Source organism: Ciconia boyciana, chromosome 1, assembly GCF_034638445.1.
Source record: "Ciconia boyciana chromosome 1, ASM3463844v1, whole genome shotgun sequence".
Taxonomy (NCBI): Eukaryota; Metazoa; Chordata; class Aves; order Ciconiiformes; family Ciconiidae; genus Ciconia; species Ciconia boyciana.
The window spans coordinates 211,959,975-212,090,640 of record NC_132934.1 but is presented as its reverse complement, the minus strand read 5'-3'; the positions used below and the strand labels follow the sequence as shown (position 1 = coordinate 212,090,640).

Here is a 130,666-nt window from a genome sequence, read left to right as displayed (position 1 = left end):
CAAATATGGACATACTGAAAAATATGTTTAGTATGTCTAGACAAATGTACTAACCTATATTGGCCTTCAAAGCTTTGCAAGATAGTCTTGACAGCTTGTAATTTCCGTAACATTTTCATTGTGATGAGTTCATCTTTACAAGAAGGCAGACAGACTGCAAACAGCAACGAGCCAGGATCAAAGGCTAACGATAGATAGGGAACAGACTGTTGAATCCACATATTCCTGCCTTTGCCAATCTACACTAAATACCGTGGCATAAAAACCAGGTCTCTGAAATATTTTGGACAATATTATCAAACCCAGTATTTGGTATGTTGATATAGCACCCACAGATGTGAGAGTAAGCTTTTGGAAACCACATTTTTATTTACACTGACTGACTAGCTGGGCTACTGGTAAGAGCCTGACCCCAGCAACCTGTGTTCCTGGTGCTAAAGACTTGCCGTGTTCCCACAAAGGCTTGTGTAATCTTTAGAAATCCTGTGTTGTCACAGCTAGATTGTTACCGGTACCCCAGCTGACATGCCACCAACTCATCTTCTGAAATGACATCTTGGTGGGTCTTGGGAGACTGAAGGACTCAAAACCCAGATATATTTTACTCTGGCACTTCTGTGTCATCTTCAGCTACCCAGGCAGATATTTATTACTGTTCTGTGTTACCTGTGACTGGGCGACATTTTGCTGGGCAAGGTTCTGGGTTGCTACAGAAACTGTCTCTGCAGATCCATTCAATCAAGCAAGGCTCTGGTGACAAGACTCGTGCTTTCAGCAGGAACATAAATAATTCACATTTTTGCTGGGCTGTTCTCTGTGCCTTCCCTACAAGCGGACTGGTCGCTCAACGGAAAGCATCTGTGATTAGCTGAGACTCATACCTAGAGAGTTAAAGGTGCGTTTACTAAAGTATATTATATTTGCAAAACATTTTGCTTCAGAGTCTAATTTTTTTTGGAGGGGGCAACACTAGCAAGCCTCTCTGTCAACCGTTTTTCAGAAAGATAACGGGAGAGACACTTCTTTTAACTAAACCCACTCCTATCACATCGCATCACACTCCACCAGTTGTCCCTTGCTGCAGTACAGCCATCAAGGAGGCAGCTGGTTTTCTGACTGATAAAGCACGCGGTCACATAACACCGTGGAATTAACCTGGAAAAGATCCCTGGGGTGTTTGATTTGCCTGGCCGTCCCTGCCCGGGGGTAGCAGTGGCAGTTGGCATAGATATCACTGAGTAACTACAGCGGTGAAGGACTCACAGCATTTAGGCTCTGTTTATGCATGGTGCTGGAACTGCTCATTAAAACTTGACATTAAGCTGTATAACTACTAAAATACCTCTTCTATACACAATTCCCTCTGTAGGAGTTGTAAACCCTTCTCACTCTGACTTTTCCTGTCTATGCAAACTATGTCTATGCAAACTGTCCTATCAGTCCAGTATTTAATCCATGCCCCTCTCATCTATGCTTCTGCTGTTCAGAAGTTCTGCTGCTGGGAGTTCAACTCTTCCTTTGCAACAGCAACACCCACTTTTACAACTATTTTAAATGAATATGGGATGGATGTCAATGAGTATGGGATGGATGGGATAGTCCACAGCAGTGTTTGGGCAAGCCAAGTTCTCGTCCACCTTTAGCAAGTCAATCACCCGAGAACCTTGTGAGTAAATTCGATGTAGTGAAATAGTATTTAGGTTGTATTTGTGTCTAACGTGACTGCAGCTAGCCTGACCTCTGCTCAAGTCATGGACTGACCTTTTTTTTATGTTACAGTGTGGTCTGATAAGAAGCATGCTGTATGGTCTGTAATCCATGTAAAAATAAAAAAGTCCTTTAGCACTTACATGTCATTTGTCTTCTTTAGTGGTCAGCTACATCTGCTGAGGTTGTGGGTGCCAGATCATTGTGCTGGGAGCTGCCACCCAAATTACAGCCCCTCCTGCTTCCCCTGTCCCCATCACAGCTGCATCTGGCTGCAGGATATTCTGTATTTTTGTGCTTCTGTGCGTTGCACCAGCTTACTGAATGTTTTGAAGTTGGTGTGGGAGAATGTATCTGCTTTTCCTAGATCCCTGTTTAGAAATGTTTCTAGTCTGTCAACTCTGTGGAGTAAACTATGAAGAGACTGATAAACTCTAGAGTTCTGGTTGTGGTTTCCACTCCGAACAGTGGTGGCACATGGATCCATATCAGGGTAAAGACCTATTCCAGACATATCCATGCAACTGCCATTTCTGCCACAGAAAGCAGTGGCAGGGTATGACAGGTGACGGAAGGCGTGTCGTGATCCGTTTTACTTCCCAGATCCTTTTGGGAAAGCCAGCTGCTCACCAGCTCCTCCTCATCCCGTATCTGTGTGCCTGATCATTCATGCCTAAGCGTACAACTTTGCGCTGGTCCCCACTGAGTTTCAGTCTTCAAAACATCACTGCGGTTGTCAAGTTTGTTTCGAATTTGAATCCTATCCTCTATTATATTGCGACCTTTACAGTTTTGCACTAATAGAACATTTCATACATATATTTTCTATTCCATCATTCGTATTGTTAGTGAAAACAATGAACAAACTGGGATAGACCCCCGTAGCTACCTTTCTGCGCTGACAATGTATGAAACCTGATTTCTACTGACCCTGTAGGAGTTTCAGCTAGTTTGTTTATGAGAATGCACCACAGGACAAAAATTTCCCTGAAGTCCAGATACCTGATCTCTACTGCTTTTTGCTTATTTGCTTATTTACTACACAGCACTGGGTTTGCTGGTGTCTGATGGGATTCATCTTTCTCAAAGGGGAAAGAGAATCTTTGCTCAGGAACTTGCAGGGCTCATCGACAGAGCTTTAAACTAGACTCGAAGGGGGAGGGGGATAATATCAGGCTTGCCTGAGGGAAGCTGAGGGACGACGTGCCATGGTTAGAGGGAGCGGGTGCCAGCGAGGGCACTCGGCCTGTGTCTCTGAGATGTGCGGGGTACGCTGGGGCACAGCTGAAGTCGAACAGAGTTGAGCTAGGGGATACTGAGGAGCCAAGTGGGAAATGCCAGTGAAATGCCTCAAAGCACACAAGGGGTGTTCTTCTATGAAGGAGACGTGGACGACAGCCCAGCTGAAGTGCCTCTAAACCAATGCACGCAGCATGGGCAACAAGCAGGAGGAGTTGGAAGCCATTGTACATCAGGAAAACTATGATATGGTTGCCATCACGGAAACGTGGTGGGATGACTCACACAACTGGACTGCGGCGATGGATGGCTATAAACTCTTCAGGAGGGCTAGGTGAGGCAGGAGAGGTGGTGGGGTAGCCCTATACGTTAGGGAGTGTCTGGATAGTTTAGAGCTCGATGATGGTGACGTTACGGTGGAGTGTCTATGGGTAAGAATCAGGGGGAAGGCCAACAAGGCAGATATTGTGGTGGGAGTCTGTTACAGACCACCCAACCAGGATGAGGAGACTGACAAACTATTCTATAAGCAGCTGGGAGAAGCATCACGATCACTAGCCCTTGTTCTTGTGGCGGACTTCAACCTACCGGATGCCTGCTGGAAATACAATACAGCAGAGAGGAAACAGTCTAGGAGGTTCATGGAGTGTGTGGCAGATAACTTCCTGATACAGCTGGTGAGGGAGCCAACTAGGGAAGGTGCCCCGCTGGACCTCTTGTTCACGAACAGAGAAGGACTTGTGAGCCATGTGATGGCTGGAGGCCGCCTTGGGCAGAGTGATCACGAAATGATAGAGTTTTTGATACATGGAGAAGCGGTGAGGGGGGTCAGCAAAACTGCCACCTTAGACTTCCGGAGGGCAGACTTTGGCCTGTTTAGGAGACTGGTCAACAGAGTCCCCTGGGAGGCAGCCCTAAAGGGCAAAGGAGTCCAGGAAGGCTGGACATTCTTTAAGGAGGAAGTCCTAAAGGCACAAGAGCAGGCTGTCCCCAGGTGCCGAAAGACGAGCCGGAGGGGAAGAAGACCAGCCTGGCTGAATAGAGAGCTCTGGCTAGAACTCAGGAAAAAGAGAAGAGTCTACGACCTCTGGAAGAAGGGGCAGGCAAGTCAAGAGGACTACAAAGGTGTAGCGAGGTTGTGCATGGAGAAAATTAGAAGGGCCAAAGCTGAGCTAGAGCTCAATCTGGCTGCTGCTGTAAAAGACAACAAAAAATGCTTCTTCAAATACATTAGCAGCAAAAGGAGAGCTAAGGAGAATCTCCAGCCCCTAGTAGACAGGGGAGGGAACACAGTGACCAAGGATGAGGAAAAGGCTGAGCTACTTAATGCCTTCTTTGCCTCAGTCTTTAATAGCAGGGCCAGTTTTTCTCTGGGTACCCAGCCCCCCGAGTCGGAAGATAAGGACGGGGACCAGAATGGAGCCCCCATAATCCAGGGGGAAATGGTCAGTGACCTGCTACACCACTTAGACACTCACAAGTCTATGGGGCCTGATGAGATCCACCCGAGAGTACTGAAGGAACTGGCAGATGTGCTCACCAAGCCCCTTTCCATCATTTACCAGCAGTCCTGGCTAACTGGGGAGGTCCCAGCTGACTGGAGATTAGCAAATGTGACACCCATCTACAAGAAGGGCCAGAAGGAGGACCCGAGGAACTACAGGCCTGGCAGCCTGACCTCGGTACCAGGGAAGCTGATGGAGCAGATCATCCTGAGTGCCATCACACGGCATGTAGAGGATAACCAAGGGATCAAGCCCAGCCAGCATGGGTTCAGGAAAGGCAGGTCCTGCTTGACCAACCTGATCTCCTTCTACGACAAGGTGACCCGCCTAGTGGATGAGGGAAAGGCTGTGGATGTTGTCTATCTAGACTTCAGTAAAGCCTTTGACACGGTTTCCCACAGCATTCTCCTCGAGAAACTGGCTGCTCATGGCTTGGACGGGTGTACTCCTCATGGCTTGGACGGTAAAAACCGGCTGGATGGCCAGGCCCAAAGAGTGGTGGTGAATGGAGTTTACTCCAGTTGGCGGCCGGTCACAAGTGGTGTTCCCCAGGGCTCTGTGTTGGGGCCAGTTCTGTTTAATACCTTTATCAATGATCTGGACAAAGGGATCGAGTGCACCCTCAGTAAGTTTGCAGCTGACACCAAATTGTGCAGGAGTGTTGATCTGCTTGAGGGTAGGAAGGCTCTGCAGAGGGACCTGGACAGGCTGGATTGATGGGCTGGGGCCAATTGTATGGGGTTCAACAAGGCTCAGTGCAAGGTCCTGCACTTGGGCCACAGCAACCCCATGCAATGCTACAGGCTTGGGGAAGAGTGGCTGGAAAGCTGCCCAGTGGAAAAGGACCTGGGCGTGTTGGTTGACAGCCGGCTGAATATGAGCCAGCAGTGTGCCCAGGTGGCCAAGAAAGCCAATGGCATCCTGGCTTGTATCAGACATAGCATGGCCAGCAGGACTAGGGCAGTGATCGTGCCCCTGTACTCAACACTGGTGAGGCTGCACCTCGAATCCTGTGTTCAGTTTTGGGCCCCTCACTACAAGAGAGACCTTGAGGTGCTGGAGCGTGTCCAGAGAAGGGCAACGAAGCTGGTGAAGGGTCTGGAGCACAAGTCTGATGAGGAGCGGCTGAGGGAACTGGGGTTGTTTAGCCTGGAGAAAAGGAGGCTGAGGGGAGACCTTATCGCTCTCTACAGCTACCTGAAAGGAGGGTGTAGAGAGGTGGGGGTCGGTCTCTTCTCCCAGGTAAGGAGTGATAGGATGAGAGGAAATGGCCTCAAGTTGCACCAGGGGAGGTTTAGACTGGATGTTAGGAAATTTTACTTCACTGAAAGGGTTATCAATCATTGGAAGGGGCTGCCCAGGGAAGTGGTTGAGTCGCCATCCCTGGAGGTATTTAAAAGATGTTTGGATGAGGTGCTTAGGGACATGGTGTAGTGGTGGTCTTGGTAGTGTTAGGTTTACGGTTGGACTCGATGATCTTAAAGGTCTTTTCCAACCCATACGATTCTGTGATTCTGTGATTCTGTGATTCTGTGATGAGTCTTGTTAGCTTATCATAGAAAGAAATTTGATTGGAATTTCTACCTGATATAATTGCTACCCGATGAATCCATGGTAGCTGCTACTTCTCTCCTTGTTATTTTCCAAATGCTTACAAATAACTTTTTATCCGCTCCAAATTGAAGGAACTGAAGACAGCTGGTCTTTAATTTGTTAGTTCCAAAGACCAAACCCATCAGATCCTGCTTCTTATTGATGGTATTAAAGACTCACACCTTACATTAACCCACTAGAAATGCTGGAAGTGATTTACATAATGAATTTACAGCCGGCACAACTGCGTGCTTACAGTGCGCGAGGATCTGACTAGCAGAGAAGCATCTGATCTTTGCACTAACACTGTAAAAATCAATTGAAATGTGAACAATGTGAACATCAAGCTCTGAAAAAGAAGAGCTTTTCCTTAACGTGTTTATTGAAGCAGCCCCGAGACGGACCCCTGCAGGGGCATCGCTCTGTTAGGCCTGTGAATCCCTGGTAAATATTTCTGGAGTACAGTTACACAACCAGTTTTGCACCGACCCTATAGAAGTTTCAGCTGCTTTGCTTATGGGACTGTTACGTGAGACAAAAGCCCTACTGAAGTGGACATCTTTAGTGCTTTTTTTCCCCTCTCCAAGTGGCTTCTTACCCATACAAGGATTTCTGTTGGTTTGATAAGATTTTTTTCAGTTAAATTTATGTTGCCAATTGCTAATGCCTTTGTTACTTACTGTGGAAAAAAAAATTGAAATGTTGGCAAAGATTTGCAAGGGATTTTTAAAAAATATACATTTGTGTTGTTTTGGTTTTTTTAATTAAAAGCAAAGCTTCAGATTTTCTTTAACAAAAGCACACTGTCCACCAGAAAATGCATGGTTTGACTGTGAGATGCAAAGTAGTTTTCCCTGAAGTCAGTAGATAAGGTGGGTGGTGGTCCGTCTTGCTGGCTCTTTGGTTAGATTAGAAGAAGCTCCATGAATGGAATTTGATATTGTTCCTCCGGGCATTTTCCTGGGAAGAAATGTTGTGATTCTGGGCTAAAAATCTCTTCTCACTTGCCTGGAAGTGTCAATTTTGGGGGTTTGGCTTACACTACTAGACCTATGATAGTTTCTTATTGTGGTGAAAAATCTTTTTGTGTGTACTGTATCACAAAAGATTTCCGGCATTTCTATTGAGAAGAGCAAATCTGGGCTCAGGATGGCGTTTTAACTCTTATTTACTTAACACAGCTGGGTGCCAGCAATGTTAACACTCACAGAACCTTAAATAGGGGCCAAAACAGGCACCCTCCCTTTTCCCAGTCCCGTGCTGGATGGCTTGCACTGCTATGCATCTCCCTACCAACACATCTCTTCCCTTTCTAATTTTCAGTCTGGACAAGAAAACCCATGCATGGGTCAGAAAACAATTATTTTTGGAGCAACCTGAGCTTTTGCGGTCATTAAATAAAATTGTTGCTAGCTCAACTGCATAAACGCTTCCAAGAAACCCATCTCTCCTTATCCCACCCTGGACAGCCCACCTGTATAAAAGAATGTAAAAAAATACGAAGACCCATAATGGGCCGGACTCTGTGGCCGCTTACACCGGAGTAACCATATAGAAGGTGGGGGGACTGCAGCATTATCAGCACATTATCTCTTGTTATCCAGAATCTTCCCTTATTCTTGTGTCCTGATTTCAGCTGGAGCAGAGTTAATTTTCTTCCCAGTAGCTGGTATAGTGCTGTGTTTTGGATTTAGGATGAGAATAATGTTGATAACACACTGATGTTTTAGCTGTAGCTAAGCAGGGCTTACACTGGTCAAGGACTTTTCAGCTTCCCATGCTCTGCCAGGTGCACAAGAAGCTGGGAGGGGGCACAGCCAGGACAGCTGACCCCAACTGCCCAAAGGGCTGTTCCATACCATATGGCGTCATGCTCAGTATAGAAACTGGGGGGAGTTGGCCGGGGGGCAGCGATCGTCGCTGCTGGGGGACCGGCTGGGCGTCGGTCAGCGGGTGGTGAGCGGTTGCATTGTGCATCACTTGTTTTGTACATTCTTTTATCATTATTATTATTATTTTCTCTTCCTTTGCTTTCCCTATTAAACTGTCTTTATCTCAACCCACGATTTTTCTCACTTTTACTCTTCTGATTCTCTCCCCCATCCCACTGGGGGGAGTGAGCGAGTGGCTGCGTGGGGCTTGGTTGCCAGCTGGGGTTAAACCACGACCTCTTCAAACAGGATTTTCCTGTTACTGTGTGTGGGCTGGAAAGTTTAACTACAGTCTGACTCTTCCTACTGCTATGATTGTAATTGTCTCCCGGGAATCTGTATGGATACTGAGTAAAGAGGCATAACCCTGCTCAGTAGAGTAGTATCAGCGCTCTGCAAACCCAGTCTTTCTAGGGGACAGCTCTCATCATCACAAAACAGCCAAGCGAGCATCCGCCCCCCCTCAACCCTTTACATTAAGGAACAGTTTTTGACTTAAGCCTATTTTGTATCTTCTAAGAAGATTAAAATAATTAAAGAGAAACCAAGTGACCTGTTTAGTCCATTTAATATTAAGCATATGACAGATAGCTTCATCTTATACAGGGCTGGAATAAGCGGGAGGACATGATTATACACCTTTTATGCTGCTTTTGAGGACTTCCAAGCTGGAATGCCCTGCCTGCATCCATCTCCAGAAGATCCCCAAAGCTATATAGTTGCATACACATGGCACCATCCACAGTTCTTGGAAAAAACATCTTATTTTGGTTGTAGCACAGTAATTATTTCAATATATGAAGAAGAGAGCTACCCTGGCTGTGCTGCAAAGGTTTTGAGGAGGTGGAAAGTGCCTGAGGGGTGGGTGGGATGGGGCATGTGAAGCCACGGCCCCCCGCAGACCCTGCCTTAGGGCTCCTGCAAAGGGCCAGGTGAACCAGCACTTCCTTCATCAGTGGTCTGAGTAGATCCTGCTCATCACATCAGTGCAACAGTGGCACGTTGGTGTAGGGGACACAGGGGACAGGGAGTATGGCCTTGAAAGAGGGGCCCTGCAGCGGATCTGTGCCTGACAGCCTGCTCTCCAAGGCTGCAGGACAAAAAGCACGAGGACTTCTTCACACACTGGTGGTGCCTAAAGCCCTCGCCTTTCCAGCTGAGCCCCAGTAATGCTGAACTGAAGTGTAATCTTTTTAAAGACTCCACAGACACTACAGTAAAACAATTCACTGGCTGACCTAAGCGGGGATGTTTAAAGAAGTACTCACAATGTTCTTCTTCAAGACCATCATAAAAGTCCTGGGCTAATTCCCAAGTGCTTTTACAATCCATTTGTCTGAGTTGCTAACGGGGAAAAATCTCCAACTACATGCGGTAGGAACATACAGCTGCCTAATATCCCTGTCTGTTTGCAGCACTGTTTGTCCAAGAAGTACTTACAGCAAATATTGTCAATCATAAACAATCCGTAATGAATTACCAAACTGTTCTCTTTACATTGGGAGCAGCTGTTATATTGGGATATACTGTGAGAATCACCGCTTGGAGATAAGCCAAGTGAGACAGGAATTGGGACAGGTTACTAGCCTGGTCGTGATCAGTTCTTGCTTGGAGTTGGGTTTGTATGAGGCAGTACCGTGTTTGGGTGGCTTGGCGTCATTTTAAATATATTGAGACAAAGGGTGAAAGTTGTGTATTTCTGTGTCTAATTAACCACTTGAGTGCTGTGAAAGGAGCCAGAATCTAGCCCCATAATAAAACAGACCCTTGATAATCCATATATATATATGCACACTCATATTTTATGTGTTTTAGGCTGCAATTTCAGTTAAGTCAATAAATTAGCAGATTCAAATTATCCAGTCACCAAGTTAATAGGGCAGATAACCAGAATATATAGATACTGATGAACTGATGAACTGCAGCAGAACTCAGCACTAAGCAGGCACATTAGTAGGTTGCTTAAATAAAATCTTTCTAGATTCTATCTACTTTTTCTTTCTGGTAGCAGAAATTCTGCCTTCTCCTTTTGCCCTTTTCCCCCCTCACTGCTTCTGTCACAGCAATAAGTACGCAGATACCTATTTGTTTCGCTCATACTATGTGAAACTGCCAAAATTACACACTAGCACATAAATAAGCAGAGGGGGAGCAAATATGCTTTATTCAAGCTCTGCATCTGTTATAAAGAGCCCCAAAAGCATTGAAAAGGGGAAAAATCAGGCTGATTTAGCCCAAGAAGTTAGCTCTGCTGAGGTGCTTTATGAGTCCTCCTCCTTTGCCTTGCCCTTATATTGCTCTCTACCTCTGTACTCAGCTTGTGTAAATGTGAATGATCAGGAGAGCAACCTGATGCTTCCAGGCCAAAGTTTAGCGATGGGTTTAAATTCAAATCACAATGTTTTGCAATTTACTCTTGCCTTGTAAGTGTGCAAATCAATACACTAAGCGTAGGGCAGTGGAATGCCATTTTCAGCAATTAACTAAGGAATTCACATTATAATCCTGCAAGACAGCTAAAGGCAGGCAAATTCATTTTGGAGGTAATAAACATACATAATGATAAATAAACATACATAATGATATTAGCACTCTGGTGGAGTCATCAGATCTTTGAGGTGAACCTACCTCCAGTTTTCCCTTGAAACGAATGTCCCAAACCACAAAACTCTTAACTCTAGAAATCAGATTTTATTAGAACATAAAGGAATACATTTTTTAAAAATAGAGAACACTTCAAGTGAGGCAGAACAGAAAGTTTCTAAATTAACTCCTTGTAGGGCAGGTTCTTTCTTTCAAATGCTTCTCTTTGTCCCATCCTACTCTTAAGATGGTTCACCCAACTCATCGTGCTTAACTGCACCAAAGAAAAGCATCTCGCCCCCTTTCCACAGGTCCAGCCATGGGTGCAGTAGCCAAGACAAAACAGAGGCTGCCTTCCACCCTGGTGCCAAACACCCCCCTCTGTGTTTTATTATACATCATGTTCCAGGGAACACGATACATCGTAAAGATGAGCAGAACAGGTACTACCCCTGCAGGCTGGAAAAGGAGGCCCAGTGGCTGTGGCTGTCTTGCCCTGCAGCAGTCGGTTAGATGCTCTGCGTGATTGCCTACTTTGTTCTGTTTCAAACCGGCTGTGTATCCAGGTAGGTGTTCATTATAGCTGACTCTATTTGGCAATTGCGTGTCTTGTGTTGACTTACGCAGGAGAATGAAGGCACGCTAGCAAATCCATAGCCCATATGCATATGAACAGCTACATTCTCAGTATTGTAAGATAGATAACTATCACGGTATTTGTTATTGGGGATGTGACAGCCCGTGTAATGTAAGGGATGTAGGTAGTCGCTTTGGAGACAGATGCAAGAGGCTTGTGATTTCACACCAGAGCTGCTGCATGCCTTCAGAGTTTGTGACCCAGGTTGCGGTCTGATGAAGTAAACACATCTTGTGTCCCACGTATGGGTTGCATAAAAGGGATGAGTGCACAAACGTGAATCTCACAAAGCACATTACTTACCTAATTTACTTACAATTTCACCAAACCAATTGAAAACAAAGCAATGCTCTATATCTTTATACCATTTAGGCTGCAATTTCAGTTAAGTCAATAAACTAGCAGATTCAAGTTATCCAGTCACCAAGTTAACATGGCAGATAACCAGATTACAGAATGAAAGAAGTAATTCTTTTTTTAACCTTATCTTAGAGTTTAATGAAGCTCTAGTTTTCTTTTAAACAGAAAAACCCAGATACTATTTAGCCAGTATTTTATTGACATAGTTAACGTCACTGGAGGACCCTGTCATTACTGGGCATTGGTGGCTGTTGAATATTAAGTGTATATTTTGGTCTTAGGTCAGTTAAGTGGTCCAAGCAGACAAGAACTGCACTCGTGCTCAGCTCAACAAAGTACATACAAGCCTGTTCCACATCTTCTTTAAATCTCCCTGTGAATATGTTAGCAGTTTTATGTTGTTCTTTGCCATCACTATACAATAACACAGAATCTTTTTGAAGATTTGGCATGTAGATAAATGATGGTTAAATCATCTCCAACAGCAGTTTTCAAATAGCACTGGCTTTTTCACTGAGAACATACCAGTGACAGAGTGCTTTTCATTTTTAGCAACTAAAAAAGATATAGTTCACCCTCCTCCTCTCTGACTGTGGCTTAATGACACAATAAATCCAACATTAGGGTCCTTAGTATCCAACCAGATATGCCCTAACCCACTATCCAAGGTGCAGATCCAGCTTTCAGTCATGCTGTCAGTTAAAATGTCTTTAAAAGTTCTGTTAATTTTGTACTGACACACTTAATGTGATTACAGCTACTCTCTCTCTGTGCCATTGTCACTTTATGTCAGATCAGATATCAGCTACCAGCTGTTATAAAACTCGTATGAACTCCATACCATAGACACTTAATAATTCAATGGAAACGTGGTCGCATGCCCACACCTAACTAGAACCAAACCCATATGCTTGGGGATCCACTAGTGCACGGATCCAGTAATAAAAATGATGGAAGCAGCCTTACACATGCACTGCACACATGCTAAAAACAGGACATGCTTTCACTGAGAAAAAGTTAAAAATAAAAAGTTCAGGCAGCTGTTTAATTTCTTAGGATCTGTCTCCTCAAAGTCACTCTGGGATTTTACCAAATTGGGTGTTCTTCCATAAGGGTGAAAGGCAGAGTGTGTAAGGGTCTTGGCTGAGAAGACTTAGCCCTGGTTTCTGGCTGAGATTGCAAATGCAAGACCTACATCAGTATCAATTTTGTTTAATAAAAATAATTAAAATTTCTTCAGCACAGTATCTCCTTACATCCCTTCTTTTCTTGTCAATCACTGTCATGTTCTCAGCATTTTTAAAGCACTCCGGATTTTTACTGTGAAGGAACAGAAGAAGTAATAAGAGCTCACAGCTCATCTTGTTAGCTTTTGACCTAAAAAACACAAGGCTGTTTGGCATTTTATAAGAGGACATTCCACTCATAGCTAAACAATTAAAGTTTTCTTGTTCCAGTTGTCAAGGGGCTTTTAAAAATCCTCCCATGTTCTTCTCTTCATGTGTGAGTGAATATTCAGGCTTGGGAAGACATGGTGCATTATTAATTTTGGTTGTAGTGTTTCAGGGAAGAGTGAGGAGAAGAAGGAGAGAAGTGGCATCATCACTGCAAAGTCAGTTCTTGGTCTCCGGGCTACTTGTGTTCAGTTAGATTTCTGAACAATACAATTGCTCTGTGCACTGCTTAGCATCTCCACTGCTTTAAGATTGATCTTTGTGTATTTAAAAAAATGGCATTTTTCATACACTCGGGTTTTGCACCGTTGATTTGTCTTGGAAGACTGACATGTCTGGCCCGAGCCACTCATGACCAATCAGCAGAAGGGCAATGAATTATATTTTCATTTGCTGTTGTACCAATATGTACTTCCTTCCTTCATCATAGAAGCTGCAGCATGTGTCAATTCAGTAGAAAAACAAACCCCGTAATAACTGCAAAGACTTCTAATCATTACAGTCCCAGCTGGTTTTAATGCTTGTCGTAGTTCAACTCAATAGAATGACTGGAGTTTAAATAGCATGTGCATAGATGTTCTTACTATAGTAAATCTCTTTTCCTTGGCTTCTCACAAGACGAAACGTCTTCTTAGCACTGCTGCAAGGCAGAGACAAGACATCTGCAGGAAAGAGTAGAGCTTGTTTTGCTGATAAGAAGCTGCTTTTTTAAACCGAAGTAGCTCCTCCTCTGAGCGTGCATTCTCTTCAAACATGTCACAATTTCCCTGTTGCTAAAGTCCATCCTGTCAATTCCTTCCTTGTTGATTTTGGCAGAAAGTTCATCCAAATCAAGTAGGTGGTGACAAATTCCTGCTCTAAGAAAGTAAGATCCCACTGGGAAAGCTGAGCATAGCCATTAAAATGTTCCACAAGAAAAACCATCGTGTTGATCCGTATTTTCCTTGTCAAAGATTTTGTAAAATTCTGTGTCTTGACAAAGCAACTGTAAATTGTCACTATCCAAAGGCACTGCATTTCAAATCTGGAAAATTGTTGGCTCTTTTACCCCACTGATGTCATTTGGCTCGTTCCATCTTCTTTCCTCTTTCTCTGTGGGATAATACCTAAAAAAGACTTGGTTCTAGGAAGGCATGATGGCTATACAGCTGGCATATCGATTATGCATGAGTTCACACTGTATCACTGGGTCCAGTGATAGCCAAGACCAGCAAGTGACTTATGACACTGTCCAAGAGGTGAACAGGAATGTCTCACTGGCAGAAAGGAATTAACAACAACATAGCTCTGTGGTCTCCAGCTATTTGTCAGCACACCCAGCAGACTGCATAGCCACTGAAAATGCAGCTCTTTAGCCAAGAGATTATGTTTTCAGAGTCAAAGTTAAACTAAGCCACTGTGAATAAGACGGACCATCCAACCTGCTCTACCTAAGCCCCTGCTATATTGTTGAGAAAGGATAAAATACCCAACTGTGCAAACCTGATGAAAGAATGTATGTTGTTTTCAGACACCTACTCCATTTCAGCCCTTGAAGGGTCAGATGTCATACTGCTGAGATTTCAGTGGCATTAGGAGCTCGCTCCAAAAGACAGTGAAATACAATCTGGTGGAGCATTGCACTATCTACTTTCCAGCTGCATCCAGAACTTCGAGGGCCCCAGGACTCATTACACTATGGGAAGAGCGTTAGGTGCTTTGGCATGCAGTAAAGGCAAGTAATTAATCCCCAAAATCAAGAATTCATTAATTTAACCTAAACTACATGCAGCTCATTTTTTAGCAATTTATTATAATTAAAATCAGCAGTAATGATGCCCTAAGAAAGGGCAGTAATTCATCCAAAGCTGATAAAACTGAGACTAGTTCAAGTAAAAACTGTTGTCAGGTATCATCAAACCAAATCCCAGGGGACAGATAGCAAACAAGAAGGAGCCTGTACAGGGAATGCTAAAGGGTAAGAGATTACTCAATATTTCACTGCATCATTGCAAACCGGAAGGGGCTATTTCATCAATCACGGGTCATTTCCGTAACCTGAAAGCCCATACTAACAGGTCATTACAGTAAGGACTCACACATGAGATTTTCCATATTATTAACCTCAAGCAGAGCTCAAGTGCTGAGCACACTTAAAGCCTGCAGAAAGCTCTATACAGTCTGGTGTAGGCTGGAAACTGTTCTGGAAGAGCCACAGCATATGCTGGTGTCACGAATACACCCCCGTGTCTGCAATAACTTTGTCTTATCCTCCTGATCCTGTTCCTCTAATCCTTTAATCATTCTTGTGGCATTTCTCTGTGTTCAAATACATCAAACACCCTTCTTGCACCGTGGACAGTTTTGGAAACTGGTTCAAAAGGCTTGATCCCTGCAGAAGAGGAGGATGCAAATCCTCCTCAGGTGTGTTTGGTATTGCCTGTGTTTTGTGGAAGGGAAGGCCAGACGTTTTCTGCCTGTTTGTAGCCATTATGGGAGATGCCTCTTCAATCTTTTGCTTGAGTTGGTCACTAGTTTGCTCTATTTCTGCAAACAGAGAGGAATGTTACCTGCTCTAGTAGATGCTAAGGCCTCATCTGTCCTATACTTCTGAAAAAGTTCAAAATGGAGAATGCTGGTACTCAGTTTTTTTGAAAATTAAAGAACTTTAGATAGGAGTTCCATTTTGAAGACATAGGTTCTGAGTGGTAAAATGACTGAAATCAAGGACAGGAATTTTTGAATTTTTGTTCAAACGTTTTAAAACTACTTAAATATGTGTAGGAGAATTCTCAACAGAGCACCTGACAGAATATAAATCACTATATATGAGAACATGATAAATTTTCCATCATCACTTACTACTACCTTTTATTATGTACAGCTTCCTAACAGATCTCCAGTCAACGACAGCCTGAACTACTTATACTTGTGCAATTGCTCCCATGTGGAATTGTACTGATTTCAGAAAAGTTAATGACTATCTACTAATTACATAAATAACTGTCACACTTTATGCCACTGGATGTGAAATGAGATCCATAAAATCTATTGTCTACAGACCTTTAAAGACGAGGCAGAGTATTGCCCAATATTAGTAACACCAGCCTGTAGACACAGTGGGTGAGATGTATCTAAACTAGATGTGTAGCTTAAAAGTCTAACTTTGAGCTAGTCTAGCCTCTGCTCCCTCTTGTAGTCAACAGAAAGGAACAGACACCTCAAGAGACAAATTAGTCTCCCTGTAACACAAGCACGAGAATTGATCCCATTCCTGCATAATAGTTACTCACATAATCAACTGTCATTAACTGTCGCACATAGTGGGACTCCACATGAGAATAATTATACATGCACAAATAATGTTTGGGATCAGGCTCCTGCTAGATTGTGTTCTGCAAACTTAGATTCCTAAATTAGGATAAGAGGTATTGGATTGATCAACCTTGGGATGTATGCAGTCCTTTCCACAGAGTGTAAGGACTGGGCATCTGTTAGATGTCCGAAGTTCAGCAAGATGAATTCCATTCACTATTAGTGTCTTAAGTTTCAATCCCTAATAAATGCTAGAACACTGACAACTTATTCACAGAGTTATTTCTTTCAAATACTTTGGTCCTAGACTGAAGTATTTCCCAATCAATAGCAACAGTATCTCAAACCTGTCTTCTTAAATTTAATTATAATGTTTGGTTATTCTCATCTGGAAGGATAATAAAGCAAAATAAACAGCAAGGGAAAGCTCAAATGAAAATCTTCATTAAATACTTTATTTCTTATAATTACTAACTAAAGGTAACTGGAGGATTAGGAAATAAAGGAAGCATTAAGGCCATCACGCTCAATATTCAGCCTGTAAAGTATTTAAATGTTAAAACAATGTATAAAGGGTCTTACAGCCACCCTCTGCTGGTGGAGACCCACAAGTACAGTGGACTAGCAGCTAGAGCAGCCTCTCCAATTCCAAAGCTAGCAGAGATCAACACCTCTGACATGCATTTTGCAGCACTATGTAGCATGGAGGTGTTGGGTTGACGGTTGGACTAGATGATCCTAGAGGTCTTTTCCAACCCTAATGATTCTATGATTCTATTTGGGTACACTGAAGACTTCAGTTGGAGGTGTGACCCGAGTGGTGGGGAGCTTGGGAGATAGAGGGACTGCAAGCCTCTCTCTGCCCACATTACAGCGTGGCAGGGGTTCTGCAATGGGGGAACGCTGCCATTCCCGCACCCTACTTACAGCTGCATCCAGCCCAGGTTTAAACCTACAGCCACATCCCTAGGAGAGTCTGCGATGGGGGAGAAGATAGGAAGAGAAGGATTTATGACTCCTAACATGATCCATATTCTCTTTGCTGCTCTGTAGGCAAAACAGATGGGCTAGTACACCACAAACCCTGCCCGAACATCGACTTTGTAAGCATGTGCATGCATTCATTTTATTTAAAATAAAGTGCAAATCTAATGTTCCTGTTTTGAAAATCAGGGCTCCTTTTATGATTTTTACTGTTTTCTAAAGAAATAACAGAAAGCCACTTTATGTCTTGGACTTGGAAAAGTGAACATATTCAGTGATGCCACAAAACTGGGTATGTAAATGGATATGACTAGTTAAACCCAGTATTACAAGAAGGCTCAAGAAGTTACATTGTATCTACAGATGGCTGCCAAGATAATCCTTATTAAAGTGGGAGTGCTAGTCAGCTACATTTATTAGTGCATTAAAATGGAGGGCAACCCTAGAGAAGTACTGTTAAGTGTTTGAACTTCCTCTTTAAAATGTTGTCAACTAGTTTTCCAAGGGTTTTTAGACATAATACTGTAGGCATAACATTGTGAGAAGGGCTGGGTTTGCTCAGCCTGCTGAAAGTTTTTGCACTATTGTGTTTTAGTGGTGACTGGTTGGTTCCCAGCAATACTGGGGTTCTGTATCTTCACTGGGTATCTGCAAAATGGCACTTCTGTCTTTGAGGCAAGTGGCTGTAGAGATCTATTTATCCTCAGGCATCATCAGTTTAGGAAATGGAAGGTGCTACTTTAAATTTTTAAAATGCAAAGGTTAAAAAAAAAAAGAAACTCAAGACAGGGAGAGCACTTTTCATCTACCTTTTAAGTGGTGGACTTGGCAGTGTTTGGGTTTACAGTTGGACTTGATGATCTTAGAATCATTTAGGTTTTTCCAACCTAAATGATTCTAAGTGTTATGATGCCCCCCCCCCCCCCCCCCAAGATTCAATGGGAACCAGAAGGAAGATTATCCCCCAGAGATAAGCAATGCCAAAGTAGAGTAACAGCAGCCAGATATTCACACAGATGTCCTCCAGTGCAAAACATGGTACTGAGGTATAAATGATTTGCCCAGTGAATGTACCAGGAGAGGATCCAGGTCCTCTGAAGTTTGAGCTCAATAAGTCTTGTGATTTTAGACTCAATTTTAACATTTGTTGTTCAAGTATTCCTGACTTATCTAATATGGATCCATGCAGCTGTAATATAAAATGTGAAAGAAATGCCTACTAAGAAACATCATTTATATGCCTTTGCATAGAAATGGTCATATTTGTGCAAAGTGGAGAAATGTAATTGATTGTAAGTTACACGGAATACGCAGGGATTCTCTGGGGTTTTATTTAGCTGAAACATCTTCTAAAAAAAAAAAAGGAAATGTGTCAAACGTTCTTCCTATCAACACCTGCTCTGAAGGACCCTTGGAAAAAGCATAGAGCCACCTTCACATTGTGAGCTCATCAGGGCCTTCTTACTTAGCAGAGGCTTTCAAAACCCTAATGCAAGATTAACACGATAGGGCTATGGAAGAATATTTGATCACAGTGCCTCCAAAGAGAAGACCAAGTCACATAAGAGGTCACAACACAAGACTCTACAAAGGTATTTCTTGGACCTTGTCCATGTTAATGTCCCCTGTTATAAACTATGTAAGGACCAGCAGCTTTTTTCCACAGTCAGATATGAAAAAAAAGTTCATCTGATGGCACACCAAGACACATCCAGGCCTCCTGTACCTTAAGACTGCTTGTGCTGAAGGGCCATATTTATTAGAGCAGCCGTTTTCAAACAAGAACAGGAATAAGCTTCAGGAAGGGGGACATAGAAGCGATGAGGACAGAACATGACAAATGTAGAAGACAGCACCTCTTAAGACTGGTGTCCCCTCATCTCCTCCACCACAGGGTGCTGATGTCCCACCACCTAGGGCAGGGGATGGTTGGATGGAAGCATCTGATCAGACCCTTGCACCAGCTCTGGAGCTGTGCAGGACATCCCAATAGACAAGAAAGAAAGGAAGGCTCTTTCCTCCAAGCTTTCTTTTTTCTTCTTTATAACGATGGGATGCAATAGCCGGAATTCTGCAGTCACCGGAATCACCAGCTCCACACAGCTGGACAAATGGGGAATTATCCTAGGGCTTCTCACACACATTAGGGCATAACCTACCAACTGAACAGAGTGCGATGTACTATGTATGGGTGACAGGGAGATACTACAGTAAAGGAGAAACCCCAAAGTTTGGAAAACCTGCGTGATGGCACAAAGCCTCCCTTAACACCTATGTATTAGCTGGAAACAAAACAGTGACCAAAACCAAATGCCATTCGTGGGTGGTGGACATGAGCAAAGTAATGCCTTGCATTCCCTGCTATGTCACTCACTGCTGAGCAGTAAATTCCGGGAAGACTGGAGTAGCCGTCCTGTTGCATCCCACAGAGATGCACATTACCTGGAGGTTGTGCACATAAAGCACCACCACAGCATAAGGAGAATTCAGGTGCATGTTTCCTTCGGGAGGAAGAAGACTGACAAATTGACTGTACCCAAGAGGCAGATCCACCCATACCAGAAAGCATGACTGAATATTACAGGGAGGCAGGCATGTTCCAAACCAAGGATCTTGGCTGCCATGATTTGTACCTAAATTTACCTTCAAATAACAGAGAACTGACGATAGCAAAAGGCCAGGGTATTTGAGATACTGTCAACCCATGTGAATGAGGCTGCAACACCAGTCAGAGAATGGCAGCAGTGTTATCCATTCTGGAGAGCTGCAATACATAAGTGTTGATAGAAACTTGTGAGACACCCCACACAAACCTGCTTCCATGGCCAAGCATGTCACATGCCTTGGTACTCATGACAAAGTTAATCCACAGCCAAATAACCTTCTCAAGGATAAGAGTTCAAAAGACAGACATGATTAGAAATTTTAACAAAACAAGACAATTCATACCAACTGTATTTGTTGGGAACCAGACTTTCACATTCGATCTCAAGAGGGAACAGCTACTCCAACCCCGGAGTCTGTTGGCAACACAGAGCTCCTCTATTTTTCTGTGATTCCCCTGCCTTATTAATTTATATTTTATAAATAATAAATAGATATTAATTTAAAAATTAACTAATATATAATATATAAATGTATTTAAATTTATACATTTATATACATATATGCATCTATTTCCAGGTATGTATTTATAAATATATTTACACTATAAAATATCTATAAATTATTAATTTATAAATAAAATATATTATTTATAATGGCAAGTAAGAAAATTCATTTATTTTCATTGGACCAGAGTGCCTACTAAAATAAACTCTTTCCTCACTCGTTTCCAGGAGGTAGCATTGGAACAGCGGTTGCTCCAGCCACCCTGGAGACAAGAGGAGCTTTCAGTGGGCAGGAATTTGCAAGAGGCTAAATGGACCTCACCAGTATGAGCTAGTAAAGCATGACTGCCCTTCATCCCCCATCAGATGTAGTACCCCCTTGGCTGTGCAACACCCTCCTGCCAATTCACATGAGGATTGCATCTGTCTCTACTTCTCATTTGTTTTTCCAGAAAGGTTAACAACAGCAATAATCTAATTCTCAGGGGACACAATTACTACTTTAGTTGACATTTGCTAAAGCAGAGCAAGTACAGCAAAGCCACTGCACGTCACTTTAAAACAGCTGCCACCACATCATCCTCATCAGAGGACAACATCCACCATTATCAGAATGGAGGCAGTAAGTCATATTTGCATCGTAAGAGAGTTTACGGTGGCGAAGCTGACCGCTCATATCAGGAGCACTGCAAAAATGTTGACATGGGAAACTAAGCTTAGGCTTTTCATCTATCATCTGTGAAACATTTTACTGCCTAATCATCTGTTTGTAGATCTACTCTGCCATTACATATAAAAGGGATATTTGGCTAGGTGTGCAGAGGTAACATACAACTGCCTAAGCATAAGAAATCAGCTCCCCTGTAAGATAACAGATTAGTACCCTCTGTAACAGTCATAAAAGGCAAAATTTAGGGGTAAACTGTTTCACATCGTACTCTAGCTCTCCTCTCCCACTGGGATTTGTCCAGACTACATCTAGCAATCACCAGTGCTGCTTACAGACATCAGGGTTTCTCAAGCTGCCGCTGCCTGGTCAGAAGGCTGCATGCGGCAAAACATTTGGCTGGATCATGAGACCTAAAGCAGAAAAACATGGTTAACAAAAGCATCCATGTGCACAAGGGACATGCTGCTGCTGCTGCTCCTCCCCCACAAAATAAACTGCATGCTTAGATACATGGTTTAATGAGTCAAGAGGCTTCAACAATGAGCCCAAGGACTTCTGACTTCTGCTGTGCACCTGGCCACCTATTTTTAGCACCGTGTTGCAAATGCTCTAAACCAGCTCACCAACCTGACCCTGGTTTTAGAAAGCCGCACAACTACAAACCTCCTCCACTTCCACCCTGAGCCACAGAAAAGCATACACAAAGCAGGGAGGGCACGTAACACCCTGATTAAGACACTGATAACTCACTGTGCCGCTCCAGACAGTTGCATTGGCACGAGAGGAAACAGCATACTGTGGCACAGGAGGGCAAGGGGCAAAAAGATAACACCAAACTCCCTAAACCAGCAATGCCACCAAAGCCTCTGCGACTACATTTTCTGAGCTCAAAGCAACGAGCTGAGGCAATAAACCTCCTGGGAACGCATGCCCAAAAAGGCTCTACTGGATACAAAACAACTCTGATATGAATCCAGAACCCAAGGATAAGACAACAGCTCTACTTTGAGCAGGGTAGCTTAAAGTCAGCTTCACACTTCTATGCTGAAAAACCTCCCCTATATTGCAGCATGTCAGACCCATTAAGACATAAAAAACCATATCCTCCTCACCTTGAGAGCCCCAGGTCTTGTGTATGCAGAAGAGCAAGGTTTAGAAGAGATCCTGGGTCATGCAACCCAGTAGGTAAAGTGATCGATCCTAACACGTCCATTTTTAAATCTTTGCAAGAGCAGCGTAACACTATCTTTTTCATCAAGTCATGCAACAGGAAACCAAGGGCTGCAAGAGTAGCCATTGAATTAATCGTAAGGAAGCAGGCTTGGATAAACCTGACCTATGTGGATTAGGGCCAAGACATAAAGGTTAGCTGCTTACTAGCAGTCCACTAAATTATATCCTTAGGACACTGCATGTAGCTAACTTGACAGAACGGAGCAAGTGAAACCACGTGAGGGGAAACTTGGCCAGGAACCCGAGAGACTTACTGTTGTTCACAGTTTTCCAGGAAGAGGTATTTGCAGAGAAATGGTAAAAAAACCAAAAAATAATTGGGTGGTGGGAAAGAGCCAACCAGCAATAATGGACAGAAAGGCTCCCAGAGTCCAAGGCAAGGAAGAGGAGCAAACCCAGGCAATGCTGGCACGGGAGATGCTATCAAATGATGCTCTCCCCAGTGTTGTGTGCTTTTTCACAGCGCAGCGTTACTTGCCCAAAAGGAAATGGCTTGTGTGCATTAAGGAATGCTCTGGCTGTGACACTCTTGTTTAGGTACTCGCACCGCCAAAGCCTGTGTTTTAAGCGGAATCATATATGAAGCAACATGTTATTTTGTGCCACTGCATCCAAATAGCCAGAGAACCTGAGAACACTAGCATGCATAATCAGGGACTCCAGTGCATCAATTTAGTTGCAGGACTTTCTTAGAAAATAACTAATGGTGCATAATTTGACAGAGAATTCCAGTTATTAATTTTCTGTGAGTCTGAATGGTTTTCATACTATCCCCATATCCAACACTTTTTCCTACAAACCTCAAAACATAAACAGAGACAAGGAACAGTGTTGGAAGACTGCTGTAACTGAAAGCTCACATTGCCTTTGTTACAGCATTCATCATTTCCCAAAATGTATTCTTTCCACAAAGATATTTGTAGTGGACTTCTAATTTCAGCAGAGTTTATGTGACCCTTCAAAAAAAAATAATTCCCTGTTCCCTCCCCCCCCCCCCCCCCTTTTTTAACATGAGTAAAAGCTAGCGCCATGCTCGAGGATTTGTCAGTGCATAGGCTACTTGTCTGACACAGCCATGCATGTTGGCTGAACGGTATCAGTTACTGACTCAGGTTAACCTCTACACAACAAAAATAGACCTTTCCAGAATTAGTGGCAACTGAGCAAGGTCCACACCTAGCATAACCTCAGCGTGATACCCCTCCCTCCTTTATACAATACAGGGTTTTATCAAGCTTTGTGCTGAAGAGGGTAGTGCACACAAACAGCATCTGAACCAGCACAGCCTGTGTTTTCTTGTTCCAGGTGGAAGCACGCAGGTGCACCCCTTGTGTATATTAAAGCCAGAACACAGGCAACCAGAGAATTTACACTTGGCCCTGGAGCCCACCGGAGTCACATTTGTGTGCCAGTCTCCAGCAACCCATGGGTGGGGAAGGCTTATCTTCAGTGCAGTGCTGCAATCAGCCAGATAGCTCTGCAGGAGTTCCATGGCCAAGCAAAGCTATTATTTTTAAATCAGGAAATACTCTTGATGAAAACTGAAGCTGTTTAGGTGGTTCTGAACTGGATAGTTGTGTTTATGCTCTCTTAAAAGAAACATGGTCTGCTTACAACGGTATGGTTTTCAGTGGTCATCTCGGGCCATCCCACCTTAAGAGATATATCCATATGTAGCTAAGGAATAGCTGCAGAACATATTCAACTTTTGAGTCTCCTCTGTTCAGCAGGTTTTCCCCACTGCTCATGTGCCCTCCCAAAAGTGAGCATTCCACAACTGGAACCTCTTGTACTCAGACTACCCACAGCTTTTCCAAGGTCCATCACAGTGCCCTGACTAGCAATTTTAAGTCCCCTATTCTGATGCCCTCCTCCAGTATGCACAATAAAAGTAATTTCCTGTTTCTGTATTAGATGAGCTCTCATTTAAATTGAAGGGAGTTAAAAAGTTATGGAAGAAACAGAGTTTTTCTCTCTACTAAAATGAGTTCTTTCAGATACCAGTTCTTATGAACCCAGGGACTTGCAGTAGCCTGCACACCCTTTCCCATTGTGTAATCACTATTGAACTGCTGCTGCCATGTTTCAAAGACCATGTCCATGCTACCTGAAGAGGTTCTTGACTGCTCTTAGAGCACTCTTCCTGTGCTGAAAGACAAAAGAAGTTAACATTTCACAGTTAGTCACTAGAATTATTTTCAGATAAGCTTTACAAACTTTTTTGGCTATGCAGGAATACCAGGTTCTTCCAGAAATTGGTTTAACAGCTGCCTCCCCACAATTTCATTCAGAACACTTAAAAAGGCACAGAAGCCTTCCACACTTACCTATGTTTTTCCGAGCTCTCCCTGTTAAACAACAAAGTAGACAACACAATGTATTTTTCTGTATTATCATTAGGATACTTGGAAACAGTAACACAATACAGAAGTACCTACCTGTTCTACCCAGCTGAATTCACTCTCTCACCTTTCACCTTGCAGCTCTGGTAACTCTTTGGGAAATAGCTCCATCGGAGACAGTTGCAAACACAAAAACCTTCATAGCAGCTTCTTCAGCCTCCAGAATCTGAGCAGTAACTTTAATGTGAAAGAGTTTACACCCTTCCCCCACAGGCTTTGAAGTAAGCAGTTGGTCAGTGACACTTCAGCCCTCCTCCTTCCTCCAAGGGGACCGTGGACAACCAAGTTTTACAGCCGGGATGATTAAGGAAATGGGATTTTAAAACTTAAGTGCCAAGACTAGCATAGATTGTATCAATCACCCTTAGAAACCATATTCCACTCCCTGTTTGAGTGCACATGAAAATCTTTTCATCCAGCTAAATTGCATACTAGGAATTACTGTGCAAGGCCTGACAATTTGCAAGAACTGAAGCAACCCCAACATCCTGCCAGTTCTCCATGCTGCACTGATATGGATGTTGACACCATGACAGCAGAACATGAGACACCTTAAAAATTAAGTAATCACACAACATATTTGTACCCTTAATCTCGTAAATTCGTGTATTTCTCATGCAGACTGTAGAGTTGGTTTTGGTATACTATCCAGTGAAGGCTCAGTTTAGAGCATCCAAATCCTTGAAATTTTCATTAAGAGCAAGAACTTGTCAGAATGAAAGCTGAGACACGAAGTCAGGTTTCTACATACGAACTTAGATTAAACTTAGATTAAGCAACTTCTTTGAGCAAAAGCATCACACATTCCCACTTATCCTCATCTGCTGCATCACTCCTGCAGGGTCTTCCAACCGCTTCTCCTGGTCTTCAGGACACTGGGTGGTTGCTTACCTGAGCCCACTGTGACCAAAATCACTTTAGTAACAAAGACAACCCATAGTTTCTGCAGTGTAGGATGTCAGCATAGCAGTCCAAGTATAGACAAACATATGAGCTTCATAGGCTCAGGACCATACAGACACTGGAATAAGTTTCCATTAACAGTATTAAACCAGAGTATACCCACATATTTAAGAAATGCCAAAGGCAGGCTTTCAATTCGATCATCACCTTGAGTATTTTTATATGAAATACTGAGACAAGACTTATTTCTGCAATAGGACTGTAAGCTTCTTGCAGATCTTGCAATTAAGACCTGCTGGGTGGGAAGAGACTTGGTCATTAGCGCTTTCAGGTGAACAGAGTATCCAAGTTTAAGACATGTAACACAAGCTTCATCATTAACATCTCTGACAAGTTGTCATCAATAAGTAAGATCCATACACTGACAAGTATCAGACATCCCCAAACTGAAGTGAACTATACACACAGAAAACTATTTTACTTGTCTCTTGCATCAGGCATTCATCTGGGTAGTTTCTGAAGTCAACTCCTTTCTTCTACATTTCAATCTGCTATAGCAACTCTTAGCTGAGACATCAGTGGCATCTACGTCTTCAGATACAGAAACACGGTATAAACAATGAAATAAAATTATCTGTAAAGCAGGATGCATCCTTGTCTCCTCCCCAGAGCAGCAGCAATGGCACAAGGGGGAAGGAGAGGAAGACAGGGAATGAATGCAGGTGAAACCAATTGTTTCTAAGCCAGTGTAAATAACAAAGCATACTGTCATTAGGTCAGAAGACTTGTCTTGGATGAAGATTTCACATACACATTTTCTGCTAGTTATAGCAAAGACAAGAAAGCCCCCCCCCAAGCTATCCCATTACAATACTTACCATCATTACTTGATATCAGCTGCACAGATATAAGCATAGGCTAAAAGTCTACAGTGGGCAACTGTTGTGACAGAAGTCATCATGCCACTGCCCCTTCTTCTCACCCACAGCACACCTAACCTAAAGGTATCTGCGTAGAAAAGAAACAGAAGTAGAAAAGAAATAAAAGAGGCTGTACTTGTAATTCAGAATTCTCCAGATGTATGCACCCATTACTAAAAGTTGTAGCAGCAACAGAGCATTACTCCCTCCACTCCTTTTCTTAAGTGATGAATATGGCAAAACTGGACAAGCTGGGGGTGGGGAGAAGCACCTCCTGTCCCAGGACACCGTGCATTCTACAGGAAGGCAAGCAATTGGTTCGGATTCTTTAACTGGAAGGACGTGGATTTAAAGAGATGGAAGAATGGCATGCATTGCTGTCATAGCAACAAATCTTGAAAGGCTGCAAGGTTCAGATTAAGTAACTGCATCACAGAACATCTCATGACACCCTTCCTCCATCATTCACTTGTATCCTGGGGTAAATAGACTACTATACCTGTGCAGTTACTGTGAGGCAATATCCTGAGTAAATGCATTGTGCTTACCTCCAGGAGGAGCCAAAGTATGAAATAAAAACTTGTAACCCCATTTTTCCTGAGCTATACCACTACTGGACTTCAGGCAAGACTTCCAGCAAGCCTGCGAAACTCTCCGCAACTCCTTTCAATGGAGTATCTTCCTGAAGTAATAAAACACTTTATTTCACAGGAATCAGCTGTAACTAGAAACGGGGTTATTTCACAAGCCATGCAATAATTTCAGTGTCCTCCCTCCCAGTTTTGAGCAAAGATCTTCCACATGTTATTTCAGAGAACCCCAGTACTCTTAAGCCTAACAGAGATTTAATTAATCTCCCATTTGGTGACTGGATCATTTCCCATTCCCTGACACAGAGACTAGCACAAGCAGACATGATGTTCAGTACAGGAAAGTCTACAACCTGCTGCTCAAAATCTAGCCTACCTCCTACAAGCCAGCCAGAGGGCATGCTTAACCTCAGACAGCACCTAGTCAGCTGGCTAAGCCATGCCAACACTAGACAGCAAGCACAGGTAAGACAACAGGGTAACAAGTTAGCTTGGCTGCTCCCATACCATGCTGAGAGGTCCTACACCATCTCATCCATTCTCTCAGCTTTTTCAAGGTTGATTTATGTCTCCATGGACATGCTGAGGACAGCTGCCTTTAGGAGGGAGCAAAGCTCCTCCTGCTGGTCACACTAAGCCACATATCTGACAGCCAAACACTATTAGCGCAGTTATCAGACAGAAGCCGCAACCCTTAAAAGAGCCCCAAATCAGCGAGCACAGGCTGTCACCTGCTGTGTGACAAGGGCACGTCCCAGCCTGCTCCCTGCTGAGGGCCTCCCCAAGGCCAGGCCAAGTGTTCAGCCCTACTCTTTAAACCAGTCCGTACTTCATCCCAGACCAGGGCCAAACACCTCGGCAGCTACAGCCCCCGCACGGGGCCCCGTTCCCCGGAGGGCGCAAGGGCCAGCGGAACCGCTCCGGCTTCCTGCGCCACAGGCAGCAGCCTCCCCCTCCAGAACTAGCACCATCCCAGCCCCGACACGCACCGCAGCCGCTTGCCAGCCTGCCCTCACAACCGTGACCAGCAGCCCCTTACAACCGCCCCCCAGCTCCTTCCACAGACCCACCTCAGCGGGCGCCGCTCCCGCGCTGCCGAGGCCCGCCCGCCTCAGGGCCCCGCTGCCAGCGGCGCACAGAGCCCCTGCGGCCTGCAAAGGGGGCGAGCCCCGGGAACAGACTCCCGCCTCGCTCCCGCCACGGAGAGGCACTGCCCTACCGAGAGCCGGCAGACACTGAGGGACAACCGGCCACTACGCCGCGTCCTTCAGGGCCCTCCACAACCCACCACCCCCCCTCAGCCACTCCTCAGTCTCCCCGTTCTCTTTCACCCTCTCGCACAAGCTCTTCCCACCCCTCTGAACCAACACCTGACTCCCACCCTCCCTCTTTTCCGACATCTTAACCCGGTTCCCCGGTCGCTCCTCCCGAGCTAAAACCATCCCACGCCATCAACATGGCGGACGCCACCGCCTCCTTCCCCACCGCCTCCTTCCCCACCGCCTCCCGCGGCCGCGCAGCGCGGGGTCTGCCGGGAGATCGAGTCCCCACTCTGCGCGCTGCCGCGCTGCGCCTCCCCTGGGGAAACTACACGCCCCAGAAGTCTTCGCGGCCGGCGGGCGCCAGCCAATGGGGAGGCGGCGGCGCGGCCGCTCGCCCCGCCCCGGCGGGCGAGAGGGGTGATGTCATTGCCCAGCGGGCGGCCGCGGGGGCGCGCCGCCGTTCATTGTGCTCCGCCGGTGCCGCCTCCCGCTGCCGCTGCCAGCGCTGGCCACGGCGGGGGGGCCCGCTCCTGCTCCCGCTCCGGCCCCCCAGCACCGGCCCGGGGCGGCCCTGCTCCTGCACCAGTCCGGGGGGGCTGCCCTGCGGCGGGTGGGTGGCCAGCACCCATCCCTGGGGGAGTGGACTGCCTTGCACCCATCCCTGGGTGGGCTGCACCGCGCTGGGGGCGGCCCAGCACCTACCCCTGGCTGTGTGGGGGCTGCACCGCACCCAGCCCCGCTACCCACCTCGTGGGGCGGCCCGGGGCTGCCAACCTTCTCCCATCGCCGGTGACCGGCTCCTGGCTCCCGCCTCGTTTTATGGTCGTGGAGAGGGAGGAAGAATCCCAAACCAGGTGAGCTCTGCGCTCCTCTTCCTTTTTTGTGGGGTTTTGCTCCCCCTTTGACACCCCCCCAAGCCCCCCCATCTCCCGCTGCCCTTCCCCGCACCGTGCATTCCCCAGCGGGGAGAAGCGCTGCCGCGCCGGGCTGCGCCGCCCTTCCCTGGCATCGCCGAAAAAGACAGGGGAAAAAACCACCCCCCAAACAACCCCAAACCCCCTAAATTAGAGAAATACCGGGGAGCTAGGGAACCCTCCCCGCCCTTCGGGCCCGGCGGCCGGTGCGTCCCTCCCGCAGCCTGCGGGAGACTCCCGCGACTCCGGGATGCTCCGGGCGCCCCGGAATAGCGCGGTCCTGCAAGGCGGGCACTGGGGGGAAGCCCCGTCCCGTTTGTCTTCTGCACTGTCCAACAGAGGAAAATCAGCTGGATTTTTAATTGCTGTCGTTAAGTGCTGCTGAGCGCCTCTCAGACCCGCGGTTCCCGGGGGAAAAAAAAATATGTATACAATCTCTTCAAAAGTCGAATAAGCGAGGGCTGTTTTAGGATGGTTTTTGGGGTGCTGGTGTGCTACATCGTGTGGCTTCTGTGTTTTGACACCCCCATTCCTCCCCTCTCTCTGGGAAATGGGGGAGATTTGAAGCAAACTGGCTCTCAATTCCAGCTGCGTGCAGCCGTTCCAGGTTTCTTTTCCAAGTCATATCATGAGTATGCGTCTTAAAAAATTGTCGGTTGGACAGCCTGATGGTTTATTTTGACTTCCAAACGATCACTCTGGTCTTTTTCCCTTTTACCATAAATACAAGAAGTGTGTATATTTTAAACTTTCTGAAAACTTTGTGGTCCAGCAGAGCTTTGTTTTAATGTGGCTTTTTTATTTGTTTCCCTGTTCCTTACTGTTTGCAAGATGCAGTTCAGATCTTTACTTGAACAGTGCTATGATATTAGTGCAAGATACTAGATTTTTTTTTTCCTTAGTGCATAACATCAGGAAGTTTTTCCCCTTCTATAATGACATTATCACTGCAATTGCTCGTGGACCCCGGACATCTGATTTTGTGCTGGCAGCAGTGAAATGCGTGCACGCAGAAGGGTCCTGCTCGCCTCAAATCTGTCAGTATCTTTCGGTGCCCTTTAAAGTTAATCTGCTCCAAAGCCTGACTTGGAGGCTGTTCTCAGAGCAGGAAGAGAGCATGCAGCTGAGCTGATTTTTTTTTTAATATTTTTTTTGTCCTTTCCCTCTGCTGCATATTTGCTTCTGCGCTTCTCTTGTGTAACTGGCACTGTGTGTCCTCTGGCAGACTCCGTGGAATCTCAGCGCTGGGGGACGGGTGACATGAGTGCAGCGGGGACAATGAAACTCCCTGTTTGGTTTGATCAAAGCGCTTGTAAACACCAAGGCGGTGGTTGGGGTGTCCGTATGCAATGCACGGCGTTTTACAGCCTCCCTGCTTCAGGTGGGATAAACATGCTGCATCCACACCTCCTCCTTGCATTTATTTTATCGGTGTTTTTTCCTTCCTTCCTCTTTGTTACTGACTCAAAGGGGAAGAACAACACTGCGTGTAGGAGTTGCCTTTGTTTAGTTGGTCTTTTTTTTAACATTTTTATTTCCTGGAATGGTATTTTCCTCTTTATTTTACAAGGGAGGGAACGGGTAATCTAATAGAGGGTTTCCCATCTTGGCTGTAAAAGGAGAAGTTTTATAGCAGTGATTTTGTTAGCTATGGAGAGCAGGCACTGGAAATGAAGTGATAATTTGAAAGTGTAGCCTGGGAATTGTTCTGGGAAATATTGATACAGAAGTTGTGGAGAACAAGCCACGGCCAGGGATTTCTTAGTTTAAAAGTAATGAAATTTGTGATGTCTCTCTTTAATTCTGCTTTCATCTTTATATGCGTACGTATCTTTACAAATGTGTTGGTATTTATGCTTGTTTTATTATTTTTCCAAATTATCAAATTTATTGAATTTAGAAAGACTTGTGACAATGTTGTCTTGCGTGCTAGTGTTTTCAAGCTATGTTATCCTACTGCAAGAAGTGGATTAAAAATGTAGCTCAGAAATCTGCACTATTAATCAGATGAAATTTTGCCATGCAGCAACAGAAATACAGACACATAAAAATGGACCAAAAGCTGCAATTCACTCGATAGATGAGTGATTGCTGTGAAAAAGTGCAGATGAGCTAAGAAGCCCTTCCTCTTGGGTAATTTGAGTCCTGATCCTGCAAAGACCTAAATGCAACGTATGTATTTACTGTGATTCAAGAAGTCCCCAAGATGCCAATTGCTGGAGGCAGAGAGACTGTCCCAGGAAGGCAGCACTAAATATTTCCTCTGCTCTTTTACTTTTTCCCCCGATTTCTTACTAGTGCTGAGTGTCTGAAAGGGGATTCAGGTCTAGATGGTCTTGTGGTCATACTCTGGACAGTTTTCTTGTATTTCAGTCTTGTTCTTAATCAAATTGAGTTTGATGCCATTGATTGGCTTCTTAGTAAAGCCAGAAATCACATCTTTGTAAATTGGCTTTATCAGCATCACCTACACGCCCTGGGCTGTATGAAATTGCCCCTCCCAGAACTGTTGTAGAAAGAGGTTCAGGCTGCCCTGGGATGCTTGGGTGTCTCCCAATCTCATGTATGGGGGGACCCAAAGACTGGTGAGATGAGGGGAACCGTGAAGAGCCAGAGCTGGGACGGACTTGCTGCCTCTTAAGCTTCATTTTCTTCTCTGCTCCAGAGCTGAGCTATAGAGGACAGTGATTTTTGTTGCCTGGAGTTGGGGTCTAGTGAGGCAATTGGAGTTTCTGAAGGGAGAGGTGGATGGATGAAGAAAGCTCTTTGGGGGGAACTGAGCAGTTGCTTCCCAAACAGGCATGGGGAGGGAAGGTGAGAATTGAGGAGTGGGAGAAAGGTGTCTGTGAGCAAATTGAACCTCTGTCGCCTTCCTGCGAAAGAGCTTTCCTCTGTTTGCTATCTAAGCTGCGTGCTCCTCTTCTTCCCAGGCCCACCTGCGGGTGGTAGATGTTGCTCGCAGCCTGAGCTGGAGCACTGGGGCTCTAACGCAAACTGCAGACCTCCTGGTTTTAGCTCTGGAGCTGCTCTCGTTCAGTCCTCGCCGTGATAGCCAAGCTGGCATCCATCAATCGGCGAATTGAGGTGCTTGCTCTAAGTTTTGTGGCGTGTCCCAGGCAGGTGTATCTGCAGCTGGTTTTTTTTTGTGAGTGGGGTATGGGGTTGTTGGCATTTTCTTATTTTTACACAAAATATAGCCAAACAAGAAATTATAATAGCTGAGAATTAGATAAATTCCTTTTCTAATTTTAAGGCATATCACCTTATTTTTTAGGGCAGGAGCAACAGTTGGAGTGCAAGCCTTGCTCTTGGCAGGTACAGAAAGAGGAGTGGGGAATGTTCTAGGAGCTAGTTCGTGCATATTGCCAAATAACCACCCAGGCAACGCAAAAGTTGGAGAGATTCATTGCAGTAGTGGGGCGAGCATGGCAGGAGAGCAGAAGGTAGCACAGGGTGGGCATACCTCGCAGTGATGAGGCTGTTTAAACCAGGAAATCTGCACGGATGCTTGCAAGACTTCGGAGCAGGAGATTTAGGAGACAATAAAATAATCTTCTGTATTACAGATAGGTTTCCGACACCAAAACCATCAACCTTTGGGGCAGAGATGCTCAGCAGCAGCCCTGCTTTGGCTGGAGGACAGACGAGATGGCCTAAGGCAATGTTTTGATTGACTCTCTAGTTTCCGTAATTTCATTTTGCAGCAAGTCATTTAGCTTCCTTCCCCCCCAGTGATTCTGTCAATAACTAACTAAATCCTCATTTTATTTTTAATGGCTTTCTTACAGCGTGAAGCAACTGATCTGTCATGTTTATCATATAACCCTGGTGCCTCTTGCTCAGCCTGTGCTTAAATCATGAATTTAAACGGGGAGGGTTGAGTCAAATATTCCTCAGGTGCTAATACATTGAATTAATTAGGACAGAATGAGGATGAATTTGTCCTTTAAAACCATTGTCAGTATTTAAGCAGAGTCAAGACCACATTGAAGTCTGTTGCTGTTACAGTAGTTTCATAACTAATCAGTGCTATTAAACATTGGCCCTGAATAAGGAATTAGTGAGGTTTGTGTTATAATGTCATTTGATTTCACCCTGTGTAGATAAAAATCATTAGAGAGCTTTGTTGCATTGAGCTGGGGATAGATATTTAGGTTGTGAACAGCTTGAGACTGAATTGCTGTTTGTCATCTCGCCTCGCCTGGAGTCACCGCTCTCACTATGCTGCACTTCTCTCTGCATGCAGAGGTGCACTGCTCCCTAAAGACTTAAGGCAAAATTTAAACCACCTCTTTAAACTAACCTAGCTATTAGTTTCCTGAGATAATTAGGGAATACTTGTACAAACAGAGGAGAAAACCTTCAGTAAGGTCTTGCTTTGCTCAATATAGGTAGAGCCTCATGGAAGTCTGCTGCTGTCCTTTTAAAGATCACAGGATACCCTGTTTATTTTCTTTCCTTTTAGCAGAAATGCTTTCTTTTAGGTACTGCTGAACTAAAAGTTAACTGTAACCTTTAAGTATCTGAATAGTGTTTTCTTTTAGACCTTGAAAAGAGTAATGGGAAAGGGAAGAGAGAAGAGGAAAGGGAGGAAAGGCTGTGCTGGCATGAAAAAAGATGAGCTTGCACATGGTTTCTCAAAAGACTGTATCCTGCAGGGTGAATTTAAAAGAGGAGGGGGCGGGGGGGGAAGGTATTAGAGATGCCAAAGTGTACAGAAGTCAAGCAGTGTTTGGGTAACTCTGTCCTGCTAAGGATGCTCTCCACAGAGAGAGGAACTTAATGCAGGGCCCCAGCAGCCCGACCCGCTGCAGCACTGTGCTGCTGCTTGTCTGTAATGAAGTTACAGAAAACTAAACTCTGCTTTTTTGATTAAGCAATAAGTCGCTCAAAGGGCAGCATGTGTGCATTTGAAGTGGGAGTATTTCTTGATATAAATCCAGCCTATTATTTGCAAAAGGGAATCGCCATGGAACTACCATCCCATAGGCTGGTGCTGAGCCTTGATGCCAATTTGCTTGGAACAGCAAAGAAAATTAATCTAACTGCGTATGAGAGACTTGCATCCTGCAGTAGCAATCAGTTGTATGTGCTTTCCGCAGTGTTTTGGACCAAGCCTCTCTCATCCAAAAAAAAGGAGCTTGTATTGCTTTGGCAGGAGGAATTGCTCCCTTACCTGGCTGTGGAAGTATGGGTTCCCTCTCCAGAGTAATCAAATGGTTAGAATAGAATATTTCAGTTGGAAGGGACCTACAAGGATCATCTATTCCAACTGCCTGACCACTTCAGGGCTGACCAAAAGTTAAAGCATGTTGTTAAGGGCATTGTCCAAATGCCTCTTAAACACTGACAGGCTTGGGGCATCGACCACCTCTCTAGGAAGCCTGTTCCAGTGTTTGACCACCCTCTCGGTAAAGAAGTGCTTCCTAATGTCCAGGCTAAACCTCCCCTGGTGCAGCTTTGAACCATTCCCATGCGTCCTATCACTGGGTGCCAGGGAGAAGAGATCAGCACCTCCCTCTCCCCTTCCCCTCCTCAGGGAGCTGTAGGGAGCAATGAGGTTGCCCCTGAGCGTCCTTTTCTCCAGACTAGACAAACCCAGAGTCCTTAGCCGCTCCTCACAGGACATGCCTTCCAGCCCTGTCACCAGCTTTGTTGCTCTCCAACAAAGCTGTATGGCCTTACATGGGATGTTTCACCTGGAGTGTCACTACTGAGACAATACCAGCTCGAGGGGAACTGCTGACATGCTTGTTCCCATCTGCTTTCTCCATGCTTGTTTTCCACCTGCCTAAGCCTCTCCTTGCTGCAGTGCAGCCACCCCACCTCCCCTTCCCCCTCTGCTTTTCTTCTATCTAGTGATGTTCAGCAATAACCTTTGGAAGCTTGGATACTCCCTGACTACAAATGAATCTGGGTAATGCTGTGAATGGGCATAAATGGAGACTCATCTGAAGAAGACGTGATGCCAGTAGGGAACAGGTTAAAGATGTTGGGTGGAAAGAAGAATGTGTATCTGACTAGCAAACCAGCCCACCTATGCTCTGCCCTGCGGCGGGTGAAACTTAAGGCACAGGAACTTGTCAAGCCCTCCTGTCTTCCCAACGGTCGCTCTTTTGCTCCAAATACCCATTCGTCCATAGATACAAAAGTGGTGGGAGATCCAGAAAAATCTGTGCTCCAGAAAAGTCCCGGATCCATATTCAGGATGAAGATCAACACTTTGAGTTGAGAGGCAAATGCCAATGTCCAGATTTACCGGCGATCAAAGAACAAGTGAAAGGGATTGCCAGGACTGGAAAAGAAATCATGTTTCTAAACCCCCCAGATTTTGGGTTTGCTGTCTTGCAAAGAATGCTTTCAGTAATGAAAAGCTGACTTGAAAAATAATCATTAGCATTTCTCTGTGATTTAAATTTCATTGCCTGAACTCAGAGTAATGGAGACTAGATCAGTCAAGGCTTTTTATCTAACAAGTTTTTAAAGAAATCTAGCTTCATGTCTAATTAGCGAGAAGTTCTCCATGGTGCCATCTCTTATACTTCCAAGGTCTCACGCATGGTGTTTTCATGACAGTTGTGGCTGCAGCATGGGAATATTTACTTCAAATAACATCCTTTCTTAAAAACATAGTAAGACAAACTTGTATATAAATTTATTTCTTAGACAACCTGAATTCTTGTTAGTGACCTCAAGAAATCCCCTGAGGTTCTCCATGCTGTGTGGTCTTATTTTCCTGTTGCTTTCTGCTGGCAGAAGGGAGTTTTAAATTCCATCTCCTCCGACACTGGATATTCAAGCTTTACTATAATGGCTACTGAACTTGATTAATTGAGAGAGGAGATAACTGCCACTTAAAAAAAAAATAAATCCTTTTTCTTTGTTCTTGCTTTATAGCTATTAACCCAAATACCTGAAAAATAAATGTAGAGTTGAGTCATTTGGTATCCCTGTTGGATCCTCTGGAGAAATCAGATGATTGTACCCTGAGACGAGTAATATTTGGAGGTGAGAATCAGGTATCCTTTCTCTTTCATCCTGATATTGCGGTGGGGGTAGCAGTCATTTTTGTGTATCGGGAAAAAGATTAAGAGAAACAACATGAGCCTTTTTAGTCTTGCACCTCCCCTGAAGTTCATGGTGCAGTGTGTCCTGTGGAGAAAAGGTATTAACTCAGATAAACCTGCAGTAATGAGTTTAAAACCCCAGCGAAGACTGGAGTAATCTGTAGCTTTCATGGGAGCCTAAGGGCAGGTTTGGGACTTCTGTACGTCTCTGGGCTGCTGAGGACCCCGGGATGGCTGTTTCCAGCATCCGGTTCCATGTCCTGCTTGACTGGAGATGTAGCCGCAAGTTCAACCTGCGTGATGATGGGTTTGGGCTCTGCTCTTCTTATCTGTAATCCTGTTTCTGTGGCATAACTACAGAAAAGTGTTTTCACTCTAAAGGGGTTGTTTTAACACGGTGTGCGGCTAATTCCATGTTTTCTAGCTAAAATCTGCTCAAGTGAAGCTAATATCTGCACCATTGCAATTACCCTGGCCCTGTGGGCAATAGCTGTTTCTTGTCTGTAGCCAACAGAAGATCGTGACACCCTCTAATTTCTTATGTACGTGATAATATTAAAATCCCCACTGTAAATATTTGCTCTTGAGAGCATTAGGTAGTTATGGGGTGATTCTTGAACAATGTTGGGTCTATAAAAAAAAAATAAATCATGCAGAGACTGTATCTGAGCTGCATGTACCAGAAGCTTGAAACATCAGAAGCAAAGTCGGTGCCTGATTTCTCTATTGCATTTGTCCTTGTTCTGAACAATTTGTTCCTTCTAAAAAGGGAACTGTGCCCATTTTCTTCAAGCCAGCAGTATTCACATTTCTAAAATATGGTAGTAGCGTTTTTGCTCGGATAGATAGATGGATGGATGTGTGTGTGTGTGCATAGAAAACTCCCGAATAAACCCAAGTTTCTGTTAACTCTTTAATTTCAGTGGGCAAAGGGGAACCTCTGAAGTCAACCTATTAACTCCAGGATTTCTGCTTAACCTATTTAGGAGAGGGAGGCATGAGTGTGCGGCTCGGCTGGAAACTGCTTTGTGGTATCTGTAGGAATGAGGTTTCCTCTCGTGTTGTGACCTGCTGTTGGGTGTTGCCATGTGCTGACCATCTCTTGCAGGGATGTAGCGTACGTTCGATGCAGAAACAAACTTTTTAGTGTCTTTTTAGTAGTTGCTAACCCCAAATTCTGAAGTCTCTTTTGCCTCCCTCCAAAACTGGAAAACAAACTTAAATATATCTATATTGTGATCCTGAGGTGGTACTTGGTATTTCCATTGTGTTTGTAAAGCTTGGAAACTACTTTTGTTAATGTAGAGTGTTTCCCTCTACTAGGAAATCTATCTTTCCTTTTGTTTTTTTAAGTAGCCATTCTGTTGTCACAGTTCTGCAGGAAAACTGTGTCTTGGTGCACTCGCACTTCGCTGTGCAGGTGGTCGGTCCCTATATGTCACCAGGAGGCATTAACAGAAGTGTCTTCAAATGCATGGCCTGTGAGAAGTCTCTGCTGGGTCACGTTGGACATCCATCTTCTGTAGATGCTTGAGATTCCCCTGTCCTGTGCTATTATACATGGTTATTATGGACCATTCATGAACTTTCTACTGCAGATGTGAATGTAGTGAATGAATACGGGGAATTTTTAAAGCTCCTTCCCAAGCTGCTGCATGGCCAGAGACATTTGTGCTTCCATCATTAGTAACTTCACCTTACTCATCGTAAACCTTCAGTCTTTTGTCAATGGCCATCCCATTTATATCAGTGTTGTCTCTAGCCTGTTGTGCCTCTGGATTGGGAAACTGCTTGGTTGAAGCCAGTCTTAAAATTATTATTTTCTTTGCTAGGTTCATTTTTTTGAGACGGTGTCCACAGGCTGATTCACTTTGCAGTCATGCAGGTGGTTAGCTGGTATTCAATAATAATAATAAAAATAAAAGCATCTTTAAAACAAATCCCCCCTAGCTAGAAATTCAGAACTGAAGAAATTCAAAATAAATTGAGTATTGACTTGCACAACGAAATAACCAAGGAAAACATTCATTGTGGGCTGAGGCTAATTCTGTTAGAATAAAGGAGGCTGATTGTGAAATAAATATTAAATAAAGTGTCTCATTAGGTTCAGCAGTTTTACAAAAGCTGTCGCCACAGGGAAGAAAAACCTGGCGTGAAATATTGTTTGTTTACTGCAACTGTCAGTCATCGTGGCGGTGAGCGTGTTGCATCAATTCGTAGAGCAGCCATTAGTAACCGGGCCATCCCGCTTAAATGTCAAACTCCTTGCTGGAAAATGTGTGAAACTACATAAAAATTCTTCCATCTTGTTAACACATCTTTCACAATATTCCTCATTTTGCTTGATGACATCAGTTCTTGGAGATGCAGAAGAAAGCTTTAAAAATACCTCCTGGGCAATGTTGGGTGATGCTTAGTTGATGGATTTAGTTCTGTGTGTCTGACACTCTGGAGGGCTGGTCCATTCCCAGTTCAGCCTCTGATGCAGGTTTTGAGTTAGTTATCTCTTTTTGACTGTTCCTGTATTTATGTATAGATTGGATTTTATTATTCATTATAAGGTCTTTGGGATAGGGCTTTTATCTGTTAGTCCCTACCTTGTGAGGACTAACAGTGAGAATCTGCAGTTCTCTGCAATCTGTAGGTGTTACTGCAATGTGAGTAACCAGTGCTGTAACTTGGGGGGGGGGAATAGCCATTAGTGATTCTGGGGAATGACAGTCTCCTTAATTTCACTGGAAAACAATCTATATCATTTGCAATTTTGTCTAGAAAGACGTATTTTGGACTTGGAAGACAAGACAATTGAATTCTGCATCTGTTTTGTGTTTATAGGCAAGCCACTTCGAAACTTCTGTCTCTTGGTTGCCTCCATCTGTAAAATGGAGATAACCTCAGAGGGATGCCTTGAATATTCATCAGTGATTTATTGTATGCCACTGAAGAAAAGTGTTACGGGCAGTGTTAAAGAAGTTTATTACTCAGCCTCTCTGCTGCACGTTGATCAGTATTTCAAACATCTGCAGTCTCCACAGTGAGCGCTAGTAAATTCTTAACTGGACTTAGCGTGTAGATGACAACAATAACTTCAATTTACTTGGGGCTTTTCCTTTGGAAGAGCTCCAAAGAATTTTATAAACTGTAATGCAAACCATAATGTAAATACTGCCTTAGCAGCCACCAGCTATCAGGGAGGTGCTGCGTGATGGATATTGCAATGCAGCTGGCAGCCGTATGCGAGACGATAGCAAAGCAGAGAAGTAATAGTGCAAGTGGTGGAGACTGCACAGGCAGGGAAATAGGAAGACAAAATGACACTGCCTGAATTGTGATTTTTAGCTTTGATGTGATCAGTGATTCCTAGAGATCAAGTGGCTCATGTGAAACATGGCATTTCTGTTGCAGTCCCGCAGTGCTGCGATATTGGTTCAATTCCGCTCGAGCAGAAAGAGTCCTGCTAGCTCCCAGGGGTTTCTTTCTTGCAGACCGTGTGCGTTTCTGGAGGTCTTCATTCAAATACTGTGGTAGAACAACGTGATTTCAGTGGTTTCTCAGCCTGGTATCGTTGTCTGTGTAATGTCCTCCTCCTATGGAGGCGAAAGGCACAGTCACTTGGAGTTTGCTTTGTACATCCAAAAGACTTGAAAGTATAACCCAGGTAGCTTACTCTCAAACTGTAGTCCCATTAACCCTAAATGGGTTAATGGCTGGAAAGCTGTCTGGTGGAAAAGGACCTGGGGGTGTTGGTCGACAGCTGGCTGAATATGAGCCAGCAGTGTGCCCAGGTGGCCAAGAAGGCCAATAGCATCCTGGCTTGTATCAGAACTAGTGTGGCCAGCAGGACTAGGGAAGTGATCGTGCCCCTGTACTCGGCACTGGTGAGGCCGCACCTCGAGTGCTGTGTTCAGTTTTGGGCCCCTCACTACAAGAGAGACCTTGAGGTGCTGGAGCGTGTCCAGAGAAGGGCAACGAAGCTGGTGAAGGGTCTGGAGCACAAGTCTGATGAGGAGCGGCTGAGGGAACTGGGGTTGTTTAGCCTGGAGAAAAGGAGGCTGAGGGGAGACCTTATCGCTCTCTACAACTACCTGAAAGGAGGTTGTAGTGAGGTGGGTGTTGGTGTCTTCTCCCAAGTAACAAGTGATAGGACAAGAGGAAGTGGCCTCAAGTTGCACCAGGGGAGGTTTAGATTGGATATTAGGCAAAATTTATTCACGGAAAGGGTTGTCAAGCATTGGAAGGGGCTGCCCAGGGAAGTGGTTGAGTCACCATCCCTGGAGGTATTTAAAAGCCGTGTAGATGTGGTGCTTAGGGACATGGTGTAGTGGTGGACTTGGCAGTGTTAGGTTTATGTTTGGACTTGATGATCTTAAGGGTTTTTTCCAACCTAAATGATTCTATGATTCTAAATTCTTTCAGAAAGTGTAAATATCTCTGCAAAAATGTTGGCTAAGAATATGTTGTGTTCAGTTGGGTTTGTTGGGAATGATAGAGCCTTGGCTTCTCCCCTGAATTGTAGGCACCCAAATTGGGTTGTCTAAAGTTGAATATTGTTGTTATAGGTCCCAGATACCTTCACTGGAGAGAGATAGCAGATTCAGAAGTGCTTAGAGATTCTTGTCTCACTCACAGTTTAGATAGGGAGGCCAGACCTTGTATAAGGCTAACTTGGACATTTTAGTTGGCACTGTTTTGTCTTATCTACCTTTTGAGGAGCTATCGTGTACAGTGTAATCTGCCAGACCAGTATCACACTTCACTGCTTTAATAGACCGTACACAAGGCTCAAGTTGTCAAATCATTTATTAATGAGAGGTTCATCAGCTTTTGCGTCCCATGCAGGAACATGTTTGGAGAGGTTTTGAGCACTTTCAATTCTAGTGGCCAAGTGATGAAGCTTCAAGGGCTCAGAACCACTAAAAACCAAGACAGAGAGGTCCAGAAACGGGGTAACGCAAATAAGTAGCTACAATTGGAAGCTATGACAGGAACATCTAGAGAAGAAATGCATGGCTGCTACGTGTGCTCTTGGAGGACAGGCATTTGTGTCCTGAGCGACCAGCCAGCTGCAGCCAAACCCAGCACTCGGCAAGGGTCAGCCCAACTCAGCTACAGTGCGCATGCTGATTTCAAGCTCATCCCCGCTGCTTGTCGGTCACCAAAATTGTAGAAATTGTATTGTAAGTTGTAATTTTGCTGAAACAGCCTTTCCTTCAGTAACTTCTGAGCCTGTTGGCCAGGCTAGATGATTGCAAAAGCTTGTTTTCCTTAGAAAATAGGGTTAAAGTGTGTATAATGCTTTAAGGAGAGGGGAGCTTGTTGAATTCAGATGCTTGTCGGCAGTGCTCATCCAAAGCTTGCCTGGTGCGGAGAAGAGGTTGCATTGTATCATCTTTAGGCTTCGTCTGGGCAAACCAGTGTTTCTGTTTGGAGCACCCTGGGCTAACAGAGACCTCAGCAGTCAATAGAGCACAGTCTGAGGCTTGGCTTACTGCCTGGCTGCATGCTTACACCAATCTTTACAATAAAAACAAAACACAAAGTATAATTATAGCCTGGTGGATGAATTTATATTTTTCTTTTGTTGTGTTGTTGGGACTATTTTAAAGCCTCTGTGTCCAGGATTCTGGTCTTTCTAGATATTTAAAACCCCATCAATTCTATATTTTGCTAGGTCCCAGCCTCCATTAAATGTATATATTGATAATAGTCAATGACTACATTAATGTTTAATTCAGTACGTTTTTCAGCTTTAGGATCCCACTCATCCATATTGATGTAATCGATTCTTCCTGGAAATACTGTGGTAATTAGAGGAGAGACTGATTTGCAAGCATTACTGTGACATATGTAACCAACCTGTCTTGTTTTGATTCTTTCATTACCTTCGCTTATGACTTTAATTGTGTACCATCTCGAGTAGGACTGCACGAAGGAGGAGCGTGAACTTTTTGTTTGCAGGTTAATGGCACTTTGTCTGGGAAGGTGTTACGGGGATTCAAGCAGTGCTATGTAGAAAAAAGAATAACGTGTCCAGTATGCAAACAGCTTTGGCTAGTGGTTCAGATGTTGCTAATAGTAAGGGCGTGTTTTCTGCCAATATTGCAAATGCACCTTTCAAATGGACAATTAGTATGATTTAGGAAGAGAATTGTTATGGAGAACACCTTCCTGTAATCAGCATCTATCTCCTCCTAGGAAGCAAGGGCTTGTAATTTGTGTGCCCTCTTTAAAGGGAAAATGCATTAATTGAATCTTAATATGTGTTGTGACACATAGAGATACATTGGAAAAAGTTGTAGGCTGAAACTAGCTGGATTTCTTGTGTGCGAGGTGCATGTTGCTGGGAGTGTGGGATGTTCTCAGGAGCTGAAGGACTGATGTACAGGCTGTTTTGTGAAGCTTGTTTGGCATTTGAGGGTTTTGTCCAAAGCTCTGACATTTTACTCTCCAACTTCTGGTTTTAAAAAGGAACATCTGTCATTTTATCCTAACCCTGAAGTGGTTCCCAGTGTGCCTCAGTGTGTGATTGGGGTCATTTGTCCTCTTGCAAAGGACAAGCTCGTAATGGCTATTTTGGCAGTTCCTGGGAAAGTAAAGATCCTCTCCATCACACTTCTGCTTTTGCGTGGAAAGGCCTCCCTCTGAACAGTCAGAGAAATCCCTGTAAATATCAAAAACACATATCGTGACGCTTCAAATCCTTCCTCATAATTCCCTGCTCTCCTTCTGTTTGCAAGAAACTTGAGCTACGTGCTTTCGACTCACCATCAGCATCTCAGCCTGACAGAGCCAGGAGGGATTGCCATCCTCCGTGGATCAGACCTGGAGGAAAATGAGTGGCACAGGAGTAACAGCCAGGCATTTCCACTTAGGGACAGTTGGATAAGCCTCAAGAGGGGAGACTTGCTCCTTTAAATTAAGGGTGGCCCACCAAGCATGACCCCCTCTTCTGCCTCTTGCTGCTGTGTGTTGCTGCAGCATCCCGTGGCCCGTTGTTGCGTCCTGAATAACTATGCAAACACAAAACACAATTTCCAGCTGGCAGAGCTCAGCTCTTTCTGGTGGGTGACAACAGGTCACGGTCACAAACAGGCAGGGAAAGGCCAGGTAACAGCGGTATTTTTGAGCAGGAGACAGCTTGGTGGGTGTTCGCAGGGAGATGTGACCACGGACGAGAGTGGTTGACACTGCTGCTTTTGCATTGAGGATAATTAGTGGGATGTAGGCTAGGCTGTAAAATAAATGTGAAAAGTAATAACAAGGAGTTGGGAAGCTGTGGAAGAAAGAACAATGGGAAACCCTGAAGATGCAAATCAGAAAAATTGGGGAAATTGTCCTTTAATGGGATTTTTTTGTTTTTAATGAGGATGCCAGGGATCCAAGATGAGATCTGTCAAGGCCAGAGAAGGACAGTCCCAGTAACTGAGATGCAAGGGGATGCTGGGTTGGATTAATCCTGAAGAGACTTTATTTTTAGAAGGATTCACTGATGTACTTCTGCAGGAAGGAGCTCTCTTGCCACCAGCAGAGGTTAAGCCAGTTCTTCACATGAATAACGTGTGTGAATGGTGAAGCTGCTAGCTGGTGAGGCCTTGGTTGGGAAGGGAAGAGCTGTTCTCTGGAGGAAAGGGAGGAGAGGGTTTAAGAAGTAGTGGATGACGTCTGTTTTAAGCTGGAAAATTTCCTAGGTAAGTATCATCAGCTCCTGGAGCTTCAGAGCTGCTTTGGCTGTCCAAGAGTCTACCAACCTGCAGCGCAAGGAAAAATAGTATTTTCTTGCCGTTCACAGCTTTACCAGTTCAATTGTTGCCTGCAGAATGTTAAATTAGGATAGAAAGTATTTCTACTGGAGTCTGGGGATGGAGGTACCACTAAGGCGTTAGCGGCTAGGGGAAAATTTGGCAGTTGCAGAGCAGTGGGATGTGGCATGTCTGCATGGAGAAATGGTGAAGACACCCAAGGGAAGGCTGTGCCACCATGGGTGACCTGTCCTCCAGCACCTTGGAGTGGGCAGGGGGAGAAGCTGAAAGAAAGAATTATCTTCTTGATTTTGGTAGCTGTAACTTGTATACAAGACTTACTAGTTAAAGGGGGAAATTTCCTGAATACAGCCCAGAAATAGTTCTCAGAGAAAAATACCACCCCTATTACACTGTTCTTGCCAAAGGCAAAAATACATGTAGAGGGCATGATACCAGGGCAGAGGAAGGCAGGTATCAAGACTGCAGAATGAAAAGAAGAAAAAAAGAGATATCATGGATAGTAAAGAAAGGCAAAGCAGAGTTGGGGGCAGCAGGGGGGAAGGACGCTGGAGAGCTAAAATAGTCCAATGAAGAGAGCGCGAGGCTTAGGTCTGGGTACGTGGGGGATACTCCCAAATTTCTGACCTTGGGCAAATCACTTGATCTGTTACTTTTTCCCATCTTGCCTGTGTGTACGAAGTGCTCAGAGATGGAAAATAATGCTTATTAAGTGAAATTTTTTTTGGTGTAGTATGGAATAGAGCGAGGCCATCAGCCTGGCTCGGATTTGTTATCACGATACAGATTTGAAGTTACTCTTAATGATGAGGAAAGATTCAAAATGTATGTGCTGTTTGAGCATGACTTGTTCTCCCTTTGAAACTTAAAGGATGTACATGTGGGCATGTGCGTGGTGGAAGTGTGCTTGGACACTCCCTCCATGCAATAGTTAAATGTTGAGTGAAGCTTTTGGGTTGTAACTCTGACCTTTTAAAAATGCCACAGGCCTCTTTTGATGTGATAGACCAAAAAAATTGTAATTCTCTCAAAGCAGAACTCTTATTTACATTGTTGGGGTCCATACAACCTTCTGTACAGCCTGGTGTAAAGCAAGCTCGTATTGGGCATGCCAAGGTACCAACACGTAGCAAATAACAGAAGGGAGAAGAAAAGTCTGAGAAGTGTGCAAAACATAGAAGCCACATGTATAGAGTCTGTAACGCTCCTCTTGTGCTCTTAAATAACCATGTTTGAGTTAGTTTCATGTTTGAATTGTTGGTTGTTGTAATGGCATGATGAATGAATAATTTAACTTGATACAAGATGATATTTTTAATCGTGGCTTCCTAATCCCTACACGCTCATTATAACCAGGATCTGGATCTGTCCTGATAGTGCATATGCGTTGAGGGTGAAGGGGATGATGTTTGTAAGCATGCTTGGATCTTATTTTGCTGGCTTTGGGGCAGACATGAGAGGACAGACCTGCTCCAGAGGGCACGCAATGTCTTCATTGACTGTTTAAGTGTAATAAATGTACAAAGAAATGCAAACGTGATGCTTTCTGTGTGATTCGCATTATCTGCCACTCTTGTATTGTACCTGGGAAGTCTCACTGGTGTTTACCCAGTTTTGTGGGAGGGGGAAGAAAGGTTTATTAGTTGCCAAGAAAAGAAACTCAAACCAATTTGAGTGAGAACTTGGAGCTGCCAGCTGTAACCCCGGGCAGTATGTGAGGCTACTGCAGAGCAGCAGAAATACAGCCGTGAACCAAGCAGCGGATTAGCGAGCCCACAGTGAAAACTTGGATTTCTCCACTGGAGGTGAAGTTCTTCACTCCAAAGGCTACAAAGACTTTTTTTGACACGGAACACTTATCTTTGCCACAAGCCAACTACATTTCTATGCCCAAACAATACTCAAACCTGTCCCCTTGTATTGCACCACAAATGGGATACTTGACACTTAATACCTAATTTTCCCTGATTGTCTTGCCTTGTTTTGTGCTTTTGACAGGGAACCGAAAGCCTATTTGTGACTTACAAATGCATGTTTTATTACCGACGGATGTGTTAGCTGGGGTTGTAGTGACTGTTGTTCAGGCTGGCACCGAGATTTGCACTCGAACCCAATTTGTGCTCAGTGTTTGAATTCAGATTCCCAGATCTGATCCATGGTCTCACCAGAATACAGGTCGTCTTTGCACTTTTAAAAACGGAGCGTTTTCTAACTTTTGGCAGAGGTAACCCTAAAGCTTTTGAGTTTCTCTCTGCAGGTAGCTGGCGGGTGTCCTTCCAGGGTTAGGGATAGGTTTTTTGCCAGTTTGTTCTTCCCACTGTCTCCTCTGGGCTGCATTTCTCCTGCTCTTGTTTTGCTGTGCCGGGCACGGATGCTCCTCTCTGCAGCGCTGCAGGCTGGGCTCATGCTGTGGTGCTCCAGCAGCATCTGCATGGGCATCTTTATCCCAGATTCATCCCATATCCTTCTGCGCTTCCTGTTCTCCCTGTCTTCTCACCCTCTAACTTTTATTTTTTCCTTTTATAACCCTAACCCAAAATTGCCTCACAGTTTCTTTAAACCACTTTTCTTCTTTTAAACCTAGGTTTTTACAGCTATAACATGTTTTCTTTCACCATCATCTGTAGCAATTCAGGGTACTGCCAGCTAAGCAAATACCCCAGTCCAGATGAAGCCAGTTTTGCAAGCCTTGTTACCCTGCCTGGATTCTTTACCACCACAGCAGCTTCTCTTCTGCTTTTTATCATACATGTATCCAGTTCAAGTTGGCTCGATTTAAGTTGTTCTGCCCGTGACTATTGCAGAGGCAGAGGTGCTTATGCTAAAAGGGAGCAGCAGCGCACGTTAACAGTGAAGATTTCCCTTGGAGAGAAACTAAATAGATTGGAGAACAGAGTAATTTGAAAAGGTGGTTCAAAGCTGGAATTCGCTTGTTATTGCTGGAGTTAGCTCACTGCAATAAAATTGTGCAAGTCATTGCAAACCCTCTGTTTTCAGAGAGAAAACCAGTGACTTTGTAAATCTGCTTTTAAAGTTAAGTCTTAAGATAATGCTTCTGCAAAAGTTCCTTGCACAGAGCTTTGCAGGATGGGGGTGGTCTGGTCTTGCAGTGTCACTTCAGGGCAATGCATATAATGATTGTCACACAGGAAAGAATAAAATCCAAAATGCCGTGTAGGACCTGTCCTGCAAGCTGATGTCGGTAGACCCAAAAAGTCTTCTCATTCTGACTTCTAGTCTTTGTCTTTACCATTTTTTCCCTGCTGAGAGGATAAATATGCACACAAAACAATATCACGTTTGTTCTTTGGTTTGTGGGTATGGTCCTGGATATCCAATTTCAGTCATGGGGAGTATAGAAATACATACAGAAATGACTAGAAATAAATACAGAACTTCTCAAAGTTTTTTCTTTGCTTTAGATGGGCTCTGTTAGACATGAAATCTGTTCATAACTAATGGCAAATTGCTGTGCGATAGGAGCTGGTGCTTGTGCATTGCTTTATACTTGACGGGAGCATGCTAGGGACAGCAAGGCTGCGCTTGCGTTTGATGGAATAAATGGCAAATTGAAATGTAGAGAGGCACATCTGTATTTTAGTAAATGAAAGTGTCTTATGTTGAGTTTTGAACTACCATTAGTGTTTTTGGGTAGACTGCCCATTCTGTTAAAGAACAAACAGTGGCAGCCCAAATAATTTTGTATAAAATTGGGGAACTGCGAGGAACGAACAAATGTGAGATGTTCCATACCTGTGTAAGCACAGCACAGTCTGTCTGGCTCATGCCTTCTCCTTTGATAAGCCATATCCTAAAGAAAGAATGTCAAAGTGTATATATTTAAGAAGCTGCCAACGTGATCTTTTTTGTGACCGAAACACACTTTTCTTTCAGGACTGTGTGTCAAGATCTTGAACACCTGAGTGTAACTAGCTGGCATTAGCCTCTGGACAAAGTCTCCTAGTCGAGATGAAAAACATTTGCTCTGTCACATCCCTTCAACTTAAAGGATTAAAACTGTGTGGTGTCCAACAGTGTCAGCCCATGCTGGTGCAATACCGTAAACAGAATTATTCTTGCTTGGTTTTGGTTTTCTTTCTGTTTTCCTCTTTCTTCTCAGCCTGTCTTTTAATTTGGCCCGTGCTTTCTCCCTTGCCCATCCCTCCCTGCATCCGCCCACGTGCACAGCAATCCAGAAATGCTCTGGACCCCAAAGTGCCGGAGGACTGAGCGTGCGAGCCAGCAACCCTTGCAGGGAAGGGATGCTGCGGCACTGGCGTGCCGAAGGCTACTCTGGCTGGAGTCCTGCATGGAAAGATCCTGTTTTCTGTGCTCTTGGCTTATTGCCTGGGTGAAAGAGCTGAGTTCCCTTGTCCCCTGGGTTGTGATTGCATTCCCAGTAACTTCAGCAGCCTCCACATTTCAGCCTTGCGGTGTGGGTAAGGGTTAACGTATGCAGCTCGTGATACAATTCACAGTGTTTGAGCTGAAAAGTTATTGTGGAAATCTGTTTATCTCATGCTCGATACAAAGTGACCTCCTTTTGGTATGTGCAGGCTGTAAATGAGAAGGTGGGTGTCTCACCCGCAGTCCTGCAAGGCACAGCCTGGCCAGGGAGGAGGACGATGATGAATCTCCTTCCTTCTGCCTCATAGCCAAAAGATAAAGGATCCAAACCAGTTATCCTTGTTATATCCTGTTGCCTTTAGCTAATTTGCATGGGCGACCCTTGTTGTGGCTCAGTTTTGTGGATGAAGTCTGGGGAGGAGCACGGTCTGGTTCGGTTTGTGGTTGCAGTGAAGGCTCTGCAGTGCAAATGTGCGCGGACGCCTGTGACTTTGGTCGGATATGGCCCTCGGCGTACGTACACAGACGGCGTTGGAGTGCGATGGTGCAGTTTCATACGCAGCTGCTTTTTGGGCAATATAAGGGAAGGAGCTTGTGGCTTTCATTAGAGAAGGGGCTGCTTTCCAGCCAGCCGCACGTGTGTGGTTGTGCAACTTCTGGTCCCCCCTGTGGAATCACAGCAGATGGGGGTGGCAGAAAAAAACCTAACCCACAGAGGAGCATCGCTTACAACATTGTATAATAAACATTACTCCTTAGGGTCCTGTTGTTCCTCGTAGACAAAAGGCCTTGTGTTGGAGCCCAGGAGTGAAGAGAAAGATTTGCAGGAGCAGAATGGCTACAGGCAAACCCAACCAAATAAGAGCTGGTGGTGAAATGAGTGATCTAAATCTGCCCTGTCGATATCCTCAACTTCCCAGATTTTTAGCATGCAGCCAAAATCAAAAGGCAGTGTGGCTGGAAGGAGCAGGCTCTCTGGGGACCTGCTCCTGAAGTTACAGCCAAATTCTCTCCCGCCTATATTCGGAAAAGCTACTGTAATGAAAGGTGTGTGGTGCTGGTCGTGCAGGCAGGGTGCAAGGTGCTTTGGATTGCCTGTGTTGGAGTAAATGCCGGGGTGTCTTTGCTCCTGTTACCTGTCTGGCAGATTAAAACTCGCACAAATACCCATGGTTTTGGCTTGCTTTGAGAACACAGGAAGAAACTCCCGTTGTTGGACGTGTGGCAAGAAATGCCACGGTGATGCTGAGTGTGGGAGCAGGGGAGGGGACTTGCGCGGCTGCCAGGTCCCCTGGCCGTGCCGTGCCGGCAGCCTCCCCAGGGAGCTGGTGGCAGAGCCGTCATGGAGCTGAGACCCCCCCAGCTGGGTCAGGCTCCCTTTGGCAGGCAAGAAGGCACCACGTATAAAAGCACATGATTCTCATTACCCGCGCCTGAATGTCTGCTGGGGCTGAATTGCCTGGATCCCTGAGAGTTGCTCGGTAAGAAACAGCAAACGTTTTCCCTGGGAAGGAGCAGCTGTTTATATATAGTGTGCAGTGGGTTCACCGGCGATTATTAGGAAAACATTCCTCTCTAGTCATAAAAAAAAGGGCATTTTTGTTGTCTCCTTTCCTCTAAAACACACAAGTCGGAGAGTCGGGGATTTTCGTTTGCCATGACAACCAGTGAAACTGCTGAGCCATGTGACTTCTCTATCCTTCCTATGATTAAATCTTTTTTTATTTTTATTTTTAAAGGCCATGTTGCTAACAGAGTTGGGAAACATCAGGTGTGTTATTTGTTTTTCTCATGTAGATTAGGCAAGATTTAATTTACATGTTTGCTTGGGAGCTGTAGAGAGCTGGGGTATATTGATATTTCCATGATTTATGGTAAGAACGGTGTCTTAGTTCAGAATTACTGTATTGTACTGAAGTATCTTTTTTTTTTTTCCCCTTCTTTGAGACAGTCCTATTAGTGAGGGGTGCTGGCTCCCACAGGACAAAAACCATCATGAGACCCATCAGTGCTGCTGAACAGTGAGGTTCAGAGTCTCGGAGATGTTGGTTTACACATGATAGAAATGGCTTGATGTTGGTTTACACATGATACAAATGGCTTAGAGACTTCATGAGTCAATAAATCTTTTCCTATTCTTATGCCGGGGGAAGGTTTTGCAAAGGCAGAATGTGAGATGGACGTGACTCTTGATGCCTGGTCCATGCGAGGACTCCTGTTGGCTCCAGGTCTGAGCACTTGACACTAACCGAAAGCCTGGGTGTGGTGTTACTGTCAGCGCAGCTTGAGTGCCAGCATTTATGCTGTCTTTTAAAAATTGCTATCTTGTGCTCAGGAATTTCCCCAGGGTGCCAAATATAGATTCAACACACAAAAAAATAAACCAAACCCAAAACCCAACCTCAAGAGCTGCTCTGTTGCTAAGGAATAAAAATAAATGGTCGCAAATATGGTGCTGACGTGCCAAGCTGTGTCCCCATGGCCATGCAGCTGTGAGTGTGAAGGTCCCTATAGCTGGGCAGTGACAGCACTGCCCAGGCCGCACACGTCACGTTGGCATTGGTGCCTACAGAGGACTGGCTACTGTTTGCTTTAAGTAAACAAAAGGAAATAACTTTCTGCTTCCTAATATTAGTCCCAAAGAGGTCAAAACTTCAGTAGGATGCAGCCGGGAGATCAGTAGTAGTAAAGGACAGTATCTGTATTTTTATGTGGTATTATATATAACACAGCAATGTCTATATTGGAAAAGACCTGAGAGGTCATATTTGTGATGGGAACATATTTTTGAGCAGAAGTACCATGCTTTGGGAGATCCTGGGCTACGTCATAGGGTTGTTGAACATTGACAACATCAAAAGGGTGAATATTGGTGCTGCAGAAGCTGTGGTTGTGCCCTCACTTTCTTTCCAAATGCAAATCTCTGTCTGCAAATCTCTGCAATAATTTATTAACCCCTGTGGCTCGAGATGGGGAGTAGCTGAGCTGGGAATAGAGGTGTGCAGAGGTGGAGACATGATTTATCCGGGCTAGAGAGCTTCTGTGACCAATGTGGTCTTTTAATGTGTGCGTGTACATGCACATGCGATGCTTGGTTTTGTGGGGGCCTGCCTGCTTTAGCCCTCAAGGTACCACTTGCTGCATCAGCTCTAAATAACAAATCTCAGAGACCCTGCCCCTGGAACACATTTTGTTGTTGTTATTTTTTCAGATTTCAGGCTTTTAGGTAAGCTGTTTGAGTAATGTCCCTGCAGTGGTAGGAGACTTAGAGCAGAAAGCTTCCACTAAAGAGCTGTTTTTTTGCTTTTTGGAATTTCTTTTAGTGTCAAATTTAACCCATGCAATCTCTTGAATTGCAGCTGGCCCAAAGCTGAAATGAGGTTTTAACAGCAGCTAGCTGCCTTAGATGAATAACGGTACTTTTGTGGTGGTTTAGGACAAATGAAAAGTACTGTAACCACCTGAAACTAGAAGGGGAACTGAAAACAAGCTATGTGTTAGTGTGTGAGCTAAAATTTAACCAGAACATGAATACTGTTCCTTACTCTATGAAGAGACCTGTGTTATCCTTATAAAAATCTTACTCAGGAGCTGTTGTGATATGAAATGACCATTGTAGAGATACTAGTTATAGTAAAGATACTGTTTTGCAAAAAATGAAATTCTGGGACCAGGGCTGTAAAATCTTATCTGCTGTCCCACCCCCAAATTTTTTCCCATCTGGTTTGGGTCCCTGCAGCTGGCAGGGTGCTGGGTGCAGGCAGGGCTGTGCGGGCAGGGCTGGGGACCTTCTCTTTGGAGGCAGCAGGGCTTAGATCAGCTTAAACCAGCCCTGAAGCTAAACCGAAAGTCTCTGTTATTTCCACTTTCTTCCCCCTCTAAAGAATTTGTTTTCATGAAACATCTGCTTCTCTGGCAGATACCCGCAGTTAAAACTGTACTGAAGTGTTTCTTTGCAGAAATGCAAAGAATATTCCCCGTGCCAGACAGGCTGGCTGATCCCAGCTGGAGGGTTTCCATCAAATGAGAGCATTTTTAGAGGGGAAAATTTTTTAGAAAGGACAACTCTTGCTGGTGGTGCGGTTTTGTTAGGAAGCAGAAGCATGTATGCTTGGGTGCACAAGCATGTATGATGTTAGAGGCAAAATGTGCTTCCCGTCTGGAAATAAGAGGAGGTGATGAATTGGGGAGCATTGGGGCAACAATCAGCCTAGGACTAGCCTAGACCCATCACCTCAAACTTGACTTTAGTGGCAGAGAGGGCCCTCTGGTTTGGGATTTCAAGCTCACCTTTGGCGGGAATGGGGATGTGGGAGATGAGCTTCCCCAGGCTGCCCTCAGCTGCTCCAGCACCTTCTCCATCTCCCTCCCTGTAAGGATTTAAATTGCCAATGCTATTGCATTGCCTCTGCCATCTTAACAGGAGCCTGTAACACTTAACTCTATTTTATTCCTCCATCACTTCACGTTCAAAAAAAGCTATCATTTCTGGAGGAGAAACCTGCCTTTAAAATGCATAACAGAGGCAGAAGTCCTTCCTAAATGCAAACATGCTGTTGCACATTGCCACCTTTCCTGCTGTGATGGCACGGGGGGTGATGCACAGCTCCCATGTGCCTGGCTGATGGTGCACGCGTGGTTGTGATAAGGGAGCTTCTGGCTGAAGCACAGGATGACTACTTTATTTCCTCAGGTAAGTTTGAAAAAAACAACAAACAACAACTTTTTTCTTAACAATCCTACTCTGTAGTAGCAGGGCTGTGCTCTTCAATTAGAGGGCATGCCTGAAAGTTTTGCCTAGGGATTCCAGCCTCCCTCTTGGGTCACCAGGAAGATGCTGCCCCACACAATCCAGCTGCAAAAGACTGATTGGAGGTGGGTTACCTGCACTGTGCAAATAATTGCCCTAATAATTTTTTATTCCTTCCTGGAGAAAGCTCCTTCAAGCAGTTGTCTTGGGAAGGCTTCTTTGCTGTGCTTCAGGCTGCAATGTAAAATGGATGAGAGGTGCTAGTTAGGGCTCGAGCTCTTCTTATTGAAACATTATCACTCCAAATGCTTCAGAGGAATGTGATTTCCCCCCCCCCCCTTTTTTTTATAGCTTCTACAGTGCAGGTACAGTTCTTAAGGCTGTAGTGTCTTGGCTTTTGCAGTTTTGGCTTTGATTCTTGCTATTTTAAGAGAACCAGCACCCATGCACATAGCTGTAGTAGGAGAGCGTGCATGTCCTCTTTGGAGATCTGGTGATGCTGGATGCAGATTGAATCTGGTATAGAGGAATGGTAGGTACTGTGTCTGCTCTTCAGGAGGTCTAGCTGTCTGAATATTACTAAGATCAACTCAGTGGATGGTGACATACATTGTCAAGAATGGTGTGCAAGATAGTTTTGGGGGTTTTTTGTTCTATGATGAGACACTGGAAGAGGTTGAGTGAGTGGTGAGACACTGGAAGAGGTTGCCCAGAGAAGTTGTGGATGCCCCATCACTGGAAGCGTTCAAGGCCAGGTTGGATGGGGTTTTGAGCAACCTGATCTACTGAAAGATGCCTCTGCCCATGGGAGGGGGGGTTAGAAGAGATGATCTTTAAAGGTCCCTTCCAACCCAACCCATTCTATGATTTTTATCTTGCTTATTACTTTTTCCCTTTACTGCTGATATTGCTAATTTGTTGTTATATTTCAGGAAAGTTACCTTTAGGTCTGATAGATCTGTCCCAAGTCACAGAACCAAGAGCCAAAAGTAATTTTTTTTTTTTGTGGATCCTGTTGTCCATTCTGAACAAACAGCAAACTTTGATCTTAATACAGCAGTTAGGTTTTAGCTTTTTGATTGCTACTGCAGGACACAGCTGGGCTGGCCCAGCATGGCCTCACCAGTGGCATGGCATGACACGGCATGGCACGACACAGGAGCATCATGCATGATGCTGCATGGACCCTGCAGCCCAAGCCGCAGGGTACCAAGTGCAGTCCTGTGGGACACTGATCTCAGCCACGTGAAAGCGAGATTAGATGAGGCTTAATTACTTATTACTTCTACTAGGTTTGATGGAGAAGTGATGTAAATCCCAGTAAATCACAAGCTAACTTAAGCAGAAATCAAGAGATGGAAATAACTGCTATTTTTTTAATTTAAAAGCATTCTTACAAACAAAACCTTATTAGCAAAAATTTTTGGTTTGTTCATACCACAGTCTCTGGCACAATCAAAACAAGATGGTCAACAGCACTAAGACATGCCACTGTAGTAACAACTTAAGAAAGTTTTCTTGTACATGCTTTTATAACCCAAATGATCTAATGTACATACTCATTTTTCACAACACATTTATGAGACTTAGGTCATTATTAATGACATACACTTATGCTGCTTTCACGTTTGCAGCCTCATTTGAGTCATGATGTTCCTGTAAATATTTTATTGAAATCCTTTAGTTGTGATAGCTTTTCTCGTATCTTGTCAAAAACATTGGTGTCAAACTGTCTAATCTTGCAAGTGTTTTATTGGAGCCCTGTCACCCAGCATCAAAACATCTCCACATATGAGTGTGATGCCATGCAAAACCCCCATGCCAGCCCAGAAAACTAATATATCATGAGACTTCTTTGCCTTTTACCTGGTTAACATGCACAAGCCTTCCTTCTGCACCAAGGGCAAACCACTTCTCCTCCAGCTTTGCCTCCCTGCTTGTAGGGCTGCAGTCCCCATAAACCTTGCCCAGCTCACGTGAGGCACCTGGGGTTCAGCCTCATCCTGCACCTGGTTTCTAAAGGCAGAGAGATTCTCATGTAAGGTCCTGATGGGTTTCCCTGTTTCAGTGGGTCAGGTCTTGGAGCGGGAGCTTTATTTCCCATTGTAGAGAGCTGGACGTAGGAAGCTTTCCTGGTTTTTTCGTGCAAGACATGTTCCAGTTAATGCTTGGCTGTAGTTTTAAAAAATCATTTTGTACCTTTTTTTTCCCCTATGGGAAGAGGCTGTTGTTTTTGAGTGGATAAAACAGCACTTTTGGCTGGATTTCTGGCAATGCAGTTTTCCATGCTTAGAAGTCAGCCTGTCTGCTGTGCTGGCTGAGTCTTTAACTGCTTCCATGAAAAAATGTGTTGCTGCAGAGCGTACAGCGTGGTGGTCGCATGATTTGCTAAAACGTGGCCAAAACATTGGTGGGGTTTTGAGCGTGCAGTCTGTGCCAAATGTGGCCAAAAGTGTTGTTTTGAGCATGCAGTATTGGGTCTCCATGTCCAGGCATGTCTTGAAAGGTGTTTATAAAAGCATGTGTTAAGATTGCACTGACTTTTTTTGCAGTCAAAACCCAGATTCTGCCAGTAAATGGAGTGCGGGCTGTTCTTATGCTTGGAAACAGTTTTCCGAAGATGGTGTGTATCCTGGGCGTGCTGCTGGTGTGTGGTTTGGTCACCAGCCAACTATTGTGGCATTGTGGATGTGCATGTCAGCGTTTTTTTAATCCTAAAGAAATTAATTTTCTATTTGTTATTTTGCAAGTAGTGTGTTTATCTCATTTTTTCCAAATAATGCAGAAATCAGATTAGTTCATTTATCCGTGTGAGGAGAATCATAATTGATCTCCTCAGTTCAATCCTCAGATATATTTGATGGAATATAACTTGCTGTCTGCATGTGATATTTTGTACTTCCATGGCCATTCCCAACACTGTAGTGTGTTAAAAATGTGACTGAGTCTCCCCTCCCTCCAGGAGATGGGAAAGTTAAATGAGGACACGGGACCGCAGAAGCTGTGACTTGCCTGGCCTCTCCTGAAGAGGCTTTGGTGGCACCAAGACCCTCAAGGATGTGTCCAACCCAAACACCACCCATCCTTCCACCATCCAACAAAAAAAATGATTAATGATGTGTGTTAATGCTGCTCTTGACACCAGTACTAGCAAAGCCACCCAGAAGACTTCACCCGGTGGTGGACAGCATGGACACAAGGCCTTTTCACCATCAGGGGATGCCAGGAGCACATGAAAATCCAAAGATTGCTCCTAAATGTGAGATCTGTAACCTCCACCGTTAAGCAAAGCAGGCAGACGAAGAGGGCAGTCTGCAGTCAGTTATCTCTGGAAGTGAGGAGAGCTGGTGTCCAGCCGTGGGCTGTGGCAAGGCTGGGCCCTCTCGTGTTGAGCGTGGGCATCACAGCCGAGCATCCTGCTCCACCGAGCTCCTGCCCAGCAAAGCAGAGCTCCTGCTCTGGGCTCTTCCTTGGGATGATATCGGTGCTGGATTTCCCTGCTTATTTTACGGTGAAGCGTCTGTAATCGGTGATCAGTGGTTCCTCCGTAGCACTTGCACAAGCTCCTGGCAGCCAAGTAACGTATGAGCCACAAGCTGATCAAAATAATCTGGCGAGCTGCAAACCTTCCCTGTGGCAAAAGAGGTAAGGGGAAGGGCTGTGCACTCTGTGCAGTCGTTCATGCAAAACCTCTCAACGTTAGCTTTTCTGTATTTTATACAAATATCTCTGTGAGATCAAACCTACCTGTGGTATACAAGAACTTGCACCTACTCAGCTTGCTTGGTTTCTATAGGAGAAATATCCTGAGCAAAGGGTTGGGGAGCAGGAATCTCTCCAAATAAAATTTTTGTGTAGGGCTGAGTTTTTCATAATATACTGCCTTTTCTACCTGGAAAGTTTGGATGCAATTTTCTCTTTTTTTTTTTTTTTTAATGTGTCTAGACTGTTAAATGACTGGCAGCTGGTCAGCTAATGCTGATGGGGCTGCTGTGCACAGGGAAGCCCCACGCCTTCCTGCACTGGATGTGTAGTTGCTTGATGCCTCCTGGAAGCGTTGGATGGAGTTACTGAGCCTGAATTTGCCGGTGGTGGTGTGAGCACAGTGCAAGCCTGATGCACCACGGAGGTGTGTGCAGTAATAGTCTGCAGGTGATGTGTGTGCGGGATAAAAGCTGCTGTGTTTCTGCCTGGGAAATCACACTTAGAGGCATGGTGTTTCTGCAGTCGGGACCTTCTCCCTCGCTATGAGGGACCATCCTTGATGAAAAGGCATGTTTAGGATTGCCAGTGTGCAGGCAACTGGATATTGCTCGCCTGGAACTGCAAGTGTGATGGGCAGAGATGGGAAATGCTGGGCTCTGCAACTCCCATGTGCCTGTGATAAATCTTTCTCCCTTGAATTTGGGAAAGGCATCCCTGGAGTTTTAATGTCCTACCTAGCTGAGAGCGTGGATCCCTTGTGGCTTTGCCACCAGCAGCACAGAGCAGGGCTGTCTGTGGGTGATCCAAGCTTTTCTGGGCATTAAGTCTCTCTTAATTTTTCCTGTGTGGATAGAAATGAAACTAAACCTTGTAAAGTGAAGGAGTGAGGAAGGTGGGCAAGGGAGTAGGAGGAAATCCAGGCTGCTGGGTTGCAGAGGGGCATGAGCTGGGCTTGTGCTTGCCGAGTGCAGGAGCCCGCTTGGGTTGGCAGGTGCTTTGGAAATGGAAATATTTTATCCTGAGTTACGTAATGCAGCAGCATGTCCAGACCTGAGTTCCCTGCAATTTTCTGGCCCGCAAGAAATAATTTTCTGCTTGAAATATTAGCCTTAGCTTTGAATTTCCTAGCTCATATGGCATGTGCGATCAAATGTAATATCTGTATACATAACTGCTGCTGTTTGAACTTGAGATGTTTAGGTAAATTTATTTTTGTTTATAGCTGTTAGATGATGAAGAGCAAAAAACACTTGTTCATTAAAAATTGTATAAATACATCAAAACCTACCCTGACCTACTGGTTAGATCCAGCAGGAGGAAGAAGCTGCAGATCCTTCTCTGTGTCTGATTGAAGCAGTAGGTTGTAAATGAGGATTTGAGGTGGGATAGAGCTGAGGTGCAAATTATCGGTGTTCCTGGCTTAATATAGTTTCAGTCTTTATCCCTAAATGTGGAGAGGCCTTTGCAGCTGTGGGTAGTTTTTTTTACCCAGCTCTTTGGGTAAAAACACTGGCTGGATGGCCAGGCTCAGAGAGTTGTAGTGAATGGAGTTTACTCCAGTTGGCGGCTGGTCACAAGTGGTGTTCCCCAGGGCTCTGTGTTGGGGCCAGTTCTGTTTAATATCTTTATCAATGATCTGGACGAGAGGATCAAGTGCACCCTCAGTAAGTTTGCAGATGACACCAAGTTGGGTGGGAGTGTTGATCTGCTTGAGGGGAGGAAGGCTCTGCAGAGGGACCTGGACAGGCTGGATTGATGGGCTGAGGTCAGTTGGATGAGGTTTAACGAGGCCAAGTGCAAGGTCCTGCACTTGGGCCACAGCAACCCCATGCAATGCTATAGGCTTGGGGAAGAGTGTCTGGAAAGCTGCGCGGCGGAAAAGGACCTGGGGGTGTTGGTTGACAGCCGCCTGAATATGAGCCAGCAGTGTGCCCAGGTGGCCAAGAAGGCCAATGGCATCCTGGCTTGTATCAGAACTAGGGTGGCCAGCAGGACTAGGGCAGTGATCGTGCCCCTGTACTCAGCACTGGTGAGGCCGCACCTCGAATGCTGTGTTCAGTTTTGGGCCCCTCACTACAAGAGAGACCTTGAGGTGCTGGAGCGTGTCCAGAGAAGGGCAACGAAGCTGGTGAAGGGTCTGGAGCACAAGTCTGATGAGGAGCGGCTGAGGGAACTGGGGTTGTTTAGCCTGGAGAAGAGGCTGAGGGGAGACCTTATTGCTCTCTACAACTACCTGAAAGGAGGATGTAGCGAGGTGGGGGCTGGTGTCTTCTCCCAAGTAACAAGCAATAGGATGAGAGGAAGTGGCCTCAAGTTGCACCAGGGGAGGTTTAGATTGGATATTAGGCAAAATTTATTCACAGAAAGGGTGGTCAAGCATTGGAAGGGGCTGCCCAGGGAAGTGGTGGAGTCACCATCCCTGGAGGTATTCAAAAGACATGTAGATGTGGTGCTTAGGGACATGGTGTAGTGGTGGACTTGACAGTCTTGGGTTAATGGTTGGACTTGATGATCTTAAAGGTCTTTTCCAACCTAAATGATTCTATGATTCTGTAATTCTGTAGCCATGCATGGGTCTGCATCACTTGGCTGCACTAAACCTGCTCCGATTTGACCTGTTCTGATTTGGGGACAGTGGTCCCCTAACCATGGCTTATAAGCAGGACATGCCCATGAAGCCTTCTGATGCTTCTTCAGGCTACAGGAAATGAAAGCCCATGAGTGAGACTGGTGAGGAGAGAAGGTGATGCCATGATGTGCCATGCACTCCCTGCCCTGGTTGTCGCCTGGCTGTTCAGAGATGTGAACTGCTGCTCCATGACTCCTGCGCCTCTAACTCAGCAGAGGACTGAGATACCACGGAGGTTTAGAAACAATGAGTTATTTCTGTTTTGTTCGTCTAAAATGAAGGCGTCAAAACATTCTTTTAGACATGAAAGGTTTTTGACTTCAGACAAAGGCTGTCCATTGTGTTTCCTGAGCATGCATTATCTTGTGATCTTCAGGGAGGGTAAAGACAGGCAGAGGTGGGCACACCTTGTGGTCAACTGAGAAAGGCTTGTTCTTTTGAAGTCTCCCACTCTGCTTTTGGCTCTGTGAGCCAAAACGACTGGGGCAAAATCATCATCGTAGAGCCTGCTCTCATCATGCCTAGAGGTGGAAAGTCTTCCTTGAGCAAAGAAGTCGAGGGAAGTGCCAGCAATTTCTTCATCACCTAAAAACCTCACTCATACTTGCTGGTTATTTTGTGCAAAGGCTGGTCCTAGTGTAAAAGCTGATGAGGGACAGGCAGAATTGTGGTTTCATCCATCAGAAGGAGAACTTGATCACTCCAAAGTAATTCATGTCTCCCAGATAGTATTTGAACCTTTGCCTTGTGTTTCTGCCACTTAATTGGTAGCCAAAGAGGCTGAGCATGGCATGGTCAGAGATGAGGAGGAACCCTCTGTGCCCATCTGAACTAATGGGTGAAAAAACGCTGCAAAAAGATGATAAAATAATTGGTTCAGATGATGATAAACACTGTCAAGTAAACCAAAGTGGGACAGGGAGAACTAAAAGGTGAATGTAGCAAATGCAGGGAGAGGACATCATGTAGGGGAATAAACTAAAACATGCCTGGATATCTTATTCCCTGAACCATATATTTATTGTGGATGAATGCCTTGCCTTGTGGCTTGTGGTCTTTCTCCTTGTGTGTCTTTCTCCTCCATCATCTGTGCTGCTGTTCAACATCTACAGGCAGTGAAGAGCCCACAGCAGGGTGAAATAGAGGACCAAGTCCTGCTGACCACGCTAATGGGAGAGTTTCTAGTAACCAAGACACTGGGAGAAGTGGGAAGGACTGGTGCATGTCTGCCTTGGCAGCAATGCTTGCTGCATGGGGAAGGCAGCCCACAGCTTCTGTGCCTCCTTTTTTGGGTGTCTCCATGGGAGCTGGAGCTTGCTTGTGTGAGCTTGCATGGGGGGAAGGAGGGGTGAAAGCCCCTGGCCCTTGTGCTTTTGTTTTGAGTGGATCTCACCAATCTTTTGGTTGCATTGGAATTAATCATTGAAAAATACCAAGAGCATTTACTGCACTGTCTTGCCCAAGTAAAGCAAACCAGCTAAGCCTGAAATGTGTCCTGCTATCCTTCGGCTGCGTTCCTGCAGATGGACCACCTCTCCGGGTGGTCGCCGTGCTTTGATTCACCCCTCTTGGCTCCTCGTTCCTGCCTGCAGTGACTATGCGTGGGGCTGCGTGATGGAGTGGAGCTGAGCAGCTACCCAAATGAAATAAAACCCTGCAAAACCCTGGTGGGAACAGCCCAGGGGGCTCATGAGCCACGAGGGCTGGATGGGGTGTGAGCTGTGTAAACTGCCACTGGGGAAAAAGGCTGTGAAACGCGATTTTCTGCCCTGCTGGCAGCCTCAGGCTCTGCTCCTGTTTCATCTCATGATGGGGCATGTCCCTGTGCTGTAGCCAGCCCTATTCATGATTTAAACAAATGTGGTGAGGGGTGGCTGAGGCATGGACAGGCATCCCGTCCCCTGCCCTTGCTGCAGGGTCTTGTCTCTGCCAAAGGGTGGGACAGGCAGCTGTGGCCCTCATGCCTTCAACCACTGCAGTGATGCAAGGCAGAACCCTGTGCGTGCAAACACCAGAAAACAGAAAGGATAAAAACAAACAAACACCAAACCCCAAAACCAAGCAAACAGTGGTGCACTCCCCCCTTTTTTTTTTTTAATTTTAAAAGCATATAATTCAAAGTGTGATGTATTGCTGAGATGCACATTCCCCGACCGTGGCAAGCAGGGCAGAGGTTGAGACACATCTTCCCTGGGGAGAGGGAGGGTTGCGTGAGCCTGAGTCAGCAGCAAAGGTCACTTGGCTGAAAGGCTCGGCTTGCAGAAGGAGAAGATTTCGTAACGGTAACTGATGCAATGTTTCTGTGTTCAGTGCTGACACTGTGGTAGGTTAGTGTGTGTGCACGTCGGAAGGAGAAATGCCAATTTTGGTGAACAGGGGAATGACAGGGAAGCAATGGTCAACCTCACCTGCCCGCTCCACCTCCCAAATTACTTCTCTGTCTTCCTTGCTGCTCAGTCTGTTGCTTTCTCCCCTCCTGTGCCTCCACATCTTGTGTCTCTTCAGTTCTGTCATTTAATTTCATCATTGCGTTGTTTGTTTTATGGCCTTGGCTGATCTTCCAGTTCCCGTTTGGGGTCATTATCACATATGATTAGTCTTGGAGCCTAATGAAGGGGATCAGACATAACTCTAGGGTATGTCTGAGCCATTTAGTGTTTCTGAGCTCACAGATCTGCAGAGGAAGTTTATTTTTAAGCTTCCTGAGAAGATAAATTTGAACGTTGGATTGTTTAGGGTACAAGTAATAGAACTGAAATCCCTCCAGGGGGGAGCAGTGCCCTCCAGGATTTGAAGCATCCCAAGGATAATTATTCCAGTACTGAGTAAGTCTCATTAGTCTTGAAATAGATTTTAGTGGATGATCACGTTTTTCTTCACGTTGGCTAGTGTGAAAGCTTGAAACTGTATATTAACATTTAGCCTTCATTGTAACAGCACTGTCAGTGTGTTCTTAAAACAGTTGTTGTTATCCAGTCCCACTCTGGGAAAGCCAGGCATGGAGATACAAAATGATTACACAAAATAACAACCCCAGAAGATAAAAAAGGGCATTTTTTGAGGCTGCTCTTTAAGGTCCCACTCTTTCACTGTATTAAGACACAGGAGGGAGCTGCAAGTTGTTGCATGTCAGAGCAAGGTGAGGTTAGAGCATCCTCAGCACAGCTCCAGCTGCTGCTGTTTGGTGGCACTTTGCAGGGGACCGTAGCTCCAGCTCAGCAAAGCAGCAGCAGAGCAAGTGCCATGCCGTGCCACTGGCCCAGGTGAAGTGACACGTCCATGTAGTGACTCAGCCATGTCCCTGCTAACCATCTGCTGATGTGATGCAGATCATTAGTCACTAATTGCTGTGGTTACCCTTTTTTTTTAGGCTGCTGGAAAGGCCAAGGATCACATAGATGTGGAGCAGCTGAGTCAGTCTTCCACCTCTTTTGCCTTCATGTCCACCAGGCTCTCGGTGGTGCTTGGAGAGCTGTTTCGGTGTGCCCTGCCAGGCAGACCCAGACTGTCTCAGTTTTATCTTGCACTCTCTGGCTGTTTGACTGTAGGCCTATCACAGCTGTATGGTGGGACTGGTGTCTGTAGCTGGGGCCTTCTGGTGTGCAGCCACAGAAGGCAATGAACCCTCCCAAGCAAGGACCTTTGGAGGCAGCAGGAGAGGGCACTCTGCCTTTGGGCTGACCACAAGAAGCTTGTTTCACCCGTGCTGCATCTGCTCCCTTTGTCAGCTCTGTAAAAACCCTCTAAGCAATCTGGGGCTTTACTGAGGATAGCAATTTCCTAATACTTTTTTTATTATTATTTTTTCCCCCACCCATCTCCTATGCTTCTTGTCTTTGGCTCTATCTCCTCATCCGGTGCCTAACCTACAGGTACTGGTGGGTTAGGTACCGATGCTCAGGTATCGCCTTACCTGGTATCTCAACTGATGGCTTGTAAATCTGTCTCTCTACTGACGTCTCTTATGCCATTACCCTAGACCAGTCTTGAGGACAGGTCTTCGATGCCACGTGTAATACCTGGATCCTCCTGGACACAGCTGGGTTTGGACACTGCCCTTCTGCTCCCTTGTCTGTGGGTTTTTCTGTCTGCCTAAAATCTCCAACTGAATCTCTTCTGCCTGTTGTTGCTTTTCTCAAAGGTTACAGAACCCTTCTCTGGTCATGGTGTTGGCAGCACGCCGGGTGCACTAGAGGTGGAGGTGTGGGTACTCATCCCTCATGCCTTGCTCAGCTGCAGCAAACTACATTTACCTGTTCAGTCCTCCCGTACTTTGGGTTGCCTAAGGAAGCCCTGTTGGTCTTCCCCTGTGTAGGCAACCCTGCCCATCTCCTGTGACATTGCTGAAACATCAGCCTCTGCATCCTGCCAAGGAGGCTGGACTTGGTGGGGGGAATGTGTGCTGGGTACCCCCCAGGCTCCTCTACGTTCACTTCCCATTTGAGCTTTACACCAAGCAAGCTATCCTCACAAAACTAAAGAAAATTATCTTAGTAGGAATATTCCTAATACCATCTATTATTTCTTCTTTTTAAAAATCCTCTCTTAATGTACTTCAGCCCAACTGTTAGCCGATAGAGTTTTCGATTCTTGGAGAAATAAGGAGGGGGGTCAGCAGAACTGCTAGCTCCAGTGGAGCAGCTCAGAGGATCTAAGCTGGTGAATGGCTTAAGTACTGCACTGAAGGTGGAATTCATTTTTTCCCTTACATACCTGGCTTAAACCAGCTGTCTCAAGATTGTCTGGTCAATGGAGAGAGAAAAGGTCTTTTCCAACCTAAATGATTCTATGATTCTCTTTTATGACTGTCCACTACAGTTTTATCAAATGAGCTCATTCTGTCTTTAAGGCAAACGCTGCTGCTTTTATTTTTAAATTATTTTAATTTCCGTGTCTGTTCTGCCCCCATGTGCCCCCCAGCCCTGCTCCGTGCGTACCCAGCACCTGCCTGGAGGAGCTCCCAGACGGTTTCTGGGTATTGTCCTAACAGAAATAAATTATGCGTTCCCCTCGGGCAAGGTGGTAAAGTCCACGCTGTCCTTTGGAGCTGACACAGTTAAAAGCAAAACAAACATTGGGGAAATCTTAAGAAATGGTGTCTGGGGTTTGTGGAGCCTTTCTCCAAAAGCTGAAAACCAGCATCTCTAATTCATGGGCAGCCAGGTGAGATGGCGTGAAAGCCAAAATGTGGCCGAGGTTTCACAGCAGCTGATGTTGGACTACGTGGATGCCCTGGCTCAGAGCGGGAAGGGCTCTTCTCCCTTATCTGGGGAGCCATGTATGTGCCAGGAGACCTTTGTTCTGAATATTTGGAGGAATAAAGTTCAGCAGGAATAAAAGGGCATTTTCCCACTGCCTTGATTCACATCGTGTCACGCTCTCTCTCTTTCAGCTGCGTAAATGAGTATGGAAGATTATGATTTCCTCTTCAAAATTGTTTTAATCGGCAACGCCGGTGTGGGGAAGACCTGCTTAGTCCGTCGCTTCACTCAGGTAAGGTTGGCCACCTCTTGGATGTGGGATGTTGGGGTGGGGACGGGAGCATGGAGCCTGTGGCTGTGCACCGAGGGCTTTGGTGGCATTGCAGCTCTGCAGTGATTTGTTGTCCATGCTCTTGGTGTGTGCATCACCTATAGCAACGTACTGGCACAAGCAGCACATCTGTATCCAGTGCTGTACTTAGCCCTGTTGGGGATCTTGTGTTGGAGAGAGCTCATCTCTCTCTGAAGATGGAAAGTCCTTTCTGAAAGCCACTGGGAAAAATCCTCCTGATTTGAGGTGCTCTAGACTGGTTATAAGGACCAGCACATCTCCTGGTGTGCTCCCATGTGCCTTCTCCTTCCCATCCCTCCTGCCGCTGCACAAAGCTCTCCCTGTTATTTGTCATTAGTAGATAATTAAACAATCTGGGTCCTGGGCTGTCAGTCCAGTGTCTTCTGTTAAACACCAGACCTTTTTTTTGTGGCAGAATAACAGGGAAAGGACCAGGCTTCTGTGATCGGGGGCAAGAGAAGGTTTTGCATGATGCACTATAAAACATAAGTTGTGGGGTTTTTTTGCACTCTCCACTAGGAATTGTCAGCAATTTCCCCCTTCACTGTTAATTTTAGTTTTAAAGCTGTGGTGATGTTAAACACTCTCCAACTGCATGTGACAGCCGATGGCAATAAAGCTAGTCAACCCCAAAGCGTTAACCACAAAAATCTGTGGCCAATTCTGCTGTTTGTGCTTTGGCAGTGCAGCTATGACAGGGGATGGATGTTCCCCAAAATCAGCATGACTTTGTAGACCAGAAAATCAAAAAGCTCTGTTTATTTTTTGTTTGTTTGCTGTTGCTCCTTTCCGATGGTGCTGCAATCAAATACCACCAGCATCGTACGAGCCCTTGCCGTTGCTGTGGCACGGGTAGTGGCTGGCTCCGTGCTTGTCTCCTGAAATGCTGTGCAGGGATGTGGCCCCGGTGCTGCGAGCTGCCAGAAATGCCTTTCCATGCCGTGGCATGTGGTGGAGAGGAGAGGGAAGGCGTGAGGTTGCAGGAGCAAAGGCATCTCGTCCCACGCAAGCGCTCCCACCTCTTTCAAGGCATTGGGAAGTGGGACAGAAGGTCTCCATCTACCCTTCCCCTGCCTCTTCCAACCACACAGAAACAGAACGGCTTTTCACCTCTCTCTTTCCCTGTACACATCCTCTTTTTCTTCTCTTGTTTTCCTACCTCTCAGGTCAACGACTTGCTACACAACTAGGGATGTGTAGGCAGCGAAAACACTGTGGGGTTGAATTATGGTAACCTTTATACTGGGGAACTGTCACATTTTTCTCTCTAAATGTGATGGAAATAAGTGTCTGGGGAAGGGGACAAGGGATAAATAGTTCTGGGGATTGGCACCCAGAGAGAGCTACAGAAACTTACTTAATGAAACTCTGTTTTATTTCAGGGACTTTTCCCACCGGGTCAAGGAGCCACGATTGGGGTTGACTTTATGATTAAAACTGTGGAGATAAACGGTGAAAAAGTAAAGGTAGGAGCCTGGTAGTTTTCAGCCTAAACTCATGTGGCAGTACCATAGCTGAGGTTTCTCACTGCAGAAGGCCCGTGGGCACGTGGGGAAGCGCAGGGCTGTCTGGCATGGCTCAGGCAATGCTGGGTGTAATGATCTTTGCACTCCTCTCCACAATTACCATCAGGATCATAACAGTGAACCTCCTCTAAGGGAGAAAATGGGAAAGGGGAGATCTTGCAAAATTCTGTCCTTGCTTAGGAGACACTGAGATCGGTCCTGGCTGGGGTTGAGGAGGCACAAAGAAGTGCTTCAGTGCAACCTCCGCTTACGGCATTTCTGGTAAACTGAAATCTGTTGCATTCCCACTGGAATGTGCTTGGTGAAGGTCTCCTATGAGCTCCTGAGATGGCTGGTGGAGGAGACCGGGCTTCTGGAATTGTGTGGTTGTGCACAACGAAGGGTCATCTTCCACTTCTGCTGAGTTGTGTGGATTTGGGAGAAGTTGAGATGGTCACAATACTGACGCTTTGCTGAACAGGCTGAAGTGAGAAGGGCAATGTCCACATTATTAACTCTTTCACCCTCCAAAATAGGGTGGTTGCAACCAAACTGCTGCTGGGAAACTGTCCTTGTCCTGCGCTAGCTCCCAAACTGAGCCTGAGCATCACTTGGCAGAGAGCTACTTTGCCTGGGTCAAAACACACCAGGGACCAATCTCATGCTTTAATGGGATCCATGGTTCCGTTCCAGCGCCCAGAGACGTTGGCTGCCACCGCTTCGTTCATTAGTAGAGATTTCGCTACAGCTACTGTGGTGCTCAAGAGGTGAGAGAAGAGTATGGTTATCTGAGCCTCTAATGTCAAGGTGTCTAGGGTCCCTGAGCTGCTCCTGGAATTACTCTGCCTGCATTAAATCCAGGTGCATCAAAGTGAAAAACGGGTTTTTTCCCCTTGCTGCCTTCACCAAATCTAGCAGTAAGCAAATGGGAGAGCAGCAGCAGCAGCGTGACAGCGGCTGGATGTGACATTGAGACCCATTTTTAAGTTTGTGCTGGGATGGAAACAGTGGACTCCTGCAGATTTTCAGCCCTGGGTTTTTTCACCTGTATTTCAGTGCAGAGGTTTTTTTGAGAAGAAAATCAGGTGGTGTGTTCCTAAGTTTAGGACAGATTTTAAAAGCTGTGATCATGTCAGCAGGCTGCCACCCCATAGGTGTGAGGAGCTGTACAAACCTATGGCAAGTGATGGTCCTTGACCAGAAGACTTTCCACTCGAAGCAGGTGAAGGACAAGAGGTGTAAAAATCTTCCCCTGATAAAGACCGAGTTAACGTTCAGCACATCGCTGTGCAGGTGGGACAGAGCAGCAGGCAGGAAGGCAATGATGATCGTGTGTAGCCCCTGTGGTGTCAGTGCTTAGTTCGGTGGTTGCGATGATCATTAGCTGGCATCTGGTGGAGCGGGGTCGGCTGGGACATGGATGCTGCTTGTCCGGGCTCCTCGGACAGCAGAGATGCTTCTTTCTGCCAAAACCAGCTCCAGTGGAGCAGCTCAGAGGGTCTAAGCTGGTAAATGGCTTAAGTACTGCACTGAAGGTGGAATTCATTTTTTCCCTTATATACCTGGCTTAAACCATCTCTCTCAAGATTGTCCTGGTGAATGGAGAGAGAAAAGCAATCTCGAGGAAGATGAATCCCGTCCACTTCAGACACATCTCCTTTCCAAGCATCTGGTTCCCTGTCAAGTACAGATGGAGACTTAAGAACATCGCTTTTATCTGAGGTCTGGTTTTTGGACAGGTGAACTCACCCTAAGGATTTGTCTGCACTTGACTTGTTGCTCCCATGACGTAATCCTGTTTTAAGACTAGCTTGGACTGAGGAAGCAAACTCCTTAAAGTTGGGAGCAGTCGTGCCAACATGGGCTATCTCAGGAGGAAGGACAGTTCAGGGAAACTCTACAAGCTAAATGCAGACTTGTCAGCGCGGTAAGCCCCTGCTGCCCTGCAAATGTCTGATGAATGCACAAGTGTCCGCCCAAGCAACAATCTTAATCACCTTGGGGCTGGCTTGTGTTTCACAGAGCGTTAGCAAGCGGTAGCTGGTATACCAGCTATATTTCACATAGCAGATAATGAGTTGTTACATCCAAGTCTCTCTCCTAACTCCACCAGTGGAGTAAATTGGAGTCGCCGAAGCTCAGCCACAATGACCAAGCTTGGGAGGAAGCTTAGCACGATGCATTTAGGCATTTGAATGAGCCTTCTGGAGTATGAAAGGCAAACGGCTTTCTTTCAGGGAGTGATCTTGTAGCTGAAACTTTTTGAGTAAGCAGTGCTAGTGAGAATAAACATTTAATGAGCGGGAAAAGCAGGAATGACTCAGAGCACAGGGCAATAAAAATGACATCTCAGTCAAACGAGGCCCTTCTGTGACTGCTAGCTCATTTCACAGTGCCCGAGCCGTGACTCTGCTTCTGTGCTGGGCAGCATCTCCTGCACGTCTGCTGGGATCCAGGATGAGAGCGCAAAGCTATTTACTGAAAAGGTTTTCAGACTTGAAAATAAATTATATATTTCCGGTGAAAAACACTTCCCAGCATTCAAAATTGCATTTGAAAGTCAGTGGAGAGGGACTTGCTAGCACGAAAGCTGTGTGCAAGCCATATCAGATATGAGCGGCTACTAAAGCTTGCTGACAGATGAGCTGAGACAGCACTGTGCAGTTGAGGGGGCTTTTGATCTGCCTGGCCTTTTCCAATAAAACCAAGAATATGTACAACACCTTTACTAAGAGGCTACACAAATTCGAGCCAAGTAGACAGCAGTTCTCATGCTGGTCAAAGCTAAGCATCCTCAGTGCTGCAAACCGAGGGCTATGCTGTATGGACCTGTGATCTTATTGTACTTTGAAATGTTCATATGCATATAGCTAAATGTATGTGCAAATGTTGGGAGATTGAGAAGCATCAGCTGGCTCCAAGAAAATAAACATCTAGGTTTTCTGCAGGCTGAGTCAGGCACCGTCCTTTGGTTCCTCTGAAAAAATGATACAAGTAAAATGGTTGCTGTGAAATATTTTATTTGGCAGAAATAATCAGTGGGGTGAAGTGCGAGATGTGCAGTTTGTATGCAGGAGGAGTTTATCAGTGGCTGTGAGGTCAGGGGCTTTTTCCCTGCCTTCTGCACCCAGCTCACAGGTAGCCTCATGGCTGCAGCTAGTAAGAAACCCTCTCCCCCAGGGCAATCCCTTTTGCTTTCCATGTCTGTTATATTAAAGTGCGGAAGAACGTATTCACGTCAAGTTTTTATCAGCTTGGAGATCTTCTCAATAAATGCAAAACATATATAAGCTGGAGTTAACCAGTAGACCAAGCAGTAAATGTTTTTCCTGGGAAATAGCTGAGCAACAACAAAATTATCTGTATTTTTCCATCTGCCAGAGTTTGGAGGCTGGTTTGTTTTAATGAGGACTCGTTCATTATCTGAATTTCATGTGCAAGTAACTTGATGTATGGTTTTGTGTGTCACTTAACCGCAGGTGCCAAGTTCAGCTGTTTAAATACAGCTATGCCAAGAGATTAAGCACAAAGGTGCCCAGGAGCTGTGAGCCAGCCACAAATTACTTTCTCTGCAAAAAAAAAAGTACTTTTTCAAAATCATACCCCATGTCTGAAAGCTGCTACTGGGAGCTCTCATTTCAAACTAACACATTTATGATGAGTAGCTGGTGTAGTTTGACTTTGGAACTGGGCAAGAATAAGGTTTTCTCTGTTACGGGCTGCTAAATATACGGAAAAATCTCAAATACTTTACCTTTTTCTTCCCAAAGTACACAGGATTCTGGCTGGAAATCAGCCTTTCACATATTTAATTCCAGGGAGGGGTGCTTTAAAAAAATAAAAGCTGATGGAAAGAAGTACTCTTTTATGTTGAAATGTTTTAATTTTGGATGTTTGTTTCTTTGACTGCCTTTTTGAAGAATTGAGGTTTTGATGACCCACCAAAACTATCAGATGGTCAAATTATAAAAACTATGAGTGTAGATTGTATTGGGAAACGTATGTTGTCTTCCTGGACCCAGAGGGTTTGGCAAACACTCATGACTTCTTTGATATAGTTAAGGACACGTCAACCAGTTCTACATGTTGGGAAGGCAGGCAGCGAGCAACTGGGTGAGATGGCTGAAATTGTAGAGAGGAAACGTGTTAGAGTCCTCGGATCAGCCTTCAGCTGAGCTCCTTGGTCAATCCTGTGGTTTCTACCCATCAGTGCATCATCTCAGGATAACTATAACTAGCTTTGGGAGCTAGAGGAGAGACTTTCTTGTTTCTTCTTGGGATGGATGCTGCTGTTGGTTGGACTTCAGGGGCAGAAGTGACTTTCTCCCTCCAGCACCTGTGTTGTAACTCCAGGCCAGCAGCTCTGTGCACAGCAGAGGGAGATCCTAGAAGTCGCATGAAAGCCCGCAGACCTGTGGCTTCCAGGGGCCGTTGGCCGCAGTGCCAGCTGATTGTGCCTTGCATTTCAATCCACAAGTGCAGGAGCGGAAACAAAAAATGCTGGGGGAGGGGAAGCCAACAGGGAGAAGAGCTAAGTGCTTTCCCAGCATTGGTTTTACCCTGAAGGGTTTTTTTAGGTCAAAACAGCATTGCTATCAAATAAAAAAAGTTAAATAATTTTTTTTTCCCCTTTTACCATCCTTCCTTGTTATGCCAAAAGCTGCAGATCTGGGACACAGCAGGACAAGAGCGATTCCGGTCCATCACGCAGAGTTACTATCGCAGTGCTAACGCGTTAATCTTGACCTACGACATCACCTGTGAAGAATCCTTCCGGTGTCTCCCCGAGTGGCTGCGAGAAATCGAGCAGTATGCCAGCAATAAGGTCATAACCGTGCTAGTGGGTAAGTGATGATCGTCCATAGTGGGGTGGTGGTGCGATGAAGGGGCGAGCTGTGTGTGTTAGGGGTTTGGTGGCAGATAGAAGTGTTAGCAGGAGGAAAACGTGGCATCTGTGTGAACTAGTGGTGCAGGATGCTTGAACTGGTGCAGCAGATCTTGTTGCCAACCAGTTGTAACTGCAGGCGGGCACAGGGTACAGCCGGTGCCTTAAACCCAGTGCTTGGACCATTCTTTATGCAAAGAACCCCAAGATGCTGATAGTGATGTTCAGGACACCACAGCCGCTTCTGGAAGTGTGGGCCTGTCTCAGGTCTAAGGCTATTGTGTGCAGAGGTGGATACTTCCCACCAGTTGGTCCCATATGGGACTGAAGTGTTGATGGTGCAGCTACCAACTGAGCTAAGAATAGAGCAGTTTCCCATGTGACTCCCAGCTTGGATCTCTACAAATGTATAAGGATCTGCTCAAGCTGGGGTTGGCTGTGGGTTGCTGTGCCCCATTGCTGTGGGACAACCAGAGTCTTGTCTTGCGTGGGTCAGGATCTGGGAACCACATCAGGACATGATGGTTGTGTGGATTGTAGCATTCGTAGGTGGGGCAGAGCTGGAAAACTGGATATTTTTGCATGGATTTTAGGGAAACTAAAAATAAATAACTGAATGTTATGTTAATCTGTAGAGCTTCAACTCAAGCTAAAGCAGACCTCAGGCCATCTGTCTGCTACAAGCAAGGTGAAGGTTATTTTGCCTACCCATGCTTTTCCATGCTCTTCTTTCAGCATCTGATAGTTAGGACCTGGCTTTTAAAGGCCCAAGGATATATAAAGAACAATGAAAAAATAACCTGGGGAAAGCCAAAAAGTTTCATACTGCAGTGTTGTTATTTCCTTTAATAGTTTGTTGTTTAAAAGAAAAATCTAGAGGATTGTAAAATGTGTTTAAGGTGGCTTTAAAAATCTTTCGAGTTTTACATGCCCCAGTGGTATTGCAAGTGAGCCTTGGGATTTAAGGAGCTTCCAGGCAAGAAACTCATTACACTGTGTACAAATGGTGCAGAAATAATTAGTAAATGACTAACAAATGTATATGTGAATTTCTAGGGAGCATTAACTTAATTATCAGCATCTACAGTACAAAATATAGATAACAGCCACACCACTTTGAAGATGGTGACACCCATAGACCGCTTGTGTTGAGTGATAATTTGTTTAGAAAGGTACCTTTAGTGTATGCCGCGGGTCTAAAACTGCTTTATCAGGAAGGAAAGGGCATCTCAGATAAGAGGAGGGCAATGAGGCATGCCTTGCCAGTGGAAGTGCAGTCTTCCTCCCACTAGTTCTCACAAAATCGCTGGTAGAAGCGAGGCCAGGAGATGTTTCCTCCTGAACCTGCTGAGTCTGTGGACACAGCCCTGTGTTATCGTAGGTCCTGATCCGTTATCTTTTTTGTAAGATTAATTTATGATAAAAACATCATGTTTGAAGTGAAGTGGCCGGTAATAGGGTATAATCGTATCAGACGCTTGTTTGAAGCATTAATCAACTCTGCTAAACCAAACTCTCCAAGGGAAGGGGCCAGTTTCTCGCCCCATCTCGCTCTGCGAGTGCCCCCCAGGCCCATCCCTCTTGAGCCTCAACAGCCAAATCCTTCATGGGAATAATGAAATAGGAAAGCAGCCTTCTGTGCCAGGCTTCTTTTAAAGCTTGTAATGACATGAGAAATATCACGTTTAGTGTCTCACATGCTATAATTGACATTTTAAGTGCTCCTCAGAGCAAGAACAGGAGAATTTTCAATAGATATTAAAATGGAAATCCTTTAATGTTGGTTGATAGCAGAAAACAGATGCACTGGTGCTAAATTAAAGCTAACTGACTTGGATGTTCACGGGGCATATTCCATTAAATGAGCTGATATTAAATGAACTTGATCACATGTATCAGGGAATCCATTATTTGGAGAGGAGAGCAAGCACTAAGTTCCACATGAAAACCACTGTCCATACATATATACAACACCAAACTCTTCTTTATCCCTTATCAACTTATGTTTCTCTTGTTTTGGAAGTCAAATTAATTCTTTTTCTAAAATCTTTTATCAATGCAGGTAATAAGATTGATTTAGCTGATAAGAGGGAAGTCTCCCAGCAAAGAGCTGCAGAGTTTTCTGAAGCGCAGGACATGTACTATCTGGAAACCTCAGCAAAAGAATCCGATAATGTGGAAAAACTCTTCCTGGACTTGGCCTGCCGGTTGATCAGAGAGGCACGACAGAACACCCTTGTGAACAATGTCTCATCCCCCTTACCAGGAGAGGGGAAAAGTATCAGCTACTTGACTTGCTGTAATTTTAATTAAAGAGCTGGCATGTGATTTCCCCTTCTGCCATGGGCCAAGAGGATTTTTTTTTTTTGCTGAGATTTATCTCCTTGAAGGGAATTCCTGCCACTTTGACCCATCTGACTTACCCTGAGTCAGGTTGCAGACCTGGAAGCATGGCAGGCTGACGGCTCCAGCTGCATGGCAACGTAGCAGAATATAACACGGTTTAAAATTCATTTTTTCTTGCAGTCTCTGGAGCATGTTGGGAAAAGGATAGTTGCACAAATGCTTCATGTAATGCAGAATGTGAGCTATTGCATTTTCTTCTATGGGAGACTAGAGCAGCCTCTCTTGAAGAAGATACTGAAGAGATCAAAATCTCTCTTACAGAACAATGTGTTTGGTCCTTTTTAAAATTAAAAAAATAAGAAAAAAAACCCAACAATGAACACTGACCCTGGACTACACCGGCAATCTTCTGGGCTGCCAGTGCGTGAGCTCTTAAGACATGTATATAGCGTCTGCCCCTGTGTCTTCATGGAGGACTCTGGTTTTTGAGATAATGTTATGTCTCTCATCTACAGGCACTTTCATGAACATGGAATTTAAAAAAAAAGTTGCATATATCAACATTTTCAAGATTTAAGAAGACATGGATATAGCTCAGTTGCTCCCTTTGGTGCTAGCAGTTCAGCAAATATTGCATAGACCAAATGTAGTCTTACTACATTACTGTCCTCTGAATGTGTAACTTAGACTGGTTAGGAAAAAACACTAATTAGCACTGTTCATAAAAAAAAAAAATCTCGTTACCTCTTTTTCTAGGCCTGAACATAGTGGGAAAGGACTGTGCTGCTTTGATATCCAACATAGGATGAAAAGATGTTCCAGAAATTAAAAAACAAAAACAAAACAAAAAAACTGTCCCTCCTCTAATTAGTAATATCCTAATGTAAAAAAATTAGCCTTGGGAAACATTGTTGGTGGAATTGGAAAAAGCACACCAGACAAGACCAAAATCTTGTGTATAAGGGTTCAAAGAGCACAGTTTGAAGTGGCAGTCTGCAATATGTCCAGCTTAAAAATAAAGCTTGTAGATACAGTTCTTGTTGAAAGGCAGGCGTATGATTTTGTAGAGCTTTTTTTATGCTAAGTGGAAATAGCAGTGGGTTGCAAGTGGTATCATTCTGTTTGACCCATCCAGCACTCGCCTTGTGGAACTGCTCTCCAAGACGCTCTTGAAAGTATCTTCTTGGCATCTAGTCTCCTGCTAGAGTAGCTTTCAGGTTCAGGGCTGTAGAGTCACTTAATTTTCTTGATGCTTTGTACTCTTAATCTCAGACTCCAGTGTATGTGTAACTGTTTAGGTAATTTCTTTCTACAAAACCCCTGAAGCGGAAGCACTATGGAGTTTGCGATGTTATTACACCTCTAGTGCCATATGTGAATAATGCATTGCAAATTTACATGTTGACGTTAAAGCAAAATTGGAAGATAGTGAATGCGCACATGAAAAATGGGTTTTAGAAGTTTGAGTTCAGTTTAGCTCATCTGGATAAAACTCTCCTGGCAATTCCATTGCTGTGATATGCTGTAATTTAGAGTTAATCAATTTAATATTATCTGGCATTTACTGAAGATTATAACAGAGCTTTTGTATTGACATAAAAAGCTGCCAGTAAGTACTTCTTGAAAAGAATAACAATAAAAAAAAAAGCATTTTAAAATGCTTTTTCACATTTTCCTGGAAAGACTTCTTTGGGCTGTCATGTTGTGCCTTTGATCTGTAATGGGGAGCTGACTCTGTGTCAGAGAGAAGGGGGATCAGTGTGTCATATCGCCATTTTTTAATATTTTCCTGCTATTTTTTAGGTCACTTTCTTCTTTTATGACTAGTGGTAAAAAGGAAGATGTAGAAGTTGTGGTACAAGGCTTGTTTGTCATTTAGGTGACACCTAGCAAAGTGCTGCTGTAAGTGTGAGATGTTGGGGGATGTCATCTGCTGGGCTGGCCTGTACTGGTCCTTTTCAGTCTCTGCTCATGGTGTAATCCAGAGGATTTAGAAATACGTGGGACTTGGTGGCTTCTGCTGTGCTGGACTGTGTGGTACAGCCTGTGCTGAAGAGCAATGTCTGTCTTGAGCATTCCCCAAATTGCCAAAGGCAGCCTCAGTTGAGTTTGTGAAGACCACCCAACTCTGAGACAGCTGATTCTGCACAGCTTTTTAGGTAGCTGTTTAGAGCAAGGCTCAGGGTGTTACATGTAAGGTAATATTCAAGTTAAAAATCAATACTACATATATTTAATTTGTAAAAGCTCTTATTCTCCAGATGCTGGATTTGTCAGCATATAATTGATAACAAATAAGGCAGGGCTGTTTGAGTTAATCAAGGAGGAAGGAGACTGCCCACTAAAACACCTGTGGGTTCCTCTGCCTGATTTCCAAAAGCATCAAAGCAGGGCAGGGACTTTTCATTTGTGCTGAGTACCACTATAAATGCATTTTGAAGTGCTCTTTGCATCATCACTTCTGGAGGTGGAACTATAATGCATCATCATGACCGAACAAGCTGAACCAGTCAAATAGCAGAAACTAACTTTATTTTCATGGATATTCACTTTGAGGTTTCTGGAAGGCTAAGTCTCTTTTTCCAGTGCTTTCCTAACCTGTAGGTGACTATTTTGGAGACTAGCCTCCTACCAACTTCCAAGCATTGGTTCTTTCTATTGCTAATAAATCTTCTCCTTGTAAGGACTCCATCTCCAGACAGCGATGTGCTTTTGCAGTGGGGTGGAGTGCTGCAGTTGGGCTGATGTTACAGTGAAGTATCTGACTTCTGCAGGGACAAATGTGAAAGGATTCCTTTCAAAATTTATTCTGTGTAGACTTAAGAAGTTGAAAGGAAGCAATGGTGGTGCGTGCAACATTTTATAAGGTCATAAGCCAACATTGTAGTTTGAAACTTGCCTCTTTTTCTGCAGTTAACAAACACACTGCCTGTTGAAGAAGTGATATTTTATTGTAGTAACTCCTTTGCAGGAGTTATTTTTCTACACCTTCGAATATCTCGCTAGTGCATACAACCCACCTCTCTTTATAGCACTGAGGGCTTATCTTCTCTTCTACAGTCTGGTCCACTGCTGAAGGCTTCCCAACTAGAAGAGGAGCTTTATCGACTGCTAATGACAACTCAGTGCTGTGGCATAGTGATCAAAGTCTTGAAAAATAAAAGGAGGTTAAAAAAAATACAAATCCCAATTATCTGACAATCAGCTCTCCAACTATGGTCAACACCTTGCTAGATGAGTGGATTTTTGGGAGACCTGTCAGTAAAAGCCTTGTGATGCTTGCTGGGTCAAGTGTCCGAAAGCCATGCAGAATTGATATAATGGGGCCAAATTTGACTGGAAATGTTCTCTGCTATCAGGAGAGCAAAGCATTGCTTTTAGTGTGGTTGCTAGATTTCGATGTGTTTTCAGGGTGATATATTCACAGTCATGGAGTAATCTTCTTATTTCTGGGTGGATATTAATTTTTATAGTAGTCCCATAATGAGACCTTTTCTTGAAATTTTTTAGCACAATGAGTAGCTCCATGCAGAAGCCAATATTGGATAGTCAGCAGATGTTTGCTTTATCTAGCAAACCTGTTTGCAGAGATTAGTAAAAGCATCTCCTGAAAACTGGATGGTCTAAACTGTGTTTTCCAGTTCAGACACTGATTCAGTCAGGCTGATCTTGGGTAAACCACCAAATGTTCTGTGCTTCAGATCACTGTATGTGAAGTACTCGCCGGTATTTTGTATCTGATATTTACACTGCAAGTTTGCTGGGACAAGCCATGACTCCCTTCTGTTCCTGTTTGTGTTCCCCGTGAGACACCAAGTGCTGGAGAGAAAAAAAAAAAGCCCTTCAGGTCAGAGAGTTATGATGGAAAAAGTGAAATCATGAACTCTGTAAAGAAGGGGACACTGGGTGCTTCTTCCTACCTCTAACACTGAAGTCCTGATTTGATCTCCAGGTAAGTTGTTTGAGTGTGCAGTCAGATATATGTGTTTGTGCTGAATGGTAAATGGCTTTGTGATCATTATTTAATGAAAACCACACATGACAAATTGTCAGGCAAGGTACTTTGTTCTTTGCTGTAGAAGACATGAAACAGCCCTGAGAATCTGTCAGCCTGCTGGTGCTGTTTGTCTTTTTGGAAATAGCTATATTGGTAACAGCTGGCTCCTGCTAGTCGAAGTTTAGTGGTTAATGGCTATTGAATTCCTTCAGCATCAGTAATAACAGCAGCAGACTGAGGTTGACACAGGAGACAGTGATTTGAAAAGAGGGAAAGTGGAAATTAGTGATATAGAAGCATGATGGGTGCACACACATGAGACAACAGTCTTTCCTGAGCTTTTGCTGACAAGGGATGCAATTAGTTATAGTCAAACCCACTGGGCTTTGCCTCGTTCATTATCCTTAAGGACTGCTGTTTGTTCAGCTGCTTTTCCACTTGTCCTCTCTCTTCAGTGTGAAGAACTGTCTGTAAATCAGGCTTGAGATGTTGAGCTGGCATGATTTCTGTAGTCAGAGACTGAATTCAGTTGGAAAACAGGTGAAATTCTCTAGCTATTAAAATAGGTTGAGCAGACATGCAGGATATGCTGCCCTTTGGGGACCTGTGGTGCCATTGTGGTCGGATATGGCTGGAGACTATCACAGAAACCCTCTCCTGGCTGTGGGGCAGACTGAGTGCTATAGCCCTTTGTGCAAGGGGAGGATGACTGTGTGGAGCAGAAAATGCAAAGTAAAGGGATGGTTCTACTCAAGATTTCCTCAATCCCATCCTCTTTTAAAAAAATGCATCTGTCACTTAGATTTGGATTGTTCTGGATTTTAATAAGGAATGCTTTGAATTTGAGTCTCATCTGAGCTGCTTCTGCATTCTGTTGTTTTCAATATCAAAGTACCCAATATCCTTGTAAGTGTTGCCCCTACCAACAAAGACCTTTTTGAGCTTATTCAGTTAGAAAAGGTGTTTCTAGAGGACACTTTGTGAATTCCTAGTGAGCAAGTATGGAAGCTCTCCGAAATGTTGATGACCATAAGGGCTCATCAGAAACCCCCCTGGAGCCGAAAGAAATATTCTAATCAATTCTAGTAGTGAAAGCCCAATGAAAGATGTTATATCAAAATGTTTTCTCCCTTAGTTTTTTATAAACTTTCCTTATCTGAACAAATTTGGCTCTTGAAACTAACCTTTCTTTCCTTGTGTCAAGTCTGTCCTCTTGTTGCAGTGGGTAGTAATTGCTCTAGTTACTGTTCACAAACAGCAAAGGATCATAATTTTGAAGGACAGTCTTGTTTTCTTATGATGATGAGTGGTGGGGAGACACTCACTTGATTTCCTATAAGCGACTAGTGCATCCTAAGCAAAACAGCCTCAACTGGAACCAGTCATGTCTTTGAAATGTGATCACCCACTCGAGCTGTAGTTAAATGTACCATAAAGGTTCCACATCTCCCATTTGCCTCAGTTTAGGATTTATCTTGGCTAGGAAAATAGACAACAGGGTAATCATGCTGACCGTGATGCAAGGCTCCCAAAGTAGCCTGCTGCATTGCTCTGACCTACCTTGCTAATCACCACCTCGCTAAACTGACCCAAAGTCTCCTTTTACTGTACTATATCTAGCCGAGATAAGATTGCTGGCTGTCATCACCCATGGATGCCTTCACACTCTTTCCCCTCATGTGAATGAGCTGTAACTTAAACCAGAAGTAAAAACTATGCCATGTGAGTTGAGTGTGGGTTTTGTTGGTTTTTTGGGTGTTCTATTTTTTTTTTCCCCATGTGGGGAGCCACAGATCCAGAAAAAAAATATTCTAATTTCTAATGTTTGCCCCTCCAAATACAGTCAGCTGGGTGACTGGGGAAAGATAACCCAGATATAGCAGAAACTGAGATGGCAATGAGTATACTTAAGGCTGTAAATGCCAGTGAAAAATTAGACTGGTTTTAAGAGTATAGCTAGGGTTAACAGCTCAGCTCATCTGTCTGGATAAACAGGAGCTGGCTGTACTGTACTCAGATATTGTCTCTGTTTCCACATTAATAACTAGCTATTAGCACTTCCTGGATGTGATCACATTTGTTGAACCAGTTACCCTTTTCCAGCAAGCTCAGAAGATAATTTTAGCTCTGGGTAGTGCTACAATTAAACTCAAGAAGCAGATGCCAACTCTGCATTTGCACCTTTGCTTTTTCCACTACTGCTTATCTTGGGGCAATGTTCCCAAGGACATGCGTGCTTGTGAGTGCACCGCAGTGGTGTCCCTGCCGAGCATCTCCTGGAGTCCAGCCCTGGTCCACAAGCACCTGACATGGCCAAAACCCATGTCAGTCATGGTTTTAGCTGTGCATAGTTCCCTGGGGGAGAAGGGATACTAGAAGTACTCTTATGCTTTCATAGGCAGCGATCAAGGGCTTTGGTGTGTCTGGTGTCACATGAATGCAAGCCTTGGAGCTTTTCAAAGGCTGATTCTTCCCGTACCTTTCATCCATGAATCTGCTCCTTCCCAATACTGCTCATGCCTCAAGCACTGTGGAGGTCTCAGACTGGAAACAATCCTGGTTGCATGAACCACTGGATCAGACTCCTGCTTTAGCTAGAAGGAAGAGCATCTGTGGCTCATCTTCTGTGCCATGTTGAGCTTCTTACTATGAACATAAACCTAACTAATTTGATAAGCTCATTCTCAGACAGGCCATCCTGTGAGGAATGTTTCCCTTCTTATGGGACCAGTACAAGAGATTGAGATGTTAAGAATCAGTCGGGGTTTGGTGCAAGTGAGTAAATCTCCAGTGAGCAGGTGGATGCTGCTCTCCATCCAGGGAGACTTACGGCCGTGTGGAGGAGGAGAGTCATTCTGAGCTGTCGCTTGGGTGGTGGTGTGAATATCTCCGAGGGTCTGGGTTGCATCATTGGCACAAGCTTTAGTAAATGTAATGGCCATGGTGTCCCCAGCAGCCAAGCCTTTACGGAGGGGGGAAGTGGAGGAGGGGAGAGTGCTGTTTTGACATTTTAATGGAGTGAGAATAAAATGTTTGGTCTATGGCAGGGAGAGCTGCTGTGACTTCAGGCACTGCTGTTGTCTCAGCTCTTGCAGACTGTTTGGAAGAAGCCTTACCGCTGGCCTCCACATACAGTCAGCACTGAAAGGGGAAAACCCAACTTCTTAAGCCAACATTTTGGGGGAGAAAAGGCCATCTAATGAGAGTATGGAGGAAGCCCAGCGCTTGTTGCTATGCTGGTTTGGAGTGACAAGTATATCTCTGGATGTTAGAGAAGTAGTTTAAAATGTGCCATGGTTTTTAGCATAATAAGATGCACTGCAGATATGTCACATCCATTTCATTCCCCACAGCTGTTTACAAAAGGAAAAAAAATAAACCCCCTGAGATTGGAGCAGCTGCAGTCACTCAGCTGTCAATATGCGACAAGGCTCTTTCTGCTCCTCTTTTATTTCCACTTCACTCTGTTCTGCTGCACATATTTGGCTGTTCTGTGAATTTGCAGATCATGAGATTTTTTGCAAACTGCCTTTGATCTATAAAGAAAGACTCACCCAGCTCTCATTTGAATTCATTAATACTTTGAGTAGGCATTTTAATTTTATGTTTACTGGCTTGTTTCCCTTTGTAATGTTATCTAACTGACAAGTTCGTTGTGCTCTGCATTACCTTTAGGTTTTTGAGGCTAAAACGTTTCCTCTTTCCTGAAAGTTATGATCATTTTTAGAGATGTTATAAAGGCATCTTCATTTCCTCAGAAGAAAATCTGAATTACTCTCAGCTTTGATTCCTAGCAAATCCATATTGAAGCATGTAATTCTCTTTACAGCATGAACAAAGTATGTTTTATACCATCAATTGTAGTTTGAATTGTAGTTTAAAAACCTGCTTAAGCACTAAAAGCAGCATTTTGTTTGCAACTTCCATGCCAGGGAAGTCCCAGTATTAAAGGAATTTCCTGGGTTGGAATTTTTCCCACAAAGGTCTCCTGTCTTTTCCCCAACGATTGTGAACTTAGCACAATGTACAGAATTTTAGAAAGAACCCCAATTCCTAAACATGTGGCCAGAATGATGAGGAGAGAATGTGTTTCTTGTTGATCAAGCACAACCATTTCAGTGGAGAAAATGCACTACAGCTGGTCGGACCATTGATCTTGAGTTGCTGGGGTGGTGCTGTCTTTGGGAAGGGTATAGGTGTTAGCAAATCACCAAACTGTGAATCATTGACTGTCAAAAGCATTTGGCTTGTCTGTTTTTTTGGTTTTTTTTTTTTAAGTTCCTGTTGTCAAGTGTGGTACAATGGGGTTGAGAAAGGAATGTATTTTCGATGACCAGGATGATGAATGTATGATGCTTCATGTTTATTTGTAATGTCCTTTTTATACTTAGAAATTGCTTACATATGTATCTGTATGTAAATAAATGTTTAATCCTTTCCACTTGGTGTTTAAAGTGTTTGATTTGTTTGCTTTTTTTGATTTGAACTGCAAAGCAAAGTTGCCTTAAAAATATGCACAAGACAAATCGATTCACTTGATTTAATATCAGACCAACAAATGAATGGCTGCTGAGCATTTTCTGCTTGGGTCCAGCACAGCAAGGCTCTCACAGCATTGGGATATTGCAGCAAGAGCAAAGGTAGAGCTGCTGTCCATGGGAGCAATGTCCCTTTGCACTAGAGCAGAAGAAAAATCTTATTCACAACCAGAGAATTCATAGCAAAGTGTGAAATACCAAAGAAATGCCAGCATCAGTCACTAGAGGGTGGTCTTTGACAGAGGTAGCATCTTCATTAACCATCATTGCAAACCTGTAGCTGGTTAAGCTCTTGTCCTACCAGGATGCTAGGGTTGTGTGGATGAAGGTGACATTTGGATGTTTCGGTTGAATTCATTCTTTATGCCAGTGCCCTTTTTTTTGATGCTAGTTCTTCTCTTCAGCCTTCAACTTGCTCTTTCCATGCCCACAGCAGACTGCTTCTTCCATTGGAGTTCCCCAGTGACCTGCCTTTCTGGGGGCCTGGAATCCTTTTGGACAAGATCTCCCATTTTAAGTCCTTAGTCTTTTGGTCAATACGTAAAGTTTGTGCTCTGACTCATTCTGGGGATCAGGTTTCTTCCCTGTGCTCTGCTCCCCATCAAGGATGATTTCTGCTAACATTTACACTGAGAAATGAGCTGTGAAGCTTGAAGATACCATGTGTCCTTTATTGCCTCTTCCACTGACCTCGAAGATCCTTCCTTGGTAAATGTCTGACATGAGGGCTGGACCATCTGCTCTGTGTTCCCCAGGAAGCTGGCAATTTGAGTCAGTAATAAAACAAAGAGGTATTTGGAGAGGGAAAAGTCCCTGCATGCTGCTAGGTAGGAACTGGGCAAAAGGAGGGGAAGAAAACATCCTTAAAACTCAGACAGCTTGGGAATTGAGTATTTACTGCAAGAGAGGAGGGCTGGAGCATGTTGCCTGTGGGAGTGATGGCTGGAGAAGCCAGACCAAGCTCTTCCTGGGGAAAGGTAAGGGGCAGGTGAAGACTGGTAGCTCTTCCTTGCAAGGAGCATGTAATGTGGGATGTGCAACCTCCTTGTTCAGCAGGTGCAGCAGCAAGGGCACAGCCTGTGCCAGGCTTTGCTCTGCGTAAAAGGATTGTAGGAGCACGAAGGCTCCCTGCAAAAAGGGAACAAACTGCCCAGGGGAAGAAATGCAAGACCAACAGACTACCGGAATGAAAACAAGCCAGCTTACTGCCTCTCCTCCATCTTCTTGTGTACAGTCTTCCTACCAAGCACTTCGAGAGCTCTGCTGAGATATCATCTTGCTGACAGGGGCCTGTCACACAACAGTACTTTTTGGTCTCGCTATGTGTGCAGTCCTCTCACACAAAGCACAGGAGAGCTGACTGCCCTGCATTAATTTCAATAGTATCGTACAGACAGTCCTACCTAATTTAAAATCTAGTATTGATTTATGGATTTCTATGCATAGAGAATCAACCACAAACGTGATATGCATTTTCAGGAGTTTTATTACCTTCAGAATTAAACGTGCTGAGCTTTATTCTTTTTGTACAAGCTTATAATTATAATCACATCAGCTTGCACAAAAGCTATCACTTACCATAGTATGTGGATGAATTCTCCGCTGAATAAAATCACTCATGCTGGACAAAACATTTCATGTCAAGATGCTGTCGGGTATACGATGTAGAAGTTCTGGCAGCGTTTCATTGCTAGCCACATCAAGTCTCTGGTGTATCACTGGGATCTGGTCTAGCCCCTATGATAAAGTGGGTGTTTGTCCAGTTCATCACAAGGGAGTGCTTAAAGAGCCAGTGATGCTGCAGTCTCATATTATGTGGGAGGCTGTAGTAGAAACAACTCGTTTCAAGCTTTATTTGTTTGAGCACTGATGTCTTAAAACTCTTTCAATATTACTGTCCCTGTGCTCACTGATTTGTGAGTAATGCTGTCTTTCCCTTTATTTCTTCTACATAAACTATAAACGTAGATTTACCATTTCCAGACAGGCTATGTATCTTACTCCTTTTCTACTTGCCCCTAACAGATTCATCAAGTAGGATTTTATTTGCAACTTTTGAACAGGCATAGCCTTGGTAAATGCAGGCACAAGCATGGGGCTTGTTTAGGTGGGTTCACCCTACAGCCCTGCACTATCCTGACTGAAGCAACCCTAGTGCCGTCTGGTGCTCTGATTTGCTGTCAAGTGCAGGGCTAAAGCTCAGCTGGGCAAGTAATCAACAGCTTATAAAGTCTATATGGCTTCTTCTGTTACCCTCATGTCCTTTGGCTGTGCCAAGCAGCCCTGCATAGGTATCTGTGTATCACAGCACAGCATGACCATGTTCTGCAATGGCAGGTGTCACTGACACAGCACCTAACAAGTGACTCCACTCACAGGTATGATGCTTGAAGTTACTTTGGTCATCAAATTATGTTCAATTCTGCTTTCCCTCCCCCGTTTTTTGCTATAACTGGATGCTCCTTTTTCTTCTGTTTATGTCTAGGATCCAGGGACTGCGAGGATCTAGGCTTGGACCTCTAAGAAGAAACCTCGAGCCTCTTGCCACTGCCACCTACTGTTGCAGCATCCTTAAACACCAGGAAGAACTTGTGGGTTGTGCTCGAGTATCTTGCTGGGTAGGACAGCAAGGAGAAAAGATGGTTTGCTGGTTAAGGTCTTTCAGTGATATCCAGAGCTAGGCTGCACACTCTCTTAATGTTGGGCAAGTCTTTGAACCTGTGCCTCAATCTCCTCAACTGTAAGTACATAGTGGGAAAAAAAACCACCCAACCAACACTGACTGCTATGGAAAAACTTCTTTGTAAGGTGAATTTACCTGTGCAGACTTGCTGTGTAGCCATGAGGAACCGTTTTCTTTGCTCATGCTGCAGGAATGCCTGCAGCCTCAGCACACCCGTGCCCTCAGCAGCAGAGCCTGTATCTCATTAATACCTTGCTCAGCTGCAGAAGCGGCTTGTTGGATTTCAAATACTCCTCTCCCTCCCATCCCTCAATGAGAAATGCATTTGATTAGAAGTTGCAGAACTTAGGGTAGAGACTGAAAAACTGAAAAGGTTTACCTGTATGTTCTGTAAGGCTGATCCATTCTACAAATAGTGGATAAAGGACAAGGTGGTGAGAGAGTAACTGCCCTCGTACTTCCCAGAGTGTCCTGAAAATAAAGAGTACAGATTTATTTTATAGAAAACATGTGAAGGCACACAAAGATTACAGCTCAAACTCCAAAGGTCTCGTTTTCATCAACCCCAAACATGGTTTCTGTTGGCTGTCTTAGGTGGGTCCTGCCATAACGCGCTGGTTTGTGTGCACGCCCCAATGAGGTACCTGTCGTGAGACCAGGTTAGAGAAGCCTTTCAGAGTCACACAAGAAGCCCTTCTAGCCCCGACTCCAACAGTGACTAACCACAGATAGTAAGTAAAACACAGAGGAACAAGATGAGCACAAAATGATACATTCCCACAATACTCTTCTAACTTCCAGCAACTTCTGCCTCTCAGATTTCCTAAGGCAGAGGTGGTGCCTTTATAACCTGGAAGTAAAGTGCTTTAGTTATCAGTATTGATACACTTTGGTCCTTGCATGCAGAGGCACAAAACTCTTCTGACCAAACACTGCGTCTGGGGCTTAAGTAGGTGTGTTAGAAATGAAGCGAGGCCTCAAACATAGAAATGTAGTAATATCTATCTCATAGCAGAGAATGAACCAAGTCAAGTCTCCTTGTCACCAGTCACGATGTAAATGGTGCATATTAATTCTATGCCTCCAAAAAAGTCACAGCAGATAATTTTAGGCCTGCTTCTGCTTCTACAAGTCAGCATTTTCAGACTGATGGGATCCTGTGCCACCAGGTTCCCACATCCTTCTGCAGGACCCAACCTACAAGCTTGCAGCAGCAGCTCCAAGATTTCTCTGTTCAATGATCCTAAATGCAGCTGTTCTGGGTGGGGGACATGGAAGAACCCGAAGCAAGGAAGAGGAAAGACACTGCCAGGAATCTGCCACTAGCAGTCTTTAACTTGAAAAAGCCTACAGGAAAACTGGAAGCTGCTACCAACCTCTCAGGATGGTCCCCTCCACCTGACAACACTGAACACTAAAACACTTCACCTACCTGTACCCGATAAAGTGAGAGCTACTAAATACTCACACATTTACAAAAGATTTTATTGCACATGCTAGAGTTAATTTACAATAAAATAAAGTAACTGCAAATTCTGTTTTCCCCCATCTCTGTGGTACAAAGATCTGCACATAAACATAACTCATCTTAGGAATACATATGCCAATAGGTGTATAAACAATTTAATTGTTTTTAAACAGCTCTTTTCTTCTACTGGCTCCTTCCCAAAAGTCTTAATAATTAAAAAGAACACAGCATAGAAATATCTTTTTTTAGCATTTTGGCTTACTGGAAAAAGGGCTTTGTGCTTGGAAGAACAACTCAGGAGACCAGCCAGTTGCCCCTTCCAATATACCCCTTGAATAATTCCCACTTGAGAGGAGATTCTTGCCTTCTGAAGGGGAACAAGTTTCCAGGATCGTATTGTTTAAAAACAAGGCCTTGGTGACACCTGCAGATACAGGAGTTGTTAGAATCCTGGCTGTATCCCCAGGGTTTAATCTCGCACTTCTGAAGCAGACATCATTTTCACTGTTCTCTCCACTTTCAGAAATAGGGTTCCTGCCAGTGTGCCCACAGGTCGATTGCAAGTCAGTAGCCCAGCTAACTGCTTTTAAGTTTAAAGATGCAGTTGGTTTCAACCTTTTGTTTGCAGATGGAGGGATCCACTCCTCAAAGTTGGCAGGCAGTTGGCTGTTAGGGAACTGCTGTGAAACAGAGCTATTACTTTCTTTGTCTTCCCTGTTACTTGGCCTTGCACGTTTCACTAACCTGCCAGTAAGCTGCTGCAAGAGAGTGTTTTGAAAGGAAGACCTGGATCGTTTGCATTTGGAATGGATTTTAGTGGGAGTTTTAGGGATGAAGATAGTGACAAAAGAGCTTCTTTCCCCAACAGGCCACAGTTTCTGGAGAGGTTTTGTCATAGGAGTTGACTGTGAATGAGGAACAAAGTCCTGAGCGCTAACTGAATTGCATTCTGCATCACAGAAGGAGCAAGTTACTGGTGTACTGTGCTTACTAAAAGCAGGAGGGGACCTATGTAGGGATGAGCTCGGTTTTGAACTGTTACAGGGAACATCTCCAGGATAGAGCACCAATTCAGGAGCTGTGACCTTTTCTGTCAAAGTATCTTCCTGTATTAAAGAATTACATGATTTATTTAAGAATTCTACAGGTTCTGCTACCTCTCTTGCACTTCCATCAAAGAGATCAGCAGAAGCATTGTAGCCGCCTTCAGGGAAGTTATTGTTCCACAGCATCTCTGTCCTATTAACACTTTTGAAGATATTTTCTGACAGTTCTGTCAATGGTTTTAATTCTCTTTTATGTGTCCTTCTTGTATTGTTGGGAGTTGCTGGATCAAAGTCCCATGCCCCTGTGAGTGTAAGATCTGTTCTTTGGCTTGGTGTAGAAGAAGAATTTTCTTTATTTTCACAACCAGCTAAACAGCTATCATGTGCAGAATGCACACAAGTAGCTGCCTTGCTCCTTTTTAAACAGGAGGTTTCTCCATCTTCAGCAGTACACTGCAGACTAATAAAAGACCAAGATGACTTTGAAATATCAATGTTTGCTTCTCTGGACTGCACATACCTGCTCTCGGAAACAGAAGGCTCTGATGTAACCGGCAAGGACTGTGACAGAATAGGTAGCTGAGGGTTAGGTATAAAGCAAGATGCTCCACATTCCTTGTCAGTTGAAGATAAAACACTAGAGGAAGACTCACATTGTGACACCTCATCACTTGGAGGATTTGCATTTGACTGAAGACAAGCAAATATGTTCTCCCAACTATCATTCTCTGCTGCTGGCAAGAGCCTCCTTGAGATGCTCGCTTCAGGCAAATCACCAGCTACTAGGGTTTGCCTGGGATAAGTTTTGTTAAGATTTACACCCAACTTGCTCCTTTCAGGAAGGGCCTGTTTGCCTGCATCAAGGCTGGGTGATGTTACAACACTCTTGCCATCTTCTATTCTGGCTAAAAATTCATTTAGGCTTTCTGAGAATGGGAGCTCATCCCAAAGCACAGCATCTATCTGAGATGCTCCAGCTACGTTTATGTGATTAGAAGCTGAGGCATCTCTCTTGTGAAAAAGGGAGTTGTGGGATTTTTCTGGGTAAGAATAATTTCTACTATGAGTCTTTGGGTAAATGCTTTTTATCCCAAATTCCAAGGGATGTTGTAACAACCTGGAACTGTTTCTGTGTGAACACTCAGTCTTTGAAGAGGATACTCTCTCTAATTTACCAGTTGCAGAGATACTGTCAGTCCAACTAGGCTGTGAACTCAATTCATTATCCTCCTCTTTATCCCCTTCCTTCACAGAAGAGCTGCAAAACTGTGAATCCCAAAGAGTTTGATTGTTGAGGCTTACACTGCACGATTCTGCAGAGACAGGCCACCCCTCTTGTTCATGCTGTTCACTCACCAGCTTTCCCACTTCCAGAGTGGGAAAGTCTTCTGCTGTTACCCAAGCAACAGATGAAGTCATGCTGAAGGACTGCTGCCAGGACCCTAAAAGACTTTCTCTGCCACTAGACTGAACAAAACAGGAGTTTCTGCTCAGGATAGACAAGCTACTGAGCTCACTGACAGGTTCATCTATTGGAGCTGAAGATACATCAGGTAAGTATGAGCTGTTACTACAGCTCCTGCATTTTGCCAACTGCAGGAGCCGACAGAAGTAGCTGATAACAGTAAAGCCAGTAACAGCAGTGTTTGGCAGGAAGATCTGGCAAGCTGTAAGGTTTTTTGTACTTCTGTTAATTCTGCAACAGTTTTGCAAGATGCTGCTGGCAGCAGAACGCCCTCCATCTTCACTTGCACAACCCTGGGGGGAAAAAGAAAAAAAAAAACAAAAACACCAAAAAACAACTTAGTACAATGCTTTATTTTGTGATTAAAAAAAATTAAATTAACGCATGTCTTTTAAGTCAGGCTTAAATTTAGGTCTCACTTTTTGTCAGGATCTGCAGGGAAGAGAATACAAAACAGTCTGTCACACAATGCAGCGCTCCCTGGGAAATAAGCACTGGCAAGGGCTATAAAGGGCATCACAGTGAGAGGTTCTTTGCTTGTTGCAATTACGCAGAGTTTTGGAGCTGGAAAAACAACCACGAATTCTAAGAAAGGACTTTACAGAAAATTTCTTCCTCCCTTTAGGGCACCGGGTGCTTCCGGGCTTCCTCCAGTGCAGTTCTGTGCAAATGGCTAGCTGCCTAAGGCCAATGCTTTTCTTTTACCTAGGAGGCACTGGGCAGCACTTGCAGCAGAGCACTCTGCTACCAGAAACCTGACTTGGCAGCTCAGCTATCAAAGCCAGCATGATGTTCTCTATGCGCTACCTCTGTGAAAGGGAAATAAGCTACAACCTTTACCTTCTCAGATTTATTTAGGAGAGTAGTGTTTCAAAGGAGCTTCAGCTGCAATTCTTTATAGAACGTGCTTCTCTCTCCACAGAAATTACAGGTGAAAAATAACATTAAAAGCAGAGGGAATTATCTAATGTTTTGAGAAGTGGATAAACCCTTTATCACCTCTCTCTCAAGGTCTAGCAATGCCAGAGAGGCCAAAAAGCAAAGACAGTTGTCTTCAAATTCAACAAACCTCCTACTCCGTAAGTCTATGCAATGGCTGAGGCTGAAGGCTGTTAGCCAAGAATAATACACTTCTAGGTAAGTCTTAAAAAAGTATGTTATGTTGATTCTGAGTTTTATCTGGGAGAGTGCAACTGTCTGCATCTGCATAACTGAACACAACTATACAGAAACATCTACAGCCAAAGGCTGAACAAATGGTCTTCGAATGTGTGTTCAGTCCTTGTGTGTGCAGGAGCAGCAACAAGGCTGTCGATATGTAGGATTACTTGTATTTGTAAAGGCATCAGACCTAGAGACTTGGTGAATAGTTCCAGTTAAGTAAAGTTAATCCATGAAGTCCTCCAACTTCCATTACTTAAGACGCTGTGCATTAGGAAAATCTCAGCTCAGATACAAACCTCACAGTACCTGTGGGAGAGGAAAAACACCTGCCAGGTAGAATTTAGTTCACAGACTTCATAATATGAATGACTCACACAAGCACCACTTGAAGAGAACTTGGAAGACTGTTTCTATGGAAATATTACTAAGAACTAATATTTCAAAGTCTCTTAAACACATAAAAGAGCCACAGATGCTTATGTTGAACAGCTGTACTTTATCAACATTTTTAAACACGCTCTTAAATCCAGAAATATCAAAATGCTGCAAAGGGATGTGTTTCTCCTTACATTTCAGACGCCAGGAGACTATGCAGCATGGGAAAGGTAGAGCAGTGCTTGAAAAGACAGTCTGTTTCTTGCTTGAACTGTACATGGTTTTTTACATACTCCAAGCTGTTACTGATATGCACAGGAGCTGGCACTGCTCAGGCTCTCTGAAAGCAGCCCTGACAAACTGTCAAGCTGATTACTGCCATTCAAGATGACTTTTAGATGTGACTCATTTAAAATAACACAGGACTCTGGGGGAAGAGGAGCAGAATCCTTCCTATGTCCTAGCCCTAAATGTTCTCAAATTCCCAAAAGATGTTGTACATGATGTTTTGATAACTCAGTCTATGCCCCCAACTTGCTACAAGCTAATGAAAAAACTTGTTATAAGAGAGTAAAGTGGATTAGAAGTTACCTTCACTCCAAATATAAATCTTTTTCCAATGAAACAGGTTTCCACTGCTTGAACTAACATTCCTGGAGATGCATCTGTGTTTGTTTCTTCTGACAGCTGATTGAAGTCTTGAATACACCTTGAGTAAAAACATATAGAAGTATTGCACCAACAGAGGAAGCCTTACATAGCATTTTAGCTGTAGTATATGTAGGACACACGCTAAAGAGAAGATACTGTGGTAGCTTAAACTAAACACAGAATGAAAACAGGGAAACCATGAATCTATAAATTCAATTGTTTAGTTCACTTAATTTGTTGGTGAAATAGAAGTAAACAAAACAACCGCTTTGAATAGGTTTAATATACACACAACTTTCGGGTGTTCCCTGCGTGGCCGTGATTTTTGTACCAACACAATGACTGTATAATGCTGTCAATGTGCTGCTATTGCTTACACATCCTTTCTGCCTGCACCCTTACAGCAACAGCAGCATCCATATTAAGACAGGCAAATAACTGTTTTTCACAGCTGACAGTAGTACAGCAGTATAGTGTAGAATGCCTGCCATGAGTATGTTATTAATGCTGCTAATATGTGATTTAAAAAGCATTCATCTTTGACACAGTGATAACACAAGTCATTGGAAAATAACAGAACTGAGAAACAAGCAGTGAATGTATCCAAATATCCCATCCTAGCAGTTTAACGTATCAGAAAATCTGAAGTTTATAATGTAGGTGGTCAGGCTTTGAGGACTAACAGGCTTTCTTAGAAATCTCTCCTCGCTAAAGGAAAATCTGGTCATATTGAATTAAAGCCATAAGGTGCACACTTTTTTTTAAAATCCAAACTGTTAAAAAAAAAATCCAAAACCCAAAGGCTCTATCTCTACCTTAAATTTTTCTTCTAAAATCTTGAGGAAAAAATATGCCTGAATCTCTGGAAAAGCCAACTTACTTACTTAGTAATCTGACATTAGACAAAGGAAATTCAACCATCTCAAATAAAGCCGGAAGGACGCAAGGAAGACGACCAACCAACCAAATTGTGAAGCTCACTTAGGTGGTAGCTGCCTTCAATAGACAAGTGAAGGATCTCTTATGCAGATGTAATTCATCTCAAAATTTCAAGATTTCAGGAAGAAACCAGACTTCAGCATTTTCTCAAGGTGATGGGTACCAAGGAAATGCTGGAAGGGAGCACTTTAGCAGCTTCTTCCCACTCGTCTCCCCACCATCCAAGCTTATCTCAATTTTTTTAGGCTGAAGAAAAAGCAGCAGCTACATAGTTAGAAACAAACCATTCCTTACCTCTGCAGGTTTTCTGCGGTGACCCCAAAGAACGGATCTAAGCAACTTCCAAACACGGTAATGTCAAACAAATCATTAGTGTCAGCAACCTTTAGGGACAATCTATATCTGTAGCTTACATCTTTAGCTTCACCTGTGCAGCCGCATTTTAGACAGTTAAACCTGACAAAAGACAGTATAAGGATAAAAAAAAAAGATCGAATACATGAACTTCTGTTAATCACTGCTGAAGTAAGAACTTATCTGCAGCCATAAGTATTACTACTATAATGTATCAAATATTCCGTTATGAGCTATAAGATTCTTTCTTATTCTTTACTCCTTGAGGCATTAATCTTACCATAGGCTCAGCAAGGTGTCTGTGTCATGACAGAATCCCTCTGGCTGCTTTTATTGATTTGTTAAATGCTAGCCTGTTGTGAAGGTGGAGAGAAACAGTGGGCTTTGAATGACCTGTTGGGGAGTAATTTTGAATTCCCTGCACCCCCATTTTTTGCGTTTTGTTCTGGTTTGGGATTTTTCTTCCTGTAGCTTTAGTATAATACCTAGATTTAAAAAATCACCAGCAAACAGCACTTATCTTTTACTTCAGCATTTGAAACAACAGATATTCTTGCTTTGCAAAGTCGGCTCCTTCCATTTAGTGCTGACATTCATTGATTTACTGTTCTTCTGTGTATCACAGATTTCACATAACAGTGGGATTAAAAAGGAAAGCTCATACGTTTCTGGACACACAGGTAAGTGGCAGAGTCATACAGGACTACCCCACGCATTGCACATATAGATGAGAAGAAAAAAAAGAATTAGGATTTGATTTGGAGAGGCTTTCAACTAATGCTTTCCAACTTAGGAACGGCACTAAAGAACCAGACTGCAGGGGATGCAGCTGGAAGCTGTTAACACACATCATTTATTCTCCTAAACTGTCCTTCGATATTGCATGGCACTGAACACAATAGAACTCTTGATCCATAATGACCTCCAAGCTGCTACTGGAATACAAAGAGATCTAGATAGTGATAAGTAACATAAATATCTGAAATTAGCACTTATTTCTACAATGGCTGCATTTCCACCAACTTGTTTTAACTTGTGTTCAGCTCCCAGAGATTCCCAAGGCCTCTGACAGTTACAGTTAACAAATCCCAAAACAAGACGTTACCTCCTAGAATCCAGTATCAGCCTAGAACAGCATTTTTGACAGGCAGGATAGATGAAGCAGGAGTTCTGGACAGAAATTACAGAGGCAGCCAAGAGTCCTCTCACACTATTCATGTGCTCACAGCATCACCTGAAACAAAATGGTTCAAAGAGTTCTCATTTTACAAGATGTTAATATTATCTGCTTTTAGCTGGGTTGTTTGAACATTTTGAAAGGCAGCCCCCAGGAAATGATGATCTCTGTTTGAAAATGGTAGCCCAATGGAGACAACATCTATTATTAGCCTTAACTAACCCTTTAGAAAGAAAAAAAAAGATGAGGATATGTAATAAGAAGCAAGTGTTCATGATATTTGCACACCATTGCAGATAAGTCATGCAAATTCCCGCTTGTATTTTGGGAATCTTTATTAGAACTATCCTTGAGCACGGCACTGCAGCAAATCTGTTTCTGATTTTTTTTCCTTAATCTAGAATGAAGTCACAACATGGGGTTAAAAACTGAAATGATTCTATGCTTGCAATTCTGCAAACGCCTTCAATACCACTGACTTTGAAAGGAGAAGATACCCAGAAAAATCTCAAAAGGGCTCTCAATAGCATCTATACTTACGCCCTTTGAGACAAAGAGACAGCTCTACAGTATTTACCATTGATTTCAACAAAGAGGACATACGGAACTGACAAATAAATGCTGAAATATTTAAATAAATAAATAAATAAATTTTTATTCAGTATTACTTTCCTGCAGAATTATCTTGCCTTTATTATCACTATACTGTCCAAAATAACAATTTTTAGGAAACTTCCCTTATTTTAGAAAGTTAACTTTTTTTTCTCAGCAGGTGCTAGAAACATGTAGACAAAAATACCCTAAAGTACCTCAAATCATAGAGTTCCAACTTAAGTGACCAAAATGTTCTCTACAGCTGAATTAAAGGACACCTTAAAAATCCTTCTTTGCAAAAGCACTTTCATCACAGTAATAGCTAAATATACATCTCTGTTCAATGTAAGCTGCAGAATAAACTCAGAATAGGAAGTGAATTTCACATCTTCATCCCATAACTCCCTCAGAGAGGCAAAAGGCCAAAAAGGTAAAGGAGACTCAAGTATGGCTTTTACATGTTAAAAATCATTCAATAATCAACCATGATAGTTTGTTCATATTTTGCCACAAAAAAAAGTTCAACTTACAGGCTATCCCTTTGCCCTTAGGTGCGCCGTTCTCAGCATTCTGGTAAAAACAAGATCTGTAACACGAGTACAAGAAATATGCGAGTGACTAAACTCATTACTTGGAGTACTCAGAGAAGGGGGGAAAAAAAAATCAGATATCCCAATATTCCCTACTGATTTCCTGGAAAGGCCAGGAAAACAGAGGCAGGAAAAGGTAAAAGCTTTACTGGGGGGCCAACCAAAATGAAAAAAAAAAATCTCTCCTCAGAACACGTATTAACAGAGACTCATTTGACCTAATATATTAAATGGTGCATGCCTTCGATTCTTGTCAAAATGGAACTATTTTGTTTTAGTTACAGTACAAGCTATCAGTAAAAAGTATGTGGAAAACATACTAATATAGAAAAGAAGTCCCATTTTAAAAATTAAGTCTGATTTTGCTATTGCCCAAGAAGGGAGACTTGGAGAAACCAGCAGGTGCTTCGCATTCCAACTGGTTTTCAACTCAGAACTATATAAACAAAGTATATGTTATCTGCACTTTTTAAAGAAAGAAAAAAACCCCACACCCCAGAAAACACAGTGAATACTTCAAGTATTCCATTGAAATATGGGAGATAAAGCGTAGCATGTACGTATTCACACAGGTCCTGGTAAGAGCTCCCTTTAGAGCAAACAGACTCAAGATCCACACCTCTATTTCTCTTTGATAGAAATACAGTACTCATTATCTGGACATAAGTTAAAAAAGGGCAGTGCAAATATATCTGTTTTACTTTATTTTTTTTAAATAAACAAAACAAACCAAACCTCTGGACCCACATACCCAGCCAGGGAATCACACAGCGCTCCAGGTGCTCCTCTCCGCCAGCCTCCAACGAGCGTTGCCTTTCAACAGCCCTGAAGCCTCACCAAGATTTCCATCGGTGCCTGGTGCCCTCTGGTGGGGTCACTGCCTTCAACGCTCCCTAAGGAAAAAATCCAAACGCACACAAAGAGGTGTCACAGGCCTCACACTGCAATTTTTACCCCTTAACCAGAAGCCTCCTCCCACTCCAGCCCCGAGACGCCCCCGGAGGCCGACAGCGAGCAGCCAGGCCGAGCTAGCCGGGCGCGGGCACTGCACAAGGGTGCTGAAGGCCGGAGGGAGCTGCCTGGCTCCACCCCAGCCCCGTCACTCCTCCCGGGCGCTTTAAGCTTTGCTCAGCACGCAGGAAACGCTCCAGTTACTGCAGTATTACCGTTCTTACCGATGTACCTATTCGAGCGCTCCGTCACCAAATCGAGTCTCCGTCTCCCGGCCGCAGGAGGCGAGAAACGGCGAAGCGCTGTCCCCTGGGCAAGGGAACGGGCAGCTGGCGGCGCCGCCCCCCCGCGGTGCCCTCAGGCCCGCACGGGAGGGAAACGCCGAAAGGTGGTTACCGCGGCCGTGCCCCCACCTCCTCAGCTCCGGCCGCGGGGAAGCCCCGGAGCGGCCCCAGCCCTGCGGAGAGCGCGGAAGGCGGAAGGGCGAGTTGCTGCGGGCCGTTGCTGGGGGCGGGGACGAGACGACCCTCGCCCAATCGAGACGCAGTCCGGAGACAGGGCCGCCCCACTTGCCCAATCAGATGCCAACCTCGTTCTCACACGTCCTTCATAGGCACCTAGCGACGAGAAGGGCGGATCACGTGCTTCAAGCAGCCAATCGCCGTCTCCTTGCAGGACGCCGCGCGGCCGAAACCCCGATCCAAGTCGCCGCAGGCAACCGCGACAGCGCGCCCCCCTCGACTCCGTAGCCAATCGGAAAGCCCCACTACTTAGTGCCCTCCCCTCCACGTGCCGGGGATAACCCCTCCCCTTTGGGGGTGGGGCGCACAGCGCTGCCCGCTCAGGCCGCACGCGTGGCACCGCCCCCTCCGCTGGGTCCCGCCGCCCGCCGCTCCCCCCGGGGCAGCCCGCAGGCGGGGGACCGGGGCCGCTATAAAGCGGGGGGGCGGCGGCGGCGGCCTCCGCTCCTCCCGGCGATGTTGCGGCTCCTCCTGCTTCTCCTGCTCCTCAGCGCGCCCGGCGTCCTGCCCGCCCCTCCCCGCCGCCGGGGCGCCGCGCCGCCAACCGGCCCCTACCTCACGCGCTACCTCACGCAGCAGGTAGGAGCCCGCCGCGGCCCGGGGGAGCGGCTCCTGCCTTCCCTCACGCCGCGGCCGGGTAGCTCCGCTTAATACAGAGCTCCGCGGTCGCCGCTCCGCTCTGGGCGCTCCTGAGCGGTGCTGGGCCGGGGGGGAGCTGCGGCGGGGCGGGGTGAGGGGAAATCTGCCCGGGGAGGCTCGCGCCGGTGTGGTGCGGGGCTCGCCGGGGCCTCGCAGGTGCTGCCGGTGCAGTTTCTGTCACTTAGAGGTTTTCCCGCGGCCCAGCCGAGTGCAGCTGCAGGCCGGGGGCTTCCGTGGGGATTCAGGGGACATTTTATTCTATCAGGTGCCTCGTTTAGCCCCAGACTGGACAGTGCTATGTTTTTGTGGATTTCTAGGTGTTGCAATGCTCGTTCCCTTTGGCAAAACGTCCCAGGTCTTGAATACTCCAGTTATTCCAGTCTGCTCTGTTGTATCTATACACCATATCCTAGCACCAAAGTCTGTATTCCAAAACATAACTCTCGGCATGTTGGCAGAGAGGGGCCAGGGGCCTCAGTTGTACCCTGACTGCAAATAGCAGTTGTGGGGTTTTTTGTTTGTTTGTTTTAAATATGGCATAGATTTATCTTATTAGTCTGAGCTTTGTTTTCCTGTCTGCTCTGACAATTCTCCTCACAATTTGTTGGCAAAATCCATAGCATGTGGACAGAACAGAGGGCTACAAGTGCTGGTGTGATCCCCTTGCAGAAAACTTGAAATCCTGCTTGTTTATAGGTTTTCACAAAAACAGTGAACGTTCCTTTGTATGTGTCAGAGAACATCTGTGTCTTCACCTGTGCTGTACCTGATTTTTGCAGGGGAGGTGATGGTTTTTCTTACTGGGAGGCTGTTGTGAACGAGTGATTTAGATTGCTTTAAAAAATCACCGTCAAAGGTATTAGCAAAAGTGGTTTTAATATGATGTTGTAAAAGTGTGACTTAATGAAGTTTGATGGCAAGGTTCACTCTGTTAATTACTGCATGGAAGAAACATACAAAGGAAAATTGGGTCAAACTCAAGTTAGAATGATTCACAGAGAGACCGGGGATACATAAGGGTACAGAGGACCCTCCTGTTGAGTCACGAGGTTCAGAGTAGACCCCCTTGCCTTCTAAACTCCTGATGGAGCTCGGTGTGGCTAGGTCCAATCTTAGTCTCAGACTTGGACAACGGTTTATGTCTAAGGGATTATATATGCAAAATTTATCAATTCAGCATGTAATCAAAGTTACCATACTACAAGGTTATGCACGATATCGGTCACTTGCCAACAATCTTCTGTTGGTAAAAGGTCTCTCTGCCTTGAGGAGCACGCTTGAGAGGTGTTCCAGCTCAAGGGGAGATTGCTGCTGTGCAGCCATGCTGCCTAGCAGGGAGAGCTCAAAGAAGGCTCACTTAGGCTGTCATATTTACGGGAGAAAGGGGTTGGCTCGTAGTCAAATTACATGCAATGGAAAAGGTAGGCATGAGACTCCTTGTACCCACAACTTTCTTTGTTCCTTGATAAATGAGTCTTGGAAAAGCCACCCGCTATTTATGTGTCAATCACATGATCGGTGTTCCAAGCTCATAGCATCAATGCTCACTGTGCCACTTGGCTTCTTTGTGGGTTCTCGGAGAACAGACTGGAACCAGGAGTTCTTCGCCTGGCCATGGCTCAGGTCTTTACCTCCTTTGGAGCCTGTACCAAACTACTGTTAGTTTGGTTAAGAGGTCAAGTGCAACCATCACAGAGGTATAATAAGGGGACAGGACACTTTTCTAGTATTCTCTTGGTTTGATTAGAATCAGGCTTGTAGCCTGCATCTGCATTTCATGCCCTGGTCTACACAGGGAGTGGTGAGAAGGAGAAGGTGTTTAATTCACAGGCATCTTGGATGGTGCGTGGATTGAACATCTCCTGTTTCACCTTTGTAGAAGATGAACTTCTGACGGAATGAGCAAAATGGGAAGATTACGCTTTCAGAGAGAACAGACATGAAGAAAACAGATAACCCTTGTAAGATTATCCTGAATAGCTACGGAATAATTTTAGAGTCCAGGTCCCTGTCACTAGGGGTGTGAGAGGTGGGCTGGGAACAGTTTTAGTGACAAATCCATACATTGAGATTATATCCTTCTGCAGACTGTGTTACTGGTTTGGGAGCACTCCTCTTCCAGTGGTCTCCCTGTATAAATCCTATGATGTCCTGAAAGCATCTCTGTCTAATGCTTTTCAATCACTTGGGTAGTGATTTGAGATTTGGGTTCCTCCATTAACTGCTCTAATAGCCCGGAAGCATATTTTGGTAACGTACTGTGGATACCTTCTGCAATGTGTGGTCCGTGTTGGCCAGGATATCAATCCTGTGGTAGTGTTGTAACTCTTAAGCGTGACACATAATTGCTCTGGCACATTGGTTGTTGCACATTGCTGTCATAGTATCAGCGATACTAATTCTGTGTCATTGTCTGAACCACCCTTTGCCACCATGCTGTAACACCTCTGTCCTCGTCCCCTCTCTGGGTTGTGGTATCACCTGGTTATTTCCTTCATCTATTGGCAGACAGCAGCATGCCCTCCAGTTGCCAGCAAAGAAGCAGACCTGCCGTGTACCTGAGATCTGTGGATTTTGGGAGGTAGCTAGATGTTGAGAGAAGGGAGGGAAGAGTCCCCGTGACATCCTGTTGTAAAGATGATGCCACATCTTGCTCCCTTCAGTCTCTTCCATGTTCCCTTTCCCTACTTCAAGCAAAATCATACTGGCTGAGAGTGGCTGCTGCAGGAAAGAGGGGTCCTATTCACAGGCCTTGAAATCCTTGCTTTCCTTGTCCAAAGACTTACTAGTATTGCTGAACATGGTGGGACATGTGTGTATATTAATGTATTTTTTGTATTCATCAAATATTTGAATGCTGCTGCCTGGCACTTGAAAGATGTAGGGTTAGCTGAGAGGTCTAATCACATGGAGGGCATAAGGTTGCTCTTTACCGGTAGCCCAGCATGAAGAGCTGATGGGCAAACTCTTCAGCCCTTATGAAACATGCACCAAGTGCTGCTGTTTGGGACTTTGTAATTACATTATGATTCTATAGTGGAACATAAATACCATGATTAACCTATTAAATAGGGGTGGTGATACTTTGCCACCTCAGGGTTGTTGAAGTTTATTTACATTATAGTTGCTTATGGCATGAATCATCTGCTTCTGTTCTGTGCTGCTGAGTCTTTCTTCTTACCTAAAGTTCCTGTTTCGATTCTGGTTTACCCCTTGGATGGTTTTCAACATAAATTAAAATTATTTATGTAAAATCATGCAATGTAAAAGTGATTTTATAATATGGCAAAATATTACACTGTCACAAAAGAAGCATTTCTTATACCTACTTCTATTAAAAAATATTTTTGAATAGTCTTTAAATATTTAATATTTCCACAAAAGAAAACTTTGAAAAGTCTAAATAGATTTCTTGCATGAATTCTGTTGCTTAAAAATACCTCTTGAGCACTGTGAACAATTCATTAATGTTGCATGTTGGAGGAGTACATTTCAGCAGCTGAGAATTTTCATGTGGAATTACAATCTCTAAATGGAGCCCCTTGGCATGAAGGCCTATAGACCAGTAGTGTTGCTTGAGGGTTTAGTGTCAGCCTTTACTGAGAAGCAATGACATTTAAGTCTGCTTTCATAAAAATAGAGAAGTAACAGGGTTAGAGTTCAGCTCAACGCTCATTTACATTGAACTTTCTCCTGTCTACCATTTTAAGTGTCCAGCATCCCTGACGATGGGGCTAAAGTCTAGAATAATGAGAAATAAGTTGAGCAATGCCTGTGGCAGTGTGACTAGGATCTTAATTTGCATACTGGACTGTGTATGTCCTCAACAACTTTTATTATTTTGGCTTGGGGGTGTGATTCCCTCCCCCCCCCCCCAAATAAGTAACTGATGCCTTTCAGCCCTCTACTCTTCCAATGCAGAAGTGAAATTGCCCCAGTATAAAGGTATCTCATGCTGACCTAGATTAGTAGATGGCCCTTGAAGGAGATACTCTGCCATCAGCCACATCTTTTCATCAACAAATTGTATCTATATTGGGGAAGTTGGTCTCCTTTTCAGCTCTTCTGACATACTAGTGTGACTCTTATAGGCAAGACTATTCTCACTTCTGCTTTGGTTGCTTACTTGGTAAAAGGGTGCTTGTGATTTGTGTGTTAATCCATCCAAAACTGAACTTTACAGAGAAAATGATGTGTAGGGTATACAGAGCTGCAGGAAGACCACCACTATCTGAATGGCTTCTTTGTAGGCAGCTGTGTCAGTGACCACAGTTCAAATTCATTGGAAAGACTTGGTGAGGTATCCCAGAGCCATCTACTTCTCTTTGCCTGAGCAGAAATAACCTTACAACATAGTGGGGAGGGTCTGGAGTCAGGCAGCTTTTCTGACCTTGGGGGAGCCTTGTCTTGCACCTCTGCATTCATGTCTTCAGTGCGCGTACCAGTGTTACAAAAGCCGTAGCCCAAGAACTTGTGGTGCTTTAAGTGCAGTACTGCTGAGAGGATGATGCCTTAAATTTCCTGATATTTGAAGGATTCTCAGTGATAAACTGTCTCTTTCAGAAAAGAGAGTGGATGTGGTGTCTCTTCACTCAATTTGATAATTGATGGCTGTGTGAGACTTAATGTGCTGGTGGACCCTTCACCCCAATCACACTTTGTAAGTGTATCACTTGCTTTGTGAACTGCTACAAATTGGCCTAAAACCCAATGTAACAAGAACAAATTAACTTACCTTCAGCAAGTTACTGAGCCTGGTACTTCAGTCAGATTGTCTTTTGAAGTAATACATGTCAATTGTGTCACCGTTTCCAGAAGATCCAGGGTTCTAATTGCATTTAATAACTTCCTAGATTTCATGTCTATGTCAGTATTTCATAGCTTAGTAAATTCATATGCAAGTCTTTGTGTTCTGAAACACATCTGCACTTCATATTGTGTGTACATAAAAGGAAGCTATGTTGAAGCTTCAAAGTAATGAAGCTTCAAAGTAATGAAGTTTGATCTTTTCTGGCTAGATCAAGTGTCTTTGATACCCTATTTTGTGTTACAGACTGAAGTTCTGAGGCATAGAAAATGAAAGCCTTGATTGAAAGTGCAAAAATTAGAATGCAAGTTTCAAGCCAGAAAAGAGAATTTGAGAAGGACTGTAAAGGAAAAGCAAAGATATATTTTTCAGACGTGGTTCTTTCTATTTTACAGGAAGGGCTGACTTAGAGGAAGCCAGTGAATCCCAGAATTTTCCTGATCTAACTGAAAATGTACTACAGCAAAAAACAATTTAACTTCAGTCTCAGGTCACTGCATGAATGAGCAGAGTGAAGGAAAGTGAGGTGGAAGAGATTGGATCCCCTTTTTGATGACAATGCTGTCTTAATCTATCATCTTAAGATGATAAATTTGGATTAGGTGATGTTAAGATGGTAAGTTTGGATTAATGCAAACTAAGGGTGCAGTTTTGCTCTTAGATGTTGCATCTGTTGTACTCACAAGAGGGAAGTTTACGATTACAGAACAAAATGCCTTTAATCCAATTCAGCGTTTTCCAGTGTTTGAAATTTTCACTGTTGTATGTAAATGAGTGTCACTAAAAACATGTACACAACAGTACTGTATAAGATGTTTTAATGCTAATGAAGTAATTCTCAACCATGGGCCTAAAACACGCTTTGAAGATAATAAGACAGATTGAGAGTAGCACTTTAAATTCTAGTTAGCAATTTTTTCAGCATCTTATTGTGACTCAGGTTGGTGTCTCTGAATAGTAACAGATGTCGGGAATGGTTAAGATGGGTTTGTTTTTCAGGTCTGGCACCATAATACAATAGCACTTTTAACTTCTGGTGAAGGAAAAAACAAAGTGCTTTTTACAGAGCCCCTTGGTACCCATTAAAAGTTGTCAGTGGTTAGAGAAGAAGTGATGCTGATGTTTGTCTCAGAGGTGAATTACTTAGAATATATGTTTTACTCATCAAGTAGTACAGGAGTACTTGGCAGCTCTTACTCTGTGATTTCATAATGTGATTTAAAATGGGAGCTGTAAGCTATAAGCCAGGTCTATAAGCAGAAACAATAGCTCTTATTCAGTGGACAGGAAAACGGGGAAGTACTTGTTAAAGCTTGTCAGTGAATTTTTATTTTTATGCACTACTTATCTGTGGGTCACAATGCACACATCAGCTTCTCAAATTAAGCAGGAAACACTTAATTTCCTCACAACCTGCAGTCTCTTCCTTCAAGTGAGCAGTTAATACTAGAGACTACAAAAAGCATCAATGATGACTATGCTTTCTGAAAATAAGAATTTTTTATCTCACTAGCTTTATTCATTAAAAGCTGTAATAGGCCACTGAAAGATTTCTGATAGACTGTCTTGATTAAAGAAAGTCTAAAGGACTAAACAATACACAAAACTGCACATGGCTGAAGTAGCAAGCTGTTTACAAGCCAGATGTGCATGACAGAAATCCTGTTAACTTCATTGAAGTTATTTTGACTTGTACCAATTGCCCATGAGCTTCTAGCAGTTGAATCAGTCTTAGCTCTGAATTTCTTGCTTTTTTTTTTGAGGGGTGGGGAGATGAGGAAGGAAATGAAATTCAATATGGAATTTGATGCTAATGTGTTCTGTATTGATTTCAAAATCTGACTTTGAAGAGATCAAGACAATCCAACACTATATAAGAAGTCATCGTAGAGTCTGCAGTTAACTTATAACATATGCCAAATTGGTGAGAGACTAGAGGTCACACTTGATTATTTAATTTTAAATCTTCAAAAAGAAGATTTAAAAGGTATTTCTTCAGAAATACCTTAATTTTCTTTATTTCATACATTCTGGAATTTGTAGATATATATCTAAAGCAATGAAACTTGTAAGAAATTTAATGGGGAAAACCAGCCTGCACTCAGTGATCTTCCATATGCTTGCAAAATGGTTAATGTCTTTATTTTCTAGGCACGTGAGTTCAGTTAATTAAACACAGACAGAAGAATGGGAATTGCATTTCTTTTTGGCACAGTTAGTAGATACTGTCCTCCTTGCCTGTGGTGTAGGGGGTTAATTTTCTTTTTTATTATAAATTTTTAGTTCCTGTCTCCTGTGCTTTAGTTCAGCCCTGGCATGCCTGGAATATTTTCTAATACTGTTGCAGTGCTACTACCAAGTGGGATTAGTACTGTCAGTTGTGCTACAGTGTGGTTGCTGTTCTCTAAATGCGTATAGTGAGCAAAGAACAAAACTTCTGATCCCTTTGGGTTGTTGTTTCCATCTTCAAATTGGCATAACAGCTTTTTCCATTATTCACTCCTCCAGCCCAAGAGACAAGCTTACCCTTGTGTCAGGCTTAATGTGAGAGTGTTTATGTGAAGATTATCTGGAAAAGGCGTTTGTAGAGTAAGATCTGAGAAGTTTCTCTCCTTCCAGAAGAGGAGGATTCACTGAAAGGCCTGCCTGCATGGGGTGTGCGTACGCAGGGAGCTATGATACTGTGCGCTACCTTCTCCCTCTGACTGCTGATATGTACACACTTGGTGGTGCATCTCCTTTCATTCCTAGTTAATTTATCCTGCTTCCAAAGGGAGTAAGTTTTCTTGCATTGTAAAGCAAAAGACCTTTCTAAAAGCATCCACAAGGGGACTTAGCGTGAAAAGGCTAGTCAGAAGTAGGCTTAGATGGTAGTTTCCATGCAGGAACTTCCTTTCAAGACAACAGGAACAGAAAGTGGTGGGCATCAGGCCCTTTGACTTCAGCAGGGCTTGGACTGAGGCCAGACTGAACTAGAGGAAGTGGGTGAAAGCAAAACTAGCATTAACAAAACATTTGATTTATGCCTCAAAGCAGCAGCTTGCTTTTCCTTACTGCCCAACTCCCTGAAAACCAAGTCCTCCACAAAAGCTGTTCAGAACCACATGCTGCTCTGGAAGCGCTGGCTTTTCTGTATAGTTTCCTATACAGTGATAAATGGCTGGCCACCAACCATTCCCATGATCAGGGAAGATCAAACTTATTTTGTAAGGTATTTTATTTAAACAATTAGTTCTAGTCAAAACACACTCAGCAAAACTGGAATATTTTTATACTGCTTAATCTGTGGCATGTTGAAGGTTCATGTACAAATTTTTCCTCTCCTCTGAAGTTAATCCTCCAAATGCGATGGATTTGTAATTCAATCTGGAAGGCAGATGGAAAAAATCACAGGCCTTTGCCTGCTAAGGGTCTGACAGACCTTTCACAAGGGTAACTTTGTTTTTGCTGGTGTAGTGCATCATCTTTGTGCTTATTTCAGCCTTATGAAATAATGCTGTTTGGGTAATACAGCTTTGATATGTTTGTTCTCTACTCCTTGCCCCATCCCTTGTCCTGTGGAAGAATTTCACCAGGATAATAATGCCTTGAATGGAAGCACCAATGATGTGAACATTTGGTGTGTTTATCACCATAGTAGTTTGTTACAAATGTATGTAGTTGGTTGATTCTCAGCAGCGCAAGCCTCTCTATTGCTTGAAGAAGAACAGAGTGGCAGGGGAATGGAGAGCAGGGTTAAGGAGCATCAGCAGTGAAGCTGATTGAAGTGATTCCTGCTATCTCCTGCCTTGGTCACCCATTCTCTCCCTTGTGCTGGAGCTTTGCCACTCTCTAGTCTGGGGTGGCAAATTTTGGGAGGGCCTGGGGGACCTCTCAGACTGTCCTTCCAACTGGAAGAGTTGTAACGAGGAATGGCATCCTCACTCTGACTGGTGCAGGATTTTATGCTTAAGTAGTTAAAGCCTAAATGTGTCTATGGACTTCATCCTTACATGGTAAGGAGAATCTGGAGTTTCAATTGCAGCACGAAACTATTAATGGTTTGTGGAAGTTGAAACCAATTTGTTTATGTTCTCATTAGCTGCTTAGGTTTCCAGCATAAAAATAACCTTTCATCATATACTGTTTGGGAACTGTTTGTTTCTAACAAGGGCTGACCTGAGTAGCCTGGTGCTTTCCTACAGCATATCCTGTAGCTGTTTAAATGTTCTTTGGTCTTTTTCTTTTAAGTGTCTTGTCCAAACTGTGTGACTCAGGGCAGGGGTAGAGTTCCTGTCTGAGGCTTTCCTTGTCAGTGCTTTTTAATCACTGAAGTGATAAATGAGTGCCAAAAGCAGACTTCCTTAAACAGTTGCAACCTCCCAAGAGCAGGTGACATGGCTTCTGCAGTGTAAAAGAAGCTTCAGTAAAATACACAAAGCATAATTCTAGTCAAAGGTCAGTGTGTTCACAAGGACATAGTCGCAATGGAAGAAGTCCCTCCATTACAAGGATCTTAAGCCTGCATTTGTTTTGGGGAGCATGTTTGTCTGAAAGCTAATTCCAATCAAGGAAAAACTGGTAACAGTTGTGCTAGACCATCACTAGTAGAATAGAAGTTGGAATTAGTTAATATGCAAAAAGCATGCGTATAGTTACGTTTTGTTAAATGTGACAGATTAATGAAATAAAATTAAATCTAGTGAACAAAACTTCTGAATTTTGGGTAGTGTGGAAGATTACAATGACAGAGTCTATCTCTTCCAATTTTCTTATATTATTTACATGTAGGACTTTCAAGTTAGTGGGTTAATGTAGCCTGATGTGAGAAGGTGGAGTTTACATCTCCCTGCTCTTCCACAGAGCATCAAATGATTATGAATTTCAACAGATTGGTGCTAACCTTCAATCATTGCTGTCCCTTGCACAAGTATCAGCCTAGAAAGCAAAGAAACACCTCATTCCTTGCATATAAAATGGAAAAGATAAAACAAAGCTAACCTTGATTTTCTTGTCTGTCTGTCGTCTTCTGCACTAAATTTGCAGGGACAAAACTGAGACAATCTTACCAGCTGTTGGTGAGATGAAGCTTCAGTTCTGGCAGGCTATGATACACAAAAATGTGTAATAGGAGGAAACAAAGCAACAAGAATAGTGTCAGGGAGGGACACTTTTTTAAAACTGATTTTTATTTAGCTTTCATTTCTGATTCTGTGTCTCCCCTGCTATAAAGACATAAATAGTGTGTGAGTATATATGTTTTTGGTATTCTACTGGTACTCTACTGCTGCAATGGTTTTTATGAGCTTGAATATTTAACTATATGTAGTAGTACTTGTAACAAAATTCGGTGAATACGATGCTGTATAAAGATGGCAAGGCAGTCCCTGCCGTCATGAACTTGCAACTTAAATGGAGGAAGCAAAGATTTTTCAAGAGGAAACAAAACTAACAGGGCCAGCTGACTGGACTGGAGCCCCACACCCTGTCAGGGGTAAAACCAGGAATAGAAAAGCATCGGTGAAATCCCAAAGAGGCTAGTGCCCACACTGCTGTTCACGCAGGAGGATATCCTCAGACTATCCTGTATCTTCCTGTCCTCAGGAAATAATTCAGACAGGATGACCACTCAAAACAACTCCATGAATGTTTGGAAGGTGGAGCATGGCTTTTAAAATCCCCTGGCTTCTCATGAGTAAAACAACTGACTTGATTTCAAATGGAATAGCCAAGTTTGGGAGAACAAAGCTATTGCCTAGAGGATCGAAAGTCGTGGCATGACAGAAAGGCTTTCAGCCACTTGCAATACTGCCAGAAACTCAGAAGCATAAAACCATCAGGTGCTGATTTACCACCTTGAATGACATCAAATGCTTTTGGTTAGAAGCTAGTCTGTGAATTATAGTATTTTTTTGGTAAAGGCTTGGGTTTGCTGTCCTGTCTCTGTCGTCACTAATGACCTTAAGATGCTGCTGAGAAGGAAGTGGGTTTTAGCCCACGTGTCCTGTTTTGTCTTTGTACTTCATGCAGTGCCATAGTTCCTGAATACTTCCAGCAGTATATTAAGCAGGCTAACATCTGTAGAATAACTAACATCTGCTCTGCTGATTTTTGTTTCCTCCCTGGGGGAGATGTGTGGCAGAGTGGCTTGTTTTATTTTAAATGGAATTCCAAAACAACAAAAAAGCACATTAAGAAAACCACCCTGAGATAAGTCATCTTTGAGAGCTCAACAGAAGCACGATACGTGTGCACATATAAGGTAAAGTCAAAGAAATGTGCCATGTATTTCAAGCAGAAGGCAGCAAGATGGGTTTTGGCCCTGCCTCCCAACATAAGTTTGTTCAGTGGACCAGGCTGGAGAAGGCTGTTTGTCCTGAGGCAATGAGCTGTGCTTCACTGTGTAGAAGGTTTCTCTGAGCTGAAGGATCAAAGCTGCTGACTTGAGCCTTCAGTCTGGAGCTCTCATCAGCCTCTTGGGCACAATGCCTTGTGCTGCCTCCTGCTGTTTTTCATCAAACTCAGTGAGTGCAGTTCTCAGCAGCCGTGCTTTGGGTAGTGGCTGCAGTCTTCCAGCTGGAGCTGGCTGTCTCTGGAGCAATCTGTTGTGTGTGTGTGTTTATTTTCCCCAAATGCTGTGTGAGTCTTTGGACTCAAAGATGTGCAGGAAAATACAAGGTGATTCCTTTTTCAATCAAACAAGGTTCATGAAGATTTTTGTACATGGAATTGAAATTTTGTTGCTTGCTTTCTTTGCCTCAGCTGTAGCTCTCCAAAGTATTCCCATCCTGCCTACCTCAGCTGACAAAAGTTTCCCTTGAACTTTATTAATAACTTATTACTTTTGGCACTCCTTTTTCTATTTTTATCCTTCCTTTTATTAGTGTCAGAATGACTGTTTCTGTGTCAGTGTGTTTTATGTACATCATACTTTCATTTGTAAAACATTGCTGTTGTATTGCTGACGATTATATTCTTATTTCTAATTAAACTTGCTAGGTAGTCCTGTTTACAGAAGCTTAAAACTTTAGGCTGTGTAACTGGTTTGGATTAATCCTAGAATAGTGTAGTTATGGAAGGGAACTCTGCATGTCATCTGGTCCAACCTCCCCTCACAGCACGGCCAATTTCAAAGTTGTATTAGGTTGCTCAGGACCTTGTACTTACTACTGACATCCTGGCAATAACTGTAATTATGAAAATTGTAATTAGCAAAACCTTCTATATGCTAGTATACCTTTACCATTGTTACTTTTAACCTACAGTTAAGGTATTGTAAATGTGTACTAAACTGCTTTTTTCTTTTGCTGTTGTGATCTGTTCCAATTAAGTCTGGTCGCAAAAGTTGTTGCTTTTGTCTTATTCCTTTTGCATGAGTATAGAAAAAAAATTTTCTGGTTCAACTTTTTGATGAAAGCTGACTTAAGGAAAAAAGCTAAAAAAATATCTGGGTGATTTGAGTTGTAAAGTATACTTCACACAGTTTGTGGGGTTTATTACTTGTTTGCATGCCTGTTCTATAAAGGATGGTGAAAGAAAGCACTTATTGAATGAGAACCAGCAGCTCCCATGCGCAGCCCTGCAGTTTGGCTACACGACAGCTCCATCTGCTGTTCTTGAACCACAGCTTTCCCTTTGTGTCCAAACCTTTCACTTCACAATTTTACATTGATTCTTGTGCTTCTTCCCTTTTAGTACATTTTCAAACAGTTTTTAGTCTTGTGAGGAGGTACTCCTTGGGATACCTCCAAACTGTGTTTTGATGTTCTAGAGTAAGAATTTCTTTGAATTTCTTGGCAATAACCAGCAGTTGAGACATCTCTCTCTTTCTCTGTCTGCTTTACAAACATTATTTTTTAGTAGTTATGTGTCTTACCCTTGCAAAGACAAGTTACTATAAGGTATGAAGCCCCATCATCTAGCAGTAAAGGAGTTCCTGGTCCTCAGTTGAGTAATAAGTACTTGTGATTTTTTTCTGTAGAAGTCTGGACTTGTGTCTGTGCTGCCTGGGATTTTACACATGACCATGGCTTGATGTGTTATGAATATGATGAACAGAGGCAGTTTAGCTGCTGTGGGGCTATCAAAATTTTACAGATTGAGGGAGGAATGGGAAAGAAGAATGTGACTGATGGTAGTGAGTGAGCCTACAGTGTGGCTCAGAGTCAAGATGGAGAATCATGACACTTTGATCAATGTGATTACTAAAACCAGCAAAAGAAAACTTACATTCCTGTACTTTTCTCCCCCTCCGTATTGAGAGGCAGACTCACTAGAGCATTGGGATTTTGGGGTTTGTTTTGTGGGAGTAGACTGACAGATCACATCACAAGGAAACCATAGTAAATCGTATATCTAAAGAAAATTAGCAGTCATTAAGGAAAATATATTCATATTGGAATATTACTATCCTAATTTTCCACCTCCTGTGGAATAGGAACAGTAAGAAGGGCTTTAGAATCTGTTCTGCACAATACCCCATTGAGTAACCTCAGCCTGGTGTCAAAAGGATGCTTATCCATTAAACTGTTCTGATTTTTTTCTCCCCTCCGTATGTTTTGTCTGTTACATATTAAGCTGCCTGCACTGAGAAGATTTTGGTACATATCTTTGTAGTTCAGGAAAGTTGAATATTTTTTGTGGTGTAGTCCTGTAGTTGGAGCTGTGGCTTCAGGCAGGAAGGATGCAGAATCGAGTTTTAAAGCTAAATGTTTAATTTTAGATGATTCCATAAAAGGCAGATGGGACACATGAGCCTATTGTTTCCTATCTCTGTCTAGCAGCCTAAGCAGGAAAGTTAAATAGAAAAAGATACTTCTCCCCTTTACAAACAGACCTGGAACAAAAGATGTATTAGTTGTACTTTCTAATAGTGTTGGAGTTTTAATAAACTATACTGTGATTTTTATTAGATGTGCCTTATCTTATCCTTCTCTTTAATCATCCCAAGGTCTTATGACCAAACAGTTTTTCAGTTGCTGGCCTTGTTCTGCCTTTCTACATCTAATCACTCTTGGTTATGCTTGATGTAGAAGGTGAAGCTAAAATAACTGTGCAAATGAAAAAGGAGCAGGTGAGTTGTCAGTGTAAGATAAGCCCAGCATATGTTGTCAGCACTTGAATTCAGTGAAAGAGCCCTTAAATATGCAGATGATAACATCACCATGTACTTATGAGTAAGTACTAAATGGTCTCACTGAGCAAAACTGTAGAACATATATAAATTAGTTTTATTTGTGTCTGGAAGCAGTTACTGAAGTTAACTTATTCAGGGAGAAGACCTTGTCTCTTAGTCTGTCAAGACCATGCACAGACCAACTGCTCTTGCTGTTCTGCTAGCAGTGAGCTGCAACACACCTGTCCTCTCGCATCAGTCCGAGAGGGAGTAAGCTTTGAGAGAGTTTGAAAAAGACTTTGCAGCAGATGGTATATCTTAAATAAGTTCCTGTGCTCTCTTTGACCCAAAGCAAATATAAGTACATGGTGTGGAGTAGCTGGATCCTGCAGGTCAAGAGTTAGGCTTTCCTGAGCTGCCTGGAGGAATCTGCCTAGCAGTTAGGTCACTACGTTAACAGCGAGTGGTTGGATTTGTGTGTGATTTGCAGCTTTTTAACATTAACTTGCAGATGTTCTCAAAACAGGAAATGTGAAAGGTTGGTTCCTGGAGCACCTGAGAGATTTGGCAGAGTTGCCAGTGTAAAGGCAGATGGGTGAGCAGAGATGTTCAAGCCAGCAGATGTCAGGCTGTTACCACCAGCAAGAAACAATATGAAAGGAAAAGATGATGCTTTGTGCTGACGGAAGTCAAAACTGGGAAACTACAGGTCATCTTCAACTGATGAATAAAAGCAGTGATGATTTGTGAATACATGATAATTAAGCAGCATAGCTCTTCTGGAGTAGTCTTGTGTTTCAGTTTGTTTTTTAAATTTTTTTTAATAGTAAAAGCCTGTGTGGGTGGGTATTCCAGAACACGATTATGCCCATGCAGGGAGTTACTTTGTAAAAACAACTGATAAACTTTGGATTATGGATGAATGCTTGGGGGAGGGTCAAGGCGGATAGTGTATACACAGCAGTGTGAATAAAAGCTGAAAAACTGATCTTAAGAATAGAAATTTAATTTCTAATGAGGGAATAAAGCTAACACTGTGGTGTTTGGGTTAAGTGGTATGTATAGGCTTGCAATATTTATAGGGCAGTGGAGGGTATGTGAATTAGTGAAAATTGCAAGGAGAGAAGGAGAAGCACTCCATAAAGCTATCTGAAAAATCTGTCAATAGCACAAGTGCAGAGAATTAGTATTTTCTAAGAAATAAACCCCCCCTACTTTCTAACAAGAATGTGTTTAAATTTCAATCTTATGCCAAAAGGGGGAGAGAAGGAAGAGGTGGTTTTTTTGGTTTTATGTTTGGTATGTTGTTTTATGTGTGTGTGTTTGGTTTTTTTTTTAATAAATGATAAGGCTAGTAAGGAATTTTCCTAAGACTCAAAACATTGCACAACAATGACTCTTTACTTGTTGATACGGTTTTGTTGCATCAGATACTTTGTGACCCCTCAGCAAATTTGTCTGATTTCCTAAATATATTTAGAATATCTTGTGAAGTATGATACTATAAAAAGGGCATGGATTTTTTTATAGCTGAAAATAACACTTCTCCTTCAGTGTATACACCTGTAATTTTGGCTGGTTTCCTTGGTAAAGCAGAAGAATTTTAATGTATTAGGAATGTAACAGTATAAATTAATTTAATGTCGTATTTTTTTTTATTTTAGTAAAACTTTCTTGCTTTTCTTTATTTTTCAACTGCAAAGTGACTGTCAGTACTTGCAGTGGACTCCATGATCAATTTTGGCTTTCTGGACATGTTGTTCCTTGTTCTTACAGATTGATCACTTTGGATTTGATGAAAATCTTACGTTCCAGCAGCGGTATCTAGTAGCAGATCAGCACTGGAAGAAAGACAATGGACCAATACTATTTTATACAGGCAATGAAGGAGACATCACGTGGTTCTGCAACAATACAGTAAGTAGAAAATAGATTCTTGAATTTATTTCCAGTAGTGGCCTACTGAAAAATAAGGAAGAACAAGGACACAGTGTCAGAATATCATTTAAAGAGAAGTTTGTAATGGTTATGATTCTTATAGGAGGAAGAGGAAGCTGAAACAAGCACAGAAAAAGTTTTAGGGGGTTCAGGGTCCTATTTGAAGCCCATAGAAGTCGAAGGGATGCACTTGTATTAACTTGCTGGAGTTATGAAGAAAAGTTCTAGAGGAAACACTATAAGGTGCCTCAAGCTAAGAATGCAAAATTTTGGACCAAATTACACCTATCGCAGTACTTCAGATTCCCCAAGTAAAATGGGAGGTTTTGATGGTTGTTCTTCCCCCCCCGCCTCCGTAATTAAAATGTGAAGTGAAATGAAGGGGTCTGGAAATCAAAGATAGATGGTTCTTGTTCTCTGGCAGGACCTGTGGAAGTTTTTACTTCCCTGACTGATAAAAATGCACAATGGTGCATGTGGGTATTTTTCAGCCACTTCAATACAGAGTCCAGTAACACAACAGGAGGTGGCATGTGCTGGGCTCAAAGCAACCAAGGACTGCTTACGCACTTTGTTCTGTCAGCAGGTGATCTCTGTCTGCCTGTTTCCATAACTGGTGGTAACAAGCTGCTGTCAACAAGTAATAACAAGTTGTAGTTATTTATTAGTTGAAAATAAGTGTATTGCAATGCTTTAGATTATTGCTTTTTTGTTTTCTGTAATGTAGTCCTAACTCAAATGCATGCTTTTCTCCTCCAGTGTTTTTTATTTCCTATGGATTAAGCTCGTGCTGTAGGAGTTCTGGCACGATTGCCTGTGTGTACTCACAAAACAATACTGCTTAATATTTTGCAGCATTAAAATATACATATTTTCTTTGTATGTGTCCCTGTCTCTGGGTGAATATCTGTTTTGTCTGTTTTCTTACTTCAGTGATACTTTAAAACCAAATTGCACTCTGTCTTTATAGATGTATTTTGATATCGGTATCTTTCTAATCAAAGAATTAGAGTTGGAATACACTGGACTGAAAGTAGTGACTTTGAAAATAATTGATTCAACTTATTTAAATGTGTTTTCCTCCAACCAGGGTTTTATGTGGGATGTGGCTGAAGAACTTAATGCCATGTTAGTATTTGCTGAACATAGATATTATGGAGAATCTTTGCCCTTTGGGAATGAGTCTTTCAGTGTAAGTGTCATCTTTTGTCTTCCTTAAATGTGTTCTATACAAACATAATTCTGCCTATTGTAATTCTTGCCAGTGCAATGACTGTTAGCCTGAGTAAGATTTAGATGTGCTAGAAGCACACAACTATCCTATTTTTGTAACTATCAATGCTAGGATTAACACACACACCACACCCCCACACCCCCCCCCCCCCCATAATCTGAGATTTTCTAGCACTTCAAGGGACACCTGCAAAGAATATTTAATTTGTTATCAGGCACAGATTTAGAACTTGACAGCTGCTGTGGGGAATAGAAAGACTGCTGCTGGAAATCACTCCCGTGCTGTATATAACCTGCTTGCTTTGTCTCAGGATTCCAAGCATCTGAATTACCTGACATCAGAACAAGCTCTGGCAGACTTTGCAGTACTCATTGAGTACTTAAAGACGACCATTGCAGGAGCCCGTTACAGTCCTGTCATAGCTATAGGAGGATCTTATGGAGGAATGCTTGCAGCCTGGTTTAGGATGAAGTACCCCCATGTGGTAGTTGGGTGAGTGTACTCATCCTGCTCAAACACAGAGCAGGCATTTGTTACTTTTGTGCTATAAATATTACAGCACTGGAAGAAGTACTATAATTCAAGCTGGCTTGAATTTTTCACTGTTGGGAGGAGGAATTAAGTTATCTTGAATTTGGGAAGAGGCACTGTTTGCCTAATAAAGACAACTGTAGGTCAGCAGGTGCTGAATGGTGTATATTTTCAGAGCTATCTGTTAGTTTTGTAAAAACAATTATTGTGAACACTGACTTTGGACCTAATTTTTTTAGGGCCACCAGACTGCCTGGTAACTTGAGGCAGGTCTTTAATCTCTTCAGTGCCTTAGTTCCCCTCTGGGAAACAAGATTAGTAAATAGAATCATAGAATAGTTAACGGTCATCTAGTCCAACCTCCCTGCAGTGAGCAGGGACATCTTCAACTAGATCAGGTTGTGCAAAGCCCCGTCCAACCTGACCTTGAATGTTTCCAGGGATGGGGCACCTACCACCTCTCTGGGCAACCTGTGCCAGTGTTTCACCACCATCATTGTGAAAAATTTCTTCCTTATATCTAGCCTGAATCTACCCTCCTTTAGTTTAAAACCATTACCCCTTGTCCTATCGCAACAGGCCCTACTAAAAAGTCTGTCCCCATCTTTCTTATAAGCCCCCTTTAAGTATTAAAAGGCCACAATAAGGTCTCCCCGCAGCCTTCTCTTCTCCAGGCTGAACAACAACAACTCTCTTAGCCTTTCCTCATAGGAGAGGTGTTCCATCCCTCTGATCATTTTTGTGGCCCTTCTCTGGACCTGCTCCAACAGGTCCATGTCTTTCCTGTGCTGAGGACTCCAGAGCTGGATGCAGTACTCCAGGTGAGGTCTTGCCAGACCAGAGTGGCAGAATCACCTCCCTTGACCTGCTGGCCACCCTTCTTTTGATGCAGCCCAGGATATGGTTGGCTTTCTGGGCTGCGAGTGCACATTGTTAGCTCATGTCCAGCTTTTCGTCCACCAGTACCCTCAAGTCCTTCTCCACAGGGCTGCTATCAATCCCTTAATCCTCCAGCCTGTATTGATACTGGGGGTTCACACAGACCCACTTCTCAAGCTTGGCCAGGTCCCTCTGGATGGCATCCTGTCCCTCAAGTGTCAGCCGCACCTGCTAGAGAGTAGATTTTTGTGGGCAGGGTCTCTCTTCAGTTGAGTTTGCATAATGCCTAGCGAGAAAGACCTAGTTGCTAGATGAGAATTAAAAATAATAAAGTAAGCAAGTCTGAATTTCTATTTTATGTATTTACTGATATCTTTGTACTAGAGTCCAAGACTTATAACCTTCAACAGCCTTTGCATGCAGACCTTTGGAATAGCTTTGCAACATTACGGCTAGTTTGCCTAGGGCTTAGTGTCCAAGCTGAATTTTAAATACTACTTAGATAGTGGCTGTGGGGAGGGTATTGACTAGAGGATGGAAGTTCACTTTGCAGGGGTTCAGGATGCATATGTTTTTCCAAACAATCTTTTTATGTCCCTTTGCAGAGCTCTGGCAGCCTCTGCCCCAATCTGGCAGTTTGGTGATTTGGTTCCATGTGGCACTTATTTCAGCATAGTGACTAATGATTTCAAAAACGGTGGGACAGGCTGCTCAGAAAGCATTCGGAATTCCTGGAATGCCATTAATCACCTTTCCTCAACAGGTGAGACCTCACCAATGCTTTTTCAAAGGGTCATAATGTTTAGGATTGTGTTATGACTTCATAAAATCAGCAAGTTTGTTACGGCTTTCACCTGTATATGTATCGATTTTTTTTGAAACTATATCTTAGTACTGAAAACTGCCAAATGAGCTTAGCATTATTTTTTTAATGTCTGTTTTGTTGGATCACAGGCTTTGTTCATGCCTGGTGTGATTCAGAATCCAGGTCCAAACATCCCTAAGGTCAGACAGGAGCTGATTCCAGATCAGAACCTCAAGGCTTCTATTCCTTTCTGACAAAGTAGACCAGATAGTTGTTACTCTAAAAAAAAAAGTTTAAATGCCCACAGAGACAATCAGGTATAGAAAAACACTGCAATCCTTATGGATTCAGTGCTAGGGACTCAGCTGAACTCGATCTTAAGGGTCTTTTCCAACCTAAATGCTACAACTACCTGAAAGGAGGTTGTAATGAGGTGGGTGTTAGTCCCTTCTCCCAAGTAACAAGCAATAGGACGAGAGGAAACAGGAGGGGGAGGTTTAGATCGGATATTAGGAAAAATTCCTTCACTGAAAGGCTTGCCAAGTGTTGGAACAGGCTGCTCAGGGAAGTGGTTGAGTCACCATCCCTGAAGGTATTTAAAAGACATGTAGACGTGGTGCTTAGGGACATGGTCTAGTAGGGGACTTGGCAATGTTGGGTTAACAGTTGGACTCGATGGTCTTAAAGGTCTTTTCCAACCTAAATGATTATATGATTCTATATCAGATGAGCTCACTGTACAGCAAAGGAATTAAATTTAAAAAAAAAATCTTGCTATTTGAGTTCAGTGTCCTAAAGAGAAAGCCTGGTACGATGAGTTGGCTAATTAAAATTGGGAAGCTGAATTGTATGAGTTCTAGACCAGATAAAATAATGAAAGAAAAGGCCAGGAGAGTCCTGAGAGATCTGTCTATTAATAGTCCATGCACTGTGAGCTAGCTGGTTTGAAGTTTTCCTTTCATGGGAAGAGTGCCCTGATGTTGCTTCCTACCAAAAAAATGCCAAATGCCATGTAAATCTGTCTTCTGGTTTTTTAGATAACGTTATCTTAGCTGTGACATACCCATATGCTGAAGTATGCAGATTGTATTTCCCTTCACTTAGAGGTGTTGACTAAAATTTGATTTGCTATGCTTGTATTTGGAATAATTTCACCAGATTGGTTATGCTAAGTGAAATATTTTTTTAGCAGCAGCACAACTGACCTGTGTTAATGGTACAATACACTAAACTTTATTTTATTTTTTTATTAAAGATGCAGGTTTACAGTGGCTTTCCAGCACATTTCATTTGTGCAGCCCATTAAAAAATCTTCAGGATGCTGCTATATTGAAAAACTGGCTGAGTGAAACATGGGTAAACTTGGCTATGGTGAACTACCCCTATAAAGCTGACTTCTTACAGCCTCTGCCAGCTTGGCCTATACAGGTAATTGAGAACCAATGTCTTGTAGAATTGACCATTGGGTTTAACTAATTCTCTCCTCCTCTTCCAGTCTGCCCCTTTTCCTTTATTTTTGGCCCTGTAGAACCAACATGGCTGAAAAGACAATCAGGGCAATATCTTCTTGTGCATCACCTGTTTTGTTGACTAACTGCCACTTGTAGGGCTAATAGGTTGCATCAAGAGCCCAGAAGAAGAGTGCCAGGGATGACTGAAAAAACTCAGCTGTCCTGCAGAGTCGTTCTTGAGGAGCAGAAATGTTGCACAAAAAGCACATGCAATTAGAGCTTCTGATGCCAGGCTTATCTGTCAGAGCTTGCACTTAAAGACAAAGTTTTGAGCCTATGTCCTTTTTGATGTGGGAGAACTAGTGAGAGAGGAAATGTGGATCCCTATAGACGTATTCCTTGCAGGGTTACTTCTCAAAGCAGGACCACTTTTCACACTTCCAAACCTTCACTTGTGCAGTTCTGTTTATCTGCAGTGCTTTCTCCAAGATTTCTACTTTCTTGGAGTGTTTTTGTTCTTTTAAGACCCTGGCTGAATTTCCCTGCATGGCTTTGGGTTGCTGTGTATGGCAAGCAAGGTAGATAAAATATTAGTATTTTTGGCTATTAAACAGAAAATAAAAATTTCCCTTGTGTAGAGCTGCCTGATGGAGGAGGGGAGGGACACTGATCTGTTCTGCCCTTTTCAGACAGCAAAGTATGAACACCTCAAATTATTTCTGCTTTATCAGTCTGACACAGCTTAAATGTGCTCACCTTCACCACTGTCCATGCTATCTCTGTTTGACTGAGGTATAAACCTAAAATAGAAAAGGCTGTGGCTTGTCTGGACAATGCTGATGTATGAAATCTGAGTTATTTAAGCTGTTCAGATACTTTTTCTGAAACAGAAGCTCTAAGCTGACTCTGAGGGTGAGAAAGGGGGGAAAAATGTGTTTGATTAGCTGGATATATATGTATGTTGCTTAATCTGTTCTCTGTTGTGGGCTGCCAGTACTATCTCAGAATATTGAATGTTGTCCCTACCATGCAATCTGAGCTTCAGATACAGGGCTGTCTGCAGCCCTCTGTTCTGCTATCTATGTGCAGTGTATATTTGCACGAATTAGTGAGCTTTCCAAGCCTCTAATTGCTGAGTTAAGAACTGATGGCTGAGCCAGCCAAACCATAAAACCTACTTGGAATGGCAAAATGTGGAAGCTGTGCTCTGGTGTTGTCTGTAGGGAACAAGGGAGGGATCCATTGCCTAGCTTGCACAATGAAAATGAGGGAAAAGATGATACAGGGGAGGGAAGGATAGTAAGTTCATTTCTTGGAAGATGCACAGTTTGTATTGGCCATGTGAGTTGTCCCTGCGTGCCTGTGCCCCTGTACTTGAACAGCACTGGAGTTGCAGTGCATCCTTTGCTCCCTGCAGAGAGTAACTTTGGATTCTTCCAATGGGCTGGGAGCTCAGATTCACAGCTTTTACCCTTCACTGTTCTTGTATTAGTCCCAACTCCATGGGAGCAGGGGTAAGGAGAAAGCCTTGCCAAAGAGAATATTATCACTTAAAAAAAAAATGTTTTAAGATGAAAAAAAACTTTCTGGGGCAGTAGCTTTTGTGTTTTCTGTTTGTTTTTGTTTTCCACTACTTGTATCCTCTGTTAAGATTTTGAATTAAACTCTACCTGAGATTGCTCTCAATTTTTCACTGCCAAAACAGTGCCTTGTTCCACCACCTCAAATTTTCTAAACATCAAGAAATAAGAATTTTGCAATGCTGCTGTATAAAAGGACTTAAAAATATTAGAGCTTTCCTTACATGGATGTTTCCATTTGTACTACAGCAAACTGCAGGGAACCTCAATCTATACCTGGAGCTTCTTTGTTGTATATTTGCGTGTGTTATTTTTCATTACGGAGGAGCTTAATACTCTTTATTATCTATTTTAAAGAATGGGAAATGGATTGAAAAGCTTGGTGAATGAAATATTAAGGTTGTACTGTTTTCAAAGTTTTAATCAGGAAATGTAAAGTTTCAGGTTCCTTATAGTAGCATGCACTACACAAATGGAATACTGCTTTTTATGATAATGCTCAGGGTATATCATTTCCAGAAAGCTTCTTTCTATGCAGTGGTCTGACTGTACTTCAAAAAGAAATTGATATCCTATCAGGTATCATGTATTAATCTTTCTTGCAGATTTAGACACCCTCTTCTGTCATTGTTGCAGGAAGTCTGCAAGTTCTTGAAGGATCCCAGTCTCTCCGACAAATTGTTGCTGCAGAATGTTTTTCAGGCAGTAAATTTATACTACAATTATTCAGGAGAAGCCTCATGCTTAGACATGTCTGAGACTGCAACAAAGAATCTGGGCCAGTTGGGTTGGTACTATCAGGTATGTGCTCTATCCTTTCTAAATTGCAACTTCTTGAGGTTTTTTGGGCTAGAGCTGATAAGAATTGTCAAGTCATTTAACTGTCAATATATTGCACCAGATGTAACTGATGTACTGATGACAAATGTAAGCACGAAGCAAGTATGATTGTAGGGGGGAAGGCAAGGCAAGGCACAAAAGAGAAGCAGCTTTCCCAGGAGGTTCAGGTTGTGTCTTCATTATTTAGCTAATTGTTGAGTTTCAGCTCTTCATATAGACTGGAAAATTATGTACAGCAGCATCATCTTGGTCTTCTAATCCCCCCATCCCAATTTGTGCATGCAAATATGTCAGGATATGTTGATACTGATTTCTTTCAACTAAAGCTATTTATCTGGTAGCTCACTGAGACCCAACCTTTCCCATCAAGCAGGTAACAAAAACACAGATCCCTGTGGTAAGGGATCCAGGACATCCTGCTCTGCTCTCTCCATCCCATTTATTAAGCACATGCAACATAGTTATATACAGTCTCTCTTCTGAGGAGCAGGGCTGCTGCTTCCAGAAGCAAGGTGTTAAGAATTGGTGTTCAGGCTGTGACCATCTGTTCTTGGCTGCTGTCTCCTATGTATTTGTTCTGGACAGCCCCAGGAGATGTGCAGGCTTTAAGTTGTCCTCTGAGAAAGGGGGGAAATGCTGTATGGGCAACAAAGAATATGGCAGCTGGGCTCATCAAAACAACACATCCACTCTGCAGCTTGTTCCTTGCCTGCTTCTGAAGGCATGTGGGAAGGGGGCAAGAAGGAACAGACTGTGAGTTAGATTAATTGAGGGCTATATTGCTTCCAGGATATAACTTGTTTTTCTTTTTAGCTAGCGTCACTAAGATGTCAGAGAATAATTAGTGTGATAGATGAAGTTTTTTGCTTGGTATTTGTGTTCTGGCCCATCTACAAGAAGGGCTGGAAGGAGCATCTGGGGAACTACAAGCCTGTCAGTCTGACCTTGGTGGCAGGGAAGGTTATGGAGCAGATCGTCTTGAGTGCCATCACACGGCATGTAGAGAATAACCAAGGGATCAAGCCCAGCCAGCATGGGTTTAGGAAAGGCAGGTCCTGCTTGACCAAACTGATCTCCTATGACAAGGTGAACCACTTAATGCATGAGGGAAAGGCTGTGGATGTTGTTTACTTGGACTTTAAAGCCTTTGACACCAATTCCCACAGCATTCTCCTGGAGAAACTGGCTGCTCATGGCTTGGACAGGTGTACTCTTTGCTGGGTAAAAAACTGGCTGGATGGCTGGGCCCAAAGAGTGGTGGTGAATGGAGTTAAATTCAGTTGGTGGCCAGTCACAAGTGGTGTTCCCCAGGGCTCAGCAATGGGGCCAGTTCTGTTTGATATCTTTATCAATGATCTGGACGAGAGGATCAAGTGCACCCTCAGTAAGTTTGCAAATGACACCAAGTTGGGTGGGAGTGTTGATCTGCTTGAGGGTAGGAAGGCTCTACAGAGGGACCTGGACAGGCTGGATCGATGGGCTGGGGACAATTGCGTGAGGTTCAACAAGGCTCAGTGCTGGGTCCTGCACTTGGGTCACAACAACCCCATGCAACGCTACAGGCTTGGGGAAGAGTGGCTGGAAAGCTGCCCAGCAGAGAAGGACCTGGGGGTGTTGGTTGACAGCCGGCTGAATATGAGCCAGCAGTGTGCCCAGGTGGCCAAGAAGGCCAATGGCATCCTGGCTTGTATCAGAAATAGCGTGGCCAGCAGGACCAGGGAAGTGATCGTCCCCCTGCACTTGGCACTGGTGAGGCCGCACCTCGAATCCTGTGTTCAGTTTTGGGCCCCTCACTACATGAGAGACCTTGAGGTGCTGGAGTGTGTCCAGAGAAGGGCAACGAAGCTGGTGAAGGGTCTGGAGCACAAGTCTGAGGAGCGGCTGAGGGAACTGGGGTTGTTCAGCCTGGAGAAAAGGAGGCTGAAGGGACACCTTATCGCTCTCTACAACTACCTGAAAGGAGGTTGTAGCGAGGTGGGGGTTGGTGTCTTCTCCCAAGTAACAAGTGATAGGATAAGAGGAAGTGGCCTCAAGTTGCACCAGGGGAGGTTTAGATTGGATATTAGGCAAAATTTATTCACAGAAAGGGTGGTCAAGCATTGGAACAGGCTGCCCAGGGAAGTGGTGGAGTCACCATCCCTGGAGGTATTCAAAAGATGTGTCCATGTGGTGCTTAGGGACATGGTTTAGTGGTGGACTTGGCAGTGTTAGGTTAATGGTTGGACTTGATCTTAAGGGTCTCTTTCAATCTAAATGATTCTATGATAGCTTGGCAGTAATTACTGATCAAATCCTGTTTGAGCTTTTTTATTTAAATACTGCACTAACAGCTATTGGACAGTGTCCTGGGAATAAATCTCTTTGCCCTGCTCTTTCTTTCAGGCTTGCACTGAGATGGTGATGCCCATGTGCACTGATGGCATCAATGACATGTTCGAGCCTCAGAAATGGGACTTTGATGCACTTTCGGAAGAGTGTTACAAGCTATGGGGAGTGAGGCCTCGCCCCTCTTGGATTCTTTCTATGTATGGAGGGAAAAACATCAGTTCACACAGCAACATTGTCTTCAGGTGAGCCTCATTTCAGCTTCTAGAGTGGAGTCTTCAACCCAACCAGTTTGGGTTGTCAGTGAGAAAGCCTGCCCTAAGTAGCGAAAGGATCTGTCTCCAGTGTTCCAGCTGAATAAATGATGGGCATGCTTTGTGTTGCTCTTGAGAGTAAAATGGTCAATCTGCGGTGGCCAAAGAAGCCAACTGTTCTGTCATTGCCTGTGTGACTCTCAAAGAATAATCTGGGTTGGGATTCTGCCAAATGTAACTTTCTTCCCATGTGGATTCCTTCTTATCTTGTGGCCAAAGTCCAGGTTTCCCATGCTGGTAAATCCGTCTAGCTTTTATGAAGCCAGAGCACTGTCTCTTCTGCATAAAAGGAAAGTCTAAACAAGCTTTAGCTATAACACAGGATCTCGGACACTAAAACTGTTGCTCGGGGTGATAGCCTTGTGGAGGGGCTGGTGTGATGTTCCTCTTTCCCTTTGATACAGAAAAGAGAGGGAAGTAACTTGGTGAGCTTTCCTATTACTGCCAATTGCCCTTTTCTTTTAGTGGTAATTAGACAAGTTTCAACAAACTTGTGTAAGATCCAAATACAAAAAGATGTTTCCATTCTAGCAAGGCATACCGGTAATACAGCAGAAGTTTGTCTGAAACACCTTTGTGGACAAAAAGTGAAAAACATGTTTCAGTCTAGTGCAAAAACTAGTGCATGCTGCTTGCTCTCTACCCAACCTTCACTTTCCTTATTGTTAAGGTTAAACTCTGCTTTCTTTAAAGGGAGGCTCATGTAGCTGAACTTCTGCTGTGAGGTGATACAAAATTTTGAGCAGCTAAGTACTGGCTGTTTCATTAGGTTGTTATGTGGTAGGGGAGGCATTTAATAAACCCACTGAAGCCTGTGCTTCAGGAGTTCTGACTTGCTGTACTGCTTGCCCACTGTGGGCAGCTCCTGGATATATATTCCTCTGTGCTGTGGTTAAAATTGTGCAAGGCCTTTTAAAAAAACAAAGTGCCACTTTAAACAAAACTCAGAATTAGTCTGTTTGACTTGGTAAATAGGTATGTATTTTAAATGTAGAAAGTCCTCACTTGAATTGGGGATTATTCTCTGGATTTCAGCTGTTAGTGTTGGTCTGTTTGGCTCCACAGGCCTGTTGCTTTCCTCTTGTTTGTCTTTACTGTTTCTGTCCCAGCAGGATATCTGCTCTAGAGTGAGAAATTCCACCCGTTTTTGGAAAGCTTTTTATTAAAAAAAAAATTTGTTGGTTTAACTTAATTTCTGCAGAGTGTTGCTTATTTCCAAGGCTTCACAGCTCTGTACAGTAGAAATCTGCTTTGTAAAGCGATAGACAAGCAAACAAATCTAAATAAGTGTTTAAGAATTTGTGCCAGCTGAAGGAGCTTGAAATGAGAAAAGCTTGAAAGCAACCAAATGAATGAAGAAGTAGTGCTGTACACACAAAGCTTTGGATCTCAAGCTGGGTTGTTTCTCTTCAAACAAATACATTGTCAACACTGTACATTTTATATAAGAGCCTTTTATCCTCGAACACTGTGGAGTGCTTTACAAAAAGTATCCCTATGTTTACCAGGGGATGCAGCTCCCTGTAGGGTAAAAAGCACCGTGTTTCAAGTGTCAGGCAACTTGCACAACAGTTTAGCACAGGAAGGGAAGAATACTCCATCTGAAGAGAACCACCGTAGGGTGGATTTATCCAGCCGCAGTGGGATTTGGCCAGGATGCTTGAACTGGTGTTGCCGCTTCTCCCTCTGCGAGCAGTGCATCTCTCTGCAGATTCACACTGTGTTGTATGTATTGTGTGGTATTGACGCAGGAATCTCCGTTGCCACTTTGGTACCTTCTTGGAGGTATGTAGTGTGTGGTTACTTAGGCTTTAGGCAGATATTACTTGCCTGTCCTGGGCAGCGCATCTTTATTAAAACACTAGTTTGAGGAAATTGTGGTTTTCAGAACCCTGTTTGTCCTTTCTCTTCCAGCAATTTCCACTCCTGATACTCTTACTGGAACATGCTCTGTACTTGGTGTGGAAGTGCTGCAGAGTGGTGGAAATGCCACTTTAACACTGTTCACGCATGTGGTGGTAGAGAGCTTGTAGCAAGACAGGTAGTGTCTTGTCATCAACATACTGTGGTAGTCAAAATCAGCCCAGGTTATATCAGAGGGTACGAAGTTTGGCATGCATGGTCTAAAAATTGATATTTTTCAATCTGGATGGATCACACCTGGGTTTTGTATGCTTCTAAGTTAGGGCACCCACCTATCCAGTTCTGCCCTGGCAGTGGAGAGGCAGAAAGTGAAGGCTCTGTTTTGAGAGATACTAGAGCTATGTGCAGAAGCGGGGATTTAGCAAAAGGGAATGGAGGAAAAGAAGAGAAGGCAGAACAATGCCTGACTGAAGAGGAAAGGTGAGAGAAAAAAGTGAAGAAAAGGAAACTTGGCACTTGTGGAAAGTAGGCATGTTAAAAAAGGATACACAGAAGTTGCTGCTAAGATTTGTGTAAAACCTCTCCTTGTTCTGGGCAGGGCTGGAGGGCTGAGGAGGCTCTGAAGAGATGTTAGGAAAGGGAACTGTTTGCTGTGGGATAAGCAGGACCCTATTTATGCTGTCAAGAAGATATGATTAATTGAAAACAGGACTAGCCTGCTGATATTTTGCATTAGATTTTTTCCTGAAGCACTACTTGCCTGGCCACTGTTAGAAAGGAATGGCTGACTTTTTTAATTCTTTTTTTTCTTTTACTTCCTCTGTTTACATTGGGAAACTTCTGTCCTGTAAGATGGGTTTTAACACAAATAATCCATTCCAGTTGATTCTGAATTATCTTATTCTGTAAAACTCTAAGACTTACAGCTATTTTGTGGTGAGCCCTCCATCCCCCCTCCTCTCGGCAAGTACCACTTCCCAAACTGCGTCAGTGCCTCTGGTGCCATCATTTGGCAGGAGCCGCAGAGGATGCAGCCAGAAGCTCCCAGAGAAGCCAGGGACAGTGTTGTTTTCTTGTGGCATGCTTAGTTTCCACATGACTGGGACCAAAAGATCCAAGTCCATGTACATCTTGGGTCTCTCAGCAATTCATCCCCCTGTTGCCAAGGTGCTCTGCTGATTCAGGCGACCTTTTAAATCCAGTGCTCTTTACTTATTGGGCAGCTCTATGCTTTTTGTTTTGCAGATACAAAATGTTTCTCTTCTCCTAAGTCATATTTAGAATCACTGAAAATAAAGAACTACAGAGATTCAAGATACTCTTTTTTTTCGATGGAGAAACAAAGTATTAATTCAGACCCCATCAGGTTTTTACTCTTAGTTATTTCTACAAAACTTTTTTACTCATTATTTCTTTCTGCTATTTTCTGGTGCTGCCATTGTGGTATTTTTCTAGCTGCATATCTCTTAATGTCCAAGGATGTTTTAATTTCTTAGATCCTCCTAGAAATTTATGCTGACATACAATAGCCCATCTCTAGTGTTTCCTTTTGTGGGCAGGTCCAGTGTTTTAAGTGAGGAACAGATCTAGATTTGTGTAGTTCCGTAAATATATGGATGTTGATTTCTTTGTGCGGAAAGATGGACCGCATGTGGGAAGAACACTGTGGTAAAAGAAAATAAGATGTAGTAGGGATTACTGGGTCAAGTCCAAAGCTAGGAATGAGAGATGCAAAATTCCCACCCCAGTTCAGCCATTGGCTTGCTCCATGGACCAGGCATTATTTGGAGCCAGATCTACAGTGCAAGGAATCCTTTCATTGATTTGGGATGAGGGAGGAGGGGAGAGTAAATTGCATTAAATTGTCCTGTCACAGAGGAAGAGTCATTTTAGACAGTTTCTTGAGGGATAAAAGCTTTATTTTAATATGGTTGTTATTAGAAAATAAGGGGACTAACAGAAGGTCCAAGTATTTCTTTGCAAAACCAGGTTGGCACACAGCTGAGACAGCAAAAAGTAGAACTTCCTGAAAATTCAGCTCTAAAGGGTCCAGTTGGTTATTAGTTCATGGCAGGCTGTGAGGAAGGAAAAATAAAGTGCTTTGATTTGGGAATTTGGACATGCCTTGGTACAGGGAAACCCAAACCTTTTATGGCAATGACAGGTGGCAGCAGGTCTATCTCCAGAGGCTGCAGCATTATTATAGGTTATTATCTGAATTAGCAGATAATTAACGACAGAAGCATAGCCTTGCTTAAGCTGCTAATAGCTCCATACCTCTGTCAAGAAGGCTCCACTCAGCAGAGGGGTGGGCATGAGACTTTGAGACAGGGCTGAGGTCTGTTTCTGTCTGTATGTATGCAAAAATAGTTGAAAGTCAATGTGGCTATGTTGATGCGAGCTGCAGCCCCACTGCTGACTGCTGTGCGGATGTACCCTAATGAGGTATTCTTCCCTTACAGCAACGGTGGCCTGGACCCGTGGTCTGCGGGTGGGGTGACCCAGAACATCACCGATTCCCTTGTGGCGATCATGATCCCAGATGGAGCCCATCACCTGGACCTACGCAGCCGCAACCCTTTGGACCCCAAATCTGTGCAGCAAGCTCGAGCCTTGGAAGTCTGCTACATGAAGCAGTGGATTGAAAAGGCCAGGCACAGCCACTGAAGTGGTACTGCAACAACTGTGGCCATTACACCTCTGTTGGCTTTGCTGGGAGCAGGGCCAGGCCTTATCACACGATCGCCTGAACATTTCACTCCTGCTTCCTCACCTGTGTTGCAGTACTAACCATTGCTTGTGCCCATGAGAGAAGCAGGCAGCAGACAAATGGAGAGCGTTGTCAGATAATAAACTAGGCAAAGTGCATGGATTGAGCTGCCTGCTCTGGCTTGCTTTCCTCTTCTGCTCTTCTCGAATGCTATACTTTACCATAAAGTAAAGAGTTCCTGTTCTAGGCTTGATGCCTTCCTTGCTGTGCTGGGTGATTGTCGTGACTGCTGGTATACACAGTGGATTAAATGGCAGTGCTGTTGATGATGAAACTCCTGCTGCCTTCAGTGGGGCTGAATTTCAGACATCCTCAGCTGGTATAAGCTGTCATGGCAGGGGCATGGAGATAATGGGGGAGCAGAAATCACATCTTACTGTGATGTTTGGTGGAGAGGTAGGGAAGGCATGGGGGGAAACTGGCTGTGCCGTTTGTAAAGAAACTAAACAGCCCTTACCCTTTGGAATAAACACTGGAAAAGAAGTAAATATCTTTTTTTCCTTAGGTTTCTGGCAGCTTATTAATCAAAGCTGCCTCAGGTGGCTTTTCTGTTCTGCGCTGTACTGAATGGTCAGGGCTGGGCCCGGACTCGCTCTGCTGATAACTGTCTGAGCATGCACAGTCTGCATCAGGGTTTTATTTCTTCCTTTGCTGTTTGTCCTAATCCTAAAATATCTGCCACTGTGGTGGTTGCCAAAGAAAACTCTGGGTATATTTTGTGTGTGTGTGTCCCACAAACACTTAGCTTTTTCAAATCAGGAAGCTTTCGAAGCTATTCTCTTGAAGAGCAAATGTGACACTTGCGCTGGCTAGATCTTATGAAGTGACAAATAATTGGGGCTGTGCCTTGTGGGTTCCCTCCCTCCCCCCATTCTGTGTATTGTTCAAATTCTGCATGATCTGTTTGCTGATGGCTCTTCAATAAAAGCCTTTTTAAAAAAATTGTTTGCGGGACAAACTATTCAAAACACAGAATGCAGCTATCCTCTTGGATCGGTCTAAAGCCTGGTGCTGAGCTTAACAAGCCAGGTGCACTGGGCTTTCTGTAAGGCTTCCAAAACAGACAAACTGCCCTGATTCATGAGACAGCATATTTGACATTAATAAATGGCTGGGGCAGTCCCCTCGTTTTCCAGCTTTGGCTTCATTCACACTGAAGCCCTTCTTCAGAAAGGATTCTTTGCAGTTTAAAGGACAACTCCATTTCAGAAAGACTCGGGCAAGGCTTCTTGTCCCCAGACTCTTAAAATTCCAATTCTGTTGAAAAGTTTTCTCAGCTTTGATATGCCTGATAGTTGAGTATTCTCCTAAGACACCAGGTGGCCTTTTCTGTTTCCAGTCTCCTCCCATCCCCTGGGAACAAAGCAAACCCAATACTGAAATTTTATCTTTTAAAACACTCCTGTGCATCTTCTTTCCAATAGAGTTCCTGGCATTCCCTTGTCTTGTGTTAAACATGGCATTTATGTTCAGATTCTGCAATCTGAACCTCTCGTGCTCTTGAGCAAGGTAATTACTTAAGAGACTATAGAGAACAAGACCAGAGAAAAGAACCACGGGGGGGAAAAGGAATAGCTATGTAGAACTCACCTGAAACCTGTTGACTGAAAGCCATTGGCAATCCCTCTTCCAATAGTTCCAATTTTTGGTATATTCCTGTAAATACACTCCAGTCTCTTGCTAGTGTACTTTATAATGACATGGTGGCCTTGAATTTTTTGAAACAAATAAAAATGATTGTTTTCTAATCTAGTGAGTTAAGTTTTTAGAAATACCATTGTATCTTCTTATGTGTTAATTGACGTATGGCAATATCCTCGTTTACTGCAAGGAATGGAATCTGCAAGTGTAAATATAAATTTGGGGATCACGAATGGTTTGTAACTGCAAGCAAGAACCTGGTCCAACTGCTCCTACTGATTGCTCAGGGTGCTGCTCTGAGTGCCAATTGTGGGAAAAACACTTCCATGTTGTGTGGGGAAGGACGTCAGGATATTCATGCAATGGGCTGTGAATGGTCCAAAGTAACAGCCACTGTGTATGGTAATATATAGTAATCAGCTTGTGTCTCCTTCTCTCTCTCCCCTGCTAGCTAACTTACTGTCTCAGGAAACAGCTGCTGCTTTGTTGTTTGGAAAACATTTCGTAGTTTCAACCAGAATAAGTAAACTAAACTTTCATTCCTCTTCCCCCCCCAACTCCTTTCATAAACAGGAAAAAAATTGCCTTTAATGAAGTGTTTAAAAAAAAAAAAACCAACCAAAACAAACCCCTGCCATTTTGAATTTTGAGAAATTGCATTTAAAACCAAATTGTTCAGTGTTTTGTGGTTTGGGGTTTCTTGGGGGTTTTTTTGGTTTTTTGTGGGTGGGTTTTTTCTTTTTAATTTGACTATTCCATTCAGTTTCTGTCTGTGAGACACTGATTCTAGTGCACTTTGGATCAGGTTCTTACTGCTTGCACCAGCTTATTAATTAGGTGACTGGCTTTCTGTTACTTTTAATTGTTCTTCCTTTTTACTTTTTTTCCCCTCCAGTTGAGTAGTTGAAACTTTAGGTCTTATTTACCTTAAGCATTCAGACCTTCATCTTAAAATCTACGTACACATCTCTGTATGCTACCGAGGGATTGTCTGTGGTGTTTGGCTACCTCATCTAAATGTTACCTCTCCTGCTTGTCTCATGCAAGTGAGAACAAAATAGGCCATGGGAAATGGCTGATTTCTCTTTCCAGGTATATGGTGATGGGCCATACTTCATCGAAGGCTTACGTATGTCCTTGGCATGTGTCACGAGTGACTGGAACTTAAAAACGTGTTTCCTACTCATTGGGGAAAATGCAGAAGGAAAAAGGATTAATGATTTGCCCAAAGCACAAATGTTACTGGTGAAACTGCAGTTTGTATCAATAAAAATGCATTAAAATAATGAAACCTGAGTTTCTGGAACTGGATTTTGTTTTGCAAGGACATGGATCTTTATCCCTTGGCAGACTTGGAGTTCTGCAAATAATGTTGTCGTGTTTGTGCTTGACTCTGGTGGAGTGGGAGGAAAGCTAGTTAAGGTAGTCCTCAAGTTACACAGAGAGCAGTCAAGATGTCAGATGATGAGTCTGCACGCACTTGGTAATTTCTTATTTCAGAGGCTTAGCTGCCTGGTGAGGAGCAGGTGTATGAACTGGTTGTTCTCCATAGGTGACCATGTTGAATGCAATCAGGCTGGCTATCATGGGAAAAAAAAATCCAT

The 130,666-nt window shown here is 43.8% G+C and overlaps 3 protein-coding genes across 15 annotated transcripts; 2 read left to right on the top strand and 1 right to left on the bottom strand.

Moving 5' to 3' along the window:
- The first annotated feature begins 28,811 nt into the window (after positions 1–28,811).
- RAB30 (RAB30, member RAS oncogene family) lies at positions 28,812–82,276 on the top strand. Of its 2 annotated transcripts, none has more exons than XM_072850784.1 (5): positions 28,812–29,231; positions 64,942–65,042; positions 66,485–66,568; positions 71,268–71,451; positions 73,555–82,276. In XM_072850784.1, the coding sequence occupies exons 2-5, from the start codon at positions 64,950–64,952 to the stop codon at positions 73,803–73,805; spliced, it is 612 nt and encodes a 203-aa protein (XP_072706885.1). In that variant the 5' UTR covers positions 28,812–29,231; positions 64,942–64,949; the 3' UTR covers positions 73,806–82,276. The 2 variants fall into 2 exon arrangements, with proteins under 2 accessions (XP_072706885.1, XP_072706886.1); XM_072850785.1 differs by lacking the exon at positions 28,812–29,231 and adding an exon at positions 36,280–36,299.
- A 99-nt stretch (positions 82,277–82,375) lies between these two features.
- On the bottom strand, positions 82,376–96,319 carry DDIAS (DNA damage induced apoptosis suppressor). 12 transcript variants are annotated; one of them, XR_012040498.1, is made up of 10 exons: positions 96,055–96,319; positions 95,631–95,772; positions 94,820–94,875; positions 93,624–93,752; positions 92,459–92,620; positions 91,166–91,283; positions 86,787–89,328; positions 85,436–85,527; positions 83,952–84,110; positions 82,376–83,132 (listed from the first exon to the last, which is right to left on the bottom strand). XR_012040498.1 is itself a non-coding variant. In XM_072850774.1 (9 exons), the coding sequence occupies exons 4-8, from the start codon at positions 93,734–93,736 to the stop codon at positions 85,463–85,465; spliced, it is 3,000 nt and encodes a 999-aa protein (XP_072706875.1). In that variant the 5' UTR covers positions 93,737–93,752; positions 94,820–94,875; positions 95,631–95,772; positions 96,055–96,319; the 3' UTR covers positions 83,861–84,110; positions 85,436–85,462. The 12 variants fall into 12 exon arrangements, 11 of the variants coding, with proteins under 11 accessions (XP_072706875.1, XP_072706877.1, XP_072706879.1 ...); XM_072850774.1 differs by lacking the exon at positions 82,376–83,132 and having other exon boundaries at positions 83,861–84,110; XM_072850776.1 differs by lacking the exon at positions 82,376–83,132 and having other exon boundaries at positions 83,861–84,987; positions 88,091–89,328.
- A 364-nt stretch (positions 96,320–96,683) lies between these two features.
- PRCP (prolylcarboxypeptidase) lies at positions 96,684–130,340 on the top strand. The gene is made up of 9 exons (XM_072850771.1): positions 96,684–96,930; positions 112,668–112,808; positions 113,920–114,021; positions 114,374–114,555; positions 116,079–116,236; positions 117,534–117,706; positions 119,946–120,110; positions 122,532–122,719; positions 127,114–130,340. Exons 1-9 carry the CDS (start codon positions 96,808–96,810, stop codon positions 127,316–127,318), a joined length of 1,437 nt encoding a protein of 478 aa, XP_072706872.1. The 5' UTR covers positions 96,684–96,807; the 3' UTR covers positions 127,319–130,340.
- Positions 130,341–130,666: the final 326 nt, after the last annotated feature.

Excerpts from the sequence above, each read along its gene's own strand:
- PRCP (XM_072850771.1), top strand. The coding sequence starts at position 96,808 with ATGTTGCGGCTCCTCCTGCTTCTCCTGCTCCTCAGCGCGCCCGGCGTC. Across the intron at positions 96,931-112,667 it reads CGCGCTACCTCACGCAGCAG|ATTGATCACTTTGGATTTGA; the intron begins GTAGGAGCCCGC and ends TTGTTCTTACAG. Across the intron at positions 122,720-127,113 it reads CACAGCAACATTGTCTTCAG|CAACGGTGGCCTGGACCCGT; the intron begins GTGAGCCTCATT and ends CTTCCCTTACAG.
- RAB30 (XM_072850784.1), top strand. The coding sequence starts at position 64,950 with ATGAGTATGGAAGATTATGATTTCCTCTTCAAAATTGTTTTAATCGGC. Across the intron at positions 65,043-66,484 it reads TAGTCCGTCGCTTCACTCAG|GGACTTTTCCCACCGGGTCA; the intron begins GTAAGGTTGGCC and ends GTTTTATTTCAG. Across the intron at positions 71,452-73,554 it reads GGTCATAACCGTGCTAGTGG|GTAATAAGATTGATTTAGCT; the intron begins GTAAGTGATGAT and ends TTATCAATGCAG.
- DDIAS (XM_072850774.1), bottom strand. The coding sequence starts at position 93,736 with ATGAATAGTGTGAGAGGACTCTTGGCTGCCTCTGTAATTTCTGTCCAG. Across the intron at positions 92,621-93,623 it reads CTGATACTGGATTCTAGGAG|GTTTAACTGTCTAAAATGCG; the intron begins GTAACGTCTTGT and ends GTCTTTTGTCAG. Across the intron at positions 91,284-92,458 it reads ACCGCAGAAAACCTGCAGAG|GTGTATTCAAGACTTCAATC; the intron begins GTAAGGAATGGT and ends TTTTTACTCAAG.